Consider the following 127,411-nt stretch of genomic DNA (forward strand, 5'->3'; position numbering starts at 1 on the left):
ATGAGGTGCTATTCCTCCAATTTTGTGTGGGTGACCCACTCACAACCTGGCTGCACCCTCATTGTTGTTTACTTTTTCACTTATTTTCCATTTATTGTCGAAAAACACTCCTTTACCAAGTCTATGCCAACACATTAAACCCAACCACAAATAATAATGAAACGTCTTCCAAAAAGAAAACACATTTGCTGATTCACTTTGATCATTCTACTAACCTGGACATAAAAATAGTCAAATACAATTTTCTTTTCATCAAATCATGTTGCCTTGGTATAATTATGTAGCATTTTGCTAAGTGCGTTGATTTCACTTTGTTGCAGATTGCAGCATGCCCCCAACAATTTGTACTAGCCTTTAGTTAGTTCTTTCCCTTTATACTTGAATAGCACCTTTGCTGCAAGGATAGTGGCATTTGAGATACTTTTGGATAGTCTTATGGACATGCATGAAATGGAAGGATATAGTTTAAGCTAAGAGATGGTCTTGATATCATGTTCCTCACTCCAGCACTTTGTGTCTATCTTTGGTATCATGTTTGGCAGGCATTGCGGACCAAAGGTCCTGTTCTTGTGCTGTACTGTTCCATGTTCAACGCACCCCCTATCTCTGTTGTATTTAGAGCACTAGCTGAAAGATTCAGATGATGTTTGCTTTTAGACACAAGGTTCTCCAGATCCTTTCCTTCACTGTTCTAGCTATTTTAAGTTCCTTACTCATGTTAGTCCCCGAGTTATCTGCTATATTTCAAGAGTCAAGAGTGTTTTATTGTCATATGTCCCAGATAGGACAATGAAATTCATACTGTTGTGCTGCAGCAAGTAAATGTAAACAAAGTACATAACAGGAGAAGAAAAGGAATATATTTATATATATATATATATATATATATATAATGTTCTTCATTGTGAAGACAGTAAATACTTGCTTCATATGTAACGTGGTCCTCAGTACTGGCTCAGAGTGCACACATTGAGTCAGAGTCGCAGAGAATGGAAACAGGCCCTTTGGCCCAACTTGCCCACGGCGCCGGATATGCCCAAACTTCACTAATCCCCACCCGCCTGCTTTAGCCCACATTCCAAAATATGTTGGTAGCTAGTCTATCTCCACAGATGGAGACAGAGAGGTCCAGAGGGAAGTATCAGAGATGGACCCCATGAATGTGAGAACAGGGTAGAAATTGGCAGAAAAAGTGTTGGACAAGTTGCACATGGGTGCAGAATGACACAAATGCAATCAATTTCCAAGACAAAGAACGGCAGGAGTGGTCCCAAGTAGGTCTGGAACAAGGTAGACACAAAATGCTGGAGTAACTCAGTGGGTCGGGCAGCATCTCTGGAGAGAAGGAATGGGTGACATTTCGGGTCGAGACCCTACTTCTCCTCAAGGTCTGGTACAAGGACTGTTTGGTACAGGCAAAGCTGGTGGCAGATTTGTGTTCCCAGAGCTGAAGAAATTGGGTGGAATTAAAGGGGCACAGGACAGGTTCTGCCACTGTTGAGGAGGGGAACTGGTTGTGCTTCAGTTGAAAGAACCACCAGAGGGCCCTCAGACCTTCCTTTATCTACCCCACTGTAAATTAACAAAGGTTGAAACATCACTCAAATCATCAACAGATTGATGTGCTCTTGTATTTAGTCAGGTAAGCAGCTACTGTTTGAAGTTACGTTTAAAACCACAGAGGTTGAAGTAAAACAAATTTTCCCTGCAAAATAATGCAGCAGAAAAACTCTATTTTGAAACTAGTTTTACAATTCAAATGAATTAAGGCTGAATATAAATGTCGCATTCTATTTCTATGCTACTTTTTAACCTCTCCCACCTTGAAAGTTGTGATATTGCACAAATTAGCTGAGAAAAACATTGCGCGACCAAGTTTGTTTTGCTCAAGTTAAACTTGTGCAAAATGTATTACATTTGAATTTGTTTCAGTGTAGTTTTTCAATTATGAATATTTATATTCAAAGATACTCGACTTTAGAAGGGAAAGGGAAAAGTTTACGATTGTCACTCCCAAATAAAACTCGTGATGAAAGGAGTGATCGCTCAAATGGAAGAGATAATCAATACTTTTAGTAGGGAAATATAATTTGGCTTTATGCTTAGGCACATTATTTTTTTTAATCATGTGCAATATTCATACTTTTAAGTGTTAATAGTGCTGTCAAAATATTTTAAGCCGTTAAAAGGATGCTAATGAGACAAGCACTCAAAACATGCATTTCATAATATGAAAATCAAAAACATTTTCCCTAGTTCATTTGTTTGGCTATAAATTAAGGCAGGTTCCAGCCACATGGCATATGATTGAACACAAGCCACAAATGATACAGCTGTCCAGAAAATAATAATCAGTCGTCAATAGCATAAGCAAATATACTGTGCCATGAAACCTCAGGCACACTCATGAAACAATAAATTCTCTTTGGTAGAATGGTCAGATATATTTTAATACAGAACAGTTTAAATATGTTGTAACATTTTCAAAGCTTGGATGTTATTTAAGGCTTTATGAATGTCTCAATCTCAGTTCTATTTTAAGAAAGCGTGGCACAAATTTAAAAAAAGGGTTAGAGTTTCTGAATGTTATGCTTAGGATTAGAGTTGACAGAATAAAGAGGCGTCTAAAATGGAAATTGATTCGGTTTCCAAAATTGAAGAGAACGCATCCACAGTGCTTTGGATACGTACAAAGAACAGCCAGAAATTGTACATTGAATATTTGTCAACAGTTGCAGAAATTAAGATAGCAAGTAAATCCATTGCACACATTATCCAAGGAAAAGTGGAGGTGACAGAGCAGCAAACCAAAATAATTTCACAGTTGTGGGTGAAAATAATCAAAGTGAACTGCCGGATAAAAGCCAGCAATAACACAGCTGTCCTTAACCTTTGCCCTTGTAATAAATCTCAACAGACTTGACATATAGATTTTGGTAATTTAAAATATTTATTTTAAGTATACTTTTCAATTAAAAGTTCCATTCCATAATTGTAATCTGCATTAAGAGTTTACTCTTTGATTCTGATGCAAGGTCATCAAAAGGTTTATAATGTAAAGATATTGATATCAACATTCATCATTACATGAGTTCACTTCCAAATATTCCCAAATTTTCAGTTTAACAAGCATTAAGCACAGCCCTTTATGAATTTTAAACAAATTCCTAATCACAGCCTTCTTCATCAGAAAACTGAACATTAGACTATTTTCCATTAACCCTTATGCTGCTAAATATGCACAGCGTATGATTAGAAGAAATGCTTTTACTTAGCACCTTAAGGGATAAATCTTCTTCCCACAATTGCGTTTAGTGTTTTCATAAGAGCTCAGATTCCTATTTGAAACATAACCTAATTTCCAAACATGGAAGCAGTTGAGAGTATAAACTTTTACCCAATGTATAAGCAAGGGGATTTCAACTGAAAAAGTTGGCAGAACTGTATTGCTGAAAATAGTATTAGACATTCATCACAGATACGCTGGTTACAACTTTATATTGTATCCTTCGAGATAAGTTATTACTGTATAGCAAAACACAAATGAGTTGCCCATACGCTGTGCATTCTTGTAGTGAATTACTTCAGGGTTCAAAGTTTTGTCAGTTTCGGCAACAAAGCATTGAATAGTCCGAACCGAAGACGAATATCTAAAAAGTTCATAGTGCTACATGGTTTTAATAAGTGTCGTTTCTTCTTAGGTACAGAAAATGCAGGATTTGAAAAAATAGTGTTACTACTCTGGCTTTCAACAAGCATAATTAAAGTTCAATTCAAACTCTATTCCATCACACAATTTCTTTTGTTACTAGTATGAACATATATGTGTAGTTCCTTATTTGTCCCAACATCTTTCTTGCATAGGGTGCAACTTTACCCACAATACTTTATCAAGTGAATTATTATATGAGGTATTGCACAGATTATGAAAAAGAGCAAAAGGCAACAAAAATATACAGCAAATTCTGCAAAACATTTACAGGACAATTTTACAGGAAATCAGAAACACAGCAAGGATTATAGTCTTGCTGGAAAAAAAACCCTAATCTTCCCATTCATCATCATCATCAAAATCCTCCTCTTCATCTTCATCCTCATCTTCATCTGCAAACAGAATATTGCAATTAATGAATAACATGACAATATATTGAGATATTTCACTTTACCTCCTCAGCTAAACTATTTTATTCATGCAGCATATAAACAGAAGTAAAACTCAAGCTACTTTCTCCCTATAATAAGAACAACCATTAAGACAGAGGTGGAATAATTGGGCAGTGACCAGAACTAGATCAAAGATGATTAATGAAGATGGGATAGGTAGCATGGAGGGGTCTCATTTGTATCCAGGGCTGTATCCAATGGCCAGGGGGAAAGGTCAAAAGGATGGTGTCGACAGAAAATGAGGGGATGGTGGAATTGAAGCAAGAAAGGGTGCGGCGAAGCCATGAAAAGGACAGGGATTTAATAATTGGTTCCCAGTCCTCCAAAGTGATTCTATTAAAAGGAATAATGGTATATAATGGAACAGAATTAAGATGATCACAAATCCATGAATAGCAGAGATGGAAAATAAATAATCGCATAATTGGAGGTGACCAAGACACAAATGTGGGGTTTATTCAAAGAAGGATTGAGATGGGTAACATTATTGCAGTTGAAATGTTTTCTGCTATAGCAAATACGGTATCAGAAACGGGTTAGATATTTGTTTATGATTGACAACATCCTGGTTGGACTCCAAATCTGGATGAGGTGACATTTGGAAGTTAATGAAAAATAGAAAGACAGTTTTTACTTTCTTCTCAGGATGAATACCAAAATAGACAATAGACCCAAAGGAAAAGCATATCAAGAAAATCAAGAATATACAGTGCCTTCCATAATGTTTGGGACAAAGACCCATCATTTATTTATTTGCCTCTGTACTCCACAATTTGAGATTTGTAATAGAAAAAATTCACATGTGGTTAAAGTGCAAATTTGAATAAAGGCCATTTTTATACATTTTGGTTTCACCATTTAGAAATTACAGCAGTGTTTATAGTCCCCCCCCCCCCCATTTCAGGGCACCATAATGTCTGGGACACAGCAATGTCATGTAAATGAAACTAGTCACGTTTAGTATTTTGTTGCATATCCTTTGCATGTAATGACTGCTTGAAGTCTGCGATTCATGGATATCACCAGTTGCTGGGTGTTTTCTCTGGTGATGCTCTGCCAGGCCTGTATTGCAGCCATCTTTAGCATGCTCGATTTGGGGGCTAGTCCCCTTCAGTTTTCTTTTCAGCATATAAAAGGCATGCTCAACTGGGTTCAGATCGGGTGCTTGACTTAGCCACTCAAGAATTGACCATTTTTTAGCTTTGAAAAACTCCTTTGTTGCTTTAGCAGTATGTTTAGGATCACTGTCTTGCTGTAGAATGAACCACCGGCCAATGAGTTTGAGGCATTTGTTTGAGGTTCCCACCTGCTTTAAGAGGTCTGAGGTTCTCACCTGGTTCAAGAAGGCATCAATAATACCAGTGCCCAAGAAGAGCAAGGTGACATGCCTCAACGACTATCGACCAGTGGCACTAACGTCTGTGGTGATGAAGTGCTTTGAGAGGTTGGTTATGGCGCACACCAACTCCTACCTCGACAAGATCCTCGACCCACTACAGTTCGCATACTGCCACAACAGGTCAACGTAGGATGCAATTTCACTAGCTCTCCACTCCGCATTGGACCACTTGGGACAATAAAAACTTACGTCAGGCTGTTGTTAAAAGACTACAGCTTGGCGTTTAATACCATCATCTCTTCCAAGCTGGTTACCAAGCTCATGGAACTGTCCCACTGCGCATCCCCCTGCAATTGGATCCTTGACTTCCTCATCCACAGACCAGTCTGTTCGAATTGGAGGAACCACTTCATCCTCTGTAACAATCAGCACGGGAGCACCTCAAGGCTGCGTGCTCAGCCCCCTGCTTTACTCACTCTATACCCATGACTGCGTCAAGTTCGCCAATGACACCACTGTTGTTGGATGAATCACAGATGGGGATGAGTCAGAGTATAGAAGTGAGATCGACCGACTGACCAAATGGCGCCAGCACAACAACCTTGCTCTCAACATCAGTAAGACCAAGGAAATGATTGTGGACTTTGGTGGAGGAAGGATGAGGACCCACAATCCTGTTCACATCAATGGGACAATGGTGGAGAGGGTCAATAACATCTAATTCCTGGGCATGCATATTTCCAAAGATCTTTCCTGGACCCAGCACCGATGCAATTATAAAGAAGGCACATCAGTGACTCTACTTCCTGAGAAGATTACAGTGATTCGGCATGTCGAAGAGGATTCTCCTAAACTTCTACAGGTAGAGCGCATTCTGACTGGTTGCATTGGGGCCTGGTGCGGCAACTTGAACGTCCAGGAGCGAAAAAGACTACAAAAAGTTGTGACCACTGCCCAGCCCATCACCGGCTATGACCGCCCCCCCGTCGAAGGGATCCATCGTAGTCGCTGTCTCAAAAAGACAGCCAAAATCATCAAGGACCCACACCATCCTGGCCACACACTCATCTCATCATTGCCATCAGGAAGAAGGTACAGGAGCCTGAGAACTGTAACGTCCAGGTTCAGGAACAGCTTCTTCCCTACAGCTATCAGGCTATTAGACACAACAACGAATAAGCTCTGAGCTGCAAAATACTATTATTATTGCACTATATTTGTTATTTATTAAACTTTTTCTTTTTTTTCCCCTCTTCCCCCGTTATGTACTATGTTTACATATTCACATATTCTGTTGTGCTGCAGCAAGTAAGAATTTAATTGTCCCATCCGGGACATATTACAATAAAACACTCTTGACTCTTGAACTTGAGCAGATAGGATGTGTCTATACACTTCAGAATTAATCATGCTACTACCATCAGCAGTTTCATCATCAATGAAGATAAGTGAGCCAGTACCTTCAGCAGCCATACATGCCCAGGCCAAAACACCCCCACCATCGTATTTCACAGATGAGGTGGTATGCTTTGGATCTTGGGCAGTTCCTTCTCTCCTCCATACTTTGCTCTTGTCATCACTCTGATATATGTTAATCTTCGTCTCATCTGTCCACAAGACCTTTTTCCAGAACTGTGATGGCTCTTTTAAGTACTTCTTGGCAAACGGTAACCTGGCCATCCTATTTTTGCGGCTATCCGGTGGTTTGCATCTTGCAGTGCAGCCTCAGTATTTCTGTTCATGGTCTTCTCCACAGTGGTCATTGACAAATCCACACCCGACTCCTGGAGAGTGTTTCTGATCTGTCGGACAGGAGTTTGGGGATATTTCTTTATAATGGAGAGAATTCTTCTGTCATCAGCTGTGGAGATCTTCCTTGACTTGCCTGTCCCTTCGCGATTAGTAAGCTCACCAGTGCTCTTTCTTCCTAATGATGTTCCAAACAGTTGATTTTGGTAAGGCTGAGGTTTGGCTGATGTCTCTAACAGTTTTATTCTTGTTTCTCAGTCTCATAATGGCTTATTTGACTTTCATTGGCACAGCTTTGATCCTCATGTTGATAAACAGCAATAAAAGTTTCCAAAGGTGATGGAAAGACTGGAGGAAAGACTAGGTGCCGAGAGCTCTCTTATACCTGCATTAAGCAGGCAATTAAACACACCTGAGCAATTACAAATACATGTGAAGCCATGTGTCCCAAACATTATGGTGCCCTGAAATGGGGGGACTATGTATAAAAACAGCTGTAATTTATACATGGTGAAACCAAAATGTATAAAAAATATATAAAATCTGACAATGTGCACTTTAACCACATGTGATTTTTTTCTATTACAAATCTCAAATTGTGGAGTACAGAAGCATATAAATAAATGGTGTGTCTTTGTCCCGAACATTATGGAGGGCACTGCATATGACCAAAATTAACATTGAAGTAGGGAAGCCATGATTAATGGTATAATGGAGAGAATGATCATATAAATTGTCCAGCAAAAAAAATTATGAAGGGAAATGTTTCAAGACATGAGGCCACTGAATTAATTCAATGGCAAAAATAATTCAGATTGGGATTGACAACCTGGGTGGGTAGGAGAATGTCTTTCAGCAGTTCCCACAGGTTAAAACATAGATCATGCAAGGATGCCACTATGGAGAACAAGGATTTTTAAAGGAAGGTGATGCTGCAACAAGTGTTCATGGTTTGAAGGAGAAAATAACAGAGCAAGGCAAGATAAAATTACATGATTTCGTGATAAAGGCCTTACTGCTTATGTAATCTTTTGATTATACATTTCGGCAGAAAGACTGCAGTAAAGAGCAAGGTGTCACCATCTTCATCTTATTACAAGGAAAACAAAGTCATCCACTGAACTCCACAGCTTGATCTTTTAACCATTGACACCACCTGGGCCTCACTCTACCACATATATTCTTTAGGTCCTCTTATTCCTTCACTGCAGAGTGTTTCCAGTATTTTCTGTTTTATTTCAGAACCCCATGACCTGATCATAAATGTAATATGAAATTGCATGGCCTTTCACCTAGAGGGATTTTAATTAAGGCTAATACATGGAATACAAATGGATGGGCAAGGTTGTATTTTTAGTCTAAAGAAAAGGTAGGCCCATTGTCAAACTTTGTCTTACCAGGTTTGGTGTGCATAAGGAACACTTTTTGCATGGATGATCGACAGAACTACATGCTTAAAAAACACTTATAATGCCCGACACTAGCAATAACAATATTCTCTGCAAGTTTACAGATTGGGCTGAATACCTCAGCATGCTGCAGAAAAATATTGCTCCATGATTCAGGAAATATTAGCCAGATATTTAGTCATAGTGATACAGTGTGGAAACAGGCCCTTCGGCCCAACTTGCCGACACCAGCCAACAATGTCCCAGCTACACTTGTCCCACTTGCCTGCGCTTGGTCCATATCCCTCCAAACCTGTCCTATCCATATACCTGTCTCTCTGTTAAACGATGGGGACATTAACACCAGCTTCAGCTACCTCCTCTGGCAGCTTGTTCCATACACCCACCACCCTTTGTGTGAAAAGGTTTCCCCTCGGATTCCCCTTCACCTTGAACCTAGGTCTTCTGGTCCTCGATTCACCTACTCTGGGCAAGAGAATCTGTGTATCTACCCGATCTATTCGCTCATGATTTTGTACACCTCTATAAGGTTTCCCCTCATCCTCCTGCGCTTCATGGAATAGAGACCTAGCCTACTCAACCTCTCCCTATAGCTCATATAGGACCCCTATAGGAACGGGGTACTGATTGGGGATGATCAGCCATGTTCAAATTGAATGGCGGTGCTGGCTCGAAGGGCCGAATGGCCTAACCCTGCACTTATTCTATTGTCTCACACCCTCTAGTCCTGGCATCATCATAAATCTTTTCTGAACCCTTTCAAGCTTGACAATATCTTTCATATAACATGGTGCTCAGAACTGAACATAATATTTTAAATGCGGTCTCACCAACGTCTTATACAACTGCAACATGACCTCCCAACTTCTATACTCAATACTCTGACTGATGAAGGCCAAAGTGCCAAAAGCCTTTTTTGACCACCTTATCTACCCGAGACTCGACCTTCAAGGAACCATGCACCTGTACTCCTAGATTCCTCTGCTCTACAACACTACCCAGAGGCCTACCTGTAGATCCTGCCCTTGTTTGACATTCCAAAATGCAAGATCTCACACTTCTCTGTATTAAATTCCATCAAGCATTCCTCTGCCATCTGGCCAATCGATCCAGATCCTGCTGCAATCTTTCACAACCTCTTCACTATCTGCAAAACCACTAACTTTTGTATCACTAACGTTTGTGAAACTTTATAATCTGAAAGATCTATTATTAGACTATGACAAAAACTATTTTAAAGCACAGAAACAGCAATTGCCAATTGTCGAGTGAGTATTTATTTTTAATATTAATATTTAAAAGGTCGGCCTTTATCTGTGGGATTTATGACTATTTAAAGATCCTACCTGAAGAGTGAATGGCTTTACTCCTTTTCTGCATCACCTCCATCAATGCTCCTACAATCCCTGCTGTAGGCGTTGAAGGAGAAGATGAATCCTGGTCATTTACCTACAAAAGGAATTGATGCATCATTTGCTGAAAACTAATGCATGAAATAAGCTAGCACTTTTGTTTAAACAGCAATTTTGTACACTGCAATGACCTGAAATTGAAAGTCACAGCAATAATTGTGAATTGAGTAAATCTTTGACCTAAATACCATCTATGCAAGTAATGACTGATTTTTTTTTTAATTTCCAATTTTTATCTTATTTATCATAGCGGGCTTGTGATTATTAATTTTGCAGCATTATCAAAACACACCCAAGTTATATTGCAAAGGAAAAATGGGGGGCTTTAAGATTCAAATGAGCATACAAATGTCATAAGGTCATAAGTGATAGGAGCAGAATTAGGCCATTCTACTCCGCCATTCAATCATGGCTGATCTATCTCTCCCTCCTAACCCCATTCTCCTGCCTTCTCCTCATAACCACAGACAACTTGTCCACCTCAAACTACACCAATGTTTTATAGAACAGGCCCTCAAACCTCATTCAGCCATTTAACAATGAACAAGCCAAACACTGCTGCAAAATATTTCAGCTGTTTATGTTCCATTTACAAAGCTTTACAAATATTTAGTATTTTACACGTGTACTTGCCAAATAATAATGCAGTCACAATTTCAATTGATCGCAGAGAATATTTACTTACAATTTTGAGTTGTATACCCTGTCGTATTTGGCCTAACAGTGCATCCCTGCCCGAGCCAGACACAGGTCGATTGCTTTGCTCAACTTTCTTTAACTGAGTGCCTTCTCTGATTTGATCCAGAAGAGCAGATTTGCCTCCAGTGGAAGGAACATCACTCTCGACCATTGTAGGGAGTGGAGGGGGGCCAGGTGGTGGAGGTGGAGGGGGAGGTGGTGGGGGTGGACCAGCAGCTCCTGGGCCCCCAGGTGCAGGGTGTGGCGGTGGGGGCGGTGGTGGGGGACCTGATGGAATGGGAGGAGGTGGTGGGTATAATCTACTGGGAGGTGGTGGCGGCGGTGGTGGTGCTCCTACTCCTGGCCTTGAAGGTGGAGGTGGCGGAGCTGCAGATGGAGCTACTGACGGGGCTCTCGAAGGGGGTGGAGGTGGTGGCGCTCCTCTGCCACGAACTGGAGGTGGAGGCGGTGGTCCTGAACTGTGTGGAGGAGGGGGTGGTGGTGGTCCTCCTCTGGAAGGTGGAGGTGGCGGTGGAGCTGAAAGAAACAAAGAAAAATGTTAAGTACTCTATGAATTCAACTATCACACTTGAGCAGTTACCAGCAGGGAAACAAAGAAAGCTGTAGCCCGACTCCAGTCTGCAAAGACTGGGCCCTCGTCCACTACCCACTCCCACCTTACTGCCCAACATCAGTCTGGCCACTTCTCCACCACTAACAATAGAAATTGAGGAGGCGGAGGCTCTTCAGGAGACAGAAAAGCCGGAAATCTCCAGGACCGGACAATGTTTCCCTCTCTACCCTCAAGCTCTGTGCTGAACAACTGGCACCAGTCTACACAGACATTTTCAACCAGTCCCGGCAAACCTGCACTGTCCCCGCCTGCTTCAAAGTCTCCACTATTGTTCCTGCACCTAAAAAGCCAAGGATTACTGGTCTTAATTACTATAGGCCTGTCGCACTGACCTCTGTAATCATGAAGTCCCTTGAAAGACTTGCGCTGGCCCACCTGGAAAATATCACGGCCCCTTCTGGACCCCCTGCAGTTTGCATACTGGGCCAATAGATCAGTGGATGACGCAGTCAACCTAGGCCTTCACTTCATCCTCCAACCCTGATTGGACTGATCCAGGATGGGGAGGAGTCTGCCTACAGACAGGAAGTGACACAGCTGGTGTCCTGTTGCCATAGCAACAACCTGGAGCTCACTGCTCTCAAGAGAATGGAATTGATTATACACTTTAGGAGAGCTCTCCTTCCCCTCCCCCCACTCACCATCAACAATACCACAGTCACATCTGTGGAGTCATTTAAGTTCCTTGGAACCATCATCTCCAGGGACCTTAAATGGGAGGCCACCATCGACTCCACAGTCAAAAAGGCCCAGCAGAGGATGTACTTCCTGCGGCAGCTGAGAAAACACAATCTGCCACAGGCAATGATGGTCCAGTTTTATATTGCCATCATAGAGTCTGTCCTCACCTTCTCCATCATGGTCTGGTTTGGCTCAGCCACCAAGCACGACATCCGGAGGCTGCAGAGCATCATTCGATCAGCCAAGAAGGTTGTTGGCTGCAACCTTCCCCCCATCGACGAACTGTACACTGCAAGGGCCAGGAAGCGAGTGGGTAAGATCATCTCTGACCTCTCTCACCCTGGCCACAAACTCTTTGAAGCATTTCCCTCTGGAAGACGACTCCGGACTATCGAAGCCACCAGCCAGACATAAAAACAGCTTTTTTTCCCCCACTACCCTCTACCCAACAATCAAGTCTGTAGCTTCCTTTTTCTCTGGTATTTTATTTCATTCTTCATATGTTTAATTTTGTTTTATTGTCTACTGTATATCGTGTTGTTACTTGCGAGCAAAGCACCAAGGCAAATTCCTTGTATGTATTCATACTTGGCTAATAAAATGTATTTAATTCAATTCAATCTCAAAGTGAACAATGTTTAAAACCAATTCAATACGGCTTGAATTTTTTCAATATATATTGCTAGTGTTAAAACTTTTCCATCTTCCACTCCATGCTCAATTAATTACTCTGTAATTTCTGACATCACCACCAAAAATCTCCCCACTTTTCCTATCAGGGAGTGGAGGCAGAACTGTAATCCAGCATCGCACCAGCACCCTGGAGTATGAACCATGTGTTGACGGATGAGATTAGTTTGTCTTGGCATTATGTTGCGCCTAGATATTGTGGGCCGAAGGGCCTGTTCCTGTACTGCATTTTTCTATGTTCTATGTCCACACCACCTCATCATTGTCGAGGTTTATTGAACAGGTGGGCTCTTCATTCCTACATGCTCATGCTGGATAAAAGAATGGCATTCAGCCTTCTCTGCTCCCAGCTATGTGCCAATCAGGAAAACTAAAAGATTCTAAGCTACTCTAAAATGTACTTGGTTTTCAGATGTTGCTGGTTCTACTAAGTGCAGGTGGACTAACATCCATCACTGAAAAGAAACAAAGATCACAGAGGGGTAGACTAAGCAATTTAACTCTGTCCTAAATAGGCCATCTACAATTAGTGAAGCATTAGATCACATGTCATAACTTGCAGCCAACCTCCCTCATGTACCTCAGACCTGGCAGAAATTTAGAAGTCAATGTCACAGTTATCATATTAAAAAGCTCAAGGAACATATGCTACACCACTAAGTCTTCGAAGAATGGAGCCCACTGATCGAGAAACTGGCAGTTACTTCAAGTGCTATGGAACAAGAAAATAAGCACTTCAAGGACACCTGAATTACACAACTATACAAAAAGGTGAACCATCAAGCCTGTGATATTCACAGAGAAATCTCTTTATTCTCAAATGCTGCTAAAATATTGCTAGAGCCCTGTTAAACAGACAGACCACTCAACTTGAGGGAGTCCTGCTTCTAGAAAGCGAATGTGGTTTCTGTGAATAATGTACATAATCTTTACAAGTGTGATTCTAAGCTTTAAGTCACTTATTTGTTTCATTCTCCATTTTTTCTGGTCTTTTGGCCTTTGGCTTAATGCAAGGAAGGCCTCCTCATCATTTGGCCAAAGCACATTAGTCTGACAGACAATACATCAAGTAATGATGTTGCTGTCCTCAGTGCAACAGTGCTTCTGCTGTAACTCAATAGCCCATTCTGTCATTTAATTTCTCCAACCTTTCAACCACGGTCCTTCCTGATTCCACCTTTCTTCTTTCTCCGCATCTCAAAACACGCTTTATCAGCTTTTAAATTCCATTTGCCCTAAACTTTTCTCTTTTATCCGTGACATTTTACCTAGCCGCCAGGATTATTAAAACAATTAAAATGAATGTTGAAATAATATAAGAACTCTTATACCCGGGATCCATCATTTGCAAACGACAACATGCTTTGGGATTTCATTAGGTTATTACCAACTTCACAGCAGATTAAAATTTAGTGAGCATACAGCACACCATGCAGTTTTATTTTGAACTCTTACAAATATTAAATCACAACTACCATGAAGTGAATTCACAGGTATGTTTACTATCTCCACAAAACATAAAACCTGAATTTGAAGATAAAGTTTAATGGGATGACAGCGAACAAGTTTATAAGTTGATTGAAATGCAAAGTGCCTCTCTGCCAATCAACTATGTGAATCAATGTGCCAAGGCAATTTGCATTAGAAAACACTCCTCAAATCAAATATGATGTGACTTGAAAGTTTAGCCATTCTTGTGCATCGTTAGAATTTAAATTTGGTGTCAGATAACTAAAATGATTCTCGTCATGTGCCTGTACCTGCTGTGCATAGGCTCAGGATCTGCACAGCAGCCCCATTCTTTTTTTGCATATTTTCCAAGAAAGGATACTTATTTAGGAATCCAAGTGCAGGTAATGGGTGTCAACTGCACCACTATTTTAAACTGTGTGACAATTTCACAAATCATTCCCCAAAGATTCACTTTAGTAGAAAATAAATCCAACATTTTATTCCAACTGTTAAAACAGTACACAAAATATATTCAAAATATATTCAAGTAAATGTAAACAAAAGTTGACTAATGAGCATGTAAGAAATATACTCTGCCACACTTGGAGGAAATCTGACAAAAAAGTGCAAGAGCAGTAAACATATAGTTACCTAGAACTGGACCTTGTTTACTTAGTAAATGACACAATGGAAAACATTACTCATTTGCCTGGATGTGTTCTATATAGTCAAGGTGACCGGCCATGTTACTAAAAACAATGGCGGCACAATTGATGCCTTACAGCGCCAGAGACCTTGTTTGAGTAATCCTGAGTTTGAGAAGCTGGAATCTTTAAAACTAACTGCAAATGTTAGTGCATTCCTTTCAAATAATATTATGCTTGATCTATGAAAAGTTTTAAAAAAGAAACTGCATGCAAGCCCATTCTTTGGTCAATTACCTACCATACCACCATGGTGAGCCTATAAAATTAATGTCAAACAATACCATTTATTTTGTGCTAAATGCAATTGGAGGTAAATATTTAAGGAACAATAAAAATACTGGTAGGACTGAAGATGTATTCCAGGAAAAGGAAGAAAGGTTAGCATCATTTTTCATGACATCTCTCTGAAATTGATATTATGCCAAAGGAGGGGAGAGTGGCATATGATACCTTTGCCAAAGAAAATTAACAAAGCAAATAATCGTACAAGATTAATTTGGTACGATGGCTTAATGCATGTTCAAAGATCTGCACTGGGATAGTTTTCAGTTTATGAATTGGAAATGGTTATGAGCACAGAATTGGTCAATGACATCAAATCTCCATGCAAAGATTGTATCTCTAATACAACTAAAGATGGAGGTATTTTAGAAGGAACTGCAGATGCTGGAAAACCGAAGGTGCACAAAAATGCTGGCGAAACTTAGCGGGTGCAGCAGCATCTATGGAGCATGAAGAAGGGTTTGGGCCTGAAACGTTGCCTATTTCCTTCGCTCCATAGATGCTGCTGCACCCGCTGAGTTTCTCCAGCATTTTTGTGTACCTTAGAGATGGAGGTAAGTGTGTTGATAAAGTCCAACATAAAAATGCAAGTATTTGCAGTAAAAGTGAAATTAAGCATTCTCTAACAAAGGAGGTGGCAAAAACTCCAGATATGCACATAGATTGATCTTTAAAATGGAAGGTGTACGAGGAGACAAAATCAAACATTGAGATTTTTAAAAAGCATCTAGAATTTTAAAATTTTTTTAAAAAGCACATATTGCTCCAAATAGGAAAAAAACCCTTCACCAAAAGAGAGAAGGTCAAACACAATGTTAAAACTATAATTATCCAACCTATATAGGACTGTTCATCACTGGGATGATACAAAATACTGTGCAACATTTGGACACATGAGAAAGATATTATAATTTTAATAGAGCTACAACAGATATTCATTAAGATGAAGGTACAAGGATAGCTGGCTTTTTTCATTAGATCAGATGTGTACTTCAAAATTGTTATAGCATATTTTTTTTTAGCCAGTTTAAAAAGGTACCTTTAAAAGCAATGAACCAATAGGAAAACATTAAATTAAGTTTATTTATTTGGAGAAAAATAATGACACTGATAAAAGGACAACTGTTCTATTTCATTGCAAAGTTCAGGATTTATGATGTGGTTAATATTGACTGGGTTTAAAAGGAGCATGAGCACAAATTTAGGACTCGCGGCAATAGAGCTTCTTACATCGGTATAGTTGTACTCTGACAAGGGAAAATGAAAAGACTAATAACTAATGCTGTCACTGGAAAACACATGAGAAATATGTCACAATATAATTAAACTGCAATTTATAAAGCTAAAACATAAATGCAGTTTGCTGGAATGTAAAAGAAAGTGAGGCACTCTGGCTCAAAGTAACTGGGTGATAAAGGTAGTTAACTGTTAGTTAACAGTTACCAAAAAAAGATTTGAGCTGAACCAGAATACAAATGACATGGCAAAACTAATAAACTGCAGATAAAATGGGGATTAAATGCAAGTAGAAATGTAGAAAGATGACAAAAATAAGCAGGTAGACACAAAATGCTGGAGTGAGGCAGCATCTCTGGAGAGAAGGAATGGGCGAAGTTTCAAGTCAAGACCCTTCTTCAGACTGATGTCAAGGGAGTGGATGGGACAAATATAGAATGTAGTCGGAGACAGCAAGACTAGTGGGATACATGGGACGGGGAAGGGGATGGAGAGAGAAAGCAAGGGCTATCTGAAGTTAGAGAAGTCAATGTTCATACCGCTGGGGTGTAAACTACCCAAGCGAAATATGAGGTGCAGTTCCTCCAATTTGCACTGGGCCCAGGACAGAAAGGTCAGATTGGGAATGGGAGTCAAGTCAAGTCACTTTTATTTCTATCGCACATTTAAACAACAACTCTCGTTGACCAAAGTGCTTTACATTGGTGGAGGTACTAACGTTATACAACATTGGTTCATAGATTAAGTTCATACATAAATACATACATATAGCCCTCCCTCAGAGGACGTCAAGAAAGGCTTGAGAGTAAAGATGAGTTTTAAGTCTTGACTTAAGAGTCGATGGAGGGGGCAGTTCTGATGGGAAGAGGGATGCTGTTCCACAGGGAGGGAGGGGGGAGTTGAAGTGCTGAGCCACCGGGAGATCAGGTAAGTTAATACTGGTGTGAGACCTGGGAAGGGGAAGTACTAGTGGGAGACATGGGAAGTGGAAGTTACCAGTGGGAGACCTGGAAAAGGGAAGTTACCAGTGGGAGACCTGGGAAGGGGAAGTTACCAGTGGGAGACATGGGAAGGGGAAGTTACTAGTGGAAGACATGGGAAGGGGATGATTTTCTTAACCAAAAATAAGGAGAGTACAAATGCAAAGGAAAAAATAATAAATTTACAAAAGCAAATGACGGTGTCGATATCAATATACTATAAAAGGACATTAAAGTGTTAAAATGCACAGATGGAAATCTTGTTATTGGAAGCAAATATAAATGTTAGGATTGTTTCCAGAGGTATTTTAAACTGGCCACATTCCTAACAAATAGATTAAAAAGGGAATAGGAAAAGCAATTTCCTTTGTTCAATGCGTAAGTGAGAGATCATTTAATCCCCAAAGTTTTAAAGATGAATTGGAAGAGGCTGCTTGATTATTTTAGCCAAAAAAAAACATGGGCCACTGTATCATTGAAAATCTAAAACAAAGATCTAGCTGCAAGAAATAAAAGTTCAATTCAAAGAGTAAACCACTATTTTGGATTTCAACTTTGTTGATTAATTTCAAGGCCAAGTAACATTTTGGACCTGAAGGAACAGATAAATATGGAAATTAACTTACCCTGTCTACGCAGTTCATTTTTCACAGCTTCAACTCCTCCCTTTTTCTCTATAAAATCATATATAATTTTTGATGTTTCTTTGTCCTTCAGTTGTGACTCAGAAATACCACACATGTCAAACAGATGTTTTAATTCAGGATCCAGGTTATTCAGCTGCAAGTAAAATCATAAATATTGCAGCATTAGTTAAAATTGATTCAACAGAAACTGTCTAGGAAGTAAAATATACTTCATGTCCCAATTAAAGCTGTGTCTAAACACTTGTTTTGTGAAGAAAGAAAGATTTGGTCAACTACACGTTACAAAGAATCATTGCACTCAGTTAAGATTAGGTGTAGAATTCCTTATCCAATTCCTAGATAGGAAATGCAATGTTTTGTCTGTCGTACGAGATATCCCATTCTGGCAATGCCACTCGGCCCTAAACTCATCCTTTACCACGTTGAGCTTGCATTCCTCAACTATGTTCGTATTCAATGCATGAACCGCACCCTAGATTTGTCTGTAATCAGAGCTCGATATAAGACAATAATAGCAACATCAAAAGGAAGTTAAGTTTTACCAAAATGTAAGGCTTAATCTTAATTACAGTTTCAAACTGATAAAGCAAAGCAGGATCACTCTGCATATAGCAAATAACTTATGAACATCTGACTGCTGACATTTTTTATAATGATAGGTATTCATCAATGACAATATCCTAGCTCCAGTTTGCAGATTCATGATATTATGGAGAGTTCATTCAATCTACTTTACATTTGGGGCCAAATGATGACACTCCTTGATGACAACTGATATATTGAAGCATTTTGTTTCAAGCACCAATTAAGAGCTATCAGCACACGTAGCTTTATCCCAGTGTCAATTCCTTCATTTTCCGTAAAATAACAGAGGAAATGCCTGAAGAGCACTCGCTATTTAATTCAACGTTAAAAACTTGGTCACATACATTTTCTCTTCAACTTCAATTTTGAAACTGCAATTGTCAAACCATGGCAGAAAGGCCAATATTATGCATAAAAAAAGGACGATTCTATAATTGCTTTAGGAGACATGTAACAAAATGCTTCACTGAAATTAAAATAGGATTTTAACTTACATCAAAACCAGTGTCTGGGTCCCAGCCAACATGTCCTATATGCCTATAAATAAAACAGATGGAAATATTATCCAACTTTCAATTATAAAGTTATATTTTAAAGGATGCTTTTTTTAAACAACATTGATTTGATGGAAACAAATATAGGCTAGGGGATAGCTAGCAATCCAAATTCAAATGAGCAATCAGGAGATACATTTTCTCTGTAATCATTTGAAAGTTGTGACAGGGAGTACAAGAGTCAATAGTGTTGCTCCAGTGCATTTTCCAAAGGTTATTGTTTAACTGTTCGCAGACAAATAAAATGCAGAGAAATACACAAAATCTAATCTAGCTTCCCTGTGGCATGCTCATATACCCGAACTTCAAGTGCAGAATGCTTAGAGACTCAGATTGATGATAGGGAAGCCATTTAAAAAGATTCTTTGGGATAGAATTTGCACGCATTTGGCAGTGAGTGGGAATAATTAGGGACATCAGTATGACCTTGTCTATAGCAAGTCATGTCTTATAAACGATGGGAGTCTTTCTGAGGAGGTGATCAGCTGATTTGTTTTGTATGTCAGAACTGCACACAATACTCCTAATGTGTTCTGACCAAAATCTGATGATTGATGAGGGCAGGGCAGTGGATGATGTCTAAACGGATTTCAGTAAGGCATTTAAAAAGTCCTTCATGGTAGGCTGATTCAGAAGATTAAGATACATGGAATCCACAGCGTTTTGGATTCAGATCTAGCTTATCCATAGAAGACAGAGAGCACTGGTGGAAGGGTGTTATTCTGGGTGCAGGTCTGTGGCTAGTGGTATTCCATAGGGAATTGCACTGGGACCTCTGCTGTTTGTGGTATATATAAAACAACTTGGACGTAAATGTAGATAGGTCAGCTAGTAAGTTTACAGACATCACCAAAAATGATGCGAACGATGCAGACAGTGAGGGCGGCTGTCAAAGGATACAGTGGGATGTAGATCTTTACAGAAAATGGCAGGTGGTATTTAAGCCAAGCAAGTGTGAGGTGTTGCATGTTGGGAAGTCAAATGCATGGGTGAAGTATATAGTTAATGGCAAGACCCTTAATAGCATTGACATCCAGTGCAATCTTGGTGTTCATATAAAATCTTATAAAATTAAGATTTGTACGTAATAAGATTTCTACGTTTACCTTGTTCATATTGCTATAGAAAATAGTAACAAATTCTTCATTAATAGGTTTCCTAGGCTTTCACTATGGAAGCGAAGCCATGCCATGATTTAGACAATAAATTATATGTAGCAAAACAGGGGTGATTTTACTGACAGTTCCACACAGATGATTAAGTAACCTTAGATTATGGAATTGTCATTTCCTTAGTAACTACATGTTTTTAACATAACAGAAAATAAAATATTGGAAATGCCATAATTTTGATGCCCTTTGTCATTATGCAGTGAATAGCAGTCACGATTCCATAAAGAAACTAACACATAAACCACAAGAAATAGATATTTCAATAGATCAAATATTATTTTATAATATAATTAACTTCAAATTCTCTCAAAAATAAAGTAGCACATTAATGTTTAAGATACTGTTACTTTACACCAATGTCTACTGATGCAACTGGTGCACACAAAAAAATGGCATAAATAGAAAAAAACAAGGAAACAGCACGGCTAATTTTAAATGCTGAAAGTTACAGAATGTTGCATTTGAAAGGCACAAAGGAAAAAAAAAAATCAAGAATCAATTTTTATTTGAAACATTTTCTAGCGAGTTAGATTTGTACGTTTAATTAATTTTGTAGTTAAAACTTCAGACATGGCATTCAAATGAAACCAATTCACACCAGTGCACTTAACAACTTGCAGGCATCATCCTCAAATTTATGCACACCAAGAATTTAAACGTCAGAAATACACCTTCACATATTTGATATCCACATTTTTATTGTTGGTGTAGGCGCATTTTTCCAGAATTTAAGTATGAGCTTTTTTCCCATTATTAGCCCGTAATTGAGTAAATTCTTCTGAAACACGTTTAGTTCAGGGTTACCTTCCGATATTCCAAAAATGATCCATTCTGGTTTTGGTACCAGTTTTATTTTAATTAATTTTGTAAAGATGTCAAATATTTAATTCCAGAATTTTTGGATTTTTGTACAAAAAACAAAAGAATGCGCTATGGTAGCTTCTTGACACAGACATTTATCACAGATGGGTGAGACATTAGGGAAGAGTTTATTTATTTTAGTTTTTGAATAATATAGTCTATGTAATGTTTTGAATTGGATGAGAGTATGTCGTACGTTGATCGAACATTTATGCACCTGTAGTAAGTGATTATCCCAGCTCTCTTTTGAAATTTTTATAGCTAATTCTTGTTCCCAGTCTCTTCTAATTCCATCAGTTGTGGGTATTTCTATGTTTAAGATGATGTTATATAAGTACGATATTAGATTTGCTGATTCCGCCTTTGTCTTCATTGCTTCATGATGAAAAATGCGCCTACACCAACAATAAAAATGTGGATATCAAATATGTTTGAAACACTACATCTGGAAGAGATGAGATTCCTCTTAGCAGGCAAAGCAGACCACTTCCAAAAGACGTGGTCTACGTTTTTGGAACTATTACAAGCATAAGGTGCAATAGTAATCTAAAAAATAAATAAATAAATAAATAAATAGAGGGTGCCAGGATCTGGCAACGGGGGGTTAAAAAAACAACAAAAACAGACTTGGTTGGTAGTCCCCTTTCTGTGGAGTTTAATGTTATAATTGAGCGCTTGTTTCTCCTTTCTTTTTCCTTCTTTTCTAGGGTCTACTTTCTTTCTTTACTTCCTTCTCTAACTTCTTTTCTAAGGGGCTTTCTTTTCTCAACACTCTCCTGCACCTTCACGACTCTTGCGCACTTTCCTTACTTCCTTTACTTCTATCTTTTTTTTAAAGCTCAAAAAATGAAGCGGTACAAAAAATGTATTAAGACATATGTGTTGTGTATTATTGTAACTTACCGTACTTCTAATAAAAAAAATAATAAATAAATAAATTAAAAAGAAATACACCTTCACCTTTTTTTTTTAAAGCTACCATCAAGATGATGATCACATGCATTTAATATGCTGCAAACATTTTGTAAGTATAAAAACTGAGTTAAGAATGGAGAAACATACAAAACATGAATCACAAAACTCTTTTACAGTTTCATAAATCTGAAACTTTCAGTTAGCAAATGTTAGATTTTACTGATTAACCATTAGTTCATACAAAATCATTGAAAAAAGAGATCAACATGCAGAAGCAATTAAAAAAAAAACCATTTGTTGTACTGAACAATGAAGAACGCTTACTGGAAGTTACTTGGTGTGCCAATGTCCGCCTTAGTCAATTTCTTCTTTTTACCTTTTACTTTCTTCTTATCTTTGGCATATACAAAATTATTAGCTTGTGCAGTAAATCGAACATTGGTAATTTCTGGATTCTTTATGTCAACTGTAGCCATAGGCAGAGAAGGACCTAAGAAAAAAAACAAGACAATTACTCACTAATTTGTTACTGGTTATCTCCTTTAGCTAAGAGTTCTGGGCGTGCACATCTCTGAAGATCTTTCCTGGTCCGAGAACACTAACGCAATTATCAAAAAAGCTCATCAGCGCCTCTACTTCCTGAGAAGATTACGGAGAGTCGGATTGTCAAGGAAGACTCTCTCTAACTTCTACAGGTGCACAGTCGAGAGCATGCTGACCGGTTGCATCGTGGCTTGGTTCGGCAATTTGAGCGCCCTGGAGAGGAAAAGACTACAAAAAGTAGTAAATACTGCCCAGTCCATCATCGGCTCTGACCTTCCTTCCATCAAGGGGATTTATCGCAGTCGCTGCCTCAAAAAGGCTGGCAGTATCATCAAAGACCCACACCATCCTGGCCACACACTCATCTCCCTGCTACCTTCAGGTAGAAGGTACAGGAGCCTGAAGACTGCAACAACCAGGTTCAGGAATAGCTACTTCCCCTCAGCCATCAGGCTATTAAACCTGGCTCGGACAAAAATCTGATTATTAACAACCACTTTCTGTTATTTGCACTTTACCAGTTTATTTATTCATGTGTGTATATATTTATATCATGGTATATGGACACCTTTATCTGTTTTGTAGTAAATGCCTACTATTTTCTGTGTGCTTAAGCAAAGCAAGAATTTCATTGTCCTATACAGGGACACATGACAATAAACTCACTTGAACTTGAGTCCTTTTGACAATTTAATTAAATTGTTCTTCTGGCATTCTATTTTTATTTTTGAGTAATTTCTTTACACTCTCTATTCTAGTGACTTGATATCTGCCATCTGAACCACAATGCGCTGGCCTGCCCTAATTAGAAAATGAAATGTTCCTCGGGCTTATGTCGAGATTCTCTCAAAAGGAATAGGATATAGGTAAGATTGCAAATGGGACAAGATTTAAAGTTACAGGCCATCAGAAGATCAAGATTACACTTATGAATTGAACAAAGATGTTCCCCAAACTGGTTACCCAGTCTATGCATGATTGGCTAAATAGCAGGAAGGTTATTGTGAGATAATATTCAGTACATAAAATCACTTTTGATTTGACAATATTTAGGAACTGTGACTGTGGAAAGAAGTAGTAAAAGGGTATCAGTCAATTGTGCAGGATAGTGCCAAAAGGGAAAATGATCAATAATCAACCTCTCTACACATAGTTAAGATATAATTAACTACACATATTAACTCTATAGAGGTAAAATCGTTTATTTGGTACTATCACTTTTTGTTCAAACAAGCCAAATATCAAAGTGCCAACAGCAACTTTTCATGACTTTCTGTAACTAATACACCAAAGACTCAAATTCTGCACAGATCCTTCAAAATAATATTTCCCAGTATGGCCAACCAACTTACAAGTGAGAGTTCGTTGCAACTGGTAAGATGAATTCAAAATGTGTATAAATTACATTGAAAACAATGGGTAGAAAAGCATACCTTTTAGCTTAGATCTGTTCTTCTGTACATGCGAGATAGAAGTTGCATCATAATTCGCTATAATCCTCAAACAAGGCAATAAACTTAAACTATACATTTCCCCCAATCATTAACAAGCTTCTTTTTCAATACACAAATTGAACAAAAAGTGTTCTGGCGTAAGTGAATGGTTCTGTTCATAACTTGGAAAGGTAAAATGTGAAACACTTGTTACCCCAAGTGTTTTTGTGTGAAAAACTAGATACCAAATCCTTTTACAGTGGATCAAAACATCAAGGAACTGCCACCATGCCCACAACTTTACAAAAGACTATTTCACAACTTATTAGATTCCACTTAAAAATACAATGTTCTGGTCCATGTCATTAAAAAAAATCACAGCACATTCCAATATGACCATTTAAATCTGCAATTAATTAAAAGATGGAAGCACAATTCATAGAATTGGCTCAATAAATAATTTGTCCACATGCAATTTATCTACCATTATAGGCAAGAAGCCTCAACACCTATCATGCATTTAACAGAAATGTTACTCATGAAATCCAGAAACACTGGGATCACAACCCTCAAGCTCAAAGTGTTCTGCCAAAACCAGAATTAAGCATTTGGCCAATCAACAATTCAAATAACATTGTTTGTTTTACACTTACTATGGGTGTAAATTTTCCTTTGATTTAAACCAGCATCTGCAGCTCTTTCCTACACAAAGGTAACCCCATCTTGCCACTCCTACTGCCAATTAATTGGCTTGTTCCTTTGCATTTCAACCAGTGTACAAAATACCAGTTGGGCCACAGGCAGAATGCACTAGTTTTGGTTCCAACATTACACCAAAGTTCCAACATTACATTGGCGAAGGGATCACAAAAGATGATGCCAGGAATGGTAAACTTTCTACATGATAAAATTTAATTTAGGTTGACCTGTTTGGTGTTCTTTACAATAGTAAAAGCCAGAGGAAATTTTAATTTTGAGATACAACCTTGAGAAGCCTTACTTGGGGTGAATAGATAAGACACATTCCCTTTAGCAGAGGGGTCAAAAATTCCAGGGAGTGGTGGAAGTAGAGGCGAGTTCAGGCAAATATTTTCCATCTAAAGATTGATGGTGGAGGTGGAGGCCAAATGCCAGATCACATTTAAAATGTATTTATATGATCTTGAACTGCTGTAATCCAAAGGCCCACTGAACAAAGGTGGCAATTGATATTTGCCTTAATACCTCTTTTTTTTTGGCATGTCATCCAATGATCTGAATGGTCTTGTTCCATCTTGTCATTTTTCAATATTTCTATTTTTAATTCATGTGCTTTTTTCTCCGCAAAAATCACTATTCCAATTGTATGATTCCCCCTTTCCTCAAACACCAGTCTTGCAGACTTGTAACACAAATTAACTGAAATAAATGGATGTCAGATTGAAGAAAAAGTGTTTATGACCCTGTAACAAACTCAGCTCCTTAGCTATCATCGCCATTCTGGAAGTGTCCGAAGTCAAGCCTGACATTGCAACTCTGGCACTGATTTTAACAGAGAAGTGATTTTCATTTACATATCTGCTCCATCACAAACTGCTTATTTCCACCACCATAACATCACCCAGTTCAGTAACATCATTACCTCCATACCTGACAGATCTCTGGGCCTCCTGTTTTCTTTTGTACATAAATGCACCTATCAAAAATAGTTCTACCCATACTTCAACTTGCTCTAAGTTCCCTTGAGGTTTTTATAAGTCTAGACAGTGAATACATGAAAAACTATTTCCATTGGCAGAATAGCAAAGAACCATATACTTGGTGTGTCTTGCAAAACAACCAAGGATTACATGAAGAAAAACTTTTCATGCATCACCTGGCATTTACTTCCTCAAAGAGTGGTAGAAACATATTTAATCATCATTTTCAAAAACAGACAGGATTTATCCAATGAGATAGGTTACGGAGTAAGTGCTAGTGAATGGGTAGGAAAGAACTGCAGATGCTCGTTTAAATCGGTGGACACAAAATGCTGGAGTAACTCAACAGGACAGACAGCATCTCTGGAGAGAAGGAATGGGTGACACTTCGGGTCGAGACCCTTCTTCAGATGGAGGGAATAGGAATAGGAATACAATTCTATGGAATAGGACTAACTTGATTGTTCAGAGAGCCGGGTAAAGCCAATGGATGATGTGGCCTCCATCCAGGTTGTAATGATCCTATGATTCTGCAGTCTATATTAGGACCACATTCTACACGCAACGATCACAGTTTTTCTCTTTATCTCAAATGACTTAAATGTACAGGAAGCAATTTCCAAAACTGCAGCCAAAACAAAACCTAGAAGCACAGTGTAGTGAGGTGAATAATGATAGATTGCAAGATGATAGACAGGCATATGAATGGGAAGGCGAGTAGCAGATAGAATTTAATGTTTAGAAATATGGTGATAACACTTTAATAGGAAAAAGTAGTAGAGGCCATTTAAACTGAAAATAATTATAAAAAGAGATATAAAAACAGATGCCTTGCGTTATAAGTGCATAATTCGTTGAAACCAGTGTCAGGTTGAAGATGTGGTTAATAAAAAGCATATAGAAGCTAGTATAAATAAAGGTACAGATTTAAGGAAGTCATGATGAATGCTTAAAAATACGTTTTGATTCAATGACAATTCATGAGTATTTTGTCTATTCTGGGCCTCATGTTTTAGGACCCATGTAAACACTTTAGAGAATGTAAGTGAGATTTATTAAAATAATTCTGGGAATGAGGTACATTGGAGAAGCTGGGGTTGCTCCCCTTGTAACCTAGGGGTTGTACCGAAGCTATTTAAAATTATGAAGGGTGTGAATTGGAGAAGAAATGGAGAATGGAGAAGAATATGAAGATGGAGAAGAAATGGCCCTACTGACAAAACCGGCCTAGAACTAGGGACCATAAAAGGAAGGTGACTGTCAAAAATTTCATGATTGTGGATGGAGGAATGGGATTCAGATTAACTGGACTGCTTCTGCATAACGTTGGTTATAGAGGGCTAATTTTCCAGTATCCATTTCTAACTGCCTTTCAGAATGTAGCGTGCCATTCTCATAGTTCTTCTGGTGAAGGTACTCCCAATGCTCTTAGGCAGGGAATTGCAGGGATTAGATCTAGTGACAATGAAGGACAGGCATTATACTTTGAAACTGGAATGGTTAAAGGGGAACCTGCAGGCAGCAATGTTCCCATGCACCTGTTGCTCTTGTCCTTATTGCCAATAGAAGTTGCAGGATTGGGCGTTGGTGTCTGAACAGGCTGAGCAAGTTAGTGCAGAGTATTTACAACTGCAAGTGCAGTGTATTTTCCACTTTCACATAATGTGAATACCATCTGTCTTTTCATCTCCAAAGGCAAAACACAGCTGTTGTTTGAAACTTTCAGGCAAGGCAAAAGGCAAAGTTAATATTTCAGATGCGCAAGCTTTCATCAGAGCTGTAAAAAGTTGACAATGCAGTCATCATAAGCTATTTCAATGGAATGGCAAATGGGAAATGTTGAAGGGACAGAGATTCAATGACAACATTGTAAATAAGCCAAGGCAAAAGTAATAATGATGGGACAAGAAATAAAAGAATTTATAGAAATAGGAACTAATTTTTCCAACATTTGCTGAAAAAGAAAATTAGAGTTATTGTGACAACTCAAATGTTGACTTTTTGAAAACTATAAAGTGATTCATATTGCCTGGCAACATTATTTGGAAATTCATCAGACCCATTTCATCCTTTCAAAGAACCTTCATTTTCACCTACAATGTGTTTTAGTTCTGATGAGACACCATTAATCAGAAATACATTATTTTGTATCTTTCTGTTGCATTTTCTATTACCAACATCTGTGTTATTTTGCTTTCTCTTAAAGTAGTTAATGTAATTAACATCAGGGATAAATACATACCATTTAAAGGCGGTGGGTCACGTCTCTTCTCTGTTGAACAGAAAAAAAAATATATATATTGAAATTAGTAAATAAATCAAATATTACCTTAAATTAGATAGTTGGGTGTACATTACATTCGCAGCATTATTTGGTTATCTCTCCAAAACATGCTTGTAGTTCAGATTAATTTTACAGGGCACAAGAAGAAAAACATTAACACTTTCAGCGACTACATTTTACCGTCTATTGAAGAGCATGGTGTGAAATAAAGTGGCAAAATTAATTAATAGATCTCTACCCAGAATTAGAACTACTGAAGGACATCTTTAAAAGCACGTTACTATTAAAATACAATCAGAACACATACCAGATCTTCTTTGCCGTCTTCCAATTATGTCAGTAACTGCATATCTAAATCTTCTTGCCTCTTCTTCACTTGCAAAATTTAGTCCAATTTGGCTTGACTGGGAGGAAGCAATCGCAAAATTAATATTTGAAAACTATACATCTTCGAACTGAAGGACCAAAGATGAGGAAACGTTTAGTATCAGTAACATTGTGAACAGAAGATTGGCGGGCTAACACGAACCAATAGAAACAAATAAAACTTTTTCTCATTGGAAAGAAGTATTGAATGACCTCAGGGTATGGGTGTTGAGGCTACAATTTGTTTTTAAACAAATTCTATAAATTACTTGAAAGAAGATGCTGCAAGATTAAGTTTGATGATAATATCAAACAGAAAGTAAGTTAGAAAGATGACACGACACAATCAGGACACGACAAAGAGATTCAGAAATGCTGCCTGTCCCGTTCAGTTACTCCAGCATTTTGTGTCCATTTTAGATAAATCAAGTGGGTGCCCAAAGATCCGGTGAACAGTATAAGACTGGAAAATCTGAACTTTCCATTTTGTGAGGAAAAATACAATTCTGTATCTAAATGGTGCAAGAATGCAGAACTCAGAGAGAGTAGTAACAGGCCCTTTGGCCTACCAAGTCCACGCAGACCATCGATCTCTCTAGTTCTATGTTATACCGCTTCCTACACACCAAGGGCAATTTTACAGTAGCCAATTAACCTACACGTCTTTGAGGGGAAACTAGAGCATCCGGAGGAAACCCACATGGTCACAGGGAGAATGTGCAAACTCCATGCTGACAGAACCAGAGATCAGGATCGGGATAGAACCCGGTCCTCTGGCGCTCTGAGGCAGCAACTTTACTAGCTGCGCCAATTGGTTGCCCTTATGATTAACCTTTTATGACTGGGTAAATAAATTTTGAACAATGATGCTGCTTTAACAACTCGTAAGCTTAGTTTTCGGAGTCTAATTTCACAGAAGGTCAGTACTTATTATCTGGTCCAATTGACCCTTGAACACAGAGTGCTTTACTGGATGGAAAGGGGAATCAAATGCTATGTTATTGGGTCTGGAGCCATGAATTACCTTATTTACCAGAAGGACATTAGTGGATCTGGTGGAGATTTGTATGGTCACCATTAATAATTTTTAAAAAATTCAACATTTAGTATCTGAATTTAAATTCCTCAGGTATCGTAGTGGACTCTAACATGTTTCCAGAGGAACAGTCCAAGTCTCTGATTAGTTGAGTCATGTTACTTCAACACTGTTTGGCTACTCATCTGGTTTGGTGACATTGGCAACAGCATACCAGGGTTCGTTCCCCTTAGGATGAAGTCTGACACAACACAATAGGTGCAGGAGTAGGCCATGTGGCCCTTCGAGCCAGCACTGCCATTCAATGTGATCATGACTGATCATTCCCAATCAGTACCCCATTCCTGCCTTCCCCCCATATCCCCTGACTCAGCTATTTTTAAGAGCCCTATCTAGCTCTCTCTTGAAAGCATCCAGGTCAGAACACGTCAGAAAGTTCTCACAGACATTACAAGTCCTTGTGGTGAGCTTTTCTTTAAATCAATGAAGTAATTTCCCACAACTAATTGCAAATTCTAGCACACACATAATGTCAGATCAGGGAGAAACAAAATTAATACAAACCATCAAAGTGGAAAATAGGCAATATTGGAAGGTACAAATTACAAAACTAATTGAAGTGGATGATAATTAAAGAGTGATTTCATTCTAAGTGAGGAAGCTCTTGGGTGATCAAACAGAAACATCAACCGCAGCATACTTTTATTACTCCTATAAGAAGATTGTTTTTTTTAACACCTACGATACTTGTTTATCAATGATATATCAAAGAAATACACAAAACTCAAATAAGAAATCGTGAAAGAACTTACATCACCAATAAATGTATGAAAGTATGATCGGGACTGATTGTAAATAAAATTGTTGTAAATTTCTTGTTCCCACAATAATCTCCCATCCTGTGACAAAAACAAAAAAAATTAGTAAAATAAAAATTTCCCAAAGTACATAGGTAGATAAAATACTAAATTTGGGGTTCTGATTTTGTAGCACTATATTTAGAATTAAAAGAATGTAAATCTAAGACTGCAAATGTTGATGACATAAAACACCGCATGCTGCAGATCAGGGAGCAGCTTGAAAAAAGAAGCAGAGTTACCAAAGCATGTTAATGGGGTTTTATCAGAACAGAAACATTACCAGTCTCTCTCCACTGATGCTGTCTTCCCACCCTGCTGATATTTAATATATCACACCCCCCCAATGATTGCTAACCATTTTAATTTCCCTTACCATTCACATACTGTTCTGGGCCTTCTCCATTGCCAGAGTGAGCAACATGCAAACTAGCACCTCATATTCCGCTAGGTGAGCTTACAACCCAATGGTATTAATATTGAATTTTCCAATTTTAGGTGACTAATCTGCAAAAACAGTCATCTCCCCTCCCCCCCCACCCCCCTCCCCGCCTCTTCTGTGTGTCCCACATGCACTAATTTCTCCCTATATTCCTTCCTCTGGTTCCACATTTCACACTTCCTCACTCCTATCTTACTACCTTTTGTCTTTTCACATCTTCCCTTTGTCTAACCATCAGCCAATCAACCCCACCCCCCCTCACCTGTCACTTGCCAGACTTTCTCCCTCAACTACAATCAATCTGAAGATGGGTCCCAACCTGAAATATTGTCTACCCATATTCTCCAGACATGCTGCTTTACTCGCTGATTTACTCCAGTAGTTTGTCTTTTGAAAAAAAAAAAAATTCTAATCATCATTCTGTGGCTGCTGGCTTTTGCCTCTTCCCTCTTTTCAGTGTCATTTCACACTGGCAGCCCATTTGAAGAGAAATTTGGAACAATTTTCAGTGTTTTTGCCTTTATTGAAAAGAACTGTTCATGTGGTGTAAACGGCAACGTCACAGAGTTAACACAAATAAAGATTCTTTCCCTGCCAAAATTACATGAGCAGGAAGTTTACTAGAAAAGGATGCTAGGAACAAAGCAGAACGAGGTGCTGATTACCGACGAGAAAAGAGTAAAGATATGAAGCAATGCAGCTGAAGAGTGAGAGCAGGCTCAAATCATGGACATTGAAGGAAATTAAATTACCATTTTCTTTTTCCGATCTTTTCCCCAATCACCCAAACAAATTCAACAAGATGGTTGAGAAAATAGGGCCAAAAGTTATATTAAGGCTGAAAGGCAGCAGTGGTTTCAAGAGGAAAGGAAGGGTTGAGATAAGGCGGTAATTTAAGGGCCACAATTGTACAAATTGCTTTACATGAAAAGATTGATGATAACAGTCATGAAACTGAGAAAGGAATAAGTGAAGAAACCATTGCAAATGGTATCAGTTAACTTAGGAGTAGGAAAGCAAGTTGGGTGGGAACAGCTTCAGAAAGAGCAGAATCAAAGTCTGTCAGTGCAACACTGAAGCCAAAGGTGCCGATTATTATACCATTAAATGAAGCGAACAATTATTGGACAAAAGATTTTTACCGTACCTTTATATCATATATTCGAATAAAGTAAGATCTTTGTGGGTTGTCTTTGATAAGGCAGGCAACACCACAGCATTTTTTTGTCCAGTAAGAGTTGCGTTCTGCTGCAAATACTTGAACAACAGCTGATGAGAGAGTCTGGAAGAAAAAATAAAGTCAGTGCTTAGTTAGGTTGTTTTTAAATATTTCAATGATACAGTAACTTATAGAATTAACAAATTGAACAAGTTAGATAACATTAAATTCAAGTTTATCTGACTTTACATACATTTCCATTTTTGACTGCCTGATAAATGGAACACTGATCAATCTACTCCTTTCTAATTTAAGAATATCGAGTTGCAAACAAGATTATTGAATGGGTTTGGAAATTGCTTTATACCACACGGCATAACAGTAAAATAAAAAATTGCTTTGTAACAAGTATTGAAACATTTTTTTTAATTTTTTTTTTTGAAAATATTTTTTATTGGAGATAGGTACATAACCTAATTACATCATTACAGTCTTACATTTTTAAATTGATAATATTGTCAATTATTATTACATTGTCTCCAATACTTTTTGCCTTTTTTTTTTTTTTTTAACTAGATAGAACTAAAGAGATAGATGAAGTAAAGAAAGAAAAGAAAGAGAAGAAAAACAAAAACAAAAACAAAAAAAAAAAAAAAGGAAAAAGATAGTTAAAGAAGAATGGAAAAATTTATTAAAATAAAAAAGACTTCATTCGAGATATATTCGTACATTTCAGAGTATAGTATTTCATCCATTCTTTAGCCCGCGTGCTAGTCAGGTTCCTGTGCTGAACCATTCTGACCCTTTAAGTAATCAATAAAAGGAGACCATGTTCCAACGAATAATTCCTGTTTGTCCAACAGGGAAAATCTGATTCTTTCCACGTTTAAGGTCTCCGTCATTTCTATAATCCACATTTTGATTGTGGGGGCCGTAGGGCCTTTCCAAAATTTTAGAATTAATTTTTTTCCTGTTATTAAACTATAATCAATAAAGTTTCTTTGTGTTGTTCTAAGTGTTTGATTTAATTCTAATATTCCGAGTATTATTAATTTTGGATCTGGGTCCAATTGTGTGCTGGTTACTTTAGATATTATACTAAAAATATTTACCCAGAATTTTTTAATTTTTATAGTTTGCAAACATATGAGATAATGTAGCTTCTAAATGTTGACATTTATCACATATAGGTGAGATATGTTGAAAAATGTTATGTAGTTTTGTTTTTGAATAATGTAACCTATGTATTACTTTAAATTGTATTAGAGAATGTCTGGCGTTTAGTGAACTGATGTATGTGTTGCAAACTTTCTTCCCAAGTATCTTTCGTTATTACTTGATTTAATTCTTTTTCCCATGTTTGTCTGTGTAAGTCCGTCGAAGGAATGTCACTGTCTAATAAGATATTATATATATAAGATATTAATTTTTCTGTATTAGGATGTTTGTTCCAACATTCATCAAGAATTTCTGAATTTCTAATTCGAAAATTTTGGGAGTTCGATTTTACATAATCTCTAAGTTGAAGATATCTGAAATAATCATTTCCTCGAAGTCCATAAGTCTGTTGCAATTCCTGAAATGTCAGAAAAGTGCCTTCCTTGTAAAGTTGTCCCATATTTTTAATTCCATAATTCTTCCATTGTGTAAAACCCCCGTCCAACCATGAAGGCTTAAACAAAGGATTATTCACAATTGGAAGAAAAAGTGATAAATTATCTAATTTTAATGTCTTTTAATTGTTTCCAAATTCGTATAGCACTAAATATTATAGGGTTTTCCCTATAAATTTTTTTGTTTAATTTAGACGTAGCAAATAATATCGAACCGATATCAAAAGGTAAACAATCTTCCTTTTCCATTTTTAACCAGTCTGGTTGATGATCTATTTCTTCCAACCAGAAATTCATATTTTTAATGTTAACTGCCCAGAAATAAAACAAAAAATTAGGTCTCCATTTATTTTTGATTTACACAAGTGTCTTTTGTTTATCCTATGATTCTTATAATCCCAGATAAAATCATTAACAATAGAGTCCAATTTAAAAAAAAAAATTTTTGCCAGATATATCGGAATTGTCTGAAAAAGATATAATATTTGCAGTAAAAAAATCATTTTTATGGCATTGATTTTGCCTACCATTGAGATAGGAAGTGTTTTCCAGTATTGAATATTCTTATGTAGTTTGTTCAGTAATGGGGGGAAATTTGCTTTAAATAATGATGTATATATCTTAGTTACATAAATACCTAGATATTTAAATTTTTCATTTACTATTTTAAATGGAAATTGTTTTATTATCTGTTTGTTATGTTCCCTTATTGGCATAATTTCACTTTTATTCCAATTTATTCTGTATCCTGAAAGTGAACCAAATTGGGTTATTAGCTTTAATAAGTTTGGAATACTAATTTCTGGTTTTGTAATGTAAATTAATACATCATCTGCGTATAGAGAAATTTTATTCACTGTGTCCTTTGTGTTATACCCATGTATTTCCGGATGCCCCCTAACTCTTTCTGCCAGTGGCTCAATAGCAAGCGCAAATAATAATGGAGATAATGGGCATTTTTGAAGTCATTAAAATATATAGCGGATATTTCAATATTAGCACATATTACAATATTGCACTTGTGAAACAAATCTCACAGGTGTAAATGCATATTTTAGTTTAAAACTGTAAAATTACATGTTAAAATGAAACTCTGTGCATTCCAACACAAGGGACTTGGGAGCATTGTTTTTGTCTTTGCACTATAATGTTTGTTAATATATATTGAACTTATTTTTTTGTTTATTATGTTGTCCACTGAGTATAATATTTAAATACGTTGTGCTGCTGCAAGTAAGAATTTCATTGTCCTGTATCAGAACATATGTCTCTTACATAACATATGACTCTTGACAACTATCATCCCTTCAACCTTTAGCCGAGCTACCAATCCTCGATCTTCCCCCATTGGGAAGTTATCCTAATGTTACCATAAAACAACCAAATTTGCTTTGGAGACAAGAAACTGTAGATGTTGGACTCTTGAGCAAAACACAAACTGCAGGAGGAACTCAGTGGGTCAGGCAACATCTGTGGAGGGAATGGACTGATGATGTTTCGGGTCGGGACCCATCTTTAGACTGAGTGGAGTGGGGGGGGTTACAGAAATTTGTATAATGCCTGGAAAGTAATAGGTGGATACATGCGGAAGGGTGGGAAGGGGAATGAGGGGAAATGGACAGATGGATGGAGTCAACAGCAAAGGCTAGAGGTGAAAAGGAGACAAAAGGGTGTTAGATAAGGAGGGGAAAAAAGAGTGAAATGTAAAGCTGGAGGATGGGATAAGGGTGGAAGGGGATGTAGTGAGGGGGGGAGATATAAAAGGGAAATATACGACGGGGTTGGGGGATGAGCATAAGGAGGAGGGGAAAAGAGCAAGGTGGCTATGGTGGTGGGAGAGATGTGTGCATAGTGCGGTGGGGGTGTAGTACTTATCTGCTGCTGTCAACCCCAGTTTCTGTTTCTTAAGAATTAGCTTGCCTAGGTTCTAGTCCAGTCTATGAAGGATTCAAATTCTTCTTGGCCTTGCCTTCTGTACCTCTAACCTTCAAGTTATACAGCTCTCAGGAACTCGGTATTCATGCATCATCCACTTGCTTTTCACTTCACACGGTTAGTTAGGTGTATTGTCAATCATCTAGCCCCTAAGTTTTGGAATTATTTCTGAAATTTCTGCCTTTGCCTATCACCACCTCTCTCTGTATCTGAAAGCAGGTCTTAACTTTGTGAGGGATACTTTGTCATTTGCAAATAAATATAAAACCATTTAAAAAAAAAAAAAAAGTATTTTCAGCTTGGAAGCCAAATCCATTATAGGACAGCTGGCAGGCAGAGCATCCTTTCCAGAAAATAGCACATTAAAAGGATGTAATATTATATTTATTAATCCATACAAGCTGGATGTCAGAAATTGTTTTATCCAATAACATTAAAAGTTAAACACAAAAGACACAAAGTGCTGGAGTAACTCAGCAGGTAATGCAGCATCTCTGGAGCACATGTATGGGTGATGTGTCAGCTCCCGACCTGAAACTTCACCCATCCATGTTCTCGTAAAAATTGCTCCAGCACTGTCTTTTTTTTGCAAACCGGCGCCAGCAGTTCCTTGTGTCAACATTTAAAAGTTATGCCATTTCAGAACTTGAATAATATATACCAAGCCTAGAGAAACCTTTCCCGGAAAATATTAATGGTGCATCTGTCCCAAAATCCAAATTCTAACACTGTTGAAACTCTGGTGAAAAGATTTGCAGATTTTTCCTTCCCATATTCACTGCAAGCTGATTATTTAAAAGAGATGTACCAAAAACAATGTGTATCTTATGTGATCTTATTAGCTGTAATTCAGTTTCATCATTAATAAATTGACATTATTGTCTCACAAGTGCACTATATTTTGTTTTGGGGGAAAAAGAACCCTGACCACTTCCTGCAGACAAGACTGCTGATCAGTGAAGTAATGGGAGATGCACATTACTGAAGTCTGTCTTGTGCACACTGGCCTACTGCCCAGATTCAACTAAAATTGCTGAGAAAGAATGAATGCCAGAAAGACTTCCGTCCTGTTACTTCTACCCAGCCACCACAGGAAAAGCATTGCATCCACAGAAATCACTACAGAATGCTGTTGCAAGAACTTTGAAGAAATCCTAGGTAACTGAGGCATGCAGCAAAAATGTAACGTCAACCTTATTGAAATCTTGGTAAGTTGATACTTTTAAGCACACGCTAAATCACTCAATGGCTTTTAGTGAGTAAAATTCTTTCTGAAGATGGTCACATTTCTCAACAAAGTGACATCAACATTGTTGAACTTTAAGTATTAAAAGGAATGAGAAATTAGCAAAAACTTTCAATAATTTATATCAATTTATACAATTGATGCCTTTGATATACAACTACAAAGTCAACAACAGTTGGATGCAAAATGAAGAAAATTAAGGGTCTTTTATATACAATTTTACTATCGTACCATTTAATAGAATTTTTTTTTTGCTAAACTAATCCAATTTCAAGAATATGCACACACATTCTGAAAGAGGTACAACATTAAAATTTACTTTTATTACAAAGAAACATTTGCACAGATTCAACAAAAAAATGACATACTGCCAATGGCCAGAGGAATAAACGGCAAATAAAATGCAAAGTCCTACATCAGCTTTCAAAAATTGCCAAAAAAACCCATTTTGTCTGTCCACATTAAGCAGCAAAGAAACTTGCCAAGACCGACCACACTGGAAAAGACCAAAACTCTGCAGTCAGTATTATAATAAAATACTGGAACACAGCAAGAATGAACAAATTCTTGACACAATAGATAATTATCCAAGATTAAAGCTTGATTTTCTGAAAAGACAAATGATTCAATAAATAATAATGCTCGTGTTAAAGAAGTAACAAACTGTTAAAGAACTAATGAACAGTCATCAGACATATCCTGCATAGAATTGTTACTCTGATACACATGTTGTGGGAAACCTTTTACAAATAAAATAGGAAAAGTAATTCCAGCTGAGCAGCAGCTCATCATTCTATAAATGTAATCACCAAAGCTTAATCCATACTTTATATAAATACTTGAGTGGGAAGTAAACTTTACATTTGCATGGTTTGAGCATAAAGTTTTATAGATATGACGTTGTTAAAGATAGTTTACAGGAACCTGGGTCTACTTTGAAAAACAATGCAATCAAAACAAGTGTTCAAAGAATGAGCTATGAAGAAAAGGTCTTATTAGCTTTTAAGAGGTCATATACAGTCATATGTAAACTTTTCTACCATCAGTATCCTATTTTATACTAATAAGTACAACGTGCTCATGCTTCAATATAACTTCAAAGGCAGTCTCCTGCCTATATGACACAGATCTAAGAATCAGGCTGCAATCTTCTAATGGAACTTTTACGCTAGAGATAATATTAATTGATGATAGTTCTCCATGATTAACAGACTGTTGGTCAAAAGTCTCAAAATTGTTATAAAATCTATAGTACTTTGATCTGCATACATAAGGGCATAAGTAATTTCAAATTTTGCAAGGATTAGTGAGCAATTCGGTCCAAGATTAAAATATACTATGTCATTCTGTATTCTGAAGTCTCTATTGAACGTGTCTATATGCTGAGAAGATGAGAAAAAAAAGACCATGTTTTATGGGAGGTTCATGGGAAGACAGAAAACAGGAGCTGGAAAAAGTCATTCCTTGAGCCTGCTGTGCCAACCAAATCATAGCTAGTTTTTCCTCTTAAATTATATTTTCTTCTGCCTATCAAAATGCTCCCCAATTCCTTTAATACCAGGAAATCATATGAGTGTAATCAAGGCCACATCATCTGCAGTTCCAAAACCTCACCACTGGCTCCATGATGAAATCACTAATTTCACTGGTGGCAGATTGCTTGGCAGGTGATAGTTTGCTTGAGTCATGCATAATCTGGGTCAGTTGGTAGACACAAAATGCTGGAGTAACTCAGCGGGTGAGGCAGCATTTCTGGAGAGAAGGAATGGGTGACGTTTCGGGTTGAGACCCTTCTTCAGACCCTTCTTCAGACGGATGTCAGGGGAGGGGACGGGAAAGAAGATAGAATGTAGTAAGACAGTAAGACTAGTGGGAGAACTGGGAAGGGGAAGAGGATGGAGAGCTATCTGAAGTTAGAAAAGTCTTCAGCGGGTACTGCAGATGAGGTTGGAGGAGGTGCAAGTGAACCTCTGCCTCACCTGGAATGACTGTTTGGGTCCTTGGATGGAGTCGAGGGTGGAGGTAAAGGGACAAGTGTTGCATCTCCTGCGGTTGCAGGGGAAAGTACCTGGGGAAGGGGTGGTTTGGGTGGGAAAGGACGAGTTAACTAGGGAGTTTCCGAGGGAACGGTCTCTGCGGAAAGCAGAAAGAGGTGGAGATGGGGAGATTTGACCAGTAGTGGGATCCCGTTGGAGGTGGCGAAAATGTTGGAGGATTATATTCTGTATGCCACGGCTGATGGAGTGGAAGGTGAGGACAAGGTGGACTCTGTCCTTGAAACGAATGGGGGGGGAGGGGGATTGAGAGCGGAGCTGCGGGATATCGAGGAGACCCCAGTGAGAGCTTCATCTATAATGGAAGAGGGGAACCCGTTTCCTAAAGAATGAGGACATGGAGTTTAAAAAGATGAGAGGGGATCTCATTGAAACATATAAGATTGTTAAGGGCATGGACACACTAAAGGCAGGAAACATGTTCCCGATGTTGGGGGAGTCCAGAACCAGGGGCCACAGTTTAAGAATAAGGAGTAAGCCATTTAGAACGGAGACGAGGAAACACTTTTTCTCACAGAGAGTGGAATTCTCTGCCTCAGAGGGCGGTGGAGGCAGGTTCTCTGGATGCTTTCAAGAGAGCTAGATAGGGCTTAAAAATAGCGGAGTCAGGGGATATGGGGAGAAGGCAGGAATGGGGTACTGATTGGGCATGATCAGCCATGATCACATTGAATGGCGGTGCTGGCTCGAAGGGCCAAATGGCGTCCTCCTGCACCTATTGTCATTCCTTCTCTCCAGAGAAGCTGCCTCACCCGCTGAGTTACTCCCGCATTTTGGGTCTACCTTCGATTTAAACCAGCACCTGCAGTTCTTTCTTACGCATCTGGGTCAGTTGACTCTCCTAGATTATTGCAGTCAACCAGCCAAATGGAATGGGGAATCAGTGGATGAATGATTGTAGGTGTATCACCACTGGGTGTGCTCTGCCTTCTCCAACCAACTTGTAACCTTGGCATTTCTCTCTCACTCTGCTGCTCCAACACCCAGTGTAGCATCTGCAGAAATGTCAGGAGTGGCTACCTGTAGATGACATATGCATGTGACCCTTAATATAGTTACCTCATCACTACTAACCACTCCCCATATCACAAGTATAATTACAACCTCCCCACCCACATATTGCTCTCTAGTTTCCGTGACAGACCACGTACAGCTAGTGCTCTCTGTAATGCCACAGTATGAATGTAATAAAGAAGTAAAGTCACAGTGTGTCGATAACACGTCTTTACATGGTGTCAGAAGTGGGATCCGAACCCACGCCTCCACTCAGTGCAGCCGTCTGCACCTGTCGCCGTACTGCCTCCACTTGTTCCTGCAGGGAGGGGAGATGGCGAGATGCGAACCCGGTCGAGACGTGTTGTCAAGCCGCCTGTCCGCTATGGCGATTTTGCTTAACCATTTCTACTCATTTGATTGTCAGCGCATGAGACGTGGTCGCCCTGTCACTACTTTGTTTGTCTTTCGTTTCCAAGGGGAAGGATGTAGATGACATATGCATGTGACCCTTAATATAGTTACCTCATCACTACTAACCACTCCCCATATCACAAGTATAATTACAACCTCCCCACCCACATATCGCTCTCTAGTTTCCGTGACAGACCACGTACAGCTAGTGCTCTCTGTAATGCTACAGTATGAATGTAATAAAGAAGTAAAGTCACAGTGTGTCAATAACACTTCTTTACACCACCTTTCCACTGTGGTGTCTCACTCTGGCACGAATATACATTGAGGATGGGATTAAGACATTTACAATATTGCACCTACAGTATCTAGAAATCTTCAGGGTGCAAAATCTGTATCAGTTAAAGCCACATCTGCGAAGAATAGAAACCTAGATTAAAAGAGAGTTTTCCATACAAAGTGCTGTGCAAATCTCTTGATCTGCAGAAAAAGAATCCAATGTATTTATCATATCCCATTAGCATTAATAGACATTTTGGCTCTCAATTTGATTAATTGCAGCTTTTAGAAATTGCCTTCACATTTTGTTTCCTCGAGTCTGTAATTTAACAATGACAAAAATCAATTTTTTTTTACATAGTTACTGCTTTAAGCCATCTACACAACCCTTTGAACCTATTCCACTCATACATATAGATCTTTAGCTCAACTCTACCAAACTCCTTTCATTCTGTTAACCTTAATTTCCTTCACCAGGTAAATCCAGTAAATTCTTTGGGGGAAAGAGTTCCAGTTTTCCATTAGCCTGTGTGTGATTTATTTGGATTCAGTATTTAATTTAAGCAAAGCAATAAGAGAAGACCGAGATAAATTAGACTCCTCATTATAGCTTTGACAATTCTCTAATTCATTTAAAAGGGATTTAATCAGCCAGAGACGGCCCGAGTTTAATTTAATACAACGTTTACAGTAGTTTGCTGGTTACAAAGCGAAAGAAAAGTTGCTTTTGGAAAAAGGTCATGAACATGTTCAGTTATAAATGACTAATGTTGATGTCAAACAACAGTAATGGAAATAAATAGAAATTCAGGCAGCATTCTGTGGAAAGAGAAACAGAAATAACATTTCATATCAATGACCAGAATAGGTCACTGACTTGAACATTTTATTTTATTTCTTTCTCCAACAAGGCTGTTGCATGAAATGTTGAGTATTTAAAGTACTCTGTCCCATTTTTCTGGTATCTGTAGTTTGTTTTTGATTTGCAGTCGTCATTAGAAACACACTAAAAATAATTCAAATCCAGGAGATACCAGAGAACATTCAAGAAACTAGTTATTTAAATTCAGCATTTTAGTTTGGAATGTGTACATAAAGGTCAACACCTACAGTTTGAAGAATTCAATTCAATTCAACTTTATTGTCATTGCACAAATACGAGTACAGGTACAACAAAATGCAGTTTAGCGTCTGGTCATAGTGCAAGATAGTAGAAATAAAAATAAAAGTACAAAATAAAAATACAAATAATAATACTGGTTAACAATGTGTGGACTGTGGATGAATTAAACTGGTACATAGGCAAATAAATGTATACAAATGGGAGAGTCTAAAGATAGCCAGCGACGGGACTGTGAGTTCAGCAGTGTAATGGTGTTATTGAAAAAGCTGTTCCTCAGCCTGCTTGTGCGAGACCTGAGGCTCCTGTACCGCCTCCCTGATGGGAGGAGGGCAAATAGTCCATGGTTAGGGTGAGAGGGGTCCTTGACGATTTTCCCGGCCTGTCTCAGACATAGTTTGCGGTGGAGGGCATCCATGGCAGGGAGCGGGGCACCGATGATGTGCGGAGCGGTTTTCACCACCCGTTGCAGTGCCTTCCTGTCAGCTGTGGTGCAGCTGCTGTACCATACCGTGAAGCAGGCGGTCAGGATGCTTTCGATGGTACGGCGGTAGAAGTTGGACACGATCTGGGGGGGGACAGGTGAGCTTTCTTAAACCTCCTCAGAAAGTAAAAGCGCTGCTGCGCCTTTTTGATCAGTTTGGTGGTATTGAGGGACCAGGACAGATCCTCTGAGATGTGTACCCCGAGGAAATGTAGTTGGAGACGCGCTCCACCTCAGTCCCGTTTATGTGGATAGATAGATAATAGATATATTATTGCCACACAACCAGGGTCGGTGGAAATTTGGGATTGTCAGCAGCAGTACAATAATAAAGAACACACAATAAAACTGTAACACAAACATCCACCACAGCATTCATCACTGTGGTGGAAGGCACAAAAATTTGGCCAGTCCTCCTCCATTTACCCCCCGTGTACAAGACCAGAGTCCAGTCAGTCCAGGATCGGCTCTTCCTCACCGGAGACCGCGGCTTTAAGATGGTGTAGGCCGCAGGCCGGCGGTCGAGATTTAAAGTCTCCGCCGCAGCCAGAAGCACCGCAGACTGCAGGGCCGGCGGTCGAAGCTCCCCTCCAGGGGTGATGGTAAGTCCATGCCGGCCCCGCGGTAGAAGTTGACCACGGGCCGGCAGTGATGGCTTCTTCTTCCCCCGGGTCCCCCATGAGGGATCCCGGGCTGTAGACGCCGCACCAGCTGGAGCTCTGCAGACCGCGGCTTCAGGCTGTGACTTCAGGCTGCCGGCTGCCCCGGGCCAGTGAAACGGAGCGCTCCCCTCCAGCGAGGGCTCACCCGCTCCACATCGAGAGTCCACGCTGCGCCCGCCGCTGAAGCCCCGGGCGCGTCTCCGGGAAAGGCCGCGCCGATCCTTGATGTTAGGCCACGGGGGAGGCGACCTGGAAAAAGTCACCTCTCCATGGAGGAGGCGACCGAAGCGGTTTCCCCCTTACCCCCCCACACCACCCCCCACACAAAACACACGAAGGAACATTAAATACATACTTTAAAACATACTAAAAAATAAAAAAAAAGTTGAAAAAACTGACGCGCTGCTGACATGGCTGCACACAGAGGAGCGCCCCCTATAAGCAATGGAGGTATGTCTGCCACCTCTGGTCTTCCTGAAGTCAACGATGATTTCCTTCGTCTTCTTAGAGTTGAGGACGAGGTTATTATTGGCACACCAGGCTGCCAGGTTCTAGACCTCCTCCCTATAGGCTGATTCGTTGTTGTCCGTGGCGTCATCGGCAAATTTTATGATGGCGTTGGAGCCATACTTAGGGACGCAGTCATGGGTGAAGAGGGAGTAGAGGAGAGGGCTGAGCACACAGCCCTGTGGCACGTTCAGAGTTAGAGTGGAGGAGGTGAGGTTGTTGATCCTAACAGACTGTGGTCTGTTGGTGAGGAAATCCAGTGTCCAATTGCAGAAGGAGGTGGTGATACCAAGTCCGCTGAGTTTGGTGATCAAGCTGGCGGGGATGACGGTATTAAATGCGGAGCTGAAGTCGATGAACAACAACCTGATGTAGGAGTTGTTGTTGTACAGGTGGGTCAGGGCAGAGTGTAGGGCCGCAGATATGGCGTCCTCTGTAGACCTGTTGGGCCGGTAGGCAAACTGATGGGGGTCCAGTGTGGGGGGGGGGGGGGGGAAGGCTGGCTTTGAGGCGAGCCAAGATCAGCCGCCCAAAGCACTTCGCGATGACGGGGGTGAGTGCCACTGGGCGGAAGTCGTTGAGACTCCCTGAAGCTGACTGTTTGGGCACTGGCACAATGGTTGAGGTCTTGAGGCAAGTAGGGACGACACCCTGGGCCAGTGACAGATTGAAAATGTCAGTGAAGACCAGGGATAGTTGTCCAGCACATGCCCTTAGCACACGCCCGGGGATGCCATCGGGGCCGGCAGCTTTGTGCTCATTCACTTTGCTGAGGGGTTGTTCGTTCGGGGGTGGGGCAGCTTTGATGGCTGGTGTTTTGTTGTCCTGGTCAAAACGAGCATAGAAGTAGTTTAGCTCGTCAGGAAGGGAGGCGTTGTCTGGGGGGGGGAGGGGTGTTAACTTTATTGTAGTCGGCAATGGACTTGATGCCTTGCCACATGCGTCTGGGGTCGGACTTGTTTTGAAAATGCTCCTCGATCTGCCGTTTGTGTTTGAGTTTTGCGCTCCTGATTCCCTTTTTCAGGTTGGCCCTGGATGAGCTGTATCCCTCAGCATCGCTGGATCCTACCTAAAATGGGTTCCAACCTAAAATGTCACCTAACCATGACCTTCGGAGATGCAGCCAGTTATGCTAGCACATTGTCTCTTTAGTTTGGTAAACCAGCATCCGCTGTCCCTTGCCTCTACATAATGTTTGACCAAAAGGATTCTCAGTAATAATAGTGGGAAAATATTGTAAAATTTAACATTACCGTGATATTTGGCTTAACTGACTTGGCCTAAAGAGTATATCGTTTTAACTTGCATCAGATTGTTATTGATAAAATATCACATAAATCTTACAAAGAGTTCACTATGAGATACAGCTGCACAGTTTGGTGTTTGTGTGACGACAAGACAATATGAAAAGCTAACCAGCCAACCAGCAAATAGTCATACTATAAAACTTCCAGTAGTGATGATTTAAATAGTTTTCAAATCAATGTGGGAGTTACTTGGCACAGCAGAAGCATTTATAAAATAGAGTAGTTAACAAATTTAAAAACTGATTCTGAGCGGCGAGCCGCGCAGCAGAGGTCCCAGCGAGCAGTGGCCACACTCAGACAGCATGCCTGGCTTGCACGCCACAGAACCAGGGGAGGGATGCCACCGAGTCCTGACCCTGCCCCAATCCGAAGCCTAGGAACCGGAGAGGTGGAGAGAGTACGCAATGCATTGGATGCTGGACAAAGGGCTGGTAAGTAGTAACCGGGGGTCTCACTTTCGCCGCCCTCAGGATTAGCTGTGGGAAACACCTCTCAGGTATGAAGGGTGAAGGTGGCTGAGCAAGGAGAGGGACGACGGTTTGCTGGACGATCGGATGGAGGCAACAGCTGCAATAATAATAATAATAATAAATTTTATTTATGGGTGCCTTTCAAGAGTCTCAAGGACACCTTACAAAAATTTAGCAAGTAGAGGAAAAACATGTAAGTGGAATGAAATAAATAGTAGAGACATGACTAGTACACAAATTAAAGACAGAATTCAATTCAAAACACAATATGAGGCAATTCAAGCACAGATGTAAAGGGAGGGGGACGTGGGGCTAAGGATAGGCAGAGGTGAAGAGATGGGTCTTGAGGCGGGACTGGAAGATGGTGAGGGACACGAAATTGCGGATCAGTTGGGGGAGGGAGTTCCAGAGCCTGGGAGCTGCCCTGGAGAAGGCTCTGTCCCCAAAACTGCGGAGGTTGGACGTGGATGGAGAGGAGACCGGCTGATGTGGATCTGAGGGACCGTGAGGGTTGGTAGGGGGAGAGGAGGTCAGTGAGATATGGGGGGGGCCAGATGGTGGAGGGCTTTGTAGGTGAGGACCAGGATTTCGTAGGTGATCCGGTGGGAGATGGGAAGCCAGTGAAGTTGTTTGAGGACTGGAGTGATGTGATGCCAGGATTTGGTGTGGGTGATGAGTCGGGCGGCTGCGTTCTGAACCAGTTGGAGTCGGTTGATGTAGGTGGAGCTGATGCCAAGGAGAAGTGAGTTGCAGTAGTCCAGTCAGGAGGAGATGAAGGCATGGATGAGTCTTTCAGCAGCGGGAGGTGTGAGAGAGGGTCTGATTTTGGCGATGTTGCGGAGGTGAAAGAAGGAGGTTTTAATGACATGGCGGATGTGAGGCTCAAGGGAGAGGGTGGAATCAAAGATCACGCCAAGGTTGCGGGCCTGGGGAGATGGGGAGACAGTGGTGCCGTCGATGGTGAGAGTGGGGTTATTGATTTTGCTGAGTGTGGATTTGGAGCCTATGAGGAGGAATTCTGTTTTATCGCTGTTGAGTTTGAGGAAGTTATGTTGCATCCAGGTTTTTATAGCTGACAAACAGGTGTTGATATGGGAGAGGGGGGGGGTTGTGGGGGGATTTGGTGCCAAGGTAGATCTTGGTGTCATCGGCGTAACAGTGGAAGTCCAGGTTGAAGTGGCGGAGTATCTGACCAAGGGGGAGGATGTAGATGATGAAGAGGAGGGGGCCAAGTATGGATCTTTGGGGAACGCCTTGAGTGACTGTGGCTGTAGCAGAGGTGTGGTTATGGAGAGAGATGAAGTGGGATCTGTTGGAAAGGTAGGAACGGAGCCAGCTGAGTGCAGAACCTTCAATGCCAAGGTCTTTGAGTCTGGTGAGCAAGATGTTATGGTTCACTGTATCGAAGGCTGCGCTCAGGTCGAGGAGGATGAGGATGTTGAGGGAACCAGTGTCAGCAGAGTTGAGGACTTTGTGGAGAGCAGTTTCTGTGCTATGGAGAGGGCGAAAGCCAGATTGGAGGGGTTCAAATAGGTTATACGCAAGGAGGTGGGAATGAAGTTGTGACGCAACGATACGCTCCAGGGTTTTTGAAAGAAAGGGGAGGTTTGAGATTGGGCGGTAGTTAATGAGAGGAGGGATCGAGACCAGGCTTCTTTAAGATTGGTGTGACAGCAGCAGTTTTGAAAGCGGAGGGGACAATTCCTTGGGACAGTGAGGAGTTGAAGAGATTAGTGAGGTAGGGGCAGAGAACGGGGAGGCAGGACTTCAGCGATAGGCCTTTATGTCCAGCTGCAGTTGGAATTGCGAAATGGTGGCAAAATCTGGTTACTCTTGCTAATAGACTCAGTGGGCTTTTTCTATGTACAGGTACACCACTGATCTTCTGGCAATTGATGGCCTGGCACCAGCTTTAATCGGGACAAACTTTTGAGAGCGCACTTAAAATCCCCCCTGGAAGTTCCCCTGAAAATGTGTCACCTACGTTGGGTGAGGCGGCCAATCTCTATCTCATCGGGATTTCCGTGGCCTGACAGTCCAATTTACTAACAGCACCGTCAACTTGGCGGTATGAGAGTTCAGAAGTCCCCCCAAAAATGATGCGCCGCCTAGGACGGATGACGCCACTGATCTCGACCTGGGATCTCGTTTACGCCCTCCAGGGGCTGCGAGCCTGCTGGGCAAGCGGTGCTTCGACCCCATTGGCAGTCACTGATCTGACCCTCATCGGGACTTCCGAGGACAACTCGTTAACTAATGCAAGTTGAGCAGTAAATTTAATTTACATTTAATATTTGTTTAATCCAAATTTCTAAGAATCCCTAGTACTTTAGAGACATGGGAGAGGCATAATTAGTTGTTCAGAGGTGAATTGTTGGTCCGGCAAAACAGATAATCAATCTGGCAAGGTTCTGGAAACCAGGATGCCAGAAAGTCGGAGGCGTATTATAGAAAATAAACAATGGGTGCAGGAATAGGCCATTTGGCCCTTCGAGCCAGCACTGCCATTCAATATGATCGTGGCTGATCGTCCACAATCAGTACCCCGTTCCTGCCTTCTCACCATATCCCTTGACTCCGCTATCTTTTTGCACGTATATCAATAATCTTATTATACGTATGTGTGTCAAAAATCTTACTGATCTGCATGCAATAAAAAGATTTTCACTGTACCTGGTACATGTGATAATAAAGGAATCACTGAACAACTGAACACAAGGAATGTAGAATTAAGATGGTTGAGAGTTTAAAGGGGAAGCTAGGTGCTCAATTCCCTGTTGTTTTGTTTATTTATCATATATAAATTGGCATAATAGGTGCCACGATCAAATATTTGCTAAAATTAGATTCAGATTCCATTCTTCCTTCTCCTAATTACTGTTTCTCTTTATAAATATAAACAGAAGATACTGGCACTTGGCAATTAAAAGTATTTGCGAAGAAATAGAACATACTTCTCATTGCAAGTCAATCACCTTCCTTCAGAACTACACTTTTCTGATTTACTGTACTGTTAATGATTTCTTTCATCAGTCTTTTGACACTATTTTCAAAAACCCATTCCTTCTTTGCGCACACGTAATCCAATTTAATTGCTTTATCCCGATAATCAAATGATGTACTTCCAATCTGATTATAACTCACTAGTGTGGGAAAAATGGATAGACATTTTTAAATTTGTATTTCAAAACTATAAAAGCCAAATCTCCTCTGTACTTAGCACCCATTTTCAGCATAATACCCCATACCAAACAAACAAACATTGTTCAGCCAATATCCTCCATCTTCTAATGCAAATTTGTACAGTGCAATTAGGCCACATATTTATCATATGCAGTTTAACCCAAACATTGTCCTAATTAATCTTGCCAGCAATGACCAATTCATAATCCACTGCTGAAAAATTCAAACAATCAAAAATTGTAAATTTTAATATTTTCCATTAGTAGAGCTAGCTTATCACCACCAAATCTGTCCTTTTTCAGTAGCTTTTTCCTTGTCCCGTTTTCATTTCTACTTTGATCCTTCCACAAACTGGGTATATGTATATTTTGACATGATGGTAATACATGCAAAAGTGAGACAAATGCCACGGTAAAGAGCCATTACATTTTACTTCCAATCCATCCCGATTCAGAATCTCTATCTGTTGCTCCAATTCTTGCTATTATTTAAGATATAAAGCCTTTGGTTTTCTCCCATCCATATCAAGATTTTTTTCCAGGGACCTTTGTAAAATCCATGTCAAATCAATACTGTTAACTAATTTTAACACTAACAGTTTATCCCATAGATGAACTTTACTGGAAAACCATTCATTATTGTGCTCCAAATATATCAGTGCTGGTTTACAAATAGACCCCCCTCTCCCTGCACTCCTTACAAAAACACCATAAGACAGGACAATGCAATTTATTTAAACATCTGTTGCATCCGTAATAAAATGTATGCACACAAGGTTTATTAAGCACAAGTAACACTGTTTATCCTCCGCTGCTACTTAGTTTACCATGCTGGAACTCAGCCAAATGTTATTTCTTGGAATGCTGTGCCCCCATATTGATCTCCTCGGTTTGGACCACACTTCAAGACATAAGTTACAACAGTCATCTCAAGATTTACAATCAAACTCTTTACGTGCTAATGTTAACGGCCGAGATCAGGATTGACTTCTCAGTTTCTCTCATTACTGTTCAATTCAGTTTTTTTTCCTGAAAAAATCAATTTCTTTTTGACATATGTGATTATTGTGACATACTTGTTCATCACTACTTTCTATCAATTGTCTGATTTGCTGTATGCAAGCCACCTGTTCCTGTACTCTCAATTTTAGTTCCCTTGCTTGGATTTTCTGCCTTTGAGCTAAAAAGCACATCTTATGAACTCCCAACGACAAAAAGAGCTAATGACGATTATAGGAAATCAATCACGACAATGTGCGTAACCAGTGTTTCTTAGAAGAAAAGTCACCAACCCAATCATCTTCACATCTTCATTCACTAACTTTTCCTCTGATAATAAGGTAGACTGCGGTACTACAGAACTCTAACAGATCTGAAAATACAGGTTCAGTTTGAGAAGTATAAAATAATATTCACATTGCACAAATGCCTGATAACGATAATTTAAAACTGAGGAAATCCAACCACCTCCCTTATCCTTTGTGGCACAACTTTCAAAACATCTACTACAAACTTGTTAAGCTTTAATGATTATATTTTGATTAGAGGGGCATGGTAAAAGGAATTCAGAAGAAAATAGAAAACCTGCACAAATGACATTAAAATTACAAACAATTCTCGTAGGAAAATTCAGAACCAAGATACATTTAATTGTCACATGTGCCAGATGGCACAGTGAAATGAAATTCCCATACCGCCATACAATAAAAATAACGAAAACACACTATAGAATTTGACATAAAACATCCCCACACAGCAGAATCAAAGTTTCCCACTGTGTGGGAAGGCACCAAAGTCAGTCTCTTCCTCCACTGTTCCTCGTGGTCAGGGCCTCCCCAAGCCCTCCGCAGTTGCAGCTACGGGCGGCCCGATGTCCTGGACCGCTCGCCGGGGTGATACAAGTCCGACGTCGGGGCTGCGGGACGTCCTCAGCGGCGTGAACACCAGAGTCGGCGGCTCCCAAAGTCCGTAGGCCGCGCCGGGTGGAGACTGCTGCTGGAGACCCTCTGCAAGGAGCCCCAGGACTCCACGATGCTGTTCAGCGCCGCCCGCGTTGGAAGCTCTCTGCACCAGAGCTCCACGATGTTGGAGCAGCGGCCCAACACTGCGGAGCTCCAAACGGCGACCCAGGTAGGCATCGCCCGCTCCGCGGTGACTCCAGCGCTGCGCCGCCGCTGTAGCAGCCCTGGTCCGGTTCCCGGCAGGAAAGGCCGCTCCGATCCAGCTGGTAGGCCGCGAGGTGGGGGGCGAGGACGCGACTCGGAGAAATAGTCGCGTCCCCGCCAGGAAGAGACTGGGAGACGGTTTCCCCCTTACCCTGCCCCCCTCCCCCACATAGAAAAGTAAAAGTTTCCCCCTAAAACAGACTTTGGACTAACTGAAAATAAAAAAATATCAATTTTCATTATTGTTGGTACAATATTTGCTCAATCCAAATTTAGTTCATAAACACCTCATGCAAAACCAACAATAAAAACGGCTCATGTAAAATCCACAATAAAGTTCATATGACATATTACCTTCGCTATGCACAATGAAAAGTTAGTATTCCATGAATTAAGGTTTATATATATTTTGCCAGCAGTTTAGTTTAGTTTATTGCCATGTGTGCTGAGGTAGAGTGAAAAGCTATTGTTGTGTGATATCCAGTCGGCAGAAAGACAATAGACGATTACAATCGAGCCATTTACAGTGTATAGATACATGATAATGGAATAACGTTTAGTCCGAAGGTCACCAAAGAGGTAGATAGTAGTTCAGCACCGCTCTCTGGTTGTGGTAGGATGATTCAGTTGCTTGATAACAGCTGGGAAGAAACTGTCCCTGGATCTGGAGGTGTGCGTTTTCACACTTCTATACCATTTGCCTGATGGTAGAGGGGAGAAAAGGGAGTGTCCAGGGTGCGACTCTTCCTTGATTATCTTGCTGGCCTTTTCATGGCAGCGTGAGGTATAAATGGAGTCAATGGAAGGGAGGCTGGTTTGTGTGATGGTCTGGGCTGCGTCGACAACTCGCTGCAATTTTTTGCGGTCTTGGATGGAGCTGTTCCCAAACCAAGCTGTGATGCATCCTGATAAAATGCTTTCTATGCAATAAGTAGTACTGCAGTTATTTAAAATAATGCAACATTCTTGCAAAGTGGAATTACTAATCCCAGACATACATATTATGCTTTGGGATGCTTTCAAGAGAGCTAGATAGGGCTCTTAAAAATAGCGGAGTCAGGGGATATGGGGAGAAGGCAGAAACTGATTGGGGATGATCAGCCATGATCACATTGAATGGCCGAAGGGCCAAATGGCCTACTCCTGCACCTATTGTCTATTGGCATAGATGACAGCCTCATCAGGCTATCATATCTAGAAATGTTATATTGTAGAAAAGGCTAATGCTAAATATTTCTGAATATAGGTGTTGCGCATGAATAAAAGGGAAGATAATAATCAATTATAATCTTCAATTGAAATACACCAGAAATGAGCAAAGATGGCAAAAAGATAAAACCACAACTTCCTTTTTGCAACCACAGACCTTAACACATTTACATGTACTCGGTCACAAATACGCTCTTCTATCAGAAAAAAACCCTGATTAGTATCTCAAATGGTTTCAGGGTTATATATGCGGTCTAGAAAGTAGGAACTGAAACGCACAGTAAATCATTTAGCAACAACATGAAAAGCTAGTTATTTTGACTGTACACGCAATGAAATAAGAGACGTATCACACAGAAAGGCTCTTCAGGCCACCATCTCCATGCTAATTTATCTATACCAGTCCCATTTATCTGCATTTGACTCAAGCCATTCAATATTTTTTTAATGTACTGATGCATTCAGTACTAGAACATAAATCAAATGGATAAGTGTTAACTGTTAATTCAACTTGAAGTTATTCAAAACAAAAGTCCAGCAGTTTTTTCATTGTCAGAAAGCTCTCCCAAGCAAAACCTTTAAATCAGCAAGTGTAAACTGCATTGAAAATGAACGCTGAAAAGTGTGTCTTTCATGGTCAAGTTGCACTCTATGCAAAGGCTCGCCTTTCTACTCTCACGGCCATGAAAGGTCATGGAACTGCATGCCAAGAAAAGTCAATACTTTCAAGAAAATACGGGATACAGTGAAAGGCTACACTGTCTTCCTACTGCCATATCCACAATAAATTAGCACATTTAAATGTTATCGTCCAACACAAAAATCAATGGACAATGTGTGTAATGAAAACTATGTAAACTTTTGAAATAAGCCTTTGACAGAAAAACAAGTGTATATTTTCAAGATATGTACTACCGTGGGGCAGATGTTCCCAAATTTGGCAATGGTACAGAGGAAGGGGAAACTGGAATGGGATGACAGAGATGATTCGCTGATAAATAGGTTTGGGTTTTTGGAGGTCTCATCAAAAGTGAATTGCTTTATGATTTAAAACTTGTCAACATTACATTTAAAGAAACATGTGTAGTCTCAAGTATTCTCGCCACAGAATGAGATGTGTAAATTCCTACTGATAAGCTTAATTAGAAACAACTATGACAGCCCGATCTCCACACATTAAAGGGAATAGAATTAGCAGATTGCAGTAACACACCCTGAGATTTCTCGGCCTCTTTAACCCAGGGAATGTTCTCCATTTCTTTTCCCTACAATGTGCAACACCACACATACCAATTTTTCAAGTAAGCATAATTCTACATCTTTTTTAATTAGACTGGATTTTACAAGCAACAGTGAACAATATTAGTAATTCATTACGCTTAAATGTTCTCCTCTGGTGCTGCCTGACTCACTGAGTTACTCCAGCATGTTATATTGAAACTTGACATGATGAAGAAATCATTTTGGCCAATGGCCTCTATAAAGATCTGAGATTAATGCATGGAGTGCAAGCATCAGAGGACCCCCTAATTACGATAAAGAACTATCACTGTGCAATAGTCAAAACTGGAAATTTTAGGTTTGAAAGGACAAGCAACATGTTCCAACTCCTCAAAAAACCTTTTCACAATCCCCAAGTCAGAATGTGCTGAAACCCTCCTGGAAAGGTCCTGGATGGAAATGTCACCTAAAATGTTCTCCTCTGGTGCCGCCTGACTCACTGAGTTACTCCAGCATTTTATGTCTTTCCATGCAAACACGTCAACAAGTTTGCCTTGTCAGTCACAAATAACCTTTAAAAAAATATCACTGCTCCTTATGTCACCGAGTCTAAATGTTGTCCTAAAATGCACTTGCCTTTTGCTGGTTGTTCCACTGATAATCACTAGCAAGGTGCCCTTTGTTGGCCAGCTCATTTCCAGAGCAGAAAAGTCACAGATCTGTACTCGCCTGTGTGTGGACGGGACGTTGAAGGACAAGAAGCCGAAGCCAAGAAGTGGAAGCCAGGATACCGAACGGACACAACGGCGAAAGGATACGAAACCGAACGGACACCACGCCAAAAGGACACGAAACCATGCCGGAAAGACAAGACCCAAAACGGACATGAAGTTGAAAAGCCGCCGAGACAGAGGGAGGTGGTAGAGGGTTTTAAAATAAGGGTGCAGGTAACACAGGTAGACAGAGTGATGAAGATGGCATTTGAACACTTGTCTTCATTAGTCAGAGCACTGAGTATTTGAACAAAGAATTACAGATGCTAGTTTATACCAAAGATAGACACAGAATGTTGGAGTAACTCAGCAGGTCAGGCAACCTATCCTTTTTCTCCAGGGATGCTGCCTGACCCACTGAGTTACACCAGTACTTTGTGTCGATCATTGAGTAGGCGAGTTGTGATGTCATGCTACAGCTGGTCAAGACATTGGTAAGGCTAGTTTGGAGTAGTGTGTATAATTCTGGTCATGCCACTTTAGGAATTTGCCATTAAACTGCAATGGGTACAAAAAAAGATTTAGGAGGATGTTACTGTATATGAGGGGTTTGAGTTATAAGGAGATGCTAGATGGGTTTTTTTTCTCTCTGGAGCATGGGAGATTGAGGGGTGAACTTATGGACGTTTATAAAATCACAAGGAACATTGATAAGATGAAGAGCCAGTCTTTTTCACATGGTAAGCAAGTCCAAAACTTGTGGGCATAAATGTAAAGTGATAGGGCAAAGATTTGAAGAGACCCCGAGAAGCAAGTTCTTCCATACAAAAGCTGGTTCATGTATGGTACGAGCTGCCAAAGAAAATGTGTTATTCAAGGGTATTAGTTATTGTTAATTCAACTTCAATTTCAACCGTGTTTATACCCAATGGTGTTAAATACCTTGCTGTTATGTTCAGTTCCCAACTACACCCATTTCTATTTCTGGAGAATAGTGCACTCTTCACAATGATTTCCTTCATCTATGTATTTTGGTGGATACCCTTTGAAGATGATCATAATTTCTGGAGAAACATCTTTCCAGAATTACTAGCGCTCTGTTATTACTTATCTCCCTCCCTTCAAAACTCCTTATAAAAAGGTTCCCTCTAACAATGCCTTTAGCCTTCCTTATTCCCAACACCCTATTATGTAATACTCAGCATCTCTCCTTTTTGTAAAAAGTCTCAATTCAACATTACAGTAGACGGAACAAATACACTACACTATGATTTAACTCCAGCAAACAACTTATGGTTGGTAACAACTCCCAAAACATGTGACAACATTAAAGACAAAGCAGCCTGTCTGATGGGAATACCGTTGACCATCCAAAAGATTCATTTGCTACATAGAGGCTACAGTACAGATCATCTAAAAATGCTCTATGGTTATTCGTGTAGGTCACTCCAACAGCAGCTGCCAAACCTACTACTGAGAAAATCAAGGGTAGTAAGGGAACATCAGCATCTGATGTATTGTGAATTGAAAATGTGTTGCAGGTCTTTCAAAATTGCCAAATCCTGATACTCCCCACCCAACAGTACTTTGGCTGTATGTTCACCAGAAGGATGCAGCTCACCACCACTTTCTCAAGGGCAATTGGTGATAAGCAATAGATGCTGGTCTTACCAGCCTTGTGCACCCTCTGAACAATTTAGTAAATAATGTTCTAATGCTTTCTTAAAAGGGCTAGAGAGACTTAACAAAATTGAATAACTTTTTTTGTTAATCTCAGTGAACTAATTTCAAATAAAAATACATCAACATTCTATTTTGCACTATCAAAATCATGTTCTATTTATTTTTACAACTAGTATATATTTTTTTATCATACAGTTGACAGCATGGCTGGCACAACATCATGACATTCTGTACCACAGAAGTCCTTGGCAGCTGATGCACCCATTCTATTGACATAATATCTCAGTTAACAGAATTTTCATGCGATGTGGAGAAATGGTAGGCAAAACAGAAGTACTGCTGCAGTAGTTACCATGGCCTAGAAAGAAGCAAAATAAGAGTAGGTTGCAAAATTAGTACAATCGGTTACCACAAATAACTGAACAAGAGAAAGACACATAGAAACAATATAAGCATGGCATTGGAACAAATTACTGCAGAACATCTCAAATAACTTGACAGAAAAGATAACCAAATAGCAAACTGGAAGCTGGATATGAATGCACTAAAAGTGGGTTTAAAAAGATAGAGATTGTACCGTTAGTATGTGCAAAACAAATCCTTTCAGCATGTATTAGCAGCAACAGTGACACCTGCAAGTAGAGGTGAAGTAGTTGATTCTTTTGTTAAACATTATGTAAACCAGAAGCATAAGAGATTCTTGTGAAAGCTTGCTGGCTGAACACATTGCTTTTCCACCTAAAGATGTTTGAACATCTTGACACAAATAAAGGTACGTTACTTTGTCTTTATCCTCTTAGAATCTGCATCTTTTAAAAAAAAAGATTTCTACTCTTACAATACGAATACCTGCTGAAAAACACTCAGTTCAAGAACATTTTAACTAAATTATCAAATCTCAAGTCATTACAAAATTTAAGTTATGGTTAGAGAAAGGCCCATCACCCCAAATAAAATTAGGTAGAAATTGGAGGCTAGGTAAAGAAGGGATGCCCAGTAAGCATACATTTTGCTTAAATTTAGTAAGCATTAAATGCCTTCCTCCTCTTGGATGAAGAAAACACTTACTGTGTCCCAATTTTGCCAACTAAGGTCTGCACACCAGCCCCCAACCTTTCTGCTGAGGTGGTTTCCCTGCATGCTCATTTGCAAATGATTTCTTACACTTGTCACTCCCTTTTGTCACAATTCTGCACAATCTAGTTACTCCTCCTCCAATTATAGACCAATCACTGCTTTATGTGTTTTGATTTCACAACAAATTTGCTATTTAAAATGTAATAAATGGCACAAGGCAGAAATTCTAATGATTGTAGAATGTGTCTTTTAAATTGTGAAATTCCTTAAAGCCCTGTCCCACTGTACGAGTTCATTCAAAGAGTTCTCCCGACTTTGCCCTGATTCGAACTCGGAGATTTACGGTAATGGCCGCTAGTCGGTACTCGGGGCTCTCGTGGACATTTTTCAACATGTTGAAAAATCTTCACGAGTCTTCCCGAGCTTACCTGCCATTAGCGAGTCTTTCCGAGTACCTGCCATTAGCTTTACGAGCCTCTAAGAGACGTCCCCGAGCTCCGACATACCCGCTACGTTCATTCTCCATGCTTACCACGAGTTTGATTTTTTTTTAGCTCGGGAGAGCTCTTGAAAGAACTAGCATCATGGGACAGGCCCATTATTGTAATGTTAACTGTGTAATCAGACTAACAAGGATAACATTTAATACTGAAATTTCTTATAACGTATATAGAACAGTGGGGAATAGTAACAGGCCCTTTGTCCCACAATATCGGTGTCGAACATGATACAGAGGTGTAGGGAAGGAACTGCAGATGCTGGTTTAAACCAAAGGTCGAAACAAAAAGCCGGAGTAACTCAGCGGGTCAGACAGCATCTCTGGGGAAAAGGAATAGGTAACGTTTCGGGTGAGACCCTTCTTCAAACTGTCAGTCTGAAGAAGGGTCTCGACCCGAAACATCACCTATTCCGTTTCTCCAGGAATGCTGTCTGACCCGCTGAGTTACTCCGACTACTCTGCCTGCATGCAATCTATATCCCTCCAATCCCTGCATATCCACGTGCCTTTCTGAGTCCCTTCAATGCCACTAGTGAATCTGCTTCCTCCACCACTACTCCTGGCCAATAAAAAAAGACAATGGCATGTTTTTAAAAAAAACCTGCCCCGCACAACTCCTTTAAACTACCTCTCTCATCTTAATGCTGGGACCCCAGCTATTTACAATATATATTAATGATCTGGATGAGGGAATTGAAGGCAATATCTCCAAGTTTGCGGATGACACTAAGCTGGGGGGCAGTGTTAGCTGTGAGGAGGATGCTAGGAGACTGCAAGGTGACTTGGATAGGCTGGGTGAGTGGGCAAATGTTTGGCAGATGCAGTATAATGTGGATAAATGTGAGGTTATCCATTTTGGTGGCAAAAACAGGAAAGCAGACTATTATCTAAATGGTGGCCGACTAGGAAAAGGGGAGATGCAGCGAGACCTGGGTGTCATGGTACACCAGTCATTGAAAGTAGGCATGCAGGTGCAGCAGGCAGTGAAGAAAGCGAATGGTATGTTAGCTTTCATAGCAAAAGGATTTGAGTATAGGAGCAGGGAGGTTCTACTGCAGTTGTACAGGGTCTTGGTGATAGAGGGAGTGCAGAGAAGGTTCACCAGACTGATTCCTGGGATGTCAGGACTGTCTTATGAAGAAAGACTGCATAGACTTGGTTTATACTCTCTAGAATTTAGGAGATTGAGAGGGGATCTTATAGAAACTTACAAAATTCTTAAGGGGTTGGAGAGGCTAGATGCAGCAAGATTGCTCCCGATGTTGGGGAAGTCCAGGACAAAGGGTCACAGCTTAAGGATAAGGGGGAAATCCTTTAAAACCGAGATGAGAAGAACTTTTTCACACAGAGAGTGGTGAATCTCTGGAACTCTCTGCCACAGAGGGTAGTCGAGGCCAGTTCATTGGCTATATTTAAGAGGGAGTTAGATGTGGCCCTTGTGGCTAAGGGGATCATAGGGTATGGAGAGAAGGCAGGTACGGGATACTGAGTTGGATGATCAGCCATGATCATATTGAATGGTGGTGCAGGCTCGAAGGGCCGAATGGCCTACTCCTGCACCTAATTTCTATATTTCTATGTTTAATGGCCCTGTCCCACGATGCGAGTTCATTCAAGAGCACTCCCGAGTTTAAAAAAAAAATCAAACTCATGGTATGCACGGAGAATAAACGTAGCGGGTACGTCGGAGCTCAGGGACGTCTTTTAGCGGCTCGTAACGCTAACGGCAGGTACTGGGGAAGACTCGCTAACGGTAGGTAAGCTCGGGAAGACTCGAGAAGATTTTTCAACATGTTGAAACATCACCTATTCCTTTTCTCCAGAGTATCCAACATGTTGAAAAATGTCCACGAGAGCCCCGAGTACCAACGATTGGCCATTACCGTAAATCTCCGAGTTCGAATCAGGGCAAACTTGGGAGAACTCTTTGAATGAACTCGTATAGTGGGACAGGGCTTAAAGCTAAAACCCTCTAATCCAGGAGCATCCTAATAAACCTCTTCTGCACCCTCTCCAAAGCCTCTGCAAAGGGGCAACTAGAACTGCACACAAGGCCAAATGCAGCCTAACCAAAGTTTCATAAAATTGCAACATGATTTCCTGACTCTTACACTCAATGCCCCGATCAATGAAGGCAAGCATACCATTTAACTGAAAACAAACTTACTTTCAGGGAGCTATGGGCTCCAAAATCACTCATTACATCAACATTAAGGTACTTGCCATTAGCTGTAGCATTAGTATCCCAAATTTTATCACAGTGGATGGGAACATGCAATGACCAGTGCTCAGAGAAATAATCAAATGGGTGGGTGAAAAGAATCCAAGAACAGTGGTAGATGTGAAAGGACTGACATGAGACAGTTGGCTTCAAACAAACACAAACAGGTTTAAAATAACTTCAAAAGTGAAGAGACAGCAAAAGGTGTGCTGGAAGCTGAGAAGCAGAGAAGCTGTGAGTGATGGAAAAATATGAGCTTCACCAAATAGGTTTACAGCAGGTGGATTTTGGACAAGGTGGGTTTTTAAAGAATTAGGCATTGAGGCTAATGGCAGGAGTTAGTCAGAGATATATAGTACAAAAACAGGACAGTGGGCCCACCAAACACATCCTGGCCTTTTTGCCATCTAAACTAATCCCACATGGCTGCATTAGGTCTGTATCCTTCCATACCTTGCCCATTCAATTGGTGACGATTCAGTAATGAAGGACGGTGTAATTTTACATCTCTGACAGCATTTGTGGAAAGAAAAGTTCAGTTAGTGCTTTGGTAAAGGAAAAGTTACAAAAAAGGTTTAGAGAAATACTTCCTGAGCAACCATCCAAGCTTGGCCCAACAGTCGGACATAACAATTTCTGTAGATGAGCAATGTCCATTTCAAACAAAGATAGATCGGAAATCTCTTCATGACCTTCAAAAGACACCACCGCTGCAGTACCAGTTATTATCAGTCTGAAGAAGGGTCTCGACCCGAAACGTCACCAATTCCTTCTCTCCAGCGATGCTGCCTATCCCGCTGAGTTACTCCCGCATTTTTGTCTATCCCCGGTTACTATTTATCTGCTTTCGTGGAGGTGGTCACCACTTCAAATTTAATACCGATGCCAACATTTTGTTGGCAAAGGACAAGCAAAACACGAAGGTGTGCACCTGTTATTTTAAACTCTTATCCACATGCTCTAGTCGGCAATACAGGCGACCCTTGCGTTATGGCCATTCGGGTAATGGAAATTCGCCCTTACTAACAACACAATTCACTAACCAGAATTTAGAGATACAGAATGAGAAAAAATAAATACCGTATTTCCTGGCAAGACGCTATTTTTAACCCAAAAATAAGGCACGAAAATTTACCTGCGTCTTGGAGGCCGAAGGTTAGGTTGTTGGCCAAGAAAGATAGACTTTGCTATCCCTCAGTACAACAACATCAAGAACGATGGTGCAGTACTGAGGGATAGCCAAGGGGGGGGGGGGGAGGGGAGAATGAGTTCCTTTCACAGCGTGTGGGGAGTCTGGCCCGGGTCAGCACGGGCAGGAGCTTTGAGAAGGTGGGGGGGGCGGGGATCATGCAAGCGCGAGTAACCTCAATTGGTCCTTTGATCGCGCTGACACATGAGTAAGCTCCAACTCCCGCTGTCCTGTTATCCATCACCCGCTGACCCGCTCCGCTCTACGATATTTGCTCTTGAGCTGGTCCCCTCACTGTCCGGTCTACATTGAAAGACACGAACTGGGCAGTGAATGCCATGCAGTATCAGCCAGCGCAGCAAGTGAGGCCATGTCCTGCTCCCGGCAGCAGTCGGAATTTAAGGATTTGCGGGAAGCGGCTGACATGAGCGAGGCCGGCGAGCGGAAGGAAAGAGGTGTTCAGACGGAGAGCACTGCCAGAGGTGAGTGGGCATGCAGAAGACGCTGAGGTGGAGGTCGGTTCCGCTGTCCGGTCCCAGACAAGAAGAACCAAGAACCCGGCGACCGCTCGCAGCCACCCTAGCTACTTCCCTCCCCGGCCACAATGCTGTGACTCCGCGCCCGGAGCGCCGTGAGTGAGTTGCTGGCATGAACCCTCACCCCCTCCTTCTCAACGCTCCTGCCCGTGCTGACCCGGGCCAGACTCCCCACACGCTGTGAAAGGAACTCTCCCCCCCCAATTGGTCCCTTGAATTAGTATTGTCATTTAATAAGATCACAACTGATTCAACTTGTCCCGGTGTGCTCCCGTTTTTGCCACCATCCTTCCACCTGCCGTCACCCTCCACCCTCAAGTCATTCAGAATGGAGGAGATATGGAAGCCTTGGGCAAATTGAATTGTTACTCTCTTTATTTCTATTTATTTATTTATTTTGAACATGAGAGATTCTATGTCCCGCCAGCCTTTTTTCAAAATTTAGCAACTCAAAATGTGCAGGTGCAGGTGCGTTTTCATTGCCGGGAAATACGGCAATTGAGATTTTCATCTCAACGCATGTGCTGATGATGCAGCTTCATGCTGTGGAACATCGTGATACAAAATTGTTTAAGAATGCAACCGGAGATCATCTATATGTTGATACTTTCACCGCCACCTGAACAGCTGTATCAATAGCTACAGTTCAACGTTAAAGTATTAAAAAATCAGCATCCTTTACACTGCAGAACACACTGCTGCAACCATGGAAGTTGCTTCTATAATATCTTCCTTTGGAATTCTACTGGGGGACTATTTTGTGGAACCATAATGTCCATCAAGTTCTTTTCCAGTTGGTACACCATTTTCACGTTTGCAGATCAGAATTTTGCACTTCTATTCCTTTCAAGGGGCTATCTAACTCAACCTTTTTCCAAACAACCATGGATATTTAATGAATGCCACGTTACCCATGATAATCCCCTCTGCCTATGTCAGATAGACAGATGAAAAGATTGGTTCACAGCTCCAATAATCTGGGTTTGATCTCGAGTGCGTCATTGGTGTTTTCATTTTCTCACACTGGCTTCTTTCCACATCCCAAATAGATGCTGATTAGTAGGTTGATTGGTTAATGTGAGTGGTCCCTAATGTAGGCAAGTGCTGGGAGAATCAGGGGGGGACTGTTGGGTATGTGAGAGATAAAACGTTACTGTGAAATAAGTGGTGTGATGGGAATGTTCCAAGAGCCAGCCTAGATTGCGAACTGAGGGTTGTGAAGTGGTGAGAGTTGCATGTGTTGTAGGTATCTGTTATTGTCGGAGAAATAGGCCAAGGCAAGATAGACATGATTCATAACAACTTCATTCCATGGACATAGGTAAATGTTGACATGCAATAAGTAGTTTCTCTAAGACTATATTACTGGGTAGGTTTGGTGCATTTTGTGCAAAGGCAACTGTCAAAGCTGCCACAGCCAGACATAAAAACAGCTTTTTTTCCACGAGTAGTAGCTCTACTCAATAACCAAAAATCTGTAGCCTCCTTTTGCTCTGGTATTTTATTTAACTCACATGTTTTTAGTCGATAATGGTTTATTATTAATGTTTAATGTTTTGTCATTCTTAATTGTCACTGTATGTCATGTTGACACTAGCGAGAGGAGCACCAAGGCAAATTCCTTGTATGTGAACATACTTGGCCAATAAACGTATTCATTCATTCACATAAGAAAAACAATTGTGGCAAGATTTCAAATGCGTTTCTCAATGCTTTTAAAACTTGCTTACATTTCTGAAGCAAATCATGCACATTTAAAAACCGATGTAACACAATGACATCCTGCACTTCAAGCAAACTACAGCTGAACAATTCACTCCCAATTCATGTTAACAGCTCATTATATATGAAAAGTAACACTGAGGAGAAATTTTCCTTCCTGCTTCGCAGTGTTTTGTGAAATGCAATGAATAGGATGGTCCTTCCTGTGAAGGCATCCAAGGGTATTGTGTCAAAGGCAAATTGCTAATACCGCAATAAACACAGTACTTGAGTAAATCGCGGCAAAACGTTCGTTTTTAATTCCAAGGACATATTTTATAATTTTGATATTCTGTAAACATATACACAAAACCATAATCAATTAATATAAACCAACATTGTAGCATGCGAATTTCAGAAAAGTTTAACCCCGTCGGTGGAAATTTGACACTCATAGCACAAAGCGACCACATGCTTTAAGAAAATACGAGCATAAAAGCCAATTCCTTAGCTAACACGAGTCTGAAGAAGGGTCTCCACACGAAACTTCACCTACTTGGTTTCTCCAGAGATGCTGCATGACCCGCAATCACTCCAGCATTTTGTATTTATTTTATGAGATTGAGAAACTCGGCTGAAAAGGTGTTACTTTGTAGAAGCTACACGTTGCGCAACAAAATAACATAGGTGGGAGTCTTTTGCCCAGGAGTCTTCGGGGGGTGGGAGAGAGATAAGAGCAAAATAAATCAGCGGGTCAGGTAGCATCTTTGGAGAGGAAAAGTCTGACGAGTTTTGAACGGGTCGGGAATCCTTCACAGATGCTGCCTTGTCCGCTGAGGTCCTCCAGAATTTCAGTCAGTTTTCCGCTCAGAAATTCCAACATCAGCAGTCTCCTAAGTCTCTGGCCTGCAAGGGATCTCATGGGTAGTGGGAGAGTTGTTGCCTTAAGAGCCAGTGACTCGGGTTCAATCCTGACCATGGGTTCTGTCTGTACGGAGTTTGTGCGTTCTCTCCGTGAACTGCGTAGGTTTTCTCCGGGTGCGCCGAATTCCCCCCCATACTCCAAAGCCGAACAGGTTTACAAGCTAATTGGCTTTGGTATTATTGTAAATTGCCCCTAGTGTGTAGGAAGGGACTGCATATGCTGGTTATACACTGAAGATAGGCAGCATATTCTAGAGTAACAGCGGGACAGGCAGCATCGTGGGAGAGAAAGAAGGGTCTCCACCCGTAATGTCACCCATTCATTCTCTTCACAGATGCTGCCTGACCCGCTGAGTTACTCCAACATTTATGTCTAGCTTCGGTGTAAATCGTCCCTAGTGTGTGTAGGAGTTTTAGTGTGTGGGGATCGCTGGTCGGTGCGGACTCGGTGTGCCGAAGGGCCTGTTTACGCGCTGTATCTCTAAACTAAACTAGAAACCACATGCAGTCAGCCACCCACCCCGGGCACCAGCCACCGAAGTCGGGGTTTGCATCCTACAGGTAGACACAAAATGCTGGAGTAACTCAGCGGGACAGGCAACATATTTGGAGAAGGTACACAAAAATGCTGGAGAAGGAATGGGTGACGTTTCGGGTCGAGACCCTTCTTCAGACTATCCTGCAGTCTCGACCCGAAACGTCACCTGTTCCTTTTCTCCTGAAATGTTGTCTGACCCGCTGAGTTACTCCAGCTTTTTGTGTCTATCTTTTTGCATTGCTACCACTTCGGCGGGCTTTGCTCGGGCCTAGGTTGCGAGGGCCGGGGCTTGGGCTTCTTTCTCCCCGGGCACCGAGTGCGGCCCAGGCCGGGACCAAGGCCAGGCTACCCCTCCTCCTTGAGATCGGTCGCACACTCACTCACTCACCAGGCACTTCCTGCCCAGGCAGTTGAAGAGGCACTCGTTCTCCTGATGGGTGAGGAGAATGGAGCCGACGTTGGAGACTCGCCCCCGGCTCCCGCCGCCGCTCTGCTGGTTGGAAATCATCGGCTCGGAAGGGAAAGGGGGGGGAGAGAAAGTGAGGACTCGGCCGCTCCTTCAGCGACGGCTCCGGCTGCCGCTCGACTCCATCGCGGCCGTGGTGGTGGCGACGGTGCCTGTGCTTCTATCTCTCCCTCCCTCCCTCTAGCCACCCGGTGGTGGCGGTAGCTCGCTCCTCTCCGGCGTGTGCGTGCACGCGCTCTCCCCTCCCCTCGGTGGCGGGTCACGGCGCTCGCGTGCGCGCGCTCTGCTCGCCCCGCTGCCTCGAGCCCGAGCCCGGCTCAAGTGGCGGTTACGTCGTCCGCGCGCCCGCCGCTGCCTCGAGCCCTCAGTCACAGTGCTCGCGCCCGGCTCAGTGGCGGTTGAGACTACGATGCCCACGCGCGCCCGCCCGCCCGCCTCGAGCCCTCAGTGACGGTCACGGCGCCCGCCCGCCCGCCTCGAGTCCTCAGTGACGCCGCCTGACTGTCCCCGCAGAGCATTTTGTGTCCATCTTGGGTGGACGGTTACCGGGCGCGCGCCCTCGGCGAGAACGAACGAACGAACGAGCCGCACTTTCACGGATTCGAACTTGCTTCTCTTCACTTCACCCCCAGTCTCGGCCCGTTCACACTCACTAGCTTCTTTGGAAAATAACACGTCCACCTTCGCGTTTGTTATTGAGATGTTGATATGTTTTAGGTAAGGGACCTGTGAGTAAAGTGGACTGGAGAAACATGAAAGGGGGGCAGGTCAAGGCAAGGGGTGCTTGCTTTTACCCTGAACTTAAGTATCCCTGGCAATGGTGTCCAAGGTTACGGGGAAAAGAGGGGTAAAAGAGAGGGATAAAAATCCAGTTTATTTATTCATGTGTGTATATATTTATATCATGGTATATGGACACATTTATCTGTTTTGTAGTAAATGCCTACTATTTTCTGTGTGCTTAAGCAAAGCAAGAATTTCATTGTCCTATACAGGGACACATGACAATAAACTCACTTGAACTGGTGGGGGGGCATGGAATCAAGGGTACAGGACATGGGGGGAGGGGGGGGGGGATAGTATGTGAGTTGGGGGGAGTAGGATGGGGAGGGGGGGGGTGAGATGGGGGGAGTAGAATAGGGATAGGGGAGAGTAGGATAGGGTGTTGGGGGCGAGGCGGGGAGAGTCGAGGGAAATAGGGGGAGTGGGACAGGAGAAGTTGGGAATTGGGTAAAGGTAGTTGCTGGGTAGTTAGGAGTAGGTTGGAGGTAGCGATCCCCTGGTCTGACGAGGGAGCTGGCAGGAAGCAGCTGGAGAGGGCGAGCTGATGTAGTGGTGGAGTTGGAGAAATCTAAGCAGACGGGAGGAGATTGGTGAGGAGTAGGATTAGGAGTTACATTGCAGCGAAGGTGTATGAGGGAAGGGCAAAAGGAAGCTGGATGAGTTGTGAGCGAAGAGGGAAATAGGAGGGAGTTATGAAAGGGGTAGCTTGGGGAGATGTTGGGGTAGGAGAAATGAAGGCCGAGCGAGAGGTTATGGAAAGGAGAAATGTGGGAAGAGATTACCGTGGGAACAAGGAAGATATTGAGGAGGTGAGATGAGAAAAATTGACGCAGAATGGGTCAAGAAGGGGACATTAAGAACTAATTGAGATGGGAAATAAGGGAATGAAAAAGAAACATAGACATAGAAAATAATAATAATAATAATAAACTTTATTACGGACTCAAGGTCCAGACAAGGGGCAACATTACATTAAAAATGCATTGCATATCAAATATCATAAATATATATAAAATCATGGTATATCACATAAAAACATCATAATTTAAAATAGGTGCAGGAGTAGGCCATTCGGCCCTTCGAGCCTGCACCGCCATTCGATATCATGGCTGATCATCCAACTCAGTATCCCATCCCTGCCTTCACTCCATACCCCCTGATCCCTTTAGCCACAAGGGCCACATCTAACTCCCTCTTAAATATAGCCAATGAACTGGCCTCAACTACCTGTGGCAGAGAATTCCACAGATTCACCACTCTCTGTGTAAAAAATTATTTTCTCATCTCGGTCCTAAAAGACTTCCCTCTTATCCTTAAACTGACCCCTAGTTATGGACTTACCCAACATCGGGAATAATCTTCCTGCACCTAGCCTGTCCAACCCCTTAAGAATTTTGTAAGTTTCTATAAGATCCCCCCTCAATCTTCTAAATTCTAGCAAAAGACGGAGAAATTGTGAACGAATAGAGGAAAAACAGGAGAAGAATTTATGTAGGGGATTTTAAAAGTCGAAGAGTTTAGCTCGGATGCAGGGTTTTGAAACACGATTGGAGGTCAAGGGATCAGAAGATATTTAACATTTTACAGCAAATTGCATTTTATCATATCTGTTAAATCTCTGAGCAAGAAGAAAACTGCAAAATAAAATAATGGGGATAAAGTGCAAGCCATTTTGATTAGTGATCACCTTCAAAGTTTTGGGGCTTTAGTTTATGTCGATAGCAACATACTCTTCTGTCATCAGAAATTTGCAATGAAGATAACACAGTAATGACTAAATGATGACAATATTTTGTACATCAAACAGCTGCTGTGAAAATTTGAGTTCAATGGCTCATCAACAAATTGAGGTTATTGACTTGCTGTAACTAATATTGGAGCTTTGCACCATCTAAATGTGTGATCCTGAGCATCTGATTGCCTGCCAATTTATAAAGTCTGACCTCTCTGCACGTCACTTGCAGTGTCATGTAGCTCAAAGTACAATGCCTTATGAGTTTGAGTTTAGCTTATTGTCACATGTACCAAGGTACAGTGAAGTTGCCTGCCAACCAGTCGACAGGAAAACAATACATGATTACAATTGAGCATCCATAGTGTACAAATACATGATAAAGGCAATAATGTGAATAACTTTTAGTGCAAGATAAAGTCCAGTAAAATCTGATCATTGATAGTCCAAAGTAGATATAAATGCTGGAGAAACTCAGCGAGTGAGGCAGCATCTATGGAGCAAAGGAATAGGTGACATTTCGGGTCGAGGCCCTTCAGATTGATGTGGGGGTGGAGGGGGGCGGGAAGATGCGGAGACAGTGGGCCGTGGAAGAGCTGGGAAGGGAAGGAGAAGGAGGTAGAAAGCAAGGACTACCTGAAATAGTCAAATCAAATCTCTTTTGCACTTCCAATTCTTTGACATCCATTAATCCAGCGAGACCCAACCTATGATTTGTCAAAGTTTATGAATTTGCCCTACTCTACCTCTATTTTTAAAGATTGGGGATCTTTTCTGCTGACATTAAACATCAATGTTAAATTGTCCAGCCATTTTTTAAGATTTGTGCATATGAATTCCCACGTCCCTGTGATTTTGCCTTTTCTTCAAAAACACAAAGCCTAAATGTATTTTGCTTTTACCATTTTCACTGCATTTTATACCAATTCTTTTGGGGGTTTTTGCCGTGGAGTTGAGCCCACACACTAATCAACATACTCGTGGCTTCACCTACATCCTCAAAGAGGTTTCTGTAGCTTTTCTGTGTAGTTTAGTGTGCAGTAATTTCTAATGACCTTGGCAAGTATTTCAGGTTTAATGGTAGGCCAGCATTCTGTTGAACAACGGAGGAATTTAATACATTAGATTCACTGATTTTGATTACTAATCAACAGAAGCACCATTGTTCAATGCATCTTTTCTACAGAGTTACTAATCTTCTTGTTTTAATTTGACATGGCATAATTCCCATTTTGACAGGATTTCACACATTTGTGCACACTACACAGTTCTTTATAGATCTCTAACCCAGGGCCATCAATAAAACTTCATTGACCACCAGCCTGGAATCAACAAATACAAATTTTGCTAACTTTTTAAAAAACAAATAATCTTTTAAATGTCCATATTTTTGTATTAAATGTCAGGTTTCTGCATCACATAGTAAATTTTCTCCATGATTGCCTAATTTTGAGTAATGCCAAAGTCTGATACATAGTAAATCTGGATTATAAATCATCACAAATAAGGTAAGACTTAAATAAAAGCTAGCAAAAAGGCAAAAATCAGTTAGAATTAACTTTGAAGTGAATTTTGAAGACATTGTCCTATCATTTTATTACATTTTCCTTGAATAAAACAAGACATGCTGGAAATAACTTGGTTGGACAGGCAGCATCAGTGAGGAAAAGTGAAATTATTATTTCATGTCGTTTACCTTTCATCATAATTGGAAAAACTGGAGGTAAACTGGATTTAACATTCAGTAAAGAGAAGAAAGGAAGCAGAAAACAAAATAATGATGGATGGACGGTGGGAGAAAGTGAGAAAAAAAAATGTAAGTGCAAGTCAAAGGGATGGTAATGGGACAAGAAAAACAAACCAAAAAAAAGGATCTGGAGAAGGTGTAAATAGAAAACAAACAGAACCATTATCTGAAATTATGAAAGGAAAACACAGTGAGTGATGGATATCTGTTGAACGCCATGTTGAGCCTAAAATCTACTAAAATACCTAGTCAGATAACATCAGGCAAGAGGCAGGGTGGAAGATTGCAGCCTTCACGTGGTCCGCCCTGTTTCGACTAATGCAATCAACTCGACGTGCACAAATGGAAGATCAAATAGAACAAGTTGTCCAACAACTTTAGGCTGTGCACACCACACGAAAGAAGAAGGCAAGAGGCAAAGCAGTGTGTAAATACACACATTCAGATTCAAGGACAGTTTCTTCCTAGCTGTTATCAAGCAACTGAACCATCGTACCACAACGAGAGAGCAGTCCTGAACTAGTATCTACCTTATTGGAGTCCCTTGGACTATCTTTAAGAAAGAACTGCAGATGCTGGAAAAATTGAAGGTAGACAACAAATTAAATGCTGGATAAACTCAACGGGTGAGGCAGCATCTATGGAGCGAAGGAATAGGTGAAGTTTCGGGTTGAGACCCTTCTTCAAACTGATGTGGGGGTGGGGGGCGGGAAGAACATAAGAGGCAGAGACAGTGGGCTGTGGGAGAGTTGGGAAGGAGGGAGAAAACAAGGACTACCTGAAATTGGAGAAGTCAATGTTCACAGACTGGGTTGTAAACTACCCAAACAAAATATGATGTGCTGCTCCTCCAATTTCTGGACTCTGGCCATGGAGGAGGCCCAGGACAGAAAGGTCGGATTCGGAATGGGAGGGGGAGTTGAAGTACTGAGCCACAGGGACATCAGGTTAGTTAATGCGAACTGAGCGGAGGTGTTGGGCGAAGCAATCGCCAAGCCTGCGCTTGGTCTCACCGATATAGAGCAGTTGGCACCTAGAACAGAGGATAACAACGGCGTTGCAGCTAAACTCCCTACTCTGTGGACCGAAGAGCCTGACATCTGGTTCCAGCAGGCAGAGGCACAATTTGCTCTGCGAGGGGTAACTGCGAGATGAAACAAGATACTATTACGTGGTCAGCGTGCTTGACCAAGTAACTGCGAGGTGAGTTAAGCCTTATGATACAAGGTGAAAATATACCAGGCAAATAAGTGTTGATTTCAGCATCATGTTTGGCACAAACATTGTGGGCTAAAGGGCCTGTTCTTGTGCTATACTGTTCCATGTTCGCAGTAATAAATTCAACAACATACCAACCAGATGTACAACCATGTTCTAATTTTTTGTTTTTTTTACCTCTTAGCTTTACTGTAGTCTATATCCTCTGGTAATTGACGCTTCCGGTGCTGATAAATGTTTCTCCTTTTTCACTTTTTGAAAACTGTGGCACCACCTTCTCTCTTAATCTCTGCTCTTAATAAAGCTACCCAAGCTGCTCTGGTGCCCCACTCCTATTCTAGTACCTCATGCTACACTGTCTGCACACCCCCCAACACACACACCCTTCCCCGCCACGAAATATTGCATTGGGGGAACGGTTTGTGTTGGGGGAATTGAGTGAGTGGTGGAATATTGCATTGGTGAATGGGTTGCGTTAGGGGACCAGGCCTCCCGTGTGACTGGGACCCAACGGGTCCCACTTAGTCTAGTGCTTTCTAAAGAGGTGGCTGGATTGAAATCCAACCTTTGATTTTAATGTGTATTTTAATCTAAACTAAAATGATACCCAATAAACTGTATAGCCTAATTTTGTCTTGCAAGGTATTTACATGCAACAGTTTTCCTCGTGTGCATCATGGCAATAGATAAATTAATAGTTTGATTATGACAGATGAAATTATATATTGATGATATTTTTCCAGTGCATTGAGGTGCCTTCTTGTTGGTCTTCTAAGTCTCTAAAACATAGAGGATGACAGGGAGAAACAAGGAACTGCAGGTGTTAAAATCTTGAAAGACCTGACCAGAAAGGTCGCCTATCCAGAGATGCTGCCTAACCCACTGAGTTACTGCAGTAGGATAATAGGGATCTCTTCTACCTGGTGAACCATGAGTTTTGTGTCAGCTTTGGACCTGCACATAGCAATTTTCTTAATTAACCAATATCTGTGTTGGCATTCAAGGTGTTGGTAAATTTCATCATCAATGTCTCATCATCATGAGGTGGCTCCTGAGATATGTGAAGTGGTCTGTATTTTCCAGGATTGTACTGTGAGCCTTTATTGTTAGTAGGTAGTATACTAGAATGGGAAGGTTTGGTAGAGGGCATTTCTCTTGTGGCTATTAAATATAATGGCCATCCACTTATTTGTATCCATGAAAGCATTGGCGATATCTGGTAGCTTGGCGTCCAAGTAGGTAGACACAAATGACTTCAATACTGTAGCTCAACTAAGATTCAGGTAAAATAGTTCTGAGTGCAGTTTCTTTAGATCGATCATTTTCCAGTTAGTTCTGAAGACTAGCAGTACTCCAGTGGGCAGTTTGTTGGGTGTCGTCCTCAATGCTGCAGTGAAAAAGATAGAAAAAGCATTGGGTGAGTGCTGCAGCCTTGTTTGACATTTGTCCTTACCAGGATTAGCTGTGGTATAGGCCATCACATTGTGAAAATTATACTGGAAAGCGGAGTATTTGATTGAAGTACACCATAATCCAATTTTGTTTTGGTTGCTGGAACTTTGCTTTATTTGAAAAGGGCTGTGACCTATTCAAGTACTGTAGTATGCTTTTTTTTCCTGCTCATATTTACATAAATTGACATATACATGCAAATAGGATCTGAAAATACTTACCTACTTGAAGCCTGCTTCGCTTAAAATCATGATCTAACGAATCTGGCATATCATGATGACCCGTATGTTGATGGCATCCTTCATCTGTTAAACATTTCCAAGAATCAGAACATATGAACCCAAATATAATTGTCTTCCTTTATTACATCTTCCATTTTATGAAGAGAAGAATCCTCATCACCTCTGGCCATAATTATTTCAATTATGTAGCTGTTCAACTAAATTAGTTTAATTTAGTTTAGCCTTCCAATGAGTTTTTGCTGTCTTCCATTTCCCATCTTGTGCATATTACCAATTCGTGAAAGTCCTTTGTATTAAAATTTGGGAATTTAAAAGAGTACTTAATTTGTTATAACTTGAATGACACTCATCCCTCAAGTGTACATGAATCAAGGCCACTGATATGTGTCAGATGCTTTTCTTATTACAATTTAATTTTCTGGCATGCCTCATTGACCTTGAGTGTGATGAGGTAAAGCACAGTATGTCTTTCACATTAATCAAGACAATTTAAAGTGACTGATTTTCTTTTTAACCGTATCAAATGCTGTTCTCCCATCATTAGAGCAATTTCACAGAAAGGCCTCTGTGAAGAAGACGGAATCCTTGATCATGTGACATATTTCAGATTGTGCCAAGATGCTAACAGATTTGTGAATTATAAGAGTCTTGTTCATGAGGAAACAAAGTTCTGGAGATGCGCAGTGAATGTCAATTTGCTAATCATATCTATGTTAAATATAAAGAATAGCTCGATATGATAATAATTAATTTATTAATTAGAAGTTGAGTATAGAAGTTGGGATGTAATGTTAAAATTGTACAAGGCATTGGTGAGGCCAATTCTGGAGTATGGTGTACAATTTTGGTCGCCTAATTATAGGAAGGATGTCAACAAAATAGAGAGAGTACAGAGGAGATTTACTAGAATGTTGCCTGGGTTTCAGCAACTAAGTTACAGAGAAAGGTTGAACAAGTTAGGGCTTTATTCTTTGGAGCGCAGAAGGTTAAGGGGGGACTTGATAGAGGTCTTTAAAATGATGAGAGGGATAGACAGAGTTGACGTGGAAAAGCTTTTCCCACTGAGAGTAGGGAAGAATCAAACAAGGGGACATGACTTGAGAATTAAGGGACAGAAGTTTAGGGGTAACATGAGGGGGAACTTCTTTACTCAGAGAGTGGTGGCTGTGTGGAATGAGCTTCCAGTGAAGGTGGTGGAGGCAGATTCGTTTTTATCATTTAAAAATAAATTGGATAGTTATATGGACGGGAAAGGAATGGAGGGTTATGGTCTGAGCGCAGGTATATGGGACTAGGGGAGAATACGTGTTCGGCACGGACTAGAAGGGTCGAGATGGCCTGTTTCCGTGCTGTAATTGTTATATGGTTATATTATGATAGGATGTACAAGGCAGCTTGTCAATAAAATATTTTTAACAAGTACAGGAAAGTCTTTTGTGAAAAGACCAATTCTTCTTCTGCTTCTGCTTTGAACTTCACCTTTTCAGTCATTCACTTTTCCTGTTTTACTATCTTGTTCCAAATTGCACCCAGCATCACCCATGCTTTAAGATTAACCTGCAGATCAATAAATATAAATATTAAATGGCAGATGATGCCGATTCGTAAGAACAGTCTAAATTCCAAAAAAAATAATGTACTTTAAAGCAAAGACTAGTATCTTTGCTTCAGAACTTTAAAGGGAAGAATGAGAAATTAAATCTAAATTGCTACTATGTAGCATTTTAGAATTTGTTTTTTAAAGTTGACATAATTGTAATCCTTTCACAGTTGAGCAAAAAAATTCCTTTGCTTTAGAAGCAGAAATTATGGATTCTTTGAACAGCTTGTGTTGGAGCCTACCAGGGAGAAGGCAATTCTGGATTTAGTGTTATGCAATGAACCGGATTTGATAAAGGACCTCGAGGTTAATGAGCCATTAGGAGGCAGTGGCCATAACATGGTCAGGTTTAATCTACAATTGGAGAGGGAGAAGAGTAGATCGGAGGTGTCAGTGTTGCAGTTGAATAAAGGGGCCACGAGGGAGGAACTGGCCAAAGTTGACTGGAAAGATACACTAGCAGGGATGACAGTGGAGCAAAAATGGCAGGTGTTTCTAGGAATAATACAGAAGGTGCAGGATCAGTTCATTCCTAGGAGGAAGAAAGATTCCAAGGGGAGAAAGGGACGACCATGGCTGACAAGGGACGTCAGTGACAGTATAAAAATTAAAGCGAAGAAGTACAACAAAGCAAAGATGAGCGGGAAGCAAGAGGATTGGGTAATGTTTAAAGAACAACAGAAGATAACCAAAAAGACAATACGGGGAGAAAAGATGAGGTACGAAGGTAAGCTAGCCAAGAATATAAATCAAGATAGTAAAAGCTTCTTTAGATATGTGAAGAGGAAAAAATTAGTTAAGACCAAAGTTGGACCTTTGAAGACCGAAAAGGGTGAATTTATTATGGGGAACAAGGAAATGGCAGATGAGTTGAACAGGTACTTTAGATCTGTCTTCACTAAGGAGGACACAAACAATCTTCCTGATATAGTAGTGGCCAGAGGATCTGGGGTGACAGAGGAACTGAAGGAAATCCATATTAGGCAGGAAATGGTGTTGGATAGACTGATGGGACTGAAGGATGATAAATCCCCAGGGCCTGAAGGTCTGCATCCCAGGGTACTTAAGGAAGTGGGTCTAGAAATTGTGGATGCATTGGTGATAATTTTTCAATGTTCTATAAACTCGGGATCAGTTCCTGTGGAGTGGAGGGTAGCTAATGTTATCCCACTTTTTAAGAAAGGCGGGAGAGAGAAAACGGGGAATTATAGACCAGTTAGCCTGACATCAGGGGTGGGGAAGATGCTGGTGTTAATTATAAAAGGTGAGATAGCCACACATTTGGATGGCAGTAACAGGATCGGTCAGCATGGATTTACAAAGGGGAAATCATGCTTGACTAATCTGGAATTTTTTGAAGATGTAACTCGGAAAATGGACATGGGAGAGCCAGTGGATGTAGTGTATCTGGACTCTCAGAAAGCATTTGATAAGGTCCCACATAGGAGATTAGTGGGCAAAATTAGGGCACATGGTATTGGGGGTAGAGTGTTGACATGGATAGAGAAGTGTTCAAGAAGGAACTGCAGATGCTGGAAAATCGAAGGTACACAAATTGCTGGAGAAACTCAGCGGGTGCAGCAGCATATATGAAGTGGCTGGCAGACAGGAAACAAAGAGTAGGGTTTAACGGGTCCTTTTCAGAATGGCAGGCAGTGATTAGTAGGGCTCGGTGCTGGGACCACAGCTATTTACAATATACATCAATGATTTGGATGAAGGGATTCAAAGTAACATTAGCAAATTTGCAGATGACACAAGCTGGGTGGCAGTGTGAACTGTGAGGAGGATGCTATGAGAATGCAGCCTTGGACAGGATGGGGGAGTGGGCAGATGCATGGCAGATGCAGTGTAATGTAGATAAATGTGAGGTTATCCACTTTGGTAGCAAAAACAGGAAGGCAGATTATCTAAATGGTGTCAAGTTGGAAAAAGGGGAAGTACAACGGGATCTGGGGGTCCTTGTACATCAGTCTATGAAAGTAAGCATGCAGGTACAGCAGGCAGTGAAGAAAGCGAATGGCATGTTGGCCTTTATAATAAGATGATTCGAATATAGGAGCATAGGTCCTTCTGCAGTTATCGATATAGGTCCTTCTGCAGTTGTACAGAGCCCTAGTGAGACCACACCTGGAGTATTGTGTGCAGTTTTGGTTCCCTAATTTGAGGAAGGACATTCTTGCTATTGTGGGAGTGCAGCGTAGGTTTACAAGGTTAATTCCCGGGATGGCGGGACTGTCATATGCTGAGAGAATGGAGCAGCTGGGCTTGTACACTCTGGAGTTTAGAAGGATGAGAGGATATCTCATTGAAACATATAAGATTGTTAAGGGTTTGGACACACTAGAGACAGGAAACATGCAGGGCCGGCGTTAAGCCGATTTGACCGATTGCTCCCAATTGGGCCCCGCGCCTAATGGGGGCCCCGCACTAATGTTCAGTATTTCGTACGGAAATACGAATTCTCTTTGTTAAATAAAGATTTTTTTTAATTCGCCATCCGGATTTTTTTTAAACGAACATGCATAACAACTGCTGCATGGCCATCATACACAAACGATTTGTTAACTAGTGCTGTTAGCACTTCTTAACGGTAAGTAGTTAACACCTTGTTATGCTATGTCATGAATCTGCATCTATCCACATTCCTCAGTAAATGTTATAGTGTTTTGAACAAGTATTAATGACGCCGTGTTCCTTTGAATAAAATTCACGCGGCGTCATTAATACTTGTTTAAAACACAATTACATTTACTGAGGAATGTAGATCGATGACACGTTGAAAATTTCATTTAACTCACCATCATGAGTGAGGGCCCCGGACCGCGAGAAGGGGCTTCTTCCTGGTGTGCAGGTTAGTCATTCACCTACCGACCCACGTTGTGTCTCTCTGTCTTTTGCTCACTCCCTCCCTCCCTCCCTCTTTCTCTCGCGCTCTCTCTCCCGCTCCCCGTCTCGTCTCTCTCTAGCTCTCCTACTCCCTCTCTATCACCCTGTCCCCTCAGCATTCCCGGAATCATTGATGTTTAGCGGTAGACAAGAATGCTGGAGAAACTCAGCTGGTGAGGCATTCGCCTGGCCCGCTGAGTTCCTCCAGCACTCTGTGTTTTTTGTTTGGCTCTGAAGTTGAAGGTGGCTCAGCGGGACGGGCAGCAGCTCTGGGGAGAGGGTTGTGTTTCTGGTCGTGACCCTTCTTCAGACAATCACAAGTACTCTCACCGACGCGAGTTCAGTTCGGTCTGAAGAAGGGTCTTCACTCCAGAGTCGCTGAGCTGCCTATCTGCTGAGTTACTCCAGCTTTATGTCTATCTTCAATTTCAGAGAATTACAATTTCTCACGGGGGGCTTATAACGTCTCTAAACCCCTCTGGGACCCTCTGAACACCTCTAAACCCCCTCTAGCCCCCCTATTCCCCTCTAAACAATTGTAAACACACCTGAACCCATCTGAAGCCCTCTAAACATCTCTAAACCGTTTAAACCCCCTAAGGCCGGCCATGCACGCACGCACGCACACAGACGCATACACACAAACACACACACTCAGTCACAGACACAGAGACACAATCGCATAGACTCATAAACACACACACACACATTCAATCTTTCAAAGTGCCACTCATTTTATTAGATGCGTGACACTTTCATATAGTTTTTCAAAATTTTAGTATATCAAGCATTTAATGTTTTTTTTGGTTAAAGACTAGCATACTACACGAAATATAATCATACATAAATTTTTACTTTTCTAGAGTAGGGGCCCCGCCATCAATTTTCTAATTGGGCCCCGCAATTCCTAGCACCGGCCCTGGAAACATGTTCTTGATGTTGGGGGAGTCCAGAACCAGGGGCCACAGTTTGAGAATAAGGAGTAATTTAGAACGGAGACGAGGAAACACTTTTTCTCACAGAGAGTGGTGAGTCTGTGGAATTCTCTGCCTCAGAGGGCGGTGGAGGCAGGTTCTCTGGATGCTTTCAAGAGAGAGCTAGATAGGGCTGTGTTGCCTTTGTTTTGGAAATGCTCAAACTGTGTTGCCTTTGGTTTGGAAATGCTCAAGCTGTGTTGCCTTTGGTTTGGAAATGCTCAAGCTGTGTTGCCTAATTAAAGTTGCCTTGCCTAATTAAAGTTGCCTTGCCTAACTAAAGTTGCCTTGCCTAACTAAAGTTGCCTTGCCTAATAAAAGTTGCCTTGCCTAATAAAAGACTGTCGAAGTATGTGGGGACCTATCAAAAGCAAATGCCGAATATTATTGTCAAGTCAGAAAGTGATTGTATTCAATTTATACTCCATGAAAATTAAAAGTTTAAAGATAGAACATGGAAACAGGCCCTTCGGCCCACTGAGTCCATGCTGACCTGTTCACACTTGTTCTATGTTATCCCGCTTTTGCATCCACTCTCTTCGGCCACAGAGAGGAGGCAGTTGACAAGGACCTGGTGATGAACCTACAGCAAAGAGACGACTTTGTAGCTCAGGATTTGTACAGACGATGGTCACAATGATTTCGGACGGAACTGACAGATGCTGGTCTACACTGAAGATAAGACACAAAATGCTGGAGTAACTCAACCGGACAGGCAGCTTCTCTGGAGCGAAGGAATAGGTGACATTTTGTATCGAGACCCTTCTCAGATCGTTGCAATTAAGGTGTCCCTGGGCCAAGTTCATAAGTTCCAAGAACAGAACTAGGCCATTCGGCCCATCAACTCTACTCCGTCATTTAAGAATAAGGGGTAAGTTAAGAATAAGGGGCCAGTTAAGAATAAGGGGTAAGCCATTTAGAACGGAGACGAGGAAACACTTTTTCTCAGAGAGTGGTGAGTCTGTGGAATTCTCTGCCTCAGAGGGCGGTGGAGGCAGGTTCTCTGGATGCTTTCAAGAGAGAGCTAGATAGGGCTGTGTTGCCTTTGGTTTGGAAATGCTAAAACTGTGTTGCCATTGGTTTGGAAATGCTCAAGCTGTGTTGCCTTTGGTTTGGAAATGCTAAAGCTGTGTTGCCTTTGGTTTGGAAATGCTAAAGCTGTGTTGCCTAATTAAAGTTGCCTTGCCTAATTAAAGTTGCCTTGCCTAACTAAAGTTGCCTTGCCTAATAAAAGTTGCCTTGCCTAATAAAAGTTGCCTTGCATTATTAAAGTTGCCTTGCCTTATTAATGTTGCCATGCCTTATTAAAGTTGCCTTGCCTTCTATATAATTAAAAGTCTAATCTTGACCACTTCCTGTTTGCGCTTTATATTGATTTTAGAAAAAACGCTACCATGTGCGGCTGTGATTTTTGGTCATCATACTCAGAGTCCCCCTCCGCTCATCAGGTGCTGAGGATTTTTCCCATCGATGAAAAATAAAATAATTATTAGTGTTTAAAGAAATGTTGAGATCCTCTCTCCTGTCAATCACGCCATTAAGGCAGCGCCCCTTCTGGTGGGAGGGGGGGGGGGGGGAGGGACTATAAAATCCAGAAGTGTGGATGGAGGAGGGAGAGGTCACGACTTGCTGTCTTTAGTGACCTTGCACCCTTCTTGAAATGGTATGAAACTGCACGAATTTGGTGGCCTTGCACCCTGCTTGAAGTGATAAGAAACTGCACTTGAATTTGGTGGCCTTGCACCCTGCTTGAAATGGAATTTCAAGAGCATTTTTTTTTTGTTCTATACGTTTGGTGAAGCTTCTTATGCAATTTTTACATTAAAGATACATTATAAATGGAATTTATTTTATTTGTGATCTCATTTGGTTTAGACCTTTAAGCCCTGCAGCAACATTTGCTTGCCTCAACAGGTCAAAATCAGATCCGAAGCAGCTTAAAGTTATTTGATATCCAGTAGGAATCCCCAACCTAACCATATTTCTCCTTCTTTCCTCCTTAAAACTTATTTCTTCAACCAAAGTTTTGGTTATCTTCTCTAATATTGCCTTTGGCTTTGTGTTAATTTATGTTTCATCAGGCTTCTTCAATGTGTATGAGACATTTAGCTGTGTTCATGACATTATATAAATCTTTGGTGCATAACATATTACCTACTGTCTGTTTTAAATCCGCTGCACAATTCTGTCTCGACCACCTTCGTGAGTAACAGTCCAGATTAAGTTGCCTCCACCCAAAACATCGACTATCCAACATTCTCCACAGATGCTGCCTGACTTTCAATGTTACTCCAGCAGCTCTCCATTTTAAAAATCCTGATTCCAGTACCTGCAAAGTGTTGTATCTTCACTAATACATCCAGGCTTGTTGCTCCCATAGACCCATTAATGCACCTTATCAATGAGTGAGGTCACAAATTGGTTGTCATTGTAGCAATCTCTATTATACTTGAACCTTCTACTTCTTCTTCCTCATTTATCTGTATTATCATAATCCTCACCTTCCTTCATTTTAAATATGGAGTTCTCCAAATGGTGCAAGCAAGATCAGACACATGCTTAGCATATTGCTACTCTTCATTACTAACCAAGACTCAATTCAATATTGAATTTTAGATTATCAGCCTTTCCTATTTGTGTCTGAGCCGGTGGGCCTGATGTAATATTTGTTTAATGTTACACAGCACAGATACTGCCTGCTTTGTTGGGTATTTTCAACATACTCTTTCCAATAACTGCTGTGTTTTGCAGCTGACAGTTCCAACAGGCTCTCTTGTTTACTTTATCTGTCTAACCACCAGTATTTAAATTGTCACCTGGATCATCTGGGTCCTTGCCCTATCAGATATCCCCTCTAATCTTTCCACCTCTCCTTTTCTCTGCAACTTGAAACATGTTATTTTTAATCCACTTTCCATTTCTGACATGTAATTAACCTGAAATGTTGAAGCTACTTCACTTTATTACACAAGCTGCATGATCTGCTTAGTATTTTAAATACTTTTGCTTTCAGAATTATAGTCATTCAGCGTGGAAACAGGCTCTTCGTCCCAGCTCTTCGTCCCAGCTTGCCCATCACTGACCAACATGCCCCATCTACACCAGTCGCACCTGGCTGCATTGGGCCCATATCCCTCTAAAACTATCCTATCCATGTACCTATCTAAATGCTTCTTAAATGTTGCAATAGTACCTGCCTCGACTACCTCCTCTGGCAGCTCGTTCCATACACCCACCACCCTTTGTGTAAAAAGGTTACCCCTCAAGTTCCCATTAAATCTTTCCACCTCAACTTAATCCTATGTCCTCTGGTTCTTGATTCCCCTACTCTGGGCAAAAGATTCTGTGTGTTTACCCAATCAATTCCTCTTATGATTTTGTACACCTCTATAAGATCGCCCCTCATCCTGCTGCGCTCCAAGAATAAAGTCCTAGCCTGCTCAACTCTCCTTATAGCTCGAATCCTGGTATCATCCTCGTAAATCTTCGCTGCAGCCTTTCCAGCTTGACATCTCTCCTGTAACATGGTTCCCAAAACTGAGCACAATATTCTACACATGGCCCCACAACGTCTGAAATAACCGCAACATGACCTCCTAATTTCCATACTCAATACTCTGACCGATGAAGGGCCAATGTGCCAAAATCATGTTTGACCACCCCATCTACCTGTGACATTCTTTCAACCTTTGTTTTGGGTTTATCCGGACCCAGGATCAGGACCCAGATTTCCCAGCGTAGGTGATGGGAAATTGCAGGATGGTGTCATTTTTGTCACTCAGCTTCCTGAGGAATCCATTAGCATGCACTGAGAATGACAGCAGGGATGGCCTTTCATTTGAATAGAGAAGTCTTGAACATCTGATTTTGGATTGCCATTCAGACTTTCTGCGAAAAAGTTGTGCACCCCTGCTGTGAGTAAAATGTTGTTCATTAGGATAAAACAAGGGTGGCTTCAAATATGCATTAGAACCCCTAGTTTAGTGCTACAGATTGGAGGAATTAGTCAGAGTTAAGATTAAATGTTTACTGAGAGACACAGGTGTGATGGTACAAAGCTGTCCTAGAAGTGTATCTGCCTCAACCATCATCCCCCGGGCAATACATTCCATGCACTCGCTACTCACCGTGTGTAAAAAAAAAAAAAATCACCCCTTACTAGAAGGAAGACGTTGCCCTTCTTACCTTAAAGCTATGCCCTCTTATATTTGATTTTTCCATCCTGGTAAAAAGGTTTTGACTATCCTATCGGGACTCTAATAGAATGCCTTTTATAGTCATTCAAACAAACAAAGGTTGAAAGAATGTTACAGGTAGATGGGGTGGTCAAACAAAGGTTTGAACAAAAGTTTGTTCAAATTAGTTCTTTTGTAACTTTATCGGCGCAAGATATGTGGTGACTGTTTGTGTACTTTGTGCATTGTATGCAAAGCCAAATAATTTTACTGTGCCTAGGTACATGCGACAATAAAGTATAATTGAAATTCCAAACACTAGAGGGCATTGATGTAAAATGAGAGAGGAAACGTTTAAAGCAGATTTGTGAGGCTTATAAAAGTTCTTTTACACAGCAAATGGTAGGTGCCTGGAACGTGCTGCCAGGGGATGGTAGAAGGCTAGAAGCAGGTACAGTAGCAATATTTAAGAGGCATTTAGACCGGCACATGAACAGGCAGGGGTTGGAGCAATGTGGACCAGGTGCAGGTACATAGGATTAGTTTAAATTGGCAACATGTTCGGCACTGACATTGGGCTGAAGGGCCTGGTCCTGTGCTGTACTAATCTATGCTCTTTAACAATTTTTTATATTCCTTATTTGTGACTGAATTAAATCATCACAGTCAAATTAATTCCAAACTCTATTATCTTTCTCGCGTCTTCTGTTTCTATAGCTAGATTAAGTTTAAAAAGTGTACTATAACAGCACTTTTTTAAAATGAATAGTTATCTATTCATACACACATTTGAACTTTTCTTATAATAATTTAATTTCCTCTTTCATCTTACTTAGAGAAATAGCAATCCTTACTCTGCTCAAACCTCACCTTATTCCACATTTAATAGCACCTTCATAATTCTCACTTTCGCTCATTTTTAAGCAATTTTACTTCGGAGTCACGTGAGTGACTACGTGAAGAACCCCGCCAGGATGCATGCGTGTCATATCGCTACACGCATTGCAACGAGTCACAGCAGGGGGAACAACGTTCCCCTTAGCGGCAGAATTTGAAAGCCGGGAACAGCAGGTAAGGAGACTCTGCGTTCCTTCCACTTACCTTACAGGTGGAGGCATAGACCAGATCCACGGAGGCTGCGAAAAAGCTGGTGGGGGAGAACCGCGGAGTTGCGGGCAGCCAGCAGCAGCAGCAGCCAACGGCACGCCAATCTCCCGTAATGGGAACAGCTGTGCCCGACTTCGCTCCCGCACCGGCCACGGCCGGGCGGTAGAGCGAAGCAAAAAACTAACAGTCGTTGACTCCGATGAGTCCGACTCTGAATAGCCGCGAGCGGGCAGTGCCCGTGAGCATTGGGGCCGGTTGGAGCGGCTTCAGGAGCAGCCGCGAGCGGCCAGTGCCCGAGAGCATTGGAGCCGGTTGGAGCGGCTGGGTGTGGGGAACTAGAGCAGCCGCGAGCGGCCAGTGCCCGTGAGCATTGGAGCCGGTTGGAGCGGCCAGTGCCCGTGAGCATTGGGGCCGGTTGGAGCGGCTTCAGGAGCAGCCGCGAGCGGCCAGTGCCCGAGAGCATTGGAGCCAGTTGGAGCGGCTTGAGGACAGGAGCAGCATTGGGGCCGGTTGGAGCGGCTTCAGGAGCAGCCGCGAGCGGCCAGTGCCCGAGATCATTGGAGCCAGTTGGAGCGGCTGTTGGAGCAAATACTCCAAAGTGACAGGCTCCGGGAAATGGAGACTAGTCACAGTGGGCAGCTAGTAAGTCCTACAGCAGTACCTCTTGTAGGGCTGCACAGTGTTTCTCCCTCATCAGAGGGGAGTACAGGGGGTCAATTCTGGGCTGACCCTGAAGAGGGGTGTGCAGAACATACCCCTAGTGCGCATGGGGTGCAAGAAAACCTATTGGATATGGTGTCCCAGTTTATTCAACCCGACCAAACTGGCCAAAACCTGGAACCTAAAATAGTTGCAAGTATCGACTACTTGTCATTCAACCAGCTATAAGGACAGGCATTATTGGACACCATAGCAAGACACTTACCACCAGGGAACTGCAAATCACTGAATGTTCCCAGTGTCAACCAGTGTATTTGAAAACATGTCGGAGCCTCAATCAGAGCCAGGGACTTGAAACTACAGAAAGTTCTGAAAGTCCTAACGCGGGAATTACGGTTTTCGCCCGCACAATAAACGAAAAAGACATGACACAAGATCACCAGGATGCACTGGCTTTATTTTGCAACTACCAATATGAGTAAACAGCATTAGGAAGAGTGCCATCCAACCGGCTTTAGACCCTAATTTGCAGGCCTATGCAAACCTGGAACCTCCAAACCACCAATATTACTATTTGGAGGCAACTTATCAAAACAGGCAAAAGAACTTGACGAAGAGGGTAAAACCCTGGGGCTCATTAAAGCAACGTCTAAAAACTACTTCGGCCAGAAACAGCACCCCTACGCACCACCAGTCGGCCAAGACAAACTGGTGAAAGCTCGAAGGCCAGGAACACTCAACATCGGTCTTTTTTAGGCCATGGCCCAGACCGGCCTTCCTGGGAAATGTGCTAACCCTCAACACCGACCCAACTACAGATCCAGACACCGGCGCCTCAACGTCCACGGAGGATGCCGAAAAAGTAACAAACCTACCAATAGTAACCATGGAGGTAGGTGGGTCTGGTTCCTTACGAGGTTGGTGGGAGATTACAATTCTATCTGGATGCATGGAATAAATTAACTACCGATACTTATATTTTCAGAAGTATAGGGTTATACCATAGAATTTATACAAAAACATAACCCTCCAGTTCAGCATGTACTGAACCGAATGTTCGTGCTTACAGGCAAAGAAAAATCAAAAACGCATGCTGAACTACAGTGGCCTTATAAAAAGGAGTAATGGAGGAAACCCAACACGAATCACAGGAATTCGTGTCCAAAATCTTTATCATAATCAAGATGGTGGTTGCCGCATCATCATAGATTTGACTAATTTGAATACTTTTGTTCTGTATATTCATTACTAGATGGAAACCTTTGTTACTGCTATGCAATTGATTTCCTAAGGTTACTATATGGCAAGCATCGATTTAAAGATGCTTACTATACAGTACCCATTAGAGGTGACCACAGATGTTATTTAACACAATGGATCATCTGGGGTTCACCCTTAACTCAGTTCACATGTCAGTGACTTTGCCGAAAGAAAAGGTTACAGCCTTAATGGAGGCTTGCAGCAAAATCATTGACATCACAACACCATCCATCAGACTGGTAGCAAGAATAATTGGTAATAGTGGCTGCGTTTCCAGTCACACAAATCGGACCTTTACATTATCAAAAATTACAGAGGGCAAAATACGAACACTCAAAAATTATGGTGGTCATTTTGACAGACCAATGAAGCTACCAACAGAGGCCATAATGGAACTAAAATGGTGGAAAGATAATATTAGGCATTGTTCCAATCCAAACATTATCAGCAACCCATCTATGGTACTACATACTGATGCCAGTGCACTTGGTTGGGGTGCTACCAATTCCATCTCCAGTTGTGGGGGAGATGGAATGCACAGGAGGCATCATTATTACAAACACTGGGCATAAACTACCTGGGAATGTTAAGTGCATTCCATGGCCTTAAGTCATATTGTTCTGGGTTATATCACCAGCATGTTAGACTACATATTGACAACACCACCGTGGTAGCATATATCAACCATATGGGTGGAAACAAATCGACATCATGTGACAATCTGGCCAACACAATTTGGCAATAGTGTATCCAGAGAGATTTTGGATATCAGCTACCTACTTACCAGGTAAACTAACTTTAGTGGCAGACACCAGGTCACGCAAATTCAATGAAAACACTGGATGGATGTTGGTTAAAAATGTATTTGTTGAAATTACAGCACGGTATGGAACACCAGATATCGACCTATTCGCATCCAGGCTCACACCAGTTATCGAATTATGTTCATGGGAACCAGAACCTGGGGCAGTGGCAACAGATACATTTTCGCTGCATTGGGGGATATTGTTTATTTATGCATTCCCTCCTTTCTGCCTCATCAGTCGGGTATTAAGGAAAATACAGCAAGACTCCGCGTCTGGTATTTTGATAGTACCCGATTGGCCTACTCAACCATGGGTCCTGGGGATGACATGGTATTAGAGCCATGCATCACCATCCATCATAGACCTAATTTACTGGTTCATCCCGCAACAAGGGGTAGTTACCCATGTCATAATTATATAAACTTATTAATTTGTAGAGTTTGAAAGCACCTCTACTACACCTGGGACTGACGGACCGAACAGTGGATATTATTTCAGCGGCCCACAGACAGTCCACCAAAAAAAAAAAAAAAGTACTTGGTGTCATCAAGAAATGGGAAAAGTACTGTCACAACAACAACATCACCCACAGATCTATGAACATCCCGTCTGTTCTGGAATTCCTGGCTAGCCTCCATTACGATGAGAGGCTCAGTCATAGTGCCATCAACTGCGCCAGATGTGCTCTGTCAACATACCTGTGGCAAGGAACAGAGCGGCATTCTGTTGGGACACACCCTGGTAACCAAACTCATGAGGGGCATTTTTAATGTTAATCCCCCAAGAACCAGGTACTCCCAAATATGGGATGAGAGCATTGTACTGACCATGTTAAGAAACTGGTCTCCCGCTACAGCTCTGTCCCTACAGAAACTGACTATGAAAACAGTCATGCTGATGGCCTTGGTCACGGCACAAAGGGTCCAGTCGCTACAGAAACTAAGGCTGGACAACATGACTATTTCATCTGGAAATTTAACTTTTCACATTAATGAATTAGTCAAACAGAACAGACAGGGGTCTGCAGGCCTAAAAACAGAATTCAGGGCCTACCCGACAGATGATCGTCTCTGTATTGTAACACACTTACTATTATATATGGAGTATACTAAGATCATCAGAGGCAAAGAAATGTCACTTTTAATCAGCTATAAACAGCCACTCAAAAAAGTGACAGTCCAGACCATCTCTAGATGGCTAAAACAGGTCCTAATAAAGGCTGGAGTAGACTAGCATTTTTAAATCTCACTCCACCAGGGCTGCAGCTACATCGACAGCTATGAAGTTGGATGTTCCTATGGACCAAATCCTCAAGACAGCAGGATGGTCAACGGAGAAAACTTTCCAACGATTTTATAACAAACCAGTCATTGAACCTGGAACATTTGCAGAAACAATTTTAAATTCTGTAATATAATTTTACCCCATAAATAGGGGCTATAATTTGGTGTTAATATATTTATCGTTGGGTTTTCAATATCGTATTGATGTCTAATGATGTTAACACTATTCTCCCCATAATCAAGGCAGATGTGATGCATGGACTCGTTTCCACGGCATGAAATCACAGAGCTTTAAAATCTTCACGTAGTCACTCACGTGACTCCGAAGTAAAATAGTAAGATTAAACGAGAACTTACCAGTTTGAAGTTTGATCGTTATTTTATGAGGAGTAACGTTGAGGGATTACGTGCCCTCCGCTCCCACCCTTGATCATATACTCAACTGGTATCTCTTCTCTAATCTTACTATGTTTAGTCATTACAGTTATCTGTGATTTCACACCGCTGCTTTGAAGAATGACACGCATGCATCCTGGCGGGGTTCTTCACGTTATCCCTCAACGTTACTCCTCATAAAATAACGATCAAACTTCAAAATGGTAAGTTCTCGTTTAATCTTACTATTCATGTTGAAAAAGCATGTATTAGTCAACCTGTTCCATCAATTGTTTTTTTTAGTTTATGCAAATATATCATTTCGAATTAGGAGGTGGACAAAAATGCTGGAGAAACTCAGCGGGTGAGGCAGCATCCATGGAGCGAAGGAATAGGTGACGTTCAAGATTCAAGAGAGTTTATTGTCATGTGTCCCTAATAGGACAATGGAATTCTTGCTTTGCTTCAGCACGTTTCGGGTTGAGACCCTTCTATCATTTCGAATTGATCAATCCTTTCAAGAATCTGATTTTTTGCTATTATGCAGAGCAAAATATATATCTCACTACTTCACTCTTTATTGGATCTGGGAAAGATTTTTGTTCTTATACTGCAACAAGCTTATTGGCCAGCAGTTGGTGCAATTGTACTTGGTTTTGTTTTCTGACCAGTTTACTCCAAACATACTAGATTCTGTTTAGAAATAGTGCAATAACAACTACAGAAGATACTCCTTTGTATTAAGCAGTTTAAACATATGTTAAAAGGGATAGGAGTAGAATTAGGCCATTCGGCTCATCAAGTCTACTCCGCCATTCAATCATGGCTGATCTATCTTTCCGTCCTAACCCCATTCTCCTGCCTCCAACCTCTGACACCTGTACGAATCAAGAATCTGTCTATCTCTGCCTTAAAAATATCCACTGATATCCACATTCGGGTGCTGTGTGATTTCAAACTTGATAATGATTTAATTTGCTCTTTACCTACAGAAGTTTTAGTTTTAGAGATACAGCATGGAAAGTCCTATCGGCCCACTTAGTCCATGCTGACCAGCAATTGCCCATATGCTAGTGCTATCCTACTCTAGGAATAATTTACAGAAGCCAATTAATCTGAAAAGCTACACGTCTTTAGAATGTGGGAGGAAACTGGAGCACCAGGGGAAGCCCACGTGCTCACAGGGAGAACATGCAATCTCCATACACAAAGCACTTGTAGTCAGGATCATACCCGGGTCTCTGGTGCTGTAAGACAGCAACTCTACCACTGCACCACTGTGTGCCTATTTAATGTGCATTTAATAACATTACTAACATTTCTCTACACCTGTGTAATCAAATCATATAATGCGATGACTCAAAAGTCTAGGCAGTTTTCTTATCTTCCTTGACGGTCTCTGTGGATTTAGGATGACTTGCATCCCCTCTGGTTCTACTAATGTCATACTTGCAGACTCTAACCCAGATGGGGCACGAATAGTCTGATGGGGAGCACAGTGGGTAGCCTGTGAGTTGGTGTATTCCTATTATTAACACTAGGCTACAGGATTGGAAAACCGCAAATGTAAGGTCATTGCTCAAGACAGAAAGCAAGAAACTAGGTCAATTAGCCTAATGTCTCTCACTGGGAAGTTGCTAGGATACATTATTAAAATAGTAAATGAAGGGCATTTAGAAGATCATAAGAAAATCGAGCAGAGTCAACGTGGCTTTATAAAATGAAAATCGTATTTGACAAATGTGTTAGACTTCCTTAACAATGTAATAAAATTGGGATAAATAGGTAGCAATATAGTATATTTGGAAGCATTCCATAAGGTGCCATGTAAAAAAGATTACTGCACAAAATGATGGCACATAGATCCTGGGACAAATATATAGGCATGGACAGGGTACTGCATAACCAACATTAAATGGACTGTTGAGGTAAAAGGATCATGTTCGGTTTAGTTAGTAGTGAGGAGCCACTGAAATCAATACTGGGAGCTCAACTGTTTATAATCTTTGTTGACAATTTAATGAAGGGACTAAGTGCACTGTAGCCACATTTGCTGATAATACCAAGATAGGAAGACATAAGAACTGCAGATGGATAAGGATAGGTTAAGTGAGTGGACAAAATGTAGGTTGATGCAGAATAATGTGGGAGCATGTGAGATTATTCTCATTCCATAATACAATTCTTATTTCTGTTTCTTAAGAGAACATTTGCCTGAATTATTTGGATGTTTTTGACTCTCAGTTGGAGGCTTCTATCAACATGGAACTCTGCACTTTGCCTGTGTTAGTGGGTTAGCAATATTTTTTACCACCTTTGAAATCGGCAACATTTTGTAATGCTGTGTACGTCGATTTAAAATAGACTTTGTTGTACAATGTTTTTACTGTTCTAAATACCATTATAATTGTAGAGAAAAAATGCTTATTAATATATTTATTGAAATCACTCACAGCATTCAAGGGGGGGGGGGGGGGTAATAGGGCTCAGTAATGATGTTCATCTAGCACAGCATGTAATTTTAATTTTAATATTGCTCCTGGCAAACACAGTCATGACGCTTGGATGGCCGGTCTGTTGTATGAGGAGAGATTAAGCAATTTAACGAGACCAAAATTGTATGCAGTATTCCATGTGCAGTATGCCCAATAACCTATGACGTTGCATCAACATTTCCATATTCTATATCCCCTGCAATAAATTCCATCAACTTTCCTAATTACTTACTGTACCCACGTTCTAACTTTGTATATACCAGGTAACCTTTTTAAGCAATGGAAATAAGAATTCTATCATGGAATAAAGATATCTCTTGCCATTTTGCATTGGAGTCTGTGTTATGTGGGATCAGATCAATTCCATCCCCTGAGGGAGGTATCCCTTGAAAGTGTGCTGCATTGGACCCTGCAGAAGAAACCTGGACTGCAAAGGCTTAAAGATCCTTCCCCTCCAGAATACAATCATTTGCAACTTTAGGCGGCACAGTGGTGCAGTGGTAGAGTTGCTGCCTTACAGCACCAGATACCTGGGTTTGAGCCTTACGGCAGGTGCTGTCTGTATGGAGTTTGTATGTTCCCCCTGTGACCGCGTGGGTTTATCTGGGTGCTCCGGTTTCTTCCCACACTCCAAAGATGTACAGGTTTGTAAATTAATTGGCTTCGGGAAAATTGTAAATTGTTCGTAGTGTGTAGGATAGTGTTAGTGTACATGGTGATCACTGGTTGGCGAATACATGGTGGGCCAAAAGGCCTGTTTCCACACTGTGTGTCCAAATTCCAAAGCTGCCCAGCACCTCCAGTTCAATTGATCTGATGGACTTTATTCAATGCCCATTCACAAATGCTTTCCAGAAGGAAGCAGTAAATAATGATAATTATAAGCATACAAAACACTGAAACAGATTTTAGGAGTCCATGCCAACTCTCTCACTTTGCTGGAATTCTTTAGAGAAATGGCTCCACTTTTTCAGATTTTATTTTAAAAATAGATTACCTAGGAATTTTTCATAACAGTAAAACCATGCTGAAATTAGTGAAATACATGTTGGTTTCATTAATATAAGGCCATGTCATTATATTTACATTTTATAAAAATACTATAATTTTAATATTATATATTTGCTCTACAGCAGAACATAGAGCTGCCACATTGCCAAGTCTCACACCTTTGTAACTATAATATTGGTTGTTGCTTTGGTGAACATTTTGTTTTGTTGTGTTTAGGGTATTTCAGGGTTTTGTTCACCTTTATGAACTGTGTTTTGCAGTTAATGAACAGGTTTTGGTTAATTTGTTATAAAAAAACAGGAAGAATGGGAAGAGTATTTCTTTACTATGAAACTGTAATTTAGGTGTTTGGATACTCCTTTTTCTTTAATAAGTGTAGCAGCTACCGCGTACAGCTTGGAGGAAGTCCAACATTGTAACTCAGCATTCTGCATTACTGGAGACACAAGAGGGTGCAGATGCTGGAACCTGGAGCAACAAACAATCTGCTGGAGGACCACTTCACAGTCGAGCAGTATTTGTAGGTGGAAAAGAATTGTAGATGCTTTAGGTCGAATCAGGACAAAGAGTGGAAAGGGAAATTAGCCTGTATAAAGAGGAGAGGGGGAGGGTTGAGACGGGGGCAATGGGTGATTAGTGGACTTTAGAGGGATGAAGGTTAATGAGCAAATGGAGCCAGGTAGTGGTGGGGAAATGGAGCTGGAAGACATAAGCTGTTGGACAAAAAAGAGTAAACGACCAAACAAGTACATGAATGAGACAAGATAGTCACCAAATAGCTAACACTATTTGGGAAATGATTGACGTAATATCCAACATGCCTGTCTTTTCTTGGAAAGTGTGATCCTTGGCCCTCCATAACCTACGGTTGAAATAATCGAGACATGAACTGGCCATAAGTCATTTTAAGAAACAAGTTTACATAACTGCAAAGTTGAGACTATTCTTTGAGAGACTTGCTGTTCTCTTGTGAGTGCAAGCTGTTTATACTGTATGCAGAGAAATTGTCCACATGATACATGTGTGTAAGGATTGGAATGAGGTGTTTTAATCATGGTGGAAAGGGTAGGGGATGAACAGTGGTGTGGGTTGTGATATAATTGAAGGGAAAATTTATCTTGCATCTGAATTCCTGAATATACTTCATTTTCTCTCTTTTTGAAATAATAAGATTTTCCTATTGTATACAAAATATGCAGCAGATGTTTGTCCTGAAAATAACTATCATTCAACCACTTTGTAACTGAAACTGACGTTAGTTTGCAGGATTTTTTTTTATTATTTAACATACCAATTTTAAATCCTTGCTCTGCACAACAACGTTCCCACAATGATATTACCCCATACTGATTTAAGAGTTTGTACAGGAGTGTGGATCTGGCGGGGGGAAATGCTGTGCACTGAATGCAAAATAAACACTACCACTTTTTATAACCAAGAATTCCTCTCAGAAAATCACCATAGAATTTGGATCTTTAGAAAGCTTCCATTATTGCAAGGTTATCTGAAACTCACCATAAATCTCTTTTTTTGTTAAACATTTATTCAGTTTACTAACTTCAATTTCATTATTCGGTTTATTTTGGCAATCTGTTGTTTTGCACTGAGAGTTTGCTTTTAGTCCCAAATTATCAGCGGTCTTATAAGCTGAATGTCAGATGATCTTTTGTTGCTCTTTTGGGTGAACCTCTGTGCTCAATGAGTTAAATTGTGCTATTGCTGGGGAATAAAAATAGTTTCCATTTCAGATACTCAAAATGAACATCAAGCCAATGTTTACTACATTGTACCTCTATGGACTGTTATTGTTACCTCAGCCAGAAAAAAAAAGCAGAGAAGGTCACGTACATTGCAATTGTAGCTTGCAATCTGATGAAAGTACCTAATGCAGGAAATATATAATTGCTATTTTTTGTATTGATCAACGGACAGTGACATTGAGGGCCATCTTTCAGATTTCCCTGTCGTTCGCTGATGCTTTTTTAAGGTTGCAAAATGATACATGGGCACTTTCCATATGGTGAACGTACAGTGTTCAAAATTTTTTACGTTTTCACACTCACTGGGCACTTTTGATAAATATAGTTTTATTGCAGCAACAAGTTATACTCCAACTGGTGCCAGGTGTACTAGTGGAAGCAGATGTGATGATGATGTTTAGGTGGTTTTTAGATAGATGAATTTACAGGGAATGGATCATATGCAGACAGAAGGGATTTGTTTAACTTGATATTGTGTTCAGCACAGATATCATAAGCTGAAGGACATGTTCCTATACTGTACTGTTCTATGTTCTATGGTGTACGTTCTAAGAACAGTGAAATTACCTTTTATGGAGTGCCTCACCAATTGACTTTCACCAGCACAAGGCTGATGGTGACCAAGCACCTACAGTAAGTAACAACAGTAATGCCATTAAAATCAAAAATCAGCTCTTTATCCTGAAGGATTTCTTAGTATATTATCTTCTTGGATTAGAAAAATTGACAATGCATTAAAGTACAGAGCGTCCTGATATATAGGAAATAGTCAGTGGAAATTCATTATGAATCAGACAAAGAAATGTGTTTCTTATGAGTGAGCATTGGAAAGTGATTGGGGTTGTAAATCTAGCCTTCCCCATAAGGGTTTGTGTGTGGGAAATCATGTTTCTTGAATCTAAAAGTATTTTCCAAGAGGCCATCAAGGGAATAGATGAGGGCAGGGCAAAGGACATTGTCTGTATGGGCTTAAGCAAAGCCTTTGACAAAACCCCACATGGTCGGTGAGTCTGAAAGAGCAGAGCAGTGTTGTAGAGCTGAGGGATCTAGGAGTGGCAGGTACATAGTTCCCTGCAAATGGCATCACAAATAGATAGGGTAGTCAAGAAGGCTTTAGGGACATTGGCCTTCATCATTCAGGGTATTGAGTATATAAACTGAGATGTTATGTTACATTGATTGCCCCATCACCAAGTGACATTTAAAGTAGAATTTTCTTCCTATATAAATTCCTCAGAATATCAGTAAGCATAGGCAATTTCCCTTCTCTTTCAATGTTTCAGCATTCTTAATTGATGCTTGTTCTTTTACTGCAATGTAGATACATTTTTACAAGCCTTTGTTGCAGATTTTCGTCAGTATATCACATAAAACCTGCTGTCACAATCCTTTTCTCTGGCAGGGGAATTTTTATTTCTAAAACTAGTCTGGGCAAGTTATATCTTTGAAACCTACATTCCAGTTTTGCCCAAACAAAAGTCCTCTTTCACTAACGCTATGAGATGTTCCTTATTAAATGATCACATTAAGGATGGGCAGCTTGTGAATTACTGTTTACTCATTAAAAAAAAAGTTTAATGGGCTGAAGCATTATTATCATTCTTAAATTTTTTTTATTATATGTTGTTTTTCCATTCTTTTATTTTACCCTACGTGAGTTTGAACTGATATCCCCCCTGCAAGACTTTCATGCATTTACCTTTAAGATAAATGCTTGGACTTGCCTTATGGTATGTCCATTTTCTATTCCTCACTCTGATTGTGTTTGGCCTGTTTTTGTCGATTTCCATCAATGGTATGATTATTAAAATGTTCTCATATGATGTATTAAACAGTACTTTTTAAATTTAAGAATATTGTGAAGTATTTTTAAATGTCACAATATCTTCCAAGCTAACTGAAAAATACATAAAATCCCATTTTATTTTCAAAGTCACCTGCCTAGTGGCATATTGGTCAAATCAGACACATATCCACTTTTTATTTTTGAAGATTTAAATGGAAGAAAGTAGGAAAAAAAATCAAAGAAATATGCGTGAATCATGAAATTTGCAAATGAACTAACAGGTTAGCATTTGCCTAGTTAGGAATATACACTTGAAATAATTTAATTTACAATTGCTGACCTTATTTCGTTTTTATTTTTAAATAATATACATGCCAGTTTGGAAATTGGAATACATTTAGTGATAATTAGCTGCTAAGCTTTCGTTGGAAATGGTCATGGTAATCTTTGTCATCTAAATAGGTTTCAGGAGGCAGTAAAATTTACATGTGAAAAGGAGCATTTCTTAACGTGATCATGCAAGGAGAGTTGTGGTTTACCTCACGGATGGATATAAATGAGTCATGGATGAACACTTTAAAATAATCACAGTCTTATTGCTCATTTTATCAGGTTATAGATTTTAATTTAGTGTTTACACTATTTTAAAATAAATCCAGCATGGTCTATGCAGGTCACAAGAAGATCTTTTTGCCTCATGCAAGAACAATCTCATGAGCCTCATTCCCAGCTCTTTCCCAAGAGTCCTGTAACTTTTTTTCTTAAGTATTACCTAACTTCCTTTTGAAGGCAAGATCGAATCAACTTGTACCACATTTTCAGGCAGCAAATTCCATAAGAAAGTTTCTTGCTGTGTGGAAACAACATTTTAATGTAATCCCTTGCTCTTTTGACGGTTGTGTCAAATGAAGAACACTTGGCTCCCTTATTTCCAGATAGACAGAACAGTTTCTCATTCTTCAGAATTAAGAATTGCCCGTAAGAATTTCATTGTTCTATCTGGGACATATGACACTCTTGACTCTTGAGAATGTCTTGATCCATCATAAGTATGAAAATCAAAACCACTTCATGCCTTTCTTTTTTTCACCACAGAGAACAATCCTTCCTTTCCAATCCATCGCATAACTAGTCATTCATCGGCAGGATCATTTTGAAAAGTTTGAAAGAGAGAAACCTCTATCTTAATTGTCAGCATGCTCGCATTTTCTCACTTTGACCTTTGGTTTTATTTCCCCAATGATGCTTTTCGTATTCAGCCTGCATATGGTTTTAAGTTGATAAGTTGTAAAAGTTTTAACTTGCCCTATGAATTCTCTCCTCTATGCCTTCAGGCAGTGCTCTTCAATCTTTTCTTTAGCAGGACGCCATTTAAATACTGGGTATATTTTGCAACACCAGAATGATGCAATTAATATGAAGGCAGTATGTTGTAAATATTAATAAACTGATGAAGATCGCATTCATAACCTGATTATGATCTTTATAAATTTAATTCACCTAAAATAACATCAAATATATTTAGATTAACATTGAATGATTATAAATGTACTTATCTGAAATTTAATTTGCTTTCTTTAACCATTGATTTTGTCTTCACTATGAGACGCTGTTAAGTAACCTTAAAAGTATGCAGGATCTAGTTAATAAACAAGAATTGTGTAAGAATTGTGTGAGTAATGACTCGACTTCCATTACTCCTCACTATATCTTCTGTTTACTTGTCAATTACAACTATCTTTCTAAACTCCCATTGACAACAAAGCAACACAAGCCTAAAGAAAATAAATCAAATGTGCAGTTTCATATAGAAAACTGCAAAAACTCACTGCAGCTGAATTGAAAACATGAAATGCTAGAAATACTCAAACTGGTTAGGCAGCATCTGCAAGTTTCCCCCCATCTGGTCCTCGATTTTCTGACCACAGACCGTTGAGGATAGGTGACAACACCTCCTCTATAATAATTCTAATCAACAGTGCCCTGCAAAGATGTGTTCTTAGGTCCCCACTATACTCCATAAATGCTCACGACATGCGGCCAAATTCATCTCTAACTCCATCTACAAGTTTGCAGATGCCATCAATGTGGTGTGCTGAATCGTGAAAATTAATGAGACGGAGTACAGGAACGAGATAGAAAACTTAGCAACATGGTGTCAGGACAGAACCTCTCCCTCAATGTCAACAAGACAAAGAATCTAGTTATCGAGCTCAGGAAGCATATTGGAGTATATGCCCCAATCAGTATCAATGATGCCAAAGTGAAAATGATAGAGAAATTCAAGCTCCTAGAAACATAGAAAATAGGTGCAGGAGTAGGCCATTCGGCCCTTCGAGCCTGCACCGCCATTCAATATGATCATGGCTGATCATCCAACTCAGTATCCTGTACCTGCCTTCTCTCCATACCCCCTGATCCCTTTAGCCACAAGGGCCACATCTAACTCCCTCTTAAATATAGCCAATGCACTGGCCTCAATTACCTTCTGTGGCAGAGAATTCCAGAGATTCACCACTCTCTGTGTGAAAAATGTTTTTCTCATCTCGGTCCTAAAAGATTTCCCTCTTATCCTTAAACTGACCCCTTGTTCTGGACTTCCCCAACATCGGGAACAATCTTCCTGCATCTAGCCTGTCCAACCCCTTAAGAATGTTGTAAGGTTCTATAAGATCCCCCCTCAATCTTCTAAATTCTAGCGAGTACCAGCCGAGTCTATCCAGTCTTTCTTCATATGAAAGTCCTGACATCCCAGGAATCAGTCTGGTGAACCTTCTCTGTACTCCCTCTATGGCAAGAATGTCTTTCCTCAGATTTCAAACTGTACACAATACTCCAGGTGTGGTCTCACCAAGACCCTGTAGAACTGCAATAGGACCTCCCTGCTCCTATACTCAAATCCTTTTGCTATGAATGCTAACATACCATTCGCTATCTTCACTGCCTGCTGCACCTGCATGCCTACTTTCAATGACTGGTGTACCATGACACCCAGGTCTCGTTGCATCTCCCCTTTTCCTAATCGGCCACCATTCAGATAATATCATTCCTTGATGTTAATATCATCAACGATCTGTCATAGACCAACTACATTGATGCAACAGCCAAGAAGGCACACCAATATTTCTACTTCCAGAGGAGACTGAAGAAATTCAGCATGTCTCCAATGACTCGTACAAACTTCTGCAGATGCACCATAGAAAGCATACTACGGGTTGCATCCCAGCTTGGTTAGGTAATGGCACTGCCCAAGACTGCAAGAACTTGCAGAGAATTGTAGATGTAGCCAAGCCCGTCACACAAACCAGACTCCCCACCATTGACGCCATCTACACTTCACACTGCCTTGGAAACGCAGCCAACGTAATGGAAGACTTTACCCACCCCAGTAATTCCTTCTCCGTGTTCCCATTGGGGAAAAATATACAGAAGCTTGAAAGCGCACGCTATCTAACGAATACCTTCTTCCACTCTGTCATCCGGATTCTGAACATCCTTCAACAAACTGGAGTATTGTCTGATTTAACTCTACCCCATAGCAGACTTTGAACTGTGTCTACGGGACTATTGTGTTACAATGCTGAGAACTACTTTCTACACTCTGTATCTTCCCCTTTGCTCTACCTATTGTACTTGAATTTGACCTGATTGTATTTATGCATTGTATTATCTGATCAGATTGGATAGCATGCAAAACAATGCTTTTCATTGTACCTCGTTACATGTAACAATAAGAAACCAAACAATTAATAAACCTAATCATCAATAAATTACTATACATGTGACTAAGATATATTTATTAACCTAACTTCTTCTATTAACACTACATTATAATTCTATGTGGCTCGGTTTATCTTTGTGAAAGTTATCTATATATTTTTTCTGTTCCTGATCTCGCATTCTTCGATTATTTCTGTAGCACGTTATGAACAGAGTGGTAATCAACAGCTCCATTTCAGGCTTGCTAATGTCTAGCTGGCTGATAACTCAATTACTACCTCCTTCCCTTCAGGGTATGTAAAGCTTCCAATTCTGTTCCCTTCCCCACAAAGAGCACCAACTATGCACTAGGTTTGTGCACTAAAAGTTTTTAACGCATATATAACACTTTTATTTCACAATGTTTGGATTTAACTATGATCTCTTCCAGTTGACAACATTGCATGTTTAAAAGTCCTCAGGGAATGCAATTATGCAAACCTTTGTGTGTCAATTATTCTGCATTACTTAGTTTAAGCACTCCCATTAGGCGGAGCCTAACAATATATTAAACCAACAGTCCAGACTTGCTGAAGCATTTCTCTTTCCAAGAGAGGCCCTGGACTGTTAGTTGTTTCAGTGTAAAGGTAAGACTTGGAAAGTTTTGAACTATTTGCATTTAGAATGCCTTACATAGTTTTGGACGTTTGTCTGTATTGAATACCAATGTAAACAAACATTTTAGACAGTTACACTGCATATTTTCCATTATTCCGTATTGATTTTTGTTTGTTGCAATGCAAAATATTCAATGTAACTATTGACGAATTCCCGTGATATGGGCTGTTGAATAACTAACTACACATCTGCTTGTAGAATATAATGTTAAATGCTTGACACACTCTTTTTGTTTTTGCATTTATGTACACGACTCGTTTGTCTTCCAATTTACTAATTAGAATCAAGTTGTTTTTTTTTAAAAATCAACGGAGAAAGTTTACCGCAAATATTGTGCATCATGTAGTTTGAATATTATAAGATTAAAACTGCACCTTCAGACTTGTAGCAAGGAAAAACCTTTGAAATGTTAGTTGACGGAAGTCAAGGTAAGTACCAAAAAACTTTGGACTGCACTTTATTGCTTTACAGGTCAAACAAAGATGCAACTCCTATAGGTTTTTTTCTCTTTTACACACAGCAAAGTAATTTTATTTCTATGGTAATGTATTATCATTCAGTGTAATTGTAGTTCATTTGACATGTAGTTATAATTTGGCTTTGGTTACGGATCTAATGGGAATGGGTTGTCTCAAGTCACTTTGTATTAGCTCCAGGGCAAAGACAACCTTTGTGTTTGTAATGACAAAAGTTGAGCCAACAGACAATCTGAATGAATGAATACGTTTATTGGCCAAGTATTCACATACAAGGAATTTGCCTTGGTGCTCCGCCCATAAGTGACAACATGATATACAGTGATAGATAAGAATGATACATAAAACATTAAACATCTGTTTACTGATGTTAAATAAAACCATTAACTTTTGAAAAACAATTAGTCATTTTTAATGTGAAGATAAATGTGCTGATAAAAGGCTTTGTGGTTACTTCAGTTAACACTAAGAAAAATATCCTCAATTGGGAAGATGAGCAGGCAGAGGTCATGTACATACCAAAGGAATGGGTAGCAAAAGGAACAAGATCCAGCACAGTGAATGTAGGGAGTTATAAAAGAGGTTAAAAGGCAGGACCTGATGGTGCTCTCAGAGGTACTCCCAGTTGTATGTATTAATGAGGGCAGGAATAGGATAGACAAGATGAATGTGTTGCTGAGGATTCTGTTTTTTTTTACCATTGAGATCTCTTCTGAGGCAAAGGTGACCTGTACAAGAGCAATGAGTTGCATATGAACTGGAGGGGGACCAATATTCTGGTAGGAAGATTTGCTAGCATCACTTAGGATGGTTTAAAACGAGATTGGCAGATAGGATAGTCTCAGAACTGAAAAGAGGAAGATGAGAAAATGAGGACAAATCAATTGATCATGGGACAAAGAGAGCAAGATTAGCAAACAGGACAGACAGGAACATGGCAAAGATTTAAACTGCATTTACTTAAATACCAAAGGCAACAGGTAAAGCGGATGATTGTGGGACATGGATTGTCTCGGGGGACTGGGATATTATAGCCATAACAGAAACATGGCTGAGAGAAGGGCAGGATTAGCAGAGAGGGGTTGCTGTTTGGATTAGGGAGGACATAACCAAAGTGTTTAGAAAGGATATTCATGTTTAAAAGTTCATAAGTGATAGGAGCAGAATTAGGCCATTCGGCCCATCAAGTCTACTCTGCCATTCAATCATGGCTGATCTATCTCTCCCTCCTAACCCCAATTCTTGGGAGATCATCCAGTGAGGCTGTAGGGGTCAAACATTGAAACAAAAAGGCATAATCACTTTGTGTAAAAAGGAACTGCAGATGCTGGTTTAAACTGAAGAAGGGTCTCGACCCGAAACGCCACCCATTCCTTTTCTCCAGAGATGCTGCATGTCCCGCTGAGTTACTCCAGCTTTTTGTGTCTATATTCGGGATGATCACTTTAATGGGACTATTACAGACCCCCTAAAAGTCAGCGGAATTAGAAGAACAGATTACAAGGAGGTCACAGGTAACTGCAATAATGCTGGGCTAGTAAGAGTACGAGCTTTGCCGACCCTGATTTATTCTGGCCTTTTCTCGCTTCCAGTCCTCTTACCTCCCTTTACTTCTGGATATGCAAATGTTATCCAGTAAATTGTGCACGTTTATTAAAATGCAGAAATCTTATTCAATAAAATTATTTTTGCTTCTTTTAAGTAACTTCATTTAATTGTTCTGCCATACAGTGTAGCAGGCAAGCTTGTGTTAAACAGTTAGTTAATTTCTAATGTTTAGGATAGCTTTCTGCAACAAATGTCCTACAAAAAACAAGAAAATAAGCCATAGTAGATCGCGTAAATGGCACGCGAAAGACAGCCAAGTGGGACAGGCCCTTTAATGATTCCTTCTCTCCGGAGATGCTGCCTGTCCTGCTGAGTTACTCCAGCATTTTGCATCTACCTTCGATTTAAACCAGCATCTGCAGTTCTTTCCTACACATAGTAGATTTAAAATTGGTAATGAGCCATGTTATAGGTAACAACATAACAGTTTGTGAACACTTAACTAACAGCAACATGTAATGTTTGAAAACGTGATTAAGATTCTAGATTTGGTTAAGGCCAGTACCACCTGTGATCTTGCATCGGAGCAGTCATTGTTAACCTCTGCAGCACTCATACTTTTTGCCATGCTAGAATTTCTGGGTAGATTAATCAAAATCTAAGCAACCTTCTGATAAATGCAAGGTTTTATCATGCTAACATTTTTTTTTCCTTTCTAGGATAGTAATATATTTACAGATTTAGATGTCAAAAATACCTAAATTCCAATTTTTAAAATGAACCAATTTTAGATGATTTACATTTTTTGATATTTTAACTGTGTGTAAGAAACTCTCAACATGCTTACAAATCACTTGTAGAGTTGAGCTGCACAGATCTAGATTTTACCCAAATCTAGAATCTTAATCATGCTTTTCCCTTTCAAACATTGCATGGTAATCCTATTCTCTCAAAGGAAAACAGACCTTCCCTATCCAAATTTGATCTGTCTGAAGAAGGGTCCGAAACCGAAACATCGCCTATCCATTCTCGCCAGAGATCCTGCCTGTCCTGCTGAGTTACTCCAGCATTTTGTATCTATTTCTAGCCAATTCAAAATCTGCTGAGAGACCCAAGAGAGCATCTTTTTGGTCAATTCTTCTTTTGACTAATATTTTACTTTCCATATTTTGGTTTCCTTCAACATTAGCTGTTAATGTATTTCAGATTTTCTTTTTGTCTCTCTAAAGTCTTGAGTAAAACTTCTCTGTACACCTTTAGCTCCGTTCTCCTGTCTATCATCAGCCCTCGCTGCTCCCATCCTCTCTTTGAAATAGCAGATTCAGAGCAATTAGGTCTCCTGCATTCTTTCCACACACCCCACCCTGCCTTGTCTGTCTCACACATTCCTCTTAAGCAGTTACGAGCTTCAGGGCATGAGAAATGTCAAATAGAAAAAATTGTAAAGTCTGCTAAAATTAATCATTTTGTCATTGCACTCTACCTGTCTGCCAATCATCACCCCCCCACCCCCCCCATCCTTATCTCTAGTGAAGGGAGGAACTGTAGAGGCTGGTTTATGCCAAAGATAGACACAAAGTGCTGGAGTAACCCAACAGGTCAGGCAGCATCACTAGAAATATAGATGGGTTACGTTTTGGATTAGAACTCTTCTTCAGACCTCAAAACGCCACCCATCTTTTTCTCCAGAGTTTCTGAATATCTCCAGCACTTTGTGTCTACCCCCTCTCACCTGAATCCTAACGAAGAGTCCTGACCTGAAACATCACCTATCTATTCCTTCCACAGATGCTGCCTGACCCGCTGAATTACTCCAACACTTTGTGTTTTACATAAAATTACAGCATCTACAGTTCCTTGTGTTCTCCACCTTTCACTTACCAGACTTTGTCCCAGCCCCAGCTGTTATAGTCGAGCTGGGCTGTAAAGGGCTTGTTTCTGTGCCGAATGATAAACTGAAAGAATTTCGTTGCTCAACATTCATTTTTTTAATAAAGGAAGGTATTGTTCTTTGTTCTAAAACAAGAGTCAAGAGTGTTTTATTGACATATGTCCCAGATAGGACAATGAAATCCTTACTTACTGCAGCACAACAGAATATGTAAACCTAGTACATAACGGGAGAAATAAATCATGCCCAGGGTGCTTTTATATATCACTCCATCTCGGTCTATATTAAAATCTCATTAGATAACCTTTGCGGACAGGGAGAACTCTTCTTTAAACTGAAGCATTGGTGATTTCTGTATCTGTTTGGAATTGACTTTTACCAAATAAACTTAATGAACCACAAGGAAAAATCCTTCAAGGTCTTTATCTGATTGGAAAATGAGAGGCATATAATGTTTTAAGAAAACTACTGAGTTCATTATATATATATTCATTATATATTATATGCACTCACCGTGCAATGTCTTGAAAGGAATATTAGTGTGGGAGGAAGGCAGCATATATTTAAAAAACATTTAACTTAATGTAAGGTTGCTCACATCAAAAGCAAATTCTCAGTTTCCTTTAAACGGCCCAGTTCTTTATTCCCCAAATTTATATTTAAAAGATACATTTAATGTTACATCAACTTCTACCACTTTTGTCCATATCTTGCACAGAGACCTAACTATTCCAAAAACTAGACACAAAATGCTGGAGTAACTCAGTGGGACAGGCAGTATCTGTGGAGAGAAGGAATGGGTGACGTTTCGGGTCGAGACCCTTCTTCAGACTGAAGACAAAACCTATCTGCATTACCATCAAACCTGCAAACATTAATCTGTACTGATTTATAGGTGCTCCCCGATTTACGATACTTCGACTTGCGATATTTTGACTTTATGATCAGGAAACGCTCGGCAACGGCTGCGAGATGCACATCACCTCCGGTCACATGATCATAATACATCGCAATGTGTTTTCGACTTGCGATATTTTCGGTTTACGATTGGTTTATCGGAACGTAACCCCATCGTAGGTCGAAGAGCAGCTGTACAAGGATGTTGCCATGACTTAAAGGCACGAGCTATAGGGAGAGGTGGAGCAGGCTAGGACTTTATTCCTTGGAGTGCAGGAGGATGAGGCGTGATCTTAAAAAGTTATATAAGATCATGAGAGGAATAGAACGGGTAAATGCACAGTCTTTTACCCAAAGTAGGGGAATCAAGAACCAGAGCTCGTAGGTTTAAGGTGGGTGGAAAGATTAATTAGGAACCTGAGGAGCACCTTTTTTACACAAAGGGTGGAAACTAGCTGCTGGAGGAGGTAGTTGAGACAAGTACTATCATAATGTTTAAGAGACATTTGGCCAGGTACATATCTAGGATAGGTTTAGTGGGTTATGGGCCAAGAACAGCCAGCTGTATGACGCTATGACTTCCTGACATGTACTGATTTTAAACATCTTATTTTCACAATTCTGCCAAACACCATGACTTCCTCTAGCTGCATGAACATTTAGGATCATATCTGTGATCTTCACTGGACCCTCATTGGTGGCAATTACTGGGGATTATGTTCTGGAATTTCTCTGCCTCTCTATCTATTTCTCCACCTTCAATCCTCTCTGATCTTAATCTATCTCTCTGTAGGAAGTTTTGATAACGTCCCATGAATTCTTTATACGTCTTGGTGTCAGTTTTTATCTGCTGAAACACCTCTCTTAATGTTTTCCATAAAGACGATCAATAAATGTACCCAAGTTATTGTTGATAGCTGTAGATGAACGCTGAATTTTTCAAACCATGATGGCAACAAAACTCTTGCCTATTAGATCTGCATATTTTCCATTCATTACTTCCAGAACATTGTGGCAATGTGGCTAGAATTCCTTTTAGGGCAAGGGGCCCATCAGCAGCATTTACTTGCTATTTGGCAATCATATTCACAGTTAATGCCTGCCTTAAGGTTGGCATGAACTTGATATGTGAGTCATGTACTAGAAAATTTGCCCCATACTGAGAGAAAATCGATTTCTGTAAAGACCATTGCATAAGACGTTATATGTTCAACAAGATGCAAAAGGTAATATCTTCGATGTGTGCCTGTAATTTCCATTTTTCTATATCCTTTTCTAAAAATACAATATATACGACATACAAAATAAAAGATGTCCCAAACTTTACAGTCAATTTGTTTATTTTTCATCTGGTTTCAGCATTATAGCCAATTTATTTTCTCTCATTTTCTCTTTTTATGAGAGATAAATACTGGTAATGCTTCAATAGACATCCCACCCTTTCCTTTCAAAATTTCATTTGCTTTCATCCCAGAGCATAAAGGGTTTGCCCTCTATAGAACAATTCAACGTTGTTTCTGCACTCAGTGAAGATTGATAATTGAACTTTTTGAAATGTAAGATTCTGAACAGGTTGATGTTGAGAGGATTTGACATTAGACTTTAGGGATACAGCATGGAAACAGGCCCTTCGGCCCACCGGGTCCATGCCAACCAGTGATCACCCCATACCCTAACACTATCCTTCACACTAGGGACAATTTACAATTTTTAACAAAGCCAAATAACCTACAAACCATCAAACCTGTACATCTTTTGAATGTGGGAGGAAACCGGAGCACCCAAAGAAAATCCACGTGGTCACAGGGAGAACGTACAAACTCCGTACAGACAGCACCCATATGGCCCTGTCCCACGGTACGAGTTTATTCCAAGAGCTCTCCCGAGTTTAAAAAAAAATCAAACTCGTGGTAAACACGGAGAATGAACGTAGCGGGTACGTCGGAGCTCAGGGACGTCTCTTAGCAGCTAGTAACGCTAATGGCAGGGAAGACCCGCTAAAGGCAGGTAAGCTCGGGAAGACTCGTGGACATTTTTCAACATGTTGAAAAATGTCCACGAGAGCCCCGAGTACCGATGAGCGGCCATTACCATAAATCTCCGAGTTCGAATCAGGGGAAACTCGGAAGAGCTCTTGGAATGAACTCATACCGTGGGACAGGGCCAATAGTCAGGATCGAACCCGGGTCTCTGCCGTTGTAAGGCTGTAGCTGTACCGCTGTGCCATCGTGCCACCCATTATTTAAGACCTATCCCATCATCCGTGGTTCCACACATCAATGACTGAAAACACATCAAAAGTAAACATGGATTAGTGACCATAATTCTGAACACTCATTGAAGATCTCGATCATTCTTAGTAACTTGATTAACATTATGGATTAGTGAAAGTTCTTTTATTGCTGAAAGGCACACCAGGAAATAGCTGCCCACGAAATAGGTAAGAAAGTCATTGACTGGAGTTTGATGACTTACATATGCAAACTGTCACACAGTTTATGCCAACAGAAATATTATTTGGACCAAATGCAACGAGCATAGAAGATTCTAAAAAGTAGCTCATGCATCTCCCCAGTGTAAAATGCTTAGTTCCCAAGCACGATGCCAAAATAAAAATAAAGTGCGGATTACAACACTTGAACGCTAAGACAGTTTTTAATGGAAGGCCCTATTTTAATCTTTGCTCAGGATACATGAAGTAGAGGTGGATCATTTATCTTCCTATATTTTTGCTCTTGGGTTTAAAAGCAAAGGTGAACCCAACATCACTGATTTAGACTGTTAATATTTCCTTCACAGACAGACTGCACTGGGCCCTGGGTGTCAATATTACCATGAACCTAAAAATGGAACCGATAAAACTCAACATACCCCCACTTTAGACTTAAAAGGGTATCTGTTGGAACAATTGTGATAACTGTGTAACTGCATAGTTCTCCTGGCTCCACAGTTAACTAGAAGTAAAAGAATAACATCTGCTTCCGTTTAAAGAAGAGTTCTCCCTGTCCGCAAATAAATATCCAAGTCACGGAGCTATGTTGTCCTTTTGCTGATGGAAAATAGATCGAAAGATATATGAGGGAATTAGTGTTTAATGATTTGCAACATGGAAAGTATTGGTGTAAACAGTATACAAGGACCCTTACACTAAAGTGCAAGTATTAGGTGAACCACAGGATAAACTATAGCAGCGGAATCTGGATTGGAAAGCCAGCTCCTCAGGGTTCTTCATCTTTGGCATATTATTTTCTATGTTCTTGTTTTGGTGCATTGGCACTGTGCCACTAACAATTACACTGAAACTATTTTCCCATGGCAACTTTGGTGGTTCCTTCCTTAGCGACTTGCCTAGTCTTCAGTGGATCCTTTAGTTCTTATATGGTAACATTTCATATTCATGGATTCTTGAACAAAATCATTAACAATGATTAACACGAACAACATGTTCTTTTGCACTCTAGTTTATTTTAGACTTTAGAGATACAGTGTGGAAACAGGCCCTTTGGCCCACCAAGTCCGCACCAACCACTGATCACCCCATACATTAGCACTATCCTACAGACGAGGGATAATTTACAATTTACAAAAGCCAATTAACCGACAAACCTGTACGTCTTTGAAGTGTGGGAGGAAATCGAAGAACCCGGAGAAAATCCATGTCGTCTCAGAGAGAACGTACAAACTCCACACAGACAGCACCCATAGTAAGGATCGTACCTGGGTCTCTGACGCTGTGAGGCAGCAACTCTATTGCCCAGTCAATGGAATCACTGAAATTAAAATGCACCATGTCCATCTTTTTAAGTTACAATGTCATTATAGACAATAGGTGCAGGAGTAGGTCATTCGGCCCTTCAGGCCAGCACCGCCATTCAATATGATCATGGTTGATTATCCCCAATCAGTACCCTGTTCCTGCCTTCTCCCCATATCCCCTGACTCCGCTATTTTTAAGAGCCCTATCTAGCTCTCTCTTGAAAGCATCCAGAGAACCTGCCTCCACTGCCCTTTGACGCAGAGAATTCCACAGACTCACCACTCTCTGTGAGAAAAAGAGTTTCCTCGTCTCCGTTCTAAATGGCTTACTCCTTATTCGTAAACTGTGGCCCCTGGTTCTGGACTCCCCCAACATCGGGAACATGTTTCCTGCCTCTAGCGTGTCCAAACCCTTAACAATCTTATATGTTTCAATGAGATCCCCTATTATCCTCCTAAACTCCAGAGTGTACAAGTCCAGCTGCTTCATTCTCTCAGCATATGACAGTCCCGCCATCCCGGGAATTAACCTTGTAATATTTGACGTAATATTTGACGTAATATTGAAATATTACGTCAGAGTTCCGGACAATGTTAATCTGCTCATCAGCATTATGTCAATACTGAGTTTAGTGCTACAAAAGCAGTCTTAATACAACGATTACTTAAAGAACATAAAATTTCAGATGCTGGGAAACTCGAGTTTAAAAAATAAAATGCTGGAAACACTGCAGGTCCGGCAGCATCTGTGGAAAGAGAAAGGGAGTGAACATTTCAGGTCAAAGACCTTTTTGTCAGAACTTTTCAGAAGCATCTTTTACCTGAAAACATTAACTCTATCTCTCTTCCCACACATGTTGCCTGCTTTTGCTGAGTGTTTCCAGTATATTCTATTTTTCCAACTATTTATTGAGTTGCTCCATGTCACCATTGACTACATCCCTCACTTGTTCATTGATCAACTTGCAGTATTGTAATCACTTTTAAAAACAACAAATAAAATTAATTAAATTGATAGTGGAAGAATGTAAAGTTAGATAAAAGTGTAACGTAGGCTTTCCAAAGTTAGGTTCAATAAATGTACTTTTGTTTTTTGTTTTATCAGCACTGGCCTTAAAATCTGGATACTTGGCTCCCATTCTGGTGTCGATTTTCTAAAATGACAGTGATGAAGCGCGTGCAGATGCTGTGAAATCTTCATTTGAAACATGACCTACCAGTTGTTCCATGCTTCAGACTAAATGAAGTCAAGTTTAAGTTCCTGTACATACTGTACCTCCGAAGATAGATCTCGCATTTAAATCCTTTCAATCCTCAAGCTATTTTCATTTCCACATAATTTTCCTTCAGAATTCATTGTTATAAACCCTGAAATCTTGTATTAAAAAAACCCCTTCATTAACTTTTATGCATGAATAATAATGGGACATATTTAAAGACTTTGTCATATTTATTTGTCATCCGGTGCATCTATATTAAGTAATCAACCAAAGTACAATTAATGCATATTATAACTGCATTGCCCTTCCTCCCTTAGCAGCCTTAGTTACATTTTGATAAAGGTTGTCCTCCTATATTGTACTTATGGGATGCTTTTTTAATTGTGTTTTATTTATTTTGCAGTTTCTCTCCCATGCAACCACGCTAAATCCAATGTTACGAAATTACCATTATATTGCCTGCTGACCTATTTGTTTTCTTTATTTTATATTACTTGAGGGGGACAGAGAGGAATTAAAAAAAATATTTTCTACTTCTTGGCTCCAGGCATTGCTCTTATTTTGTATTGCTTTTCCCTGAGGGTTATCATGTATTAATGCCATCTTGACGGTGGGACAAGCTGGTCTTTTCTTGCCACATGTTGGCATGCTTCACATGTTTATATGTTCTGCAAGTAGAAGTCAATACATTTTTTCTTCATTTTGATACATTATCTACTGTCCCTATTTTTTCTTTCGAAGTACCCAAATAGATAGTTCAGTTATTGGAGTGATGCAATGTAGTTTATTTTAGTTTAGAGATAGAGCGTGGAAACAGGCCCTTCGGTCCACCGAGTCCACACCGACTAGTGATCCCTGCACATTAACACGGTCCTACACACACTAAGGACAAATTACACTTGTACCAAGCCAATTAACCTACAAACCTGTACGTCTTTGGAGTGTGGGAGGAAACCAAAGATCTTGGAGAAAACCCACGTGGTCACAGTGAGAAAGTACAGACTTCATACAAACAGCACCTGTAGTTGGGATCGAACCCAGGTCTCTGGCGTTGTAAGGTAGCAACTCTACTGCTGCGCCACTGTGCCGACCTGAAAATATATATTTGCAATGGCCGAGATAATTTAACTTGAAAAATCTCCAGTTAATATCATTGCTCCTGCTAAAATAGTGGAAAGTAAATTTGGGCATGGAAGATTTCTACGGTTTAATTTAAATATGAACCAGCAATAAAAAAATTCTGTGGATATTTGATATTGATTAACGTGATTTAACTAAATAGATTTCTATTGTTGGTAATGCATCATTTTTTGTTAACACATTACTAAACCTTAATCTGTAAGTTAACAACAGTACTATATATGTGTTTACTGTTGATGCACAGATGTCTGCATTTCAAAATTAATAAACTAAAAATCATCTTTTGGTTTCAGAAGTTGGATTGGAAGCTGAACATGAAGAGTGTTGCAATTATTTCCAAGAACTTGCTTGGAAGATTGCTGGTTACTGTAATCATAATGCAGCTGTCAAATGGCCAATATTTCAAGCAAGCAAAACCTCCCGTGCTTCCACATAACCCATTTATTGTTGTTTGGAATGCGCCAACTAAATTGTGCAGTCTTCGTTACAATGTAGATCTGGATCTCAGTGTTTTCGACATAACTTCAAACTCCAATGATTCACTCAGTGGGTCAGTCATCACCATATTTTACCACAATCGCCTGGGCGAGTATCCTTATTACTCTAAAAAGAAAGTTTCAGTCAATGGAGGCATCCCCCAGAATAGTGACCTACAAGAACACTTAAATAAAAGCAGGTCTGACATTGAGAAATTAATTCATTTTAAGGACTTCAGTGGTCTTGGGGTGATTGACTGGGAAAACTGGAGGCCTCTGTGGATCCGAAACTGGGGGCAGAAAAAAATCTACCGGCAAAAATCCATAGAAGTTGTGAAAAAGCTTCACCCCAACTGGACACAAAATCAAATCAAATCAGAAGCTAAGAAGCAATATGAAACTGCCGCGTGGGACTTCATGAATAATACACTGGCGTTAGCAGAGGAAATGAGACCTAATGGCCTCTGGGGATTTTACCTCTTCCCAGACTGTTACAACCATCACTATATGAAAAAGACAAAGAAGTATGATGGGAAGTGCCCTGCAATTGAATACAAACGTAATGACAAGTTACTCTGGTTATGGAAAGAAAGTGGCGCTCTCTACCCTTCCATCTACCTTGGGCTTGATTTGAAATCAACCCCAAATGCACGAAGATTTGTCCATTACAGATTGAAAGAAGCTATCAGATTAGCCTCCATTGCCCATAAAGACTACACACTCCCGGTCTTTGCATATGGACGTCCGTATTATGCGTATGAGTTTGTGCCCCTCACTGAGGTACGTAGAAAAGAAGCACATTGAATTTTAGAAAGGATGAGAAGGTACCAGTTATTTATTCTGGGCTGGAAATATCAATAGTAGAATATCACCTGGTTTGCATTCTAACAATGCAATTCACACCGTGTCACAAAGGTGAGGTTAAAGGTGAGGTTCCAGGTAGGAATTGTGCCAAAGCTCTTGTTGAAAATCAACAATTGCATTCACCTACAAGCCACAATATTGATTTCATTAGTTTTGCAGTTTGGTTCCTTAAGATCCATGCTTCCTTCTCTTGTCAACATAACCCATAGAATAGTACAGCACATCAAAGGGCTCTTTGGCAAACGATGTCTGTGGTGGCCATGACGTCAAATTTAAACTGTGCGTCAGCCTTTACTTGGATTGTATCCCTCCATTCCCTGTCTGTTCATGTATCATTATAAATGGCCCTTAAATATTGCTGCCATGACTGTTTCCATCATTTCCCCTGGCAGTGTGTTCCAGGCACCTACCACTCGCTGTGTAAATCCCCTTTCAACTTTATCCCGCACACCTTAAAACTATGCTTTCTAGTATTTGATATTTTCAATCTGGGAGAAACATTCTGTCTATTTATATTATTATCATATTCTCATAACTTTATATATTTCCATCAGCCCCCCAGCCTCCAGCACTCCAGATAAAACAGTCCAACCTCTCGGATCACAGTGGGTTTCCATTCCCGACAACTGTTCGCAACCTGAACAGTTTATAAGGCAGAGGATGCCTGCAGAGGTGGTTTATCCCATAGGGACAAAATGTTTGGAAAAGCATTTTAAATCTCATTCTGCCATTGTTAATAATAAAGATTATTTAGCAAATTAAACCCAATCATATCTCAGGCTAATAATGTATTCTTTTTAAAGGTTGTACTGCCAAATGAGGTTTTAAATGTTATTGACTTTTCAAAAGAGCTCCGTTGCTGATCTGAACAGCATGTCCGTAGATAGGATTTGCAAAATGGACATTAACATGTACATAAGAATGTATTTATCCTGAGGTTGATGTAGCAAAATTCCAGCTAGCATCAAGAACAGTCTCCATCCAGCTGACAAATCCAACCCACCAGTCTCTTGAACACTGGTTTGCATGTATATAAGTTAGGCATTCATAAACTGGGGTTGACCCTCAGAATCCAGGCACCATCCTGGTGAAGATTGAGCAACTCAGTGGAACAGGCAGCATCTCTGGAGAGAAGGAATGGGTGACGTTTCAGGTCGAGATCCTTCTTCAGACTGGTGAATCTAATTTGCACTTCATATCCTTCCTTTAACAACTGCACACAATACACCAAATATGCTCTAATTGATGTTTTACATGGCTACAACATGACCGGCCAACTTTTTTATTCAATGCTCTGACCAATACATAGACGACAATTTTGGTTCTTTGCTCTCCTTTATTCTAAAGAAGTGACCCGACCCGAAATGCTGAATGTCCATTTCCTCCACCGATGCTGCCTGACTTGGTGACTTTTTCCAACGCTTTTGTTAGGCCCAAGATTCCAGCATCTGCAGTTTCTTGTGACTGTGGTTCCTAATATCCTTCAGTAAATATAATTACCACCCACACCCAGTTTGGGTTATACTTAACTCCAGACCCATAGTAATGTGCTTGACTCTGAACTGCCCTCTGAAATGTCCAGATTTCACAAATAACTAACAAAAATATAAATATTCTATGGGAAAATATTGATATTCTATGACCATTTCCTTGTAGTCAACAATATTTACCTCAAACACAAATTATTCAGCACAGGTTTTCCCCTCAAATAAATTGAGATTACTTTATGGAGACAAAAAGCTGGATTAACTCAGCGGGACAGGCAGCATCTCTGGAGAGAAGGGATGGGTGACGTTTCGGGTCGAGACCCTTCTTCTGGGTCTGGGAAGGGTCGTCAGAAGAAGGGTCTCGACCCGAAATTCCTTACTCCAGCTTTTTGTGTCTGTCTTCGGTTTAAACCAGCATCTGCAGTTCCTTTCTATTCAAGATTACTTTATTCGAGTTTCACTTCAAACAAATACAGAATATAAAATTGGCTTGGAGTATTACTTCAAATTTGCAAGTGCATGACAATTTTAATGGTGCCTCTCAATTTACAGATTGACTTGGTGCATACAATTGGTGAGAGTGCTGCAATGGGAACTGCGGGGATCATTCTCTGGGGAAACATCGACTATGCGAGATCAAAGGTACAATCGCATTATTTACTTTCTGTCACTGCTCAAAGGCAGCAGTCCAATTCCATGTTACATCCTTTGGCTGTGGCATAAGAGATCCATGAATCATAACATGAATATATCTTCATTTTATGATAAAACAGAAAATGCTGGACGTACATCCTAAGTCAGGTAGTATCTGCAGAGAATAAGAAACAAAGTTAAAATTTAAATTAATTGGGCTTCTATCAGAACTGGCAGCTAACTCTGTTTCTGAAGACGGGTCTCGACCCGAAACGTCGGCCATTCCTTCTTTCCAGAGATGCTGCCTGTCCCGCTGAGTTACTCCAGCATTTTGTGTCTATCTTCAGTTTCCCCCTGCAGAAGTTGCCTGACCTGTGAAGTATTTTCAGCATTCTTTTTTACTGATTTCCAGCATCTTGCAAATGTTCCTGTTATTTTTTCACTTCATAATCTCATGTAATTTCCCCTTAAGTCACTTCAGTTCTTAAATTCTTCTAGTTTTCAACGAGTTAGTCCTCTAACAATGGAGTAGCCAGAAAAGTATATCAGTATTTCAAAAGAAGTCTAAGTTCAGTAAAAACAAATATTTCCTTTCAGCGAGTAGGAACTTCTTTCTCCATATTATAATTACCAAATACTTTGCTGACAGCTGCAGGTGGAAATGCATCTGGCAGTGTTAAATATAGAGGTAGCATTATCCTTGGGATATGATGATAATTGTAGACATGCAAAGAATTCACTTGGTGTTTCTGTATCCTTTTATAGGCTTTATAATAAATAATCAGGTTGACAGCCTGCTGTTGACACCTTGAGCATCTGCACTCATAGAATTACAAAACGAGATGGTATTACTGTTTTAACCCCTTTCTTTACATCATTTCTCCTATCTATCCAATATCCAAGCCATTAAGAACCGGCAAATTGCATTTTGTGGTTATATTTTGTAAAATCTGTTGCTCTTTTGATTATAAATCGGAACCTAGGCTCTATAATAACCCCAATGTCTATAAATTCCTGAAGGTATATGAAATGATGGTTACTCTTACCAAATATCACAGTAGGCATACAGTATTTACTTAAATCACCAATAGCTGTGATACACTACTAATATAGCTTCCTCTAACTGAAAGTTGTCCATCAGAATCTTTATCCATTACCCGATTGGCTTCTGATTGATAAAACGTCTCTGGTGAAATTTCTTGCAGTCAATGAGTTATTTTTTATTGGGGATTAACAGAAGACAATGGGATTAGCTGGAGAGAGATGGAAGGATTGTGATTCTACTAGGTGGATTGGGGATTTAAATATACAAACAGTCAGTGAGTTGAACACAGTGATTTCTCAATGAATTGGAATCTAATAGTGACTGTTGATGAGATTTTTTTTTTAAATCTGCCGGTACGAGAAATATAAAATAAAGACAGAAGATACTGAAAATGCTCAGCAGATCAGGCTGCATCTGTAGGATGAGACACAGAGTTAATGTTTCAGGTCTCCAGCAAGACTTGAAGATGGCTGCTGTACAGTTAGCCGTGCTGCGGGGATTAGGGAAGGGAGAGGCTGAACCACACACAGTATGTTTCCCATCTTCCTGAATGAGGGAGAAAAGGCCAATATAGATAAACAGCTCACAGGAGCCAGTATCCTGCACATAGAGGCTAGAGCGGGGTTTCCCAACCTTTTTCATCCCGTTTACCCCTGGCAACTTTAATAGCACATAACAATGTTATTTCACTTATTTGTGAACAACTAATGATGAACAGATACCAGAATTAAGAGTCAGTCAAGGAGAAAAAATATGTACAAATCCAGAATCATCAAATTTACCCCAAGGTTGGGAACCCTTGGGATAGAGGCTCAGTTTCTTCAGTTTGTTAGATATCATTGTCTCAGGAGGTTAAGTCTATTTTATTATTATTTACAACTTGTCCCTTCTACACTCCACCTACACTAGTTGCACCTGCCCATATTTTTCCCGTATCCCACTAAACCTTTCCTATCTATGTACCTGTCCAAATGTCTTTGAAATGCTGCCTCAACTATCTCTTCTGGCAGCTCTTTCCATACGCCCACACCGTCTGTGTGAAAAAGCTGCTCCTCTCTGGTTCCTATTAAATTATTCAGCTCCCATCTTAAACCTATGTCCTCTGGTCCTTGATTCCCCTACTCTGTGTAAAAGACTCTCAATCTCTGCATTTGCACCATGTATTCCTCTCATTATTTTATACACCTCTATAAGATTATCCCGTAGCCTTCTGCGTACCAAGGATTGAAGTCCTAGGCTACCCAGCCTCTCCCTGTAGCTCGGGCCCTCAAGACCTGGCAACATCCTCCTAAATCTTCTCAGCGCTTTCCTGCTTATTGACATCCTCCTTAAAGCAGGGTGATTAAAACTGAACATAATACTCCAGGCCTCGCCATTGTGTTGCACAACTATAATATTACATCTCAATTATTCCCAGTAGTCTTCAGAAAGCCTTCTTCACCACCCTGTCTGCCTGCAATTCATTTTCAGGGAACTATGTATCTGCAGTCCTAGATCCTTCTGCTCTACAACACACCCCAGGGTCCTAACATTCACAGTGAAGGTCCTGCCCTGGATTGTTTTCCCAAATTGCAACACCATTTTATTCCATGCGTTATATTCTTGGAATGAAAGTGATTTACCTTTTCCTTGCAGAGTCACTGTTTAGCAGTGAAGGCGTACATAAACGGCCCTCTGGGACAATATATTGTTAATGTGACATCTGCCACAAAGCTGTGCAGCAAGCATCTCTGCAAGAAACATGGGAGGTGCGTGAGGAAGAACATCGACTCCAAAGCCTACCTCCACCTGGACCCCGAGAGTTTCAGCATCAGGACCAACTCCGAGGGAATGCAACCAAGGTTTTCTGTGCAAGGGAAGGTGAACTCAATAAACCTCAAATACATGAAGAATAAGTTCATGTGCCAGTGTTACGAAGGTTGGGTTGGCTTTGCCTGTGAAGTACCATTTCCCAACACTGTTTCAGTGAATGAAAGTGTCCTGGGCACAATGGGTGCTAAAGGTTCAGCACCACCGTTACCATTTTCATTTGCCGCTGTCGTTGTACTCAATCTGGTCAGTAATATCATTATTTAATCATTCAAAGCTTTTTACTTGGGTATATTGCTGTTATGACATAGATAAGATTTCATCAAGTGTGTGGAAAAGAATCTGCATAATGATCAGACTGGCTTTCTGGAGAGAATGTTTTTTAAAATATATTTAAAGCCACTGCATGGACAATATCTGCTGCATCGCCCTCTGCATTCAGTCTTTATTATAGCTCAAAGTAGAATTCTGTCTGATAAATGTAGAAATTGAAACTGCCTGTAAGCCTTGGCCAAACAAGAGTAAGAAAATAAAATTCAAGCATTAGTTTGTTTAACATTTGCCCCCTTTCCCCAATTACTGTACTCCAGTCTAGTAGCTCTGGATAGTGCGAAGTAATGTGACTGACCTAATGTAAACCCCTTAGTTCAATGGGCTCACACAGTGTGGGCTGTAGACATACTGGTGCTGGAGTTGAAAGTTCAGTTCAGAATTGCTGGTGAGCTGATCACAGCCAGGTTGAATAGTATCCTAAATAGGGGTGTAGTGGGTTATTAAATCTTGCTGCTTTTGATTGCTCCCATAACATTGGTGGGACATATTATGATGTAATACGGAACTGTGCTAAGATTAGTTTATGATGCCAACATGTATTGTTCGTCCAGTTGAATAATGCTCTGTTCAGCAAAGAGCCAGAGGGCAATTGACGCTTGTAGATCTGTACTCAGCAAGGATTAAATGGAGAGAAAAATATTGCAATATAGAGTGTGCTTAGCAATTCGCAAATTAATACTAGCATTGTAGATGCCAGTATGAAGAATAACTACTGGCTGCACATGTATTTAGGCTGCATGTAATAACAATACTCCCTGGAGATGAGTGAATAATTAATTCCTCTGACAATCAAGACCTGGCTATTTTAGGCCATATTGATTGATTTTTATTCCTTGAATTTACATGTACCTTGCATTCTGAAAAATGTAGAAGGTCTATTTCCTTTGTTCTATAAACAGAATCCCTTTTCTGAGTATTTTGACAGTATTTGTTGTACAACTTTCATTGCACCATCTCCAACTCATAAGGTGATATGGCATTTTCAAGAAATACTCTGATATTTTTTAATTTTATGTACTTGGAATAATCTTGAGGGGGGGGGGGATTTAATAGCAATATGTTTTATTAGTTTTATTACTGTAGAAACATTGAGAATAAAAAGTGCCATTTAAATAATAATAATATGATATTTTTGTCATCTTTATTGTAATATGACCCCTGTCGGCTCCATCAGATCCTCAGGACACAATGGTAACAGATGCAAATACAAAGGTTTCAATATGTGTAGAAAGGATCTGCGGATGATGGTTGAAACCAAAGATAAACACAAAAAGCTGGAGTAACAGGGTGCACCTGGCCCACAACTAACAATGGCCTGTTCCCTTTATCATTGATACTTTTTTGCATATCTTTCATTCGTTTGTTCTGGCGACACAACCAGGTGCTGAGGTACACAAAAATGCTGGAGAAACTCAGCGGGTGCAGCAGCATCTATGGAGCGAAGGAAATAGGCGACGTTTCGGGCCGAAACCCTTCTTCAGACTGATGGGGGGGTGGGGGGGAGAAGGAAGGAAAAAGGGAGGAGGAGGAGCCAGAGGGCGGGGGGATGGGAGGAGACAGCTCGAGGAGGTTGTGAAACTGTCTCCGGAGAGAGGAGGAGAACTTCTTCAAAGTAGGCATACCTTGAGGAGATATCGCAGTGGTGTAGACAAAGTGTTCAAGGGTGCTGAGGTGTTTGGCCGCTGAACTCGAGTGCAAGAGAGTTACCACCAACGCCATGCCTGTCAAAGTCAAAGTCAAAGTAGCCTTTATTGTCATTCAGACCTTTCGGTCTGAACGAAATTTCATTGCCTTGCAGTCATACATATAATAAAAATGACAAAAACACACAATAAACACAAATTTAACATCCACCACAGTGAGTTCACCAGGCACCTCCTCACTGTGATGGAAGGCAAAAATCTTAAAGTCCTTGGCTCTTCCCTCCTTGTTCTTCCTCTGCGCCGAGGCGATCCAGGCTTCGGATGTTGCGACCCCGCCGGGTGATGGTAAGTAAGTCAGTCCCGCGGCTGAATCCAAAGCGCCGCGAACGGGCCGGTTCGATCTCCGCGGCCCGGGGTGCCCAAATAACATTCCCGCAAATACCATCCTTCATCCGGGAAGGAGAGAAACTGAGGACTAACTGAGGCCTCTCATCTCATGCCCACTGAACGCAGCCAGGGACTGGGAAATGCGTGTTGACTTAGGCCAGAGGCTTTCGTTTCCAGTTGAAATTGCAGTTACAAACCTGCGACCAGACCTCGTTCTCTGGTCCAACTCCTGTCGGCGTGTTTCCATCATTGAGCTGACGGTCCCATGGGAGGAGGCGGTGGACGAGGCTTATGAAAGGAAAAAGCTTCGATATTCAAACCTTGCAGCAGAGGCAAAGGAGAGAGGTTGGAGGGTAAGGGTGTGTCCAGTAGAGGTGGGGTGCAGGGGCTTTGTAGCCAGTTCCACCGCAAGGCTCCTGAGGGAAGTAGGAGCCAAAGGGCAGGCACAAAGGAGGGCAATAAAATAACTTGCCGATGCCACCGAACGGAGCAGTCACTGGCTGTGGCTGAAGAGGAAAGATGCTGAACTCAAGAGGAAAGTTGACGTGGATAAGCTTTTCCCACTGAGAGTAGGGAAGTTTCAAACAAGGGGACATTACTTGAGAATTAAGGGACAGAAGTTTAGGGGTAACATGAGGGGGAAGTTCTTTACTCAGAGAGTGGTGGCTGTGTGGAATGAGCTTCCAGTGAAGGTGGTGGAGGCAGGTTCGTTTTTATCATTCAAAAATAAATTGGATAGTTATATGGACGGGAAAGGAATGGAGGGTTATGGTCTGAGCGCAGGTATATGGGACTAGGGGAGAATACGTGTTCGGCATGGACTGGAAGGGTCGAGATGGCCTGTTTCCGTGCTGTAATTGTTATATGGTTATATGGTTATATGTTGTCTGGGCTGCCACGTGACCATCTAGAGGCTAACAATAAGACACACCCAGGTCTGATCAACCTGCGGTGGGCCTGCCTCGACTGAGGGTGTCTTGTGATAAAAGGCCGAAACACCCGGTGACCTTGAGGTACACAACTGAAGATGTGTCTGATTGTTAGCAAATTCACCTAGTGGTTATAACCAAGAATGTCAATTGTAGTGAAATCATAGGGATTGTAACACCCAGTCCTACTAATCAATCTCTATATCACCGTCTATATCTTTATTTCCCTTTCCCCGACTCAGTCTGAAGAAAGGTCTCGATCTGAAACATCACCAATTCCTTTGCTCCAGAGATGCTGTCTGACCCGTTGAGTTACTCACGTTTTTTGTGTCTAACAATGGTTTCAAACATGGTTTACTCAATAGCTTAACGCAAGGAAAATATTCAGTGTCAAGGGATACCTGGATGATCAAGGAGTATTTTTAAGAAGGAACTGCAGATGCGGGAAAATTGAAGGTAGACAAAAGTGCTGGAGAAACTCAGTGGGTGCGGCAGCATCTATGGAGCGAAGGAAATAGTTTCGGATCTGAAGAAGGGTTTCGGCCCGAAACGTTGCCTATTTCCTTCGCTCCATAGATGCTGCCGCACCCGCTGAGTTTCTCCGGCACTTTTGTCTACCTTCGATTTTCCAGCACTTTTGTCTACCAAGGAGTATTTTTTGTTGTTTCTGGTTGTATGGCCCCTGTTTCTGCTCCATAGGAGAAGAACAGAACTCTTATTGTGCATATGCTCAAATCAAATATGCTTATTGTGAAAGTGCATATGTTCCTGAAAAGACACATGGAAGGAACAAAGAAAAGTGGATCATTCAAGACGGGCATGGAAGACCAGCAACAGAGGTACTAAGGTGAAACTTGGGATAGGGTAGGATGAAGACATCATTCACCTGCTATTATGGTATTGGCATGAGCTGTCAATGTTAAACAATCCACAGTGTGCCAACCTGTGACAAACTCAAACACAAAGCAGATACTTTAAAGAGTAATCCTTTAAACAGCAGGAAGGTGAACCACCTGAGAGTCAAGTACTGCAACCTTGTGGAGGGCTGGCCACTATCACAAAACCAGCCACAACTACAAGCCCACCCATGCCCAGGCCATGGGTCAAAAGCTGACGCAGTAGCAGAAAGTACCAGTCACAACTGTCTCAAAGCAGACCATGACTCCAGCCTCTAACATCACCCATGTAACTAGTATCATGTAGAGGGCAGTGTACAGGGCAAGAAAATTTTTTCTTCTCTGCAGGAAGAGATGACACACGACCCACAGTAGCAGCAGTAAACCAGCAGGGGGCACACAGATCCAATGGTCTACTACATTCCTGGAGGTCAGTGTGCTGAACAATATTGGAGCCACAGTCAGTTCCTGTGGGGAGCAATGTGGTTGAGACACTTGTGACCGATGACATCTCACAGCTAATCCTTCTCGCCTTCAAATTCCCTAGTATCCTATGTTATCTTTAAATAACATGTTAGCAGACTCTCCCACTTCCCTACCACACAATTATCCACAAAATTACTTGATACGTTCCTTTTTTTCAGGCGCACTCCAGTTGCTGATCAAAAAATCCCAAAGTTAAGGAGAACAAATGAAGAAATGTTGATAAGTTACTTCCTTTGTAGCTCAATTGTATATGTAAACGAGATCAGGTTATGAAAGAGTGAAAGTTCATTTTTATTTGCTCCCTTCTCGAAGAGAGAAATTTTCAAGCCAAACTCCCCTGATTAATAACACTCCAGCTGATATCAGAATTTACACAATATAGTTTTAAGTTAAAGCAGCTGAACAAGTTTAGGATGGTTTTTGAAATCCTTGCTATAAAGATTATAAATTCATGTCATTGGAGCAGAAGTAAGCCATTCGGCCCATCGAGTCTACTCCATGTTTCAATCATGACTGATCTATCTTTTCCTGCCTTCTTCCCATAACCCCTGACATCCTTACTAAACTTTTTCACACAAAGGGTGGTAGGTGTATGGAACAAGCTGCCAGATGAGGTAGTTAAGGCAGGGACTATCTCAACATTTAAGAACTAGTTAGACAGGTACATGGATCGGACAGGTTTGGAGGGATACGGACCAAATGCAGGCAGGTGAGACTAGCGTAGCTGGGACATGTTAGTCTGTGTGGGCAAGTTGGGCCGAAGGGCCTGTTTCCACACTGTAATTGACTATAATCAAGAATATGTTAATTCCTGCCTTAAAATACCCAATGCTGGCAGCATTTCTTTGCACCCACCTGCCTTTTTGCACGGTTTTGACATTCATATTATATTTTGCTGAATGGTATTTAACATATATAAATAAAACAACACATTGGACTATTACTCAGACTAGGCGCAGCCATTGACTCATCCCCTTAACCTGCCAACCCTGTGATCAGGAATAAAACAGAAATGTGTAACATTTGAAGAACATATTTGGCAAAGTTCTTCATGACTCTCCAACACAGCTGAGAACATCTCCAGGAATCTCGAAGGGCCAAATGGCTTCATCCTGCACCTATTTTCTATGAATATGCAGCCCTCATAAATATTCACAGGCAGAGCTAAATTATAAATAATCCTGTCAAAACTAGAAATGTCAACTGTTATATGTGGTTGAATGCCATTAATTACAGTGCCTTCCCAAGCAAAATGATACTTTTTTTTTGCAATGAAACCAATTAAAAATAAATGGTTGGCAAGGTATCTAATGTGCCTTGAATATCACTTTCAATTGGATTAATTCTTTTGCAAGCAAGAAATTCACTCTTCTTCAATAAAGACACTTTCGTTTACTTACGAAGAAATGTTAAAAATCTGCTTGATTTGCAGCAGAAATAGCTGGTTACAGGAAGAATTAACAGTTTATCTGAAGCCAACAGAGTTGGTAGTTATAATACTGAAGATAGACACAAAATGCTGGAGTAACTCAGCGGGACAGACAGCGTCTCTGGAGGGAAGGAATGGACGTTGTTTTGGGTCGAAGCAAGTTCTTCAGACTTGGTTACTCAGCTATAGGACATAGATATCATAAATGGCAAAAGCCTAGGTAAGCTATTATATTTTAAAAGATGGCATACTATATTTAAAGGGATCATTGCAATATTGAAATTGATTATGGAGACATAAAAGTGAGATGCTGCCTGTCCCGCTGAGTTACTCAAGCATTTTGTGTCTCGACGTAAAAGACTGCTGGAAATTGGAGCCAAAAGCAAACTGCTGGAGGAACTGTGCAGGTGTGGGCATAATGTGTGGAGGCAACGTTTCAGATTGAGATTGCATCACGGTGTAGACGGGAGATAACCAGTATGAAGAGGTGAGTGGGAGAGTTGAGGAGGGAGTTGGCAGGCGATAGGAGGAACCAAGTCAGGAGAGGGATGATGGGCAGATGGTGTCAGGTAGGAGGTGGAAGGAAGTCTGGAGATAGAGACTGAGGCTGGAAGGTGTTAAGAGGAGATTACAAAGGGCTGCAGATTCATCTGACTGATGCGAATCAGTCTAATGAAGGGCCCCAACCCGAAACGTCATATATCCAAGTTCTCCAGGGAGGCTTACTGACTCGCTGAGATATTCCAGCACTTTGTATCCTTTTTTGTAAACCAGCACCTTCAGTTCCAAGTTTCTAGTTATCCTGCCTGTATGTTATTGCAACGTGGAGGGAAAGCAAGGCACCTGGAGGGACATGGTCATCAGGAGAACATGCCCTGTAAATGTTTGTGGTCTGATGGTTTGATTGCAACTCATCCACGACTGCCCTTGAGAAATTGGTGATGGGAACAAAGCAGCCCTTGCAGTGAAATGCCCCCAAGGTGGTGTTAGGCAAGAAGCCTATGATTTAGACCCAGCATTGATCTATGCTAAAGTCAGGAAGGCATGTGCCTTGAAGGAGAATTTACAGCTTGCAGCTTTCCCATGTACCTGCTACTGTTATCCAAATATGATAGAAATCATCGTTTCAGCATGAATGTTAAATAAATCCTCACAATGACTACAGTGTAAATTGTAGGTGGCACACACTGAAGCCGTACACTGACAATGAGCATATACAAACTGTGGACTCAATGATTCAATGGTACTTTATTGTCATGTGTATCTAAGTGCAGTGAAATTCTATATGCATGCAGTATAGTGACAATCCCACTGTACATTAGGCACAATCATACTAAGTACCAGAGTGTAAGATAGTGGACCACACTGTGTCAGTGCACGAGTCACCATGTTTCAGGCACCATCTTGTACCCTTCAAGTCCGGAATATTTAAAAAATGTTCGTCTGAACTTGGCCACGAAGGCCCCTGGTCCAATTGTGGGTCTGGGGTGAGGGTTGCAGTGGTCGTCCTGGCCCGGCGATGTGCCGATGTCCTCTATGTTCTCCGCTGCTTCTCGCCGCTGCAGGCTGCGTCCGTTCCACGCACTTGGCCACTTGGAGTGGCGCCTGATCTACTGGAGCCCCAGGCTGCAGCGGGGCCCCCAGCGGCCAACTCGAGGCCTCGACATCAGCCGCCCCTCACCTCCGACGACCATTGCTCGGCCTCCATGCCCCGGGGCACCTCCCGTACGCAACACAGACGCCTCTAAGTGAGGGGGACGCAAGCCCCCAGCCTGTCCACTGGCTTCGTTCACTTCTGCCCAACACCGGCACCATCTTGAAGACTTCTCATTATTCTGGTGTTCTATATTATTATATCCATCTCCTCCCAAGCCTTATGTCGGAAGGAACTGCAGATGCTGGTTTAAACTGAAGATAGACACAAAATGCTAAGAGTAACTTAGCGGGTCAGGCAGCATCTCGGGAGAGAAGAAATGGGTGACGTTTTGGGTCGAGGCACTGAAGATGGGTCACCCATTCCTTCTCTCCAGAGAGGCTGCCTGTCCTGCTGAGTTACTCCAGCATTTTGTGTCTATCCTCCTTATCATTTCTGCAAACCAAAACTAACTTCTTTCCCTTTCACAATTCAGACAGTGCGTCTTCAACCTGATACGTTAACTCTGTTTTCCTTTCCACAGATATGGTCTGAGTGTCTCCAGTATTTTCCACTGAGTTTAGTGAATGCCAACACTGCAGCGATGGAAGCACCCAAACCATTCACACTGCAGTCTAGAGTACATACTATGCTCACACTGCCCATTTCAGAGACTAAACGGTTTAACACGGGCAAATTCAGATTGCCCACTGCTCTTGCCTGCTGAGTTCAGACAAGCTGAGAACTGACCTTGCCAAGTTCAGACAATGCATAGTGCGAACATTTGTGAGTTCAGACAATGCATAACACTGGCATTTTTGAGTACAGAGTATGTATTATGCTCCCACTGCTGAACTCAAGAGAAGGCAAGGTTAAAACAATGCGCTGGTGTCCGAAACTAATACACCGATAGTCCAGATCATAAAGCTGCCAAATTGAACGTACCAAAGGGGACGAGAGGAAGTAGTGATCCATTTCAGATTGTGTTACTCTCAATTTTTCTTTCTGCTGTCTTCTCACAGTCTACATTAGGCCACTCTTTGTATCATTATCTCCTTGATTTGGTCAGTCCATAAAAATGGAACAATCTTCTCGCCACAGATTCTGTTGAAAGATCATCCCTAAAACATAATGCCATCGTTTTGTCTTCCTGATTGTTCAGGGATCAAATGAGTGTTCTCACAATTCATTAAAGGAAAAATCTGTGTTAGATTGATTGACAGATACAGTTTGGAAACAGGCCTCTCTGCCTATCGAGTCCACATCACCATCGAGCACCTGTTCACACTAGTTCCATGTCATCACACTTTTGTACCTGCTCCTTACACACGAGGGACAGTTTACAGAGGCCAATTAACCTACAAACCTGTACGACTTTGAGATGTGGGAGGAAACCGGAGCACCCGGAGGAAACCCACACAGACACAGGGAGAACATGCAAGCTCCACACAAACAGCACCCGAGGTCAGGATCGAACCCATATCTCTGACACAGCGAGGTGGCATCTCTACCAATTGCACCACTGTGCTGCAGTCACAGAAATACATAGCAATTGAGAAATTGGCAACATATTATATGATTTAGGGACAATAAATCTGACACTGATAAGACAAAACAGATAGTGAAATAAGAAGTGAGAGATGCAGTTTGCTAAGGGATCAATGGGTTAAATGAGTCAACAATATTGGAGAAAGTGAAGTTATCCACTTTGGTAAGGCGAGTTCATTATGTGTTAAGATGAATGTGTTAAGATGATAAGCAATTACTAAAACAGGTGTATAAATGGATCTAGTTCATTAGGGATATTAGTAGGGGCAGCACGGTGGCACAGCGGTAGAGTTGCTGCCTTACAACCCTAGAGACCAGGGTTCGATCCTGACTATGGGTGCTGTCTGTGGGGAGTTTATACGTTCTCCCTGTGGTTTACTCCAGGTGTTCCAGTTTCCCCCCACATTCCAAAGACGTACTGATACGTAGGTTAATTGGCTTCTGTAAATTGTCCCTAGTGTGTGAGGTAGAATGAATGTACAGTGAACTGTGGTTGGCACGGATTCAGTGGGTCGAAGGGCTTGTTTCCTCGCTGTATCTCCAAACCCAAACTAAAAGTAGAACAAGAAGTAAGGAAAGCGGGCGGTATGTTGGCCTTTATAACAAAGATGTTTGGAATGTAAACATAATGCTGAGATTGTAAATGGTGTCGCTAAGACCAGAACTGGAATGCAGTGTGCAGCTTTTGCCTGTGTGTTTGGAGAAGGATATGCTTTGGATGGATTCACTACAGTGCAGATTTACTACACTGTTTGTGGGATGAGAGATTATCCAATGTTGGGTCATAAGAAATAATAGTCTAGATTCAGTTGTGTTCACCATAGTGACAGCGAAGAGGAGGATGACTGAACTTTGGTGCCTTCCCTCACAGTGGGAAACTTTAATTGGGGATGTTTATGTTAAAGTCTATCGTGTGCTGTGTTCTTTTTTATTCATATGGCTGTATGGTGACCCCAAATTTCACTGTACCAATTGGTGCATGTGACAATAAATGGCTCTTGAATCTTGAATTTGTTGAACCTTGAATGTCATCGAGTCATACAGGTACGATGTTGAGCGGCTGGTCCTTTCTGTTGAACTGCTTAGACCTGGGTGCATGGTCTCTGTATAAGACATGGGCTCTTTAACACTGGGATGAGGCCAACCTCTTTAGAGTCACAGAGCTGTACAGTACAGCTCCTGCATTAAACATTATTCCCTCTATCATGTATCTGTACACTGTGGACGGCTCGAATGTAATCATGTATCGTCTTCCCCCTCACTGGTGAGCACTCAACAAAAGCTTTTCACTGTACCTCGGTACACGTGACAATAAACTAAGCTCAAACTCATAAACAGGCCCTTCGATCGTATTTATGCCTGGTGATGGATGGAATTCCTTCGGCGAATTTTCAATATCATTTCCATCAATGTTTGCCAGCCAGGTTAAACATAGTCGTCTGAAGATGGGTCCCAACCTAAAACCTTGCCTATCATGTCCTCCAACAATGCTGCCTGACCCGCTAAGTTACTCCAGCACTTTGTGCTTTGCTAAACATAATATTCTGTGTGTTTAATAGTTTGGTCTGAATTCATTTGTCGTCTAAAACACTTATATCTCTAAAACACAGAGGAAGGTTTCAGTATTCATAATGCCAGGATAAACCCTTTAATGCAATTTTTTATTTACTGCTTCTCCTGGTCTCTGATCCCTGATGCGACAATTGCAACTTCCGACTAAATGGCTTTGGATTAAAAATAATCTTCTCGTTTTTGTACTACTCCAGAATGAGACACCTTTGGCAGTCTGCTGGACTAACACATTACCCAGCAGGAGAGAGGTTTTGAGATCCTGATCCGGGGGTCACGACCTGAAACGTCAACAACTCCTTTCCCCACAGATGCTGCACGACCTTCTGTGTCCACCAGTTTGTTTTCTGCTCCAGATTCCAGCAACTGCAGCCTAATATTACCTCAGCAATGGAACACTGCGAACCACCTCTCGCACCAGCGTGGACTTGTTTTCTAATTGTGTTTGCGCTAATGTCTTGTTTTTCACACTTTTTTCTTTTCACTCTCTTGTAGAATTTATGTGTCATTTATGTATTGTGTGTACTGTCTGAGCCTATTTGCTCGCGATGCAGCTGCAAGCAAGATTTTTGTTGGACGTACCTCACCGCACATGTGCATATGACAATTACTGCTCCATTGTGTCTGCAGATCTTAGATAGGATATCATCTCTATAGCAGTTTTCTGTATCTGCGCATTTTCAATTTGATTCTGCACGTCAAAAATATGATGGAGTCATACTGCACGGAAACAGGTCCTTCAGCCCAACCTGTCTATGCTGATCAAGATGCCCCATCTACGCTAGTCCCATTTGGCCACATTTGGCCCATATCCCTCTACGCCTTTCCAAGACACAAGACATGAGTCTGCCCAAGTGAATTTTAATTGCTGGTATAGTATCTGCCTCAGCCACCTCCTCTGGCAGTTCGTTCCGTACACCCACCACCCTCCGAGTGAAAAAGTTGCCCGTCCGGTTCATATTAAATCATGTCCTTCTCACCTGTTCACATCTGTTCCCTTGTTTTTAAGTCCCCTACCCAGACCATGTGGAGAAACATTACATTCTCTGTGCTTATTTGTAAGCTGCCAGGCCTAGTAGTCTCCGTACCTCAACCCAATACATTGTCGGATCTCCCCCGGGACAATGACGAAAATGGTTCTCTGTATGAGGTGGAAATCTCCTGTGTTCAATCCACCTAAACTTTCAATGGTTATTTGTCTTTCTCATTAATCAGTCTGAAGAAGGGTCC

The 127,411-nt window shown here is 40.9% G+C and overlaps 2 protein-coding genes across 3 annotated transcripts; one reads left to right on the forward strand and one right to left on the reverse strand.

Moving 5' to 3' along the window:
* Window positions 1-2,432: 2,432 nt before the first annotated feature.
* Window positions 2,433-64,739, reverse strand: wasl (WASP like actin nucleation promoting factor). 2 transcript variants are annotated; one of them, XM_033037635.1, is made up of 12 exons: window positions 64,277-64,649; window positions 31,935-32,069; window positions 30,301-30,387; window positions 28,394-28,490; window positions 28,045-28,074; window positions 22,472-22,637; window positions 19,140-19,182; window positions 18,040-18,193; window positions 15,154-15,171; window positions 10,759-11,288; window positions 10,008-10,110; window positions 2,433-4,104 (listed from the first exon to the last, which is right to left on the reverse strand). In XM_033037635.1, the coding sequence occupies exons 1-12, from the start codon at window positions 64,394-64,396 to the stop codon at window positions 4,043-4,045; spliced, it is 1,545 nt and encodes a 514-aa protein (XP_032893526.1). In that variant the 5' UTR covers window positions 64,397-64,649; the 3' UTR covers window positions 2,433-4,042. The 2 variants fall into 2 exon arrangements, with proteins under 2 accessions (XP_032893526.1, XP_032893527.1); XM_033037636.1 differs by lacking the exon at window positions 15,154-15,171 and having other exon boundaries at window positions 64,277-64,739.
* Window positions 64,740-97,843: 33,104 nt separating this feature from the next.
* On the forward strand, window positions 97,844-115,887 carry LOC116983804 (hyaluronidase-4-like). The gene is made up of 4 exons (XM_033037637.1): window positions 97,844-98,055; window positions 109,308-110,270; window positions 112,394-112,483; window positions 115,155-115,887. Exons 2-4 carry the CDS (start codon window positions 109,329-109,331, stop codon window positions 115,593-115,595), a joined length of 1,473 nt encoding a protein of 490 aa, XP_032893528.1. The 5' UTR covers window positions 97,844-98,055; window positions 109,308-109,328; the 3' UTR covers window positions 115,596-115,887.
* The last annotated feature ends 11,524 nt before the right edge of the window (window positions 115,888-127,411 follow it).

The sequence above is a fragment of the Amblyraja radiata genome, chromosome 19 (genome assembly GCF_010909765.2).
Source record: "Amblyraja radiata isolate CabotCenter1 chromosome 19, sAmbRad1.1.pri, whole genome shotgun sequence".
NCBI classification, from domain to species: domain Eukaryota; kingdom Metazoa; phylum Chordata; class Chondrichthyes; order Rajiformes; family Rajidae; genus Amblyraja; species Amblyraja radiata.

What these genes read in the sequence shown, in the direction of transcription:
- wasl (XM_033037635.1), bottom strand. Translation starts at nt 64,396, where the DNA reads ATGATTTCCAACCAGCAGAGCGGCGGCGGGAGCCGGGGGCGAGTCTCC. An exon ending in AGGGTATACAACTCAAAATT is followed by an intron (nt 10,111 to 10,758) that starts GTAAGTAAATAT and finishes TTCCTTTTGTAG; the next exon opens with GTAAATGACCAGGATTCATC. An exon ending in TAAAGCCATTCACTCTTCAG is followed by an intron (nt 4,105 to 10,007) that starts GTAGGATCTTTA and finishes TTCTGTTTGCAG; the next exon opens with ATGAAGATGAGGATGAAGAT.
- LOC116983804 (XM_033037637.1), top strand. Translation starts at nt 109,329, where the DNA reads ATGAAGAGTGTTGCAATTATTTCCAAGAACTTGCTTGGAAGATTGCTG. An exon ending in AGTTTGTGCCCCTCACTGAG is followed by an intron (nt 110,271 to 112,393) that starts GTACGTAGAAAA and finishes CTCAATTTACAG; the next exon opens with ATTGACTTGGTGCATACAAT. An exon ending in TCGACTATGCGAGATCAAAG is followed by an intron (nt 112,484 to 115,154) that starts GTACAATCGCAT and finishes TTTTCCTTGCAG; the next exon opens with AGTCACTGTTTAGCAGTGAA.